The sequence below is a fragment of the Lineus longissimus genome, chromosome 1, assembly GCF_910592395.1.
Source record: "Lineus longissimus chromosome 1, tnLinLong1.2, whole genome shotgun sequence".
Lineage (NCBI taxonomy): Eukaryota > Metazoa > Nemertea > Pilidiophora > Heteronemertea > Lineidae > Lineus > Lineus longissimus.
The window spans coordinates 7,371,560-7,492,100 of record NC_088308.1 but is presented as its reverse complement, the minus strand read 5'-3'; the positions used below and the strand labels follow the sequence as shown (position 1 = coordinate 7,492,100).

Here is a 120,541-nt window from a genome sequence, read left to right as displayed (position 1 = left end):
TTATCATTGTACATGGATGTTGCAAAATGAGTTTGAAGTGCTATACGGAACTACGTATACATAAAAAGCATGAGTCTCACTGTATAGCTAGTGTTGTTTCTTTCATCTGATGAAGGCAAGCTCTGATACCTCAAGAGGTATCAAGTATCTTTGTGCCCGTTTCTCATCACAATAGACATGTGATATAAAAACATCACCCCATCTTATGTTCTTCTCTGTCGCCTGTTTTTGTTAAGGCGTAACCATGACGCATCCAAGCTCCGGCGCTATGATTTGCGCGCGCATCCAGAGACAAGTTCGAATTAAATTGGTTGCAGCATGCGGAGCGCGCGTCTCTCTGGGAGCTGTTGGGCTCGTTAACTGTATAAAAGGCGTGCCTTTCTTGGGAAATCAATAAATACACGATACGGGGGTTATAGTAATTGTGAACTGGAGGTGCTAGCACCTGGTCACGTAGGAACTGGTACTCCACATTAAGTTTTCACGTTTCATTTGGATCCGATGCTTTCGTAGTTTACGGTAGTTACAAACTTTTGGATTACCACGTGCTCTGGATTGGAGTCAATAGGTAAGTTCCCTTTTACCTTTATTTATTGTTAACTCCGTGTAGAAGATTGTAAATTTTAAAGAAACATCTTCTTTTCCTTGAAGGCGCGTACGTAAGACTTTGCCGTTAAGAGTTATGCAGAACACAAACCGTGCAGCGTAGAGTTATGCTGCGATACCTTCTTTATTCGGACATGTACATGATGCAGTTTATTTGAAAGACTCTGGTTTGCATAAACTATGTGCTTTCGTTTGAGGTTAGATCGAACCACTTTTTCTTTGATTACTTAAGTGCCTTTTTAAAAGGCACTTAAGAGTTAAAAAGAGTTTAAAAGTTACTATATAATATTTGAAATCCAGTTTTTGAAGTGTCATGCAATTAAAGCGCATTTGTTAAAGCTTTGCATTGAAAACTTCTGTTTTCTGCAGTGAACTTTTAAAGTGGTATCTCTAGCTTTGATTTTGATAGTGTACACAATACTTATTGACAACACGCGCGGACTTAAATAAAAAAATATTTATCGTCCTCGCTCATGTTTTTTTATGAGAGTAGAAGTCTCTGGTGTGAAGTTAGAGGTTGGTGCTAACATTCAGTGCATGGCAAAACGTTCACTTCTCATGTACTGAATGACATGCACATGCTTTTCTATTTGAAGAAAGAGTGCTACAAGACAATCACATCGTCATCGTTGTGGGAAAAAAGCCCGTTTTACGCCAGTCTGGTATGTCTCGAAGGCCTCAAAGGATCCGCTTTTTATATCACGGTACTTTTATACAACCACTGTCGTTTTAACATTATTGTAACACTGAGATGTACATTGCGTCATATACTGGCGTATGAGTCAGCTTTGAGTTCTGTCATCGTGCGAGGTTTTCCATGACACCTTTTTTAACGGTAGCTATGACACAACCTGCAACGTTAAACATGACACCTCAGATGCCAAGTGTACGATGTGTTAAGTTTGCCTCAAAACGTTGCCGGTGTTGGGTTTCGTGTAATTTGCATTTAGAGCATCGACAGCAGATCCGAATGAGCCAGGCCCTTTTGGCTATAAGTCAGTCCTCAAATCGTCATCTTGCCGATCTTGCTAAAGATCCTACACGCTGAGAACACCCTGAAAGAATAACGGTTCAAGTGCTTTGGGGAAACTTGGGGGTTTTATTTCAAAAACTCAAACACATTAATCACCCCCCCCCATCTTAACAATGAGAACAAACGAAATATCCATATTGGCACCATCGATATGGGAGAGTTTCCTACCATATTGGCGTATATCTGGATAGGCTTGGCAGTCGCCTTAATATAGACATATTTAGTTCAATGTTTATTTCCAACAAGGTTTGTCTTGAAAGGTGCTATCATCATTAGATAGCGCTTTGTGCCATCCTTTTAGAATAAGCTGCCGTTCCAAATACGAATTCTAACTGCTTAGTACACGTGTAGATGGATATCATTCTTCATAGAACTTCTTACATTGTACAATAGTCGATATGGTCCGCCTTTGAAGAGTTCGAGATCGCGTTTCAAACAAGTGAAGAAAGGCGTGAGTGTAGCTTAATGGAGAAATTTGCATATAGTGGACATATTGTGATACATATACTATGTCATAGATTTCGTTTAAAGGGAGATACCATGGGGCTTTTAGAGGGTATTGGGCTTCCATCGCCTTTACGAGGTGCTTTGTTCGAAAGGCAATAGCTAAGGTCTGCTTTAAGAGAAGGTTACACACAGGGCGGTTCCCCGAGTCAATTTTAAGAGAATTCACTCACTTTTGATCCGCCACCGACGACGTCATTTGCAACAAAAACTACAACTTTTTTTACACCTCGATCAGATTTTTTTAAAAAATAAATTCACTCTGCCTGCGCGCGACGTGGTCACAAACATCATTTGGTGGCGTGATCAACGCGGACTAATTTTTCAATATAGAAACGACGAAGGTCATAAGAGGGACAACGTTCCCTAAATCCGTTCTCTGGTAGACTCTCTAAGTTTGGAATGTACTTGAGAATAGGACGGCAGCAAAATGTCCGGCTGCATCTGCATATTCTTTAGACAATTTAACAATATCTACTAGTAAGCTTATATTGCAGAACTCGTTCCCTACCAGGCACGTGCTTAAACCTATGTGTCACCGACGTAAAATATGTACAACAGAAAGCACTGCTTACGTGTGTAGCATATAAACAGAAAGTAACGAAAGTGACTGCCCTCTCATGCCTCTCGCCACGGACTTGTAACGTATACCGTTTGCAATACTAGCAAGTACCCAGTTTGAAAAATTTCTTACAAGTATCTGTCACTTGCACAATCAGCCGTACTTTCTTTTGAAACATGAGATATCTGTAATATAAGAAATGTGCGAGACCAAAATATACTACAAAGTACAATGTATTGTGAAATATCTTCGTGACACACGAGTTGTGGAGAATTGCGCAGTAAACAGTGCAACATACCACAGCAGCGGAAGGTCCGCATGGTATCTGAGGTGTCGATGCCGGGTATCATTGTCAGCGTCTGCTGGTACATGTAAGTGAGACGGCATTACTTGAAATCACAGGCTAGCCTTGAAGGTACTCTGTAGCATCCGTCGAGAATGTGCAGAGCGCCTAAGTTACCAACAAATCTGTAATCTACATGTACACGTATATATTCAAATAGAATAAATGATGATATAATTTTTAAAAAACTGCGGTTAGGCGCCAATTGGCTTTATTGACCTCGGCCCTGTTATTGTGTCAAAATGGTACATCCTATTTTATATGGCGATGTTTCCCATTAAAGAGGAAAGATACAAAAGGAGTTTCTGTGTATTAGTTTTAGATGCACATTAAGATGCCAAGAAAGAGTTTGTAACACATTCTTGAAGTAGTATATGTTTTCAGCTTTTAGCGAGCAGAAATATATTGCAACCTTTTAAATCCAACTTAGCGTTTCAGGGGAACGTCTTAGAGGTTTTTCTGAAGCTCAGAGGCTGTTAAGAGTTTTGGTTACCATTCAAAACCACATTCATAAGGCAGTATTTCATTAAATTTATATGGTGAACCTGCACCAGCCATGCTATATATATTTGCTGCATATGTGCAAAGGTATATGTATTTGCCACAATCGGGGTCGTCCAGTGATATCTGTGGCTTCGCATGTCCCCCAAGGGCCATCAAACGCAATCTGAAGGTATAACCTACCCACACACACCTTGAAATAAAAGAGGCTATTGGCAGTCTGAGTGCTTTTAGGCTGCACCGGCTTGCTATATCTGGCTACACCTTGGGAATAGTCCGAACCTTTAATTGTAGCTTCTCACTGTTAGAGATTTCCGCCGAACAGGGTAGTATTATTACCTGATATTAGCAACTACTGCAGAGTAAGGGTTCCTTTAACTCTTGGTGAAATAGTTGCAGCGCATCAAACTGAACACCTACGTTTTAAAATAAATCCCCCGTCATGACTACTACAAAAAGGTATCCTTTCCTTTAACAGTAGGCCATTTTGTGCCGATAAAGTCCCCTCTTGTAGACTCACTTGTCTTTAGTGAGCTGAACTATATGGTTCATCTGACAACCTTTCGAACAGGGTATTGTTTTTACTCATCAATTTTGTCATCGTATGACAGTTTCTCTATGAATCTATACCTGATTCTAGGGAATTCCTGAACAGAACGAATCAGACGCAGATGGCTGGTAATGAAGCATTGTGCCTCAACTTTGACTGGGGTAATCAAAAACAAATTGAAAATAACCAATAAAGGTATGTGCATCTCGAAGATACTAAGATAACATCCTCAAAAGTATAAGATAAGGCTAATTGAAAATTTGTGAAAGAATAAACGCAACTGACATCAAATGACAGAATTCATCTGTTTTCTTGCTTCTGATCCATAACCCGAAGAACGCTGGTAATCTTTGTCAATTTCAGCTTAAGTATCATATAACGGATGTACGTGGGTTGGATCGTGAGCAGCGAACTTGTTTCGCGAGGAAAGTGCTACCAAGGTTGGTATTTGACATTATGTCTTTTTGTGACTGGTGATTGTTCCAAACGCGTTTATGAGAGAGAGCGTGATGATGGGGATCGGAATGAGAATTGCAAAACATTATACATATAAAAGAGCAGCACTGGCAGGTCACGATTCTTTCGATGGCACATGGCAATTGCAAATGCTTCTTGATGGTTTCAACTGTCAATGCCTGGCGAGAAAAAAAAATAAATCCGTGGGCTCTAGGCATAAATCAACGCAAGTTTTTGTAAACTTTGACGTTGGCGAATGAAAATCGTCGGTTCTACGGACAGACTGACTATTATTAGCGAACAAGTGAGTTCCGAATACCTATGTTCGGCGGGAACATCTGGAACTCGAGAGAGACCGCCGCCGAGACGAAGCTGAGGAATTTGAAATCAAATGCGAAATATGTTATGCTCTGTGGACAAGAGACATGGCGAACAACCAGAAGAGCAATAAAGAAACTTCATCAAAGTATGTATCACACCTCCCTACGCAGGATATATTTTACTTTAGATGAATTGATCCAGTAACAGATAAGCACATGTGAAAGAGAGCAAACGAGGCCCCCGTTAGATTGAGATAATCCGTCGACGCTGGAGTTGGATAGGGCATACATTGAGAAAACCACCAACAAGCAGCACCCGACAAGGTCTGACACTGATAAAAAAAGGACGACCTTGGGACAGCTGGCGACGGGCCCTCGGGAGCAAAATGAAGACCAAAGTCGTCACTTTCGGCATGAAATGGCGTAGACAAGTAACGGGTTGTTGGTAGCCTGCCTTCAAAGGAGCGAAGGGCTAGGTAATTAAGTCAAAGTGGGTAAATTCTTGCAAACGGGCAGCAATGTAAAATTTCCAAACCGATTTAGTTATTAACCTATCGGTCCAAGAGGTTCGTGGACATTTATTTCTAACAACTAAACTCAGTGCATGATACGCCAGTTTTATTAGTACCATGGTCAAAGTGACGTAAATAGATGTATGCAATGCCTGCAAACAGCATAAAGCATACAATGTAATCAGGATGAAATGCATATACAGTATATGAGAAATACAAAGAATGTATGAAAAAGTTTCAAACATGAAAGGTGTCAATGTGGCGAGGTGGTAGATGTCACTTTCATTTCACATTTAGATTAGGAGATTAGTTTTCCTGTATATAGTGTCTTCCCCTGAGATGGCGGCCAGAACCAGCCGAGATATTCTAATGGTCTGTTTCATTACAGTAAACAAAGCTATTTACTGCTATGGTTTCCTACGTAAGAATTTTCGTCCTCCCATTTTATTTTGGAGCAAAAGGGCAAGATTTTAAAGTAATTGCGTGGAGACTTCAAAGGAATTCAGATAATACTACAGAGCTCATCTTAACCCTTTCATCCATTGACAATCTCTTCCATTATTTGTGGAGCAATTTCCTACAAAGTTGGCCGACACCGCACAATTGACAACGTCCTTTTCATATAGCTTATTTATATATATTGTTACCGTATTTATCCACCACCTTTATTTTCAATGAATGCTTGTCTGGCGTTTTCTATGACGAATTTGAATATTAGCTTCATATTTAGCATGTTGCCATTACCATTCAAAGTTGGCTAACCTCTTCAAAGATATCTGATCATGATGTTAACGCTATATTTTTAGAAGTTCTTTGATCAATGCGTTTGGCTAAGACTAAAGATATCCGCTGAACTTTAAAAGTCGAACAGTTTGGCCATAGCAAACATGTACACCGGCGTAACGTTGCTGAATGCGCCCCATCAATGTTGTAGTCTGTCGGCTTATGTAATCTATATATGCGTCTTTCGGGTACAGTAGTTGAACATTTCAGGAGTGGTTTGACGTAACATAAAAACCGCCTGACATACCTTGCAATCCTTGGATTTCTATAATTTGAGCTCAAGGGAATGTACCACACCAATGCCACACTAGACGGTACTTTCGAACCACCACGTCTTTGGTGTTGATATCGTCCAAAGTTCAGCTTCAGCGTATTTTCAGAGAAGGCAAATTTGTTGTCAGAAAAACTGCAATGTTTTAAAATAGAGAAAACATATGAAGTACTAGCTCAGGTCGTTATTTTTTCAAGTGGACTAATACGACATATCCTTAGAGTTTGGGAGGTCGTTAGTAGAAACACATAAGAGGCAAGGTTTAAGATATTGACAAACTTGAGTTGTAGAGTAGCAACCCGAGGTATCGTATGGCAAATCAATGGAACTTATCACCCAGCCAAATTACTAGTATTATACTGTACGCAACATAATGAGGTATAGAGAAAGTGCAAGTACGTAACATGCAGATCTAACGTTCGACATGTGGTTAGGATAACATTCTTCATTTTGACAAGACATTTTTTTTCTTAGGCGACAAGCTGATTTAAAAGAATTTCGTATATGATTGCATAGTGGTTTTCCAATGGGGTACCAGCAAAGCTGCGGCCGCCGCTGCAGGCGCTGACTGGGACAGTGTATTGCCAGTTGTGACACAGCAAAATGACGTCAGTATGAGTTTTGATGTCATCTTGTGAAAATCAGCGCTGCCCGTATGTATTGGGATGCCGCTGCCGATACCTCCGAAGAGGTTTCAAAGGCCGAAAGCCTCTGATGTCGCCCGATCTGATATCGACGTCGACTTCGTAGTCAAATACTCCCGGATCGACGCGATCGTATTGCGTTTGAATCAGAATGACCACCCAGCTGGTTTGGACATCAACCATTCCATTTCGTATAAGTCACGTATAAGTACTGTTGAAAACTCCTAAAATTACTAATACTTCATGGTTATCTTTTGGTCCCCTTCAAGTCAGGTCGGGCCGAGTTTTGTCTAATGACAAGCACTTAATTCCTCGATGGTAAGTTACTTTCTCACTCTTCTAAAGTCCTTCCACTTGATATATCTACGTGTCATAGTGGTTTCAATAGTATAGTAAATCGCATCTGCCCTGCTTCTGAATGTTACTCTGATTTTACCGCCGCTAGGGACGCGAATACAACATTTCTTGGAAATGTTTTACTGAATCGCAAGCAATTCCCTTCATTACACGATATTGGGATCTTCTAACGTTACTCGATCGTATCTGCGAAGCAGCACTTCTTCTGTAAGATAATTCCTTGGTGGTTCTTTTTTCGTATTTTCCTCTCAAAATGCCCTTTCTTTGAAGGGAATTATTACGTAAAAGAAAAGATCACTCGTCGATTGACCAATGGCACTGCCGCTGAAGTGGGCAATAGGACACTCGCCTTGTCATCCCTGTTTTGGACATAAACCTTGTCACGTCCTTACTAGCCATGGCTAAAGATGATGAGAGAGTAGGGAGGAAATAGTTTCCCCCATTGAACTGGAACCAGATGACATGGGCAAGATGACTGGACATTGATCATGGTGAATGATAGCGCGATCGCGGTTCTTGTACAGAAGCTGTACTCGTCCACTTCCAACATTGCGTTTGCTCGTGTCACGCCCATCGGGAGACGCTTATATGAATAGAAATAAGACAATTGAATCCTTATCAATATCGGGTTGACATATTCCTTATTCCTTGGATAGACGCTCACTTTAACCATTTAAGAGCGACAATATCCAGTTGTAGCAGTACATCGGTGCATTTAAACTGAGCTATGGTGCCAGATCATACATGTTCACGTCCCCTAGTCCACTTCATTTGACTTCTAATGATTTACAAGCCATACTCTCAGAGATTACTTGAATCAGTACCAAATCATGCCGGAGTGCAGTGCGGTCGCAGCGTAAATCGCTTTCGTGGGAATAGGGTGTTCGTTTATTCTTATAATTGTCGCAATGCCATTACTCTCGACAGTCTAAACGTCGAATCATTCTGTCTCCGAAGGTAGGGGTTGGGTATTTTCTTTTCATTAGCACTTAATTATAAAACAACTTTACGTAAGGCAAGCGGAGATTGCTTTACGGATATATGGTAGACCTTCGCAAAATTTCTTGCAAGGTCATGTGTCCAAGTTACAAGTATATGGAGGAACATGGAACAACATTACTGATATGGCGAAAACCAATATTGTTGCTACGTCTCAAATTTCAATATAACCTCAAGGCGAAATAGATAAACAATTATTAAAGGCCTGGGCGTACTTGAACCTTCGGCCATGTTAAACCAAGAGCCCCTTTGATATTTGTTAAGCATTGCGAGTACAAAAGCTTGGAGGCAGGGAACAAGATTGGGGAGGCTTCAGGACCCACAGACAGCCAGTCCCCTTTCTCCTGTACCGTTTTTTAAACATGTTTTTCGGAGTTTGCGAAAAAGGGCAATAAGTGTTGTTGTTATTAGGCAAATGTCAAACTTTGATACAGCTGAATCCTACATGTATATCACCTCTGATGATAGCCGGCATTACGCTGCGTCTGCACTAATTGAAGCCATACCGGGTAATCGGGGGCTCAGTCCACACCGTGGACCTGGCGAAATTGAATTTGGAATTTGGTCCAGTTTTGCAAAGTACAATTACTATGAGTTGCTCGCCTTGGGGTAAGTCGATGTTTCAAACTACATGTATGTGTGTTGCTTTCTTCTTTTTGTTACCTCAAAGTCTTCGCCTGTCTTTGCCCTTCATTTGTTGAACATGTCAAAGGAGGGCCGCGGCCCGGCCGTCTTCCGATGAAAACTGCTATACAGAATGGCGTCTGTTGATAAATCCGAGCCTGAAATTATTAAGTTAGAATGATTTAACAATATTACACCGTCAAAGTGCGGCAAAGATCAAATCATTTTCTGTGTTCCTCTGACCTATCAGCACAATGCAAACATTCAAGTTGAAGTTCTTCTGACCGAACGCGATCTTTGTTCGCGGCCTGGTTGGCTCGTTAATCTCAGACGGGAGAAAAGCATATTTCATAAATCAAGTAATCGGAAGACCTTGGCTAGAATGTTTACCACCAAATTGGATAATATGACCGCGTATATCATCTAATTCAGTACATGTATCAGAGTCAGAAATGTTAGAGGTGACGTCATTTCAAGGTATCACTTTTGAATTGGTGAAAGGGAATCCGGCGCAGACAGACTAAGGTTTCATGGGGGGTCATTGTCGTATGTCTGCTGGCGTCAATATCGACACAATGCGCGGAGACACCTGCACTTTGTCGCAAAGGTATCAGTAGGCATGCAATACATTTCTTAATGTTTCCTTACCATCGCTCCCGCCACTCCTCCAAGGGCAGTGGTGTGTGCCACTTCCTCAAGAGCAGTGGTATGCGGCGTGCTTGTTTTATCCTCATATATTTTGTACATCTTACATGAAGGCGGCCACCTTTTCTTCCGCAGTTACTCTACGAAAGCTATGCTGCAAAGCTACTATCTCTGCACCCCTTCATCGCATACATTGAGCAACTCTCCGACTCTGTCGTGAACATAACAATGCATCGCACACAGTGGATAGGCCTAAATCTGCATCGTAAGCGCCAGTCAAACCTTCGGATTGAGTCAACGGACGAGCAACGGCCGGGGGAGCAAAAAGTCCAATCTTGAACACACTACAATGAACATTACCATGTATCGCACTAGATAACTCTGCATCGTACACTTCAGCACCATGAACATGCATCGCCTACACTGAAACACTCGGCACTTAATCATACCGTGCATGTCCCCTCTTTATCTTTCAACCCAATTTGAAATTCTAAATCAATTATTTCTCTATCATTTGCCTTAGATGGCTTCTATCGTGTCATTATTCCCCATTCATAAAAAATCTATGAAATGTAGAAAAAAATGCGCTCACTAAAACATGTCCTTTAAGTCAGCTGTAGTTAAGGCTGCACAAAACCACGATTTGTTCTTCTTTGCTTTACCACTAACGGTTTAATAGTTTTCGAAGTGCGTTCATTATCTTTCAAATTAGGTGCATTTATCAAAGGAATCGAGTACCAAGTGTCTAGCCTCTGTCAGCGTTTGAGGTGTTTAAACTTCTTTATTGACAAATTGTCTCCTGTCTCCGTGGAATTCGGATCATCTTCTTTTTAAACGACTCTCTTATTCTGATGGCGCTGAAAGGTTAAGGGAAACGGGTTCGGCGCACTTGTAAGTTGCAGTAGAACTATGCAGCCATGACCCATCGCGATGGTGCGCTGAATGGTTTCGGAGATAAATTATGGCGCGAATGTAGCTCGAGCAGTGTAAATCCTGTATCCACCCTACTCAGGAGCAGCCATTCTTTTTGTGGCAAATTTCTTCTACTCGTCGAATTTCTGTCGATACGAAAACTACCGTACGAAGTGCCGAATACAACGCTTGCTTTGACTTTGGTTCAAATGTACTGCAAACGCAATGACACAGTGAGGCTTTTTCTGTCGCCGTTATGCTATTAATGGATGCACACGTTTTCTTTTGAGTGTCATTTCCTGGTTTCGGAAGCCGCATAACATCTTCGGGCGATCATTTTACGAGAACGAGATCGTTTGAAATGTCGCCATCATGAATTGACCCTTTCACGAGTGACCGCCACGATTGGAAACTTGGCGGAATTGGCCTACTAGGTACCCCGGGTATTCAAATCAACCTAGAATGATAACCAAGTGCCCGATTACTGATCTTTTGGTATAGTTCGATCAGCATTTTTACTGAGTAGGCCTCTAGTGGCACGCAGTTTCCTATCGTATCTGCTTTAGATACCCGTTAAGTTTTAGTCCCGGCCATTTCGTGGAAGTTTCGGCATGCAAAGTATGAAAATAACCAGCGCAAAACTAACTCCGAGCCTATGGTTGATGATAGGGCATCTCATATTGATATGATGGAACACGTTCACTACCGCACTAGCAGTGCATTAGATGGCAACTCGTGGGAATCGACCAGCTGCAAGTCATTCCAAAAACGTCCTATCTTATACAGGCAGCAGTATTTTTAGCCCTTTTTTATCCATTTTACTTCGGAGACAGTTCTTCAAAACGACCCAGGGACCACATTTTCACATTCTTTTTGTAAAATGGAACTTACCTATAAAACATTGGAGCCACATCCCAAAGATATGTAGAATATCTCTTGGATACAGCATTATCAACTTTTAGTGTTGCGAAGGGTAACTCAATTTGTGTCACCTCTAACTGTCTTGTCGTTGGCCAATCCTGTTTTGCTTTTTTTACTAATTAGATCACCACGGAGCGTCCTTCAGTTGGCGGAGAAGTTTTCCGTAATGACCTAGATTCGCACCTATGCTTTGTCACCGATATCAAATGCCAATACATCGTTCGTTCACCTTAAGGATCAAACAGTTTATGCAAATCTGATAACATTTTGATGAACTGCAATTTTAAACGTTTGAGAATATGAGCCATGTTCAAGAACGTCCCGTTTTAATGCTACCTTCATGGCATGAAACAGCTCTATCGTATTCCATAAGGATATCGGTATTTTATGCTTTTGTGCGATGAAGGGCGTAAATTTCCCGCGGCCGCACACAGGCTTGACTATCTAGGTGGATGGAACAAAAAAATTACTATATCATTTTCTGCCTGAATTTCTTTTTGAACGATTGTTTCATATATTTCGGCATCATTTTGAAGAATGCATTCATTTCACAATTTGAAGTTCTGGTTGTCATGGAGGGATTGAGTGGACCTGTTTTTGTTTTAACTTTGAATTAAGACGTCAGCTATTCCTTAGCACAAGCGAAAATATCAACGAAAAATAGGGCCTAAAAAACCTTTCTAATGAGTGGTAGAGTATCATCAATATGACATTAACCGCGATTTCGAGCTTGTAGCGTAAGAATATGGCAGTGGATTTATAAAGAAAATGTTACCACCATCTTCAAACGTACTACGACCATGAACAAACCGAACCCTTCGAACACTCAAAACGACGGCCAGCTAATACAGTAAGACGGCCTGAAGGTTTCCGCTAATGTTTCTCCACATTCTTTCAGCCGGTACTCGGCAACACAACGTCAAAAAGCCCCGTAATGTACAGAGTACAAAATCGAAATAAGGATTAAACTGGAAGACAATGATAAATTGCCCTAATGGGTTAGTTGAAGAGCGTGGCGTTCATCTCCCATCTATCAGTGTTCAAATGAAACCTAACCAGCATGGAATAGTAAGCGATAAAGCATTAAATTGAAAAAAGAGAGTCCAATGTTCGATTCAGGTTTGTATAGGTGACAAGAGCTGACACTGCGAAGGTGTGTTCTGAATTAATGTTTCTTCAATTTCATTTCATTAACCTTCATTTGATCTTACCGTTAAGGAGAGTTATGAATCGCTGTCGCTGAGGGAAGAGTCTTAGATCGAGTGTTAAAAAAATATTCAGGTGTTGTGGCATGTTGAGGCGCGATATTCATTTTTTGCTGTGTTTGATGAACTATAAACGTGAATAACACCTGTTCCAGGGTTTGTTGAAAATTCTTCCTTATGGTGTGGTTCCGGGTTTGCGACTGGGTTCCGTAAACGATACAAAGAGGTAAGAAGATCAATGACAACTTCTTCTACTGATGAAGCGGTTTGGTGTCGCGTGAATGTATTACATGTATTTGATAAGGCCAAAGTAGGATTATCACCATCAGCAGCAGCAGCATAACATCATCTCACTTTTGTAATTTTGCCGTAACGTTTATTTCCTTTCAGAAACCAAAAGAGATGTAGTAACACTTTGATACCTATATATGCTTTTACACCTGACGAGTTGCTAGGAAGGTTAAGACGACAAAATGTAGTTTAATGTTGATATTTCTTGTCAGAAACCAAACAAGATGTTGTGACACGAAGTACTGTAAGTGTAATGTTTTTTGCACCTGATGGATTGCAAGCTGAATATGTGTTTTTTATTGCGTTATCAAAAGAAACATACAGACCAAATCGTCCTCATGATGGGAGCGCGGCTACCTGAAAGTATTTTCAATTGGAAGTAGGGGACTGGTAACAAAGAACTTGATAAAGAGTATCATATGCACTTTGTCACTACGATGGTCATATCGCTCTATATTACAGTGACTCCTTTCAGCCAACATCACACTTGAAAGGGAACCAATTATCCAAAATGTCGCGCAGGAAATGAAATCACGCATGCGTATTGACCAGATGGTGTGGCGCCATTTCCTTTGTGAAAGAATATTGGATTGGTTGTTGACATCTAGCTTTGACCGAGAAATAGCACACTTCATTTTGATCATAGTATAGCTTTGGCCAGTAGGGCCATGGAACAGATTCTTGTGCTCGGAAACAGGGTTTAAAACCTCTACGGACGACGGACGACGAACGACGCGTCTGGGGTGTCATCAAGTCCTGAATGAATTCCTATTCGCGACGCTCAGAAAAAGGCATCGATACTTTACTAGTAGAAGGAATCGAGATGATTATAACGCAAAAAAATCGTCCTTAATCAAGTACATTTGCATCGGCGTTCGTACTTCGTCCTTTTTCGCCTTCGTAAGGGTTGCAAAACCTGCCTTTTGTAATAACTGATGGGTATTGATGGCTAGAGGAAAAAACGAGACATATCGCAACAGTATTTCAGTTTTACTCTACCAAGTGTAATTACTGATAAAGAAGAGCGATAATCCCAGTTTACATACCTACTGGAGTGGAGAGAAGGCTTATAGGCAATGTTTCTAACTCCGTTCCCGTTCATGGCAAAAAATGATGTCACCGATAGTTGATATCATTGACTGATTCGGGTCACTATCTGTTAGGGCTGAAATAAAGTAAACCCAGTACCCTCTATTGATGCTAGGTTTGCGAAAATAACAATACCATATGGCGACACGTGAGCGTTGCTTAACCGGCCGGCCTTCATGCCTTGTTAATACATCGGTCTTGCTGATATTTGACACTTAGTTGGTGATCTTCCCATCACAAGACGCAATTAGCCCGAAGGCTTGCTTTATCTAACGCATTGTTCTCGCAATTTAGAAGGTGGAAGGTCACATAACCTCAGGTCGCTGGAAGATATAGCTGCGCTAATGTATAAGATACAGAAGTTTTAAAAAGCTTGGTGCATTAACCTCACAAGGCTTGCTAAACATATACTGGTTCATAAAATAAGTGAAATGGCCAGGGGCTATGTCACCTGCTGTCAATGAAAGAAATGTGTATACCGTTATGATTTCATAGAGTGTAACCTCGGTGACCTTGGAAATTAGGTCAAGGCCAACATTTTTCAACCACCATGTTAAGCTTGCTCAGACTAACCTATGACACACGTTTGAAGGTCAGAAGAGTGAACGTTTATGTACACTTATACTTGATATATCACCCACATAGAATTTTTATGACCTTGACCTACCTACCTAAAAAGTATGTCGCACTGACCTAAATATTTGTAAATATGCAGAGATGCTCAATAGGTGTAAGCATGCATATCACAATTTGAATAGTTTAGTAAAGAAACGTGACATCTTTGTAAAATGTTAGAGTTTGACCTCATTGACCTTTAAAGGTAGGTCGAATCAAACACCCTGATGATACGTGATGTAGTCTCAGGCTTAATAGATACACCAACTATAATAATTTCATCACTCTAGTTGCAGCCATTGGCTTCAAAATGGCAAAAGACGGTTTTTCAAGATTGCTGCCTTGAGACCAGAAACTAGGTCAAATCGCGAAAAGGAAAAAACGTCTCGGTATATTTCCCAAAGCTACCATCATGCCAAGTTTCGGCCATCTACTTAATATGTAGCCTCAGCCGTTACGAATCGGACACCACTAACATGGCGGACGCCACGGTATTGTATAAGCTCTCTACATGTGACCTAACACGCCCTAAGAGAGTATGAAACTATACCATGCGCTTTGTTGGCAACACTGATATTTACGAAAGATTTATTATTCTTGGGAGCACTCATTGATGCCTTCATTCGTGAGAGGAATATTGCTGAATTATCCGCGTGATACCCTGTTGTTGCCGAAAATGGATCAGAAAGAAACCCCTTTCTTTTAACTAAAGCGACAAATATTTATCTACACCAATGCATGAGCATAGAAAGTTCGTTGTTCAAAAGGCTTCCCTTAAAACTTCGCTAACAGGCTAAGTAACAAGGAAAGCAAATGTTATCATAATATGAAAAACGATACCTTAATGTAACTAATTTATTTTATGATAGCCTTTTGAAGATATGTGTAATTATTAGTTGGTCAAACTTAAATTGTCGTCAACCATCAAGATTGCTAACATGATTATCAACCTCATTTAGATATTTCTGAAAGCAGATTTTTTGAGTAATTGTATAGTGCTATTGTCCAATCAATTGTGTGGAGTTCTGCACCTCGGCGTGTTCACTTTGTAATGAACCAGTCAAAGGGTATAATTTAAAGTCATGCTTTTGAAAATGGGCGAATCATAAAAGAAAAATTAAATGTAAATGTCATGACTGTAGATATGGATGTATTATTACGCAAACTTCAAGCGTAAAGTGTACACCATTTCTTTCCCTTCCAATTAGTCCTGTCTCGAAATCTAAGCTAGTCTCATTGAATTCAATTTGGATTGAAACACCTGTCGAAACTTTACTTTTCCCATTGATGGAGTCTTTCTTTATCTCTCTTAAGCAATTACCGCAAACTTGTGAGGTCATCACTTCGTTAGGAAAAAGAAAAAACTACTGCAATTTGTAACAATGTTGTTCTATCGGAAAGAAGGCTCATTACGAGCAGATCTGAGCAAATGCTTTGCTTCGTTCGTTCTGACGACAAAGACTACATTACTAAATATTTCGACCATAACATGTGATAATTGGTTACTGCTGCCATTGTCTATTGGGAACAAACTAAAAGCAACATTTAAAATTGTAAGTACTTGTTCTGAACATGTACGTTCATTAACGCGTGAAGTCAGGAGACGACTCACAACAGTCGACGTAAGTGCGGACTCGAGAATAGGACTGGACGGCATCAGCAAGCGCCGGACGGCTATGCTCCAAGTTCTGCTGTCAGACGCTTTTTTCAAAAGATGCTATACATGTATGTTATTGAACCCAATCGTGGGATATGTTTTTTTACTCCCAACACGTCCCCACATTTGATCTAATTTGCCAATGTCACAGCGTTCCATATTGCGCAAATCTTCAGCAATCAGACCATACGCAATTTCAGAGAATATAGAATTTTTCATGCGTTTTGGTATGTTTAAACGCTTTAACTGTTTAGCCACACAAGCACAAGCAAAGGTTTATGATAAAAATGTTCAGGAATATGAACACAGTGGTTGCCCCATAACCACTGAATTCAAAAAGAGGCTTCGTTTGCGCATAATGCATTTACACTGTAAAGTGCGGTTTGTTCTAAATCCGGGTATTTTAGAATACATAACACAGTGTCAATGGACACATCATACACTGGTCTTGGTCGAAGTCTGTATTTAAGGTTGCACTCTTCGCAGTAGTTGAAGAATGGAACATTATCGATAAAAATATATCTCCATGTGGCGGCCTTGTAATTGTTCCCACGAGTCATAAGAATTCAGCAGAATAATTTATTGGCGCAGAATACGAGTTGCCTCTAGCCAGTATGAAACGGTTTAGCACTTGTACTTTTCCTATGCTTTGAGCCGAGGCAGCATCTCCGAGTTCTTGGAAGACATCATTAGGAACTACATTGACGTAGCTGAAACCTTTATATTCTGCTCGAATTCATTCTCGTTGTTTTTGATACGTTAGCTTACATCTGAAATCCAGCCAACCTATTGTGAGATGGCCCAAAAGTAGTGTACCGAACTTTAAGGAGAAAATACGCCAGCTGTTTTCTTCCAACGAAAGTATAATTTTGCGAGCTTTTAGATTATTTATTTTATCTGTTGGTGCTAAAAGGTTCGTAAAAACCTGAGAGTGTGGATTTTCCTCAAAATCTCCAATGGTAAGATATTCAATGTCAACTCCCCGTTTACCCTATGTTGCCCTCAAGTGTGGTAAGTGCGCTTCATATCGCTGGTAGAGAGTTTGTATTTGTTCGAACCGAAACATTTCCACAAAAGACGTCCCGATATTTGATTAGCTGCCTTAAGTATGACATCCTCATTCTAAATTTATTGGGCTTTTTGTAGTGTTTGTTTCTACTGATAATGATATTGACCAACCGAACTCTAGTGGTACTTTATTCTGACTCAAATTTAAGATAGGCTTGTGCACGAGAGTAAAAGTCAGCTGCAGTTCGCAACAACAGAGGGTAAATTCAAGGAATAACATGGTTATGTGAGTTTATGGGTTGTTACGGCTTATGATGCAACAATCAGGGAATAATTTCATGACATCATATTATTGACATCCAATCAAATGACAGCATTTTCATCTTGCCTAAGTTTACCTGAAAACGACTTTAGCGTCTGATAGTTGTATGCAGTATTGGTAATGCTTCACTTGCTGTATACCGCGACCACCCGCCCGTATATTAGTCAGTATAGTGTCGATCCCTGCCGCTTGGCGGTTTGCTTCACACGAATCGCTTAGCTGTTACTTTTCAAATACAAATATTTTAGCTGAATTTCACGCGAATGAATTGTCCCCAATATCACCTGTTTTGTGAATAATCTCGTAACAATAGAAAATATTCGAGGGCAATGTTGTCATTGGTAAAGGATCAAATACATTTACGTTAACACCCGGATTATGATACCTGCCTTGAATATTGGCAAAGTTCTATAAGAGGCTTAGTTCATCGAACTTCACCTCGGTATGCCTAGTTACGGAAACACAAGCGCCTTTTTATCAATTTGGTAAACCAACTGCCTCTGAACCACAGACTACCAAATTTCGCGATTCGTAAAAACTTCGAAGAAGAATGAAGTTTGCGATAAGCTATCAGACAGCAAAATGGCGGATAACTTGCAGTGTCCGTTCTTCCATCTACACAGCAGCGTAATACATCTTTTACATAAAAATATCATTTTTTATAGTTATAATTGCATCCCCATCCAGCAGGAAGCGACAAGTCATCGAGTTACATACGCGTTGATAACATCTAAACTGGCTGTGTCCTCGGGGAGCCTCCGAGACAAAGAAATAAGAGAACTGGTGTCAATTGGTTTTAGTTTCTTTGCTTGGAACGATCTGTTTTCAAACCGTTTTTGTCGCGTCTAGCTTGTTCCGTGGATATCTGAAACGGGAGTTACATGAGTACGTGACACCTCAATGTAAGAGTGGGTGAAGATGGTCCTTTCGTGTGATGATATTTGGGACACGCGTTGGACACTGATAGAAACATAATGTTCTTGTTTGTAAGGTGGCTTCTACGTGTTGTCTGGCGAATGTGAAGTCGTGACAATGTGATATATTGGGTGTGTCCTGCGATGAACGGATTGGCGGTTCTGAGTTGGGTAGAGGATTGACAAATAAGCTTTATTTTAGTTTTTTATTTTAACAGTACAATGCAGTTCAGTGATACTAGTTCATACTCAAGTCAACCTCGCCAACGTAGACCTTATGATCACAGAGATACACACACAGGTGCACCACGGCATAGTCAGGATCAGCGAAACCCGTGCCTTAATTTGCTAAAATGTCGTAAATTTAGAGTAAAATCCATACACACTACTCAATGCATATTTACGATGGAGCAGGCTGAGAAACCAAGAAAAACGATTGTATCTTACCGCCAAGGGCGTGTTTTTGTCAGTTTTATGTGCTGTTTCGTATCTTAGGTGCGTTAAGGGTATCAGGCGTCAATCCGTGTAACACACAAGTAGACATTTAACCAGACAAGATGACACAAACAGGTATAAATCAGTCAGTGAAAATACCACCCCAGGAAATCATGATAACTGTATCTCCCCATCGTGTTCCCAAACTTAAATTTTGATTTCCCCGCCTGCATCAAAATGGAACATATCTCAACATACTATTTGGTCTCTTATTCGACTCTTTTCTCTCGGAAACACAGGTGATTGCGAATTTATCGAGTAGATTATAGACCGATATCTTCTCCTGAGATTTTAGATATAGATGCAGGTTTTCCGACTTAAAACCTTTCCCCTTCATTGTCAATTTTATAAGATATTGTAGACTTTAGTAAACGCCCCATTTTCGAGGGCGTCTTATTTTTGTGGTTTTCGCGAATATCTCAGATTTGCCAAAAAAATTTCCAGTTACCTGTATAAATGAAGTAAAACCATCACCAAAATCACCCCACAGCGACATTTCAATATCAAACATGACTGTTTTCACGTTCCTTTTTGAGATTTCTTTCATTATCCACTGATATGAATCTCAAGGAAAAAGGGCCTCGACACCTATTCACACCACACGTGAGAGAGCACTTAATGATGCACCTGCTTTTCTCGTTGACAATAAACTTTAACAAGTGACGTTCGCTATACATTTAATGAGTATATTAACATCGCTTTCAAAGCAAGTGAGCTAGTATAAAAATAACCCCAGAGGAAGTAATTGCAAAGTGTCAAGTAGTAATAAGTCAGAAGTGAACGCTTGACTTGTGATTCGGAAGAATAGCTCATTTATATCGCCCTGAACTTTAATGAGAGTCTGGCCCTTTTTGATGAGGAAGGCGTTGCCTCTTTTTACACAACAATGGGGATCATGGTGTGAAGCATCCTTAGATTCAGGGTTTTTCCCTACGACATCATACGAAATATCCAGAGTGGAATATTTTAAAAACCAACGTGGATGGGCGCGAAGCCTTGACAGGTTGACGTCCTCCTTGCGCAAGATCGGAACTAAATCTATTTATAACGTCAATCTGTCCCTGCTTGAAGTGGCTGCCATTGCCTCCGAATAGCCTCGACTGGGTCCAAAGGCATGCTGGACGAGGATGTACCTATCGGTCGGATCTTGCACGAAATAAGGACTATCGAATTTCCAAACATGCTTCCGCACTAGAGCAAACAGATATATCTTGTGTCAGTTATCAAAGTCTGCTTCGAAAGGTTGTTTCCGAAACGGGGAGTTTGATTCAACTTTCAGATCGCAATTTGCCCTGCATCAGTATCTCAAAGCAAGCAGTTTACAAAGAAATAACTTGAATCTGAAACCAGCGTTAGAACGTAACATTGTTTCCTGACATTTAATGTTATCGCAACCACCACATTGAAGTCGTTCTTGTAACCACTCCAGCACAATCTTGTACCTTCTTTAACAGATGGATACACTGCGAGAGATTTATCACTTGAATACGGCAAACCGTAAAACGAACTTGGAAAGTAAAGCGTTTCACACGATATCGTTTCTCACGGAGGCTTGTATGAAATCTTAGAAAAGAAGTGCTCACGCCTTTGCAATCGCGAGAAAGAAACAACATTTAAACACGATACTCGATTTCAAATTTAATGAGATTTTCTTTGTAATACACCGATGACAAGTGGGAAGTGCGACAGCGATGAGGAAAAAAGCACATATCGCATGCAAACAAGTTTTGATTCAAGTGAAACGGGTTATAAGAAGATTCTAATTGCAAGTACCAGGATTAGAAGTAATTTTGTGTGGAGGGGAGTGCTCGAGCGATCGAGATAATAAGTCCATCGATCGAGATATTTCCTGAAATTTTTTTATGTTGAAAAGAAATTAATCATTGTGATGTACTTTCCCAGCCACCGTAGAATCGAGAGGAACTAGTCTTTCTCCTCCGCCGGTGGTTACCACTGCCCAAATGCTGCACTATCGCAAAGAAAACCGGGGTTGTGATTTGCAGTGTATCTATGAGGCCCTAAAGCAGAGTAAGCTGGTATCAGCATTTTATTATTAATTGTGTAATTACTGCCGTTTTAGATGTTTGGGAAGTATTGCTAAAAGTGCAAGACACAGGACAAGATAACTACTCGTGCTGCCAGCTGGTTGTGATGCGCAAAACTCCATTATCGATTTCTTCGGATGATCCACACTTGACAAGCGATTTCTTTCAGGCGGTAAATATTTGCCGATTGTTGTGTGTTTAACTAATCAAGTGGCGGGCATATTGACAAGAGGAAGAAATGCTTGTTCTACAATAGAGAGGAAGCCGCTGAGCGCGATGTGCGCTAGTCAATTAAATGATACGCAGGGGTTTTTACGTAATAGTCTGTCATTTAAAGGCTATGTTGGTTGTCCTTTTAATTTTCGAGTGAGGCAACTGTGTTCCAGATTAGCGTGTCCAATCATCAGAATGGAAGAAGTTGGGTGTGATCAACCTCCGCACAGGGGCGCGGCAGTCGCTATTGTTGTTGTTGTTGTTGTTGTTGTTGTTGTTATTGATGGGATGGACGCTCCTTCGGCCGTAGAAATTTTCTAGAAGTCCAGAAAATCTCTAAGGTGTGATGAGCACGAGTCAATAATACGCACATGGTGGTTTTAGCTTTTACTAAGTGACCATCCGGCGTTTCACTGTTCATTACTCCGTGATTCCGCATATTTGCGCCTAGTGACGCGGATCAGCTCAATTACCTTTCATCATTCGTTGGCAAACCTTGCATCGAGTTTGGGACATCCCGTATGGCGGGTACTGTAGCCCGGGAACTGCAATTATAGTAACATACCATGATCACTATGCGCAAAGAGAAATATTTTTAAACGCTTGAAATAAAACATGGCGTGTTTGTAACATAAAGCTAAATATAGAATACATGCAGCTGTCAAAAAGACAACCTTTTAATAGTCAGGTCGATTTCTGTCATCTTTCATAGAAGACAACTTTTTTCTATTAATTAATCCGAACCCGGAATACATATTGGTATATTTTTTCCGATCGGATATACAGCCACTGACAGCGTGGTTCGGGCTGTCTGGTCGGGTAACACCATCCTAATAGCGCCTTAGCGGACAGTGACAGCTCGGCTACTGTCATGATATCTAATACTGAGCTAATAACAATTATTCCTGTCAAGAAATTGAGGGGGCCACCGGGAAATCAGGCCGTGAAAACGCCGGGGTCGAGGGAGGGGAAATTTACATACCATTAACCATTCCAGAGCCAGAGTTTATCTGGGCATATTATTCACAATGGATTCGGTTATCTCGAGGGGGAGGGGGTAAGTCTACCAATTTAACGGTTATTGCGCACTTGGATCATAAGTTGTTAATGATAGAACTGCTAATGAAGTCAATACTGATGCACACACTTTAGAGGTGATACAAATGTCGTATCAGTTGAATTTTAAAATGTCATACTGAGTGGATATAGTGCAAGCGTCGTATCAATTATATATTGAAATGTCATAGATAATGCAAGCGTCGTATATCAGCTGAATGGTGAAATGTATGGTGTCTAGGGACTCATTGTCTGTAGCACCAGTCAGAAAACTATGAGGGGGGGGGGGGAGCTCGCCCTTAGGGGTCACGTCAAAACAGAGAACTCAGAGAATTCAGGAGATTCGGGGATTCAACAAATTCAACAGACTGGCTTGGTCTGCGCCAAATACCGCTGGAGCACGGCCAGACCTGGTAATGTAGGGAATTTCCTACATCACAGATATTTATCTCTTTTTGGACATTAGGAACAAAAAAATTGGAAAATCGAACTAGAGCATATCTGCATGTATTGTAATACATTAGTGTGTTGTATTTTTACGATGAAAGCGTAATGATAACGGCTTAAATGACATGATTTTAGTCCCGTCCGCTGAATCCGTTAAATCCTCTGTTGACAAGAAACTCACCATTTCTATCGAAAGATTCTGGTTTTAACATAGCCCCACTGAGGTGACTTACCAGCGTAACAAACATAGTGATTGAATGCTTGTCGTCGACTCATGACACTGACCTCAAATTCATTAACTTTCATCAGTAGCCCAGTGGTATTGTAATCAAAACTACCGATATCACCATCTTTTAATATCCGTTTAAGGTATTTTTCATTTCCTAGTCGACTAGGAGATGTGGTATTATGTAGTATTTGAGTGCATACTGTACATTGTACTCGACGTTCACGGTGAATTGATTTCACTTTCGAATACCGGATGCCATTTCAAAAGAGGGCTTATAATGTCATACATATTTCATTCTCGGCTTTGAGGAAATGAAGAAGTATCGGAAATTTTTCGAGTCAGACAAACATCATACCTCCGTGCAACGAAGTGCAGAAATCGATTGGCTTTGCAATTCGAATCTGAAAATGGATTCGTACATGCTCTGAATTCCAACTTTTTATAAATAACCCAAATTACATGAATGTACATCAGCGTGTTTCGTGCGCTTAACTTGCATTCTATTTTGTCCCAGTGCCCCAGGATGGAATGTCAATGGGACAAGGGATTCCATTATTCGATTGTAAGCTCAAAAGCATTAAACGTTATGGAAAAAAGTCCACGAGAGTTTGTTGACAAGTTTCAAAAACAGCCGTTTTGTCCGCAGCGATAACTAACGTTGATTTTCTTTGTTAAATCCACCACATGCGCTTCTGAATCATTTGTGATCGCGTGCGCCCAGAGAAACGTCCGCATATACATCACAAGCAAGAGGTCAGCCAAAAGATTCCCCGGGTCCAACTGTATATGTGTCCGCGCTGGTTGCTCGTGGGCTCGTGCAGCATATTGAAATGTCTCACAAGCAAACATCGGTTTAAATTTCATCACTATGCCAAAGTCCATTTATAAAAACTACAACCTTGACAGTTCTTGTGACAGTTCTTGTGACAGTGCTTTATACTTTTTGCATGTTGTTCAGTACATTCATTATCCTTCTCCAACAAGGCATACCCATACTTGTCTTCCAACCTTTACCGAGCGCACCGGAAAGAATAATGTATAATTTTCCATCATTTCCTGCAATCATGCATTGAGATAGAGATATTAATGTCTCTATTATCATGATTATGCACCTCTCAAGCCGCTATCAGGACTATAACTCACGTATGACCAATCTTCCTGCTACATGGGATGACGGTATCATCGGCAAACCTGAAACATGCTCAAGATAATAGGTAGAAAAAAAGTGTTTGTTTATAAGCTGGTATCAGGCATTGATCCCCTAAATAAAAGTGCATTTCGCCCTGTGATAGTGTTCATCAAGTGTTTCGTCCATACCATGTGAAAAACTTTGTTTTTTGTTATTTTCGAAAGATTCAAGTGCCATCCCTTACAACCATGAGTGTGTTCTGTGGTGTTGCTATGTTTGTCCATTTCCCTCGACCACCACCACCACCACAACTAAACCCTATGACCGCTCTATATCGAGTATCTGGTGGGAAAAGAGATTTTCCGCCAAGGATATCGATTACCAAATAAATAGAGGTTTCTACGTTCCATTCTAGAGTGCATTTATAAATAGATATGGATGTGTGCATATGACCGTACTTTTTAATCACTCAGACTGCAAAAGATGGAAATCCAATTTCTAGTTAACAATGAAACAAAGTCATTTCTTAAGAGTCCTAAAAGCGGTAGAAAACAATTAAAAAGGTTTATCCGTTTGCACCCTGACATAAATGCCATAAAAAATGGTTTCGTAACCACGATCCAACACCGTGGTTGAACATGCCCCTTCATAAAACGTGCCCTTTGAAGAACACTGTGTTCTTAATGGAGGATTGGTTCTAAAGCTACTCAGACAACCATTGGCATGGCTCTTCATGAAATGTGTGCCGAAACTAATACAGTTGATTGACTGGACCACTAGTTAAATATTTGTACTGCATGCCGCCTGTATCGATAACACAGATCCAGCCGACCGAACCAGCTAAACCGAATATAATATTCATAGCCAAATCATCAAGACGACCATTTGATATCCACTTAACCCCAGGATATCGGCGAGATATCGTAGGGCCACCAAGTTCTAGGCATGATATACAATTCATTCATTGATTTTGGCTTTTGGTTTCAATCCTGGTAACGATCTGTTATAAGCATTCAATAACATCTCGCAAGTCCCTCTGGTTCATTTAGGCAACCGAATGTAGCCTCGATCTGCCCGTACCACATCATGATCACACTCAATAGTTAGTGGTTTTGGCCCAAAAACAAGTTACTCCCTCCCCTAACGGGTCTCGTTCTTCTTCCGACCAGCTTTCGATTTTTCTCCGGTTTCAGTCAAGCATTTCAGCCGTGTAGTCTTTGGTGGACACGAAGGGGCGATTTCACTCGGCCGGGCATGAGTAGTTCGGAACTAGGTTATCTTCACCTACTCAGCCTTCCAATCGCGCCGAAAGAACGGATGTATAGTATGTCCATGCTTTTTTCTTTTTATCATGTTTCTTCTCATTGTTTATCATCCTCGAATACCAGAACCAGTTGTTTGCTGCTCCCTCTCGCACACGTTACTGAACAGCCGGCAATCCCGACCGAAAATATGCCGAAACTTCTTTGTATATGCGCCAGTTTATACTTAGTGAACGCGGGTATTATGGTGCATATTAACATATGTTTCAGCGGTACGCAAGTCCTCTGAGAGTCTGGCCACAAATAGTCAATAACTTGGATTGCAGATCCATTTAACCATGAAATGTCCGCATCCGACCGTTAGCTTGAATCTCTGCCATGTGGATGGTTCAGCCAAACTGAGTGATTGATCACAAACCAAACCAGCGAACCAATCAAAACTGATGTGGTGAGAACACCAATTAGCACGTTCAGATTCATCCGGGTAGAAATGTGTTTCCGCTTTTGGTGGCAATGATATCCTTTATCTGTGTGGACTCACACAGAGGTGGTGATCGCACCCATTTCCACGCCTGGCACTAATATTCGCTGCTCTAAACGTGTTAAATGAAGAATGGGTTACGAACGTGCAGCTTCAATGAACTATCTGCACTTAATGAGAAGGGTTTTCTCTTGGCTTAAACAAGTTGGTGAGCTATTCCTTTCTTGTTGGAAAAAATTTAAGCAAACGATTGGTAAAAGATGTTTTGAAACGACAAGTATCTGTGTCTCATTCTGTACTCGACGTTGTGTATCGAGAGGAATAACAGTCCTCGGTATCTGCCATGAACATTTCCACGTGTAATGAAACAGTCCTTGTACATGTAATTGCTTTGTTGTTTTATCAAATTATCACATTTGAAATAACTGTACAACGACATCCAGAGCAGCAGAGCTCGTAGCAAGCAGTAGTGCAATTCTTTAAGGAAAAAGAAAGCAATGCTTATTTGCATGCGATGCGATCGCAAAGCAATGAAATCGTCATCAGTTCTCGAAATATGTGGTTTTATGGCTTCCATCCCGTCACATCTCTCATTATGATAAAACGTGCTGACACTAAATTCAGGATCAGGTAATATCAGTGATTTATCACCGGTGTGTGGCAGCCAGTTAAATATGTCAGGCGGTCATCATGCAGGTAATGATAGTAATCAGCCAGTCCTTCGGTGCGGTTATTAATACAATCACTGCCTATAAAGCTCGCGTTAAATGACACGCAAGGCTGAATGCTCTCTCACGCGACGATCCAATAAAAAGCTTCATAACTACTAAACACAGCTTCATAACTTAGCTTCGTCAGCTTTTTATCACAAGTCTATTTTGAATTTAACATAAATGCGAAGGTTTTGTTTTTATTATTTTCGTTTGTTTGCTCATGCTACGGAAGAATACCGGTAGTTTTTATTTTGAACTTCGGAGAGGACGGACGATTGAAAAACAAACCAAATATCCCCCAGGCGACCCCGATCACGTCATGGTGGTGAGCATCGCCAAAACGGCAGACTGATATTGAGAGAAGTATTTTCTCCCTGACCGAGTAAGAGTGCTTGCCCATTATTTTCCATCGGGTGTTGATGAGTCCATAAGTGTTGTTAAAAGGAAAGCAATTCTCCTCCATGGGATATATTGAATTGAGAACTTACTTCCAAATTGGCTTGATTTGGCGTTCAGGCACGGTCGAGAGGATACTTAGGCGCTAAGAGGTTCGATATATTGGAGACGCTCACTTGAACGAAACGACACTCGCATCGGAAACCGATGGAGCACCGGAAGAGCCTTTACATGGTCTGTAGTTAACCGTTGAGTGCACGTGGTAGGCAATGGCGGACGTGCCAATTGCTGCATTTTGTAAACACCCGAGGCGCCGTGGCAGAATACAAAGTAATTGCATTGTAGAATGCCCATAGTATTATCACAGTTACTGCACTCGCCATTGATGATATGGCGGGATGACAAACTTTAAGAAAGAATTATACATTTCCTCATAAAGCTATCCAACGTTTGAGTCTACTTAGGATGATAAAAAATAGAATAAACGGTTGAATATGCAGCAATGATCTAGCATGCCTTTCCTCTATCACATCATTAAGGACCAACACTTCTGAAGGTTTTTAGCTTCTGAAAAAAAACACCTTGAAGAATTTTGTACCAGGTATTTGTAGAGGTTTTTCAGGAAAAGGGTGAATTTCCAGAATCTAACAAAAATCTACGAGGTGCACATTTGTCTTGGCCGAGAAACTTAAGGGTTTTTGGAAAGCTCCAAAACCTCTATTTTAAGAGAGTTTCGACGAAGGGAATACAATGCGATTTGCCAAACATGAAGACTGACGTCTCTTTCAGAGTTGTCCATGTGATGAGGGATGATGGTGCCATGATGAGAATCACTAAGTACATTACATGGGTCTGTCAGTGGTCTTTTAAATTGTGTCTAAGCGGCATGGTTCCAGGCGTTTACAACAACTAAAAGGAATGCGAAGATTCGATTCAGCTGTCAAATGGACTATATCCATCTATTTAGCGCGAGTGAACATCATAAACATGCGAATCCCTCGTACAAACACCGAACTGGTATTTGCAAACACGCACGCTTCCTTGACTAATGTTGTGAAGATTTAGAGATTTCCTTTATTGGCTGAAGCGATAAATGTACAAGCGCGGTTAATCAATTTAAATGACCCAGGGGTGCGCACAAGCAGTTTCTTCCCCCGTGACATCCAATAACTGTTCAGATGATTAAGGAACATGGGGAAAGTTTGTCGTTAAGTGTCTTTATGACGACTGGTGATGCGCTGCAGGCGATCCTTTGCACACGTCACATGTTAGCTAGCTACGGCTGGCGGTTGAAATTTTAGTGTATTTATCGATGACAGACGAGTTCTCTGATTACTCATGTAAAGTGTGGAAGCCGAGTTTAGAATGGGTTAGCGAATGACTTGATGCGGCCATTGGGGGACCCTGAGCTATTAACAATGCAACACCTCACGGCGATTCTTCCAGTCCAGTGCATCACGTCGTCCATCCAAATTCTCTTTGGACGGCCGCGTCGATGATTGCCAGACGGCTACCCTCCACTGTGCTCTGCAAGATGATATTTGCTAGTGTTCCCTTGGCTCTCGTGACATGGCCGAACCACTTCAGCTTTTTCTTCTTGGTAACGGTTAGGAGGCTAACTGGAACTCTACAAAACCTAAGTGTAATGCATTACTGACTTGAGAAGTGTTTTTTGGTTGCCTTGAATTAACTGTTACTTCTGTAATCTATGCTGTGATGTCACCATCTCCGGATGTGAGGCTTAATGCCATTCTTGTCAATACGGCAACAAAAACACTGGCCACTTTCTATATCCCGGTTACCACGATAGATTGAAGATTAACGCCAGGAAGTTGTGTTTGGCCTTGGGCAACGCACGTAGTTTTTCCTAGTTATTTTTAAAGCTGAAACCTTCTTAATCAATGGCTACAAAGTAGCTAAGAGATAATAGCAGCTTTCTCCATTTGTCAGATAAATACTGCGGGCTCACGACAATGTTCTGTTAATCCACAGTGAAAAAGGATTACGTCCTGAGTGACCATGGACCAAGAGTTGGCAAGTTTGTTTTTTTTCATTGGAAACCATCTTTAAGGGGTTTCCGGCCAACACAAATATGAGAGCCGTAGAGGTTTTTCGGTAAATGGTCTTTGAGATGTTGAACGTTATTTCGCTGAAAAACTTATCATGTCTACGGGTGCATCATATTTGAGTTGGTCGAAAACCATTGAAGGTTCTCGAAAAGCTCAGAAAGCTTTACTTCTTAATAGTGTAGCTTAAACTTCGTCAATTTTGAGGCTTTGTGACGGTATGCATCACGTTAGCGTTGTTGAAGCAGGAACGGCATCGCCATGTCAAAAACGTATCCCCAGCGACCCCGCTTCTTTGATTGAGGGAAATAGAAGCAATGTCGGCAAGATTTGCATTAAACACTGGTCATGCCACATGGGATGGTCGCCATATGAATTCTTCATAAAGATGCAGCATCCGCGTTAAAAAGTCTGTTTCCAGTTAAGAAATGCCGATGAAGTCGATGGTAGTGTCACACAGCATAGTCCAGTAACTTCTTGCTGCAGCAGATCTATAACAGGGCTGTCAGAAAATTGTCTGGATTGACAAATGGTAAGGACGTCTGGCCCAAAGAGTAGTGTGCTTGTGCATATAGCGAAAGACACTAGCTAGCCGCCAGAAGAACGAGGAGTCCATGCATAATTAAACCTATTGCAATGTACGTATTAACCTGAATTCCAATAATCTGACTTCGGTTAATGGCGTATGAGCTGTTATTGTCTCTGCAGGCTCAATTTCCCCATGGTTTGGTTAGCATGCTTTGAGAATATTTCTTTGACCGATGTAGAAGTAAAGAATGTATCCCTGTATCCCTGGAAATCGTCTCTGGCCCAATTGCATTCTGAAGGATTATAGCAAGGATTAAGCACATTTTATAGAATCCGCTGTTCCCTATGGGACGCTCTATATCCTCGAACATTTAAATATTCTACACCTCCTGTCTAACAGAAGCCTTAAGCTGTTAAAGGGGAGGCTAAAGGCAGGAGTCGGGTTGGTCAGATTAAGTTTCACGAAATCACCGATAGGAGTCACTACTAGCGCCTGGTGACTACCATGGAGTTTGAACCCCTAGCTCCTGCTTACATTATTATGTAGGCCTACATGTACATACTGTAGTCCCCCTTTACGTCAGTGTATCTGCAATAGGACGTATGAAGAGGAATAGTACACCAGTCATATGTGTATCTGGGTCAACCGAGGAACAGAAATTTGTACGATTGAGATTGGTGTGTTTCCGTCTCCTTTGGCAAAAGCTCTTTCGCACCCCTATTCCCAAATCACCAGCGTAAGTCAGCTCCCTTATCAGTTCGATCTTAATTTAAGATTTCCTTGTGCTGCACAAAAAATTATATACTGTTTAGGAAGATTCCAAATTAAAAACACGCAGCCTCCTCCTCCTCTATCAATAATCTTGCCAATGACAGCACACAGAAGAAATGACAAAAAATATTGGAGAGCCGTCTTGTCACGAAAGTGTTAAATTGTTTCATATCCAATCTCGTGTCTTCCAGCAGTGAGCAATGTTCACTTAATAAACCAATGACAACTGGGCATGAGGTCAAATAATATTCACTTCATCATCGCAATCTCCGACATAAAAAGACTACGCCAATAAACCCGGACTTGTCCGCACGTCTCATCTACCAATTCCAAACCATGTTAATTCCCCGGTAGTTTATGGCTAATTTAAGAGAAAATTAATTGGCGTATTATCTCGCGTATTATCTGGTTTTCGTCGATATCTTTCAATCTCAAACCACATGGCAATTACGCTCTATTAGGTTTTATTCTCTGTCGATATTGCCATCAATATAAGTGAATTAAGCGACGATGAAGAAATGTACGGGATGTTTTTCGTGTAAAGGCCGATTAGTTGTAGGATTATTGTTGCATAGTCGTGGGCTTAGCCGGAGTGCTATTCAGCAAGATGGCGAGGCATTTAATTCAATTATTACGGAAATAGCAAAGGATTTCCAAGCTCCTGTATCTTTGTTTAGTTTTGATATAATACTCGTTTTATTAATATCGGTTTGCTAATTAATCCGTTTGTCTTGGATCTGAAAATAGTTACTAGTATTTATACGTTTCTTTGCCCTTGAGGCTAAGGCCTAGCGACCCGTCATGAAATGCGTTTCATGGGGGTCGGTAATATCAAGCTTTGATTAGCCTCGCCCTCAACTTGTAAATCGTTATCCGTGCGTGTTGCTGTTGAACCAAACTATTGAGACCTGTCAATTTAATAAAAACTTCACTGAATTATTGAAGATTATTAAGCTATACGTCATTATGTTAAGATCCAAGAGGGTTCAGTACAAATCGCCTTGAGTGGAACGTGCGGCGGTAGAACTGCTCACGCCAGTCTGTAATGAGTAGGACTAGCCACACCATAGGTTAGAGGGGGCAATTATTCTACATTGATTCATTATCCGCGCGGACAAGGTCTCAATTATATCGGATCGTTTGCCGACAACCAGGGGAAGTAAAGTCAATATTACAAACACGCAAACCAATACCATTGTCGATGTAGTAGTCGCTTGGGTTCTGTGTAGATGGCAGTCATTATTTGTGAGCTAGGGCTTCATCAGTGGCTTCTTAGTTTATGTTGCAATGGTAGGATCCGATATGCCCTGGCAAAGGTAGGCGCCTGTCGTGCGAGAAGAAAGGGAGAATAAAATTCACTCGCAATTTTTCTTTTCTTCGGGAAGCTGATCGAATCAGTCCTATGAACGAACTTCCCATGCTATTTTGAGCTGAGATCTTGCGAGTAAGATGTCACTAGTGTATACGAAGTATTATATTGACTAGATTTTCGCCGGACATATATTTCGTACTTTCCGCTGTGTGAACTGCACATGATAAATTTCCATTTCAGCTAACTTGATAAGGACATAAAAAAAGTTTGAAATTCATACTTTTTTATTGTCCTTATCAATACCCTCAGAAAAGTCTAACCCCTCCGGGAAGTAAATGTTAAAAAAATCCGCATATTTTACCGTATTACACGCTGCAAAGAGCAAGACGACGAGTTTCATAATAGACACTGCTGAACTTTTTTTCCATGAGAAATCGATTTCACCCTTAAATTTGTCACTCAGTCGCTTTCTGTAAAAAATGAATTTTATATCGGAACCCTTTCCTTTCTCGTCATTCTCTGCCGAGAAAAATACGAAGTTGCGTGCAGTTGCCCACTCTAGTCAACAGCAATACGAGCGTGTAGACTGTAGTTGCGTGCGTTGTGATAATTTCTATTACTTGCTATTATTTCTATTTTTGCTATTCGAAAGTTGGTAAAATTTTCCCGATTTTTATTTCGGCCGATTTTTGAAATTTTTGTCGGTTGTGCCAATTAAAAGTTCACTCGCGAATTAGGGTTATTTTGTGAAATCTGCGAAAATGTCCGGAGTTTACTGTTAATAGATTGACTGATACGTTAAGCACTACCAAGTCTGCCGTGACAGAGACAAAGCTATAGGCAATTAAAGTGATCTCCTCTAATGCTGATCTGAATCATGGCACATCCCGGCGCCACCAGCCCATCCTCCCCTCGCTCCATCTCCCAACCATGCCTAATGAAAACTTGTCTCCAATGTTGCAGAACCTGACTTTGGTATCATTAATCAGTCAATGTTGTTCATTTGCATCTGACCGGGCTCCGGATGATTGGGTAAGTTAAACAAACCGAGATGGGCAAGATTGACCATGTAAATAATGCCGCGAATGCGAAGATGGAGAGGGCGCTGGTTGGGCTGGTTGGTTGAGTAAGGGGAGACTTTAGGATTGAGTGTGGGAGAGCAAAAGATTGAAGTCTTTGGTAAAAGTATCTGAGGGGAGTTTGGATAGAGTATAGGCAAGAATAGATAAAGAATGAAATATTGGGAAAATAAGGGGAGTTTGGATTGAGTATGGGACAACGAATGAAATCTTTGGAGAAGGAAACAAAATTGACAATGCAGAAGGAGAAATTCATTGATGCACCGGGAAGGGTGATTTTGTGAGAATTTTGTGGCGGATTTACACGTCGAAATCACATCTGTAGTGAAGATACCATGACGGCGGGGGGAGGGGGCGGCAACGAGAACGGAAAAATACAAAAACCGCACGTAGATTACGCTGTGAGCAGAGGATGGGAGGCACATGGGTTCAGATTGAAGAGAGATTTTAATGCCCCGACTTCAAGTCGAAAGATTTTTTCACACCCCGTGCAGCGCGTGCGATATTTGTTCAGGAATTATGCCATCTGCTTAGCCTCTCCAGTCGAATGCTTCAGCCTGAAGTGTTGGGAGATGAAAAGCTACTTCATATTGCTACATTCCGTCGCTGGGTGATGAGGAAAATAGCATTGGAAACTGGATCAAAATTCATTATCCCAATTTCTGTTACAAATGCTGCAAGGATGACTGTCTATGGTTCATCAGCTTGTACATGAGAATATGAAATATATGAAATCAACTGGATGCACAGCGGCATTCCTTGATGATGAAAAAGCACCATCATAACCTGAATCCGATCAAACCTGTCTTTCAATTAGCGAGGGTTTCTTCGGTTACATCCTTGAGCTTCTGTTATAGGTAACATGGTGAGAACCGCTTCATGATAAATGTATCCCGTATTGGCCGATACTCAAGTTGATATTGAACTTTTATCCAAATAGCAAAATTAATCTAATGCTAAAAATTACTGCTGAGTTTCTATCCTTCCATAGCATGCCATTGGATCGCTCCTGAAATCTACGCACACAGATATTTGATCGAGTGTATTTTTGAAACCAAACAAAGACCTGCTGTGGGCGGATGAAAGTTTTGAAACAAAGCTGCATGTACAAAAAAAGGCGAACAGTGATGAGAAGAACACAATGGTGCATGCATTGTTGTTTTTGCGCTTACCCAAAAGAGTCATTATTCATCCTGAATATCTCACCATTGCCATGTACCCAACGTCGCCAATCCAATTGCGTCCGATCATATGTTCAAATTACTCTCGGGCCCCTATTTGCCCTGCTCACAATCGGTACAACACCGGAGACTTATTACGGGACTTGCCCGTTGATATAATGTACCATTCTCATGCGCAGTGCTCCGCCCGCTGGGAGGTAGTAATCAGTAGAATTCTGGCTGAATCTCTTTGCAAGCCGTGCACGATCTATAGCTTGTTAACAGAAGTGGGGAGGAGTTTGGAAGCAATCATTTAAATGTGATGCAATACACTTGGCTGATGCATTATACTCCATGCGAGTCCACTGTGTACCGAGCTCTTTTTGATGCAGGGTATTTCAACATCCACTGTACACAGCGGCAGCATTATAATGTGCATTTATTCACCCTAGATAACGAAGGACGTAACCATTGGAGTGTTCTTGCTGTCTATATAGCGGGGTGCTTGGGACGCGCTTGTCCATAGTCACCATGGTAGACTCTACCACGATACGAACGAGAGAAATATGTTTGGGACTGACACGCGGCTTAAGATGGAAACACACTAAGAAAAACGACGATCACTGTGCCAGTGACAAACCCGTATTCGTACTCAATCCTGACATTGTAGTTTTTGAATCATTCGCTGAATCTTCACGATCAACAATACATATAAATGTGTGTGGTAAGGTTAATTCCTGTTTACGTTAAGTACATGGAATATTCTTCTAAGTTCCTCATTGTACCTTCGGGAAATAATACAGTATTTGCGTTTACATTTCTCGGTGTGTTATATGTCATCGTCCTTAAAATCAAGTACTGCCTCCCCCAAGGAAGCGAATTTTAATTTTTTTATTTCATCGATCATTCTTTTAGTAAAGATTGCAAACACACCAAGTAGCCCTGGCTTAAAACTGTCCCCAGAAGCAATGTACTATTTACGCTGACGTTCCATTTACTCACGGTCTCCCCATCTCGTCACATTGTCGTTTTTATACCGAACATGAAGACGGGTAAACAACAATTTTTACCGGCAGTGCTTCGAGTTCAACCGCTGGAAACAATCCGACCCTGGGAACCATACAATGTATATACTATACATTTCTGCCATTAATGATATTGGAAGCTTACTTGTATGGGCACTAAAATGGAGTTTTATATCATTATTTTTCAAAACATGGACAATCCTGGTCAACGTGGCTTATCCCCCTTTATACTGAGTAAAATGTACATGTATATCACGTTGCAGAGAATTATGATTACGGTTTTCACCATGTCTTCTTCTAATATTGAGATATTTCAACGAGTGTAGGTGTGTATTTTTCATTGACCATGTCTGTACTTGAAGCACTTATTGCAGCTTTTTGCTGGGAATTCATGAAAAGTAAGCTACTTCCCGCGAAATGAAACCAATCAACATCTGGCGGAGATCACCGTCATTCATGCATTGTGTTCCGGAGCCAATCACTTGCGGTTCTTTCTACCAGGTCCTCAGCGGCAATTGTCGTGGCCTTTATAAGAAAGCTCTCATCCCCAGCTTCGGAAAATGACACCGCAATCTTGGCTGTATAACAATAAGCTATAGACCAGACACAAGAAAGAACGTAGCGCTATATCACAATACGCTCTCCATCCGGACAGACCATAGAGTCATCGCCTCATCGGATCAAGAAGCGAGCAAGAGATAAATATTCCTATTACAAGTGATCTCATCAGCAAGAACACCCTGGGGACATCCAATGGATTAAACGCGAGAGGTGATAAAACTCAATTGCCTCGTCTCTTTATCAACTCACTTCACATCACGGCCCATGAAATTCTCCCCAACAATTTGATTTTCTCGGCCGTTGATTGCGCGTAAGAGTCTCAGCGAACGTGAGTCAGTGAAACTATTAAAGTCAATTCCTCTTGAGGATTCCTGCTCTATCACGTCAGTAAATATTTAAATTGGAGTGGTGAATCTTATCATTGTTTGTAGGTTCCTGTCTCTCATTAGAATGAGCACATGTTCTTATGCTCTTATGCTCTTATGTTATTTCTATTTTTTCTTCATCAGGAAGCCGTTGGAACGGAGGATACACGAGTTGGGATTAACTTCAGTAAACTCGGACTAGTAGATGATGTGACTGTCTCGCAAGAGGAGGTGGGAGACACTTAAAAAGGTGAGTATCTTGTGGTATTTGGTTCTTGGTGCTAGATAAAGGTAATACTCATATCTAGGCCTAAGAACAAGGTAAAAGTTCTCGATCAATCAGAAGAACAAAAGATCTGCGGATTTCAGTCGAGGGCGCCAGGGACGTCATTTGCCTCCACTAGAACACACTGAATTATGTTCTCCTTGTTTAACTTTATTTCTGTTTTAGTTTAGTTAACTTTATTATTATTATACTTAATTATTGATAACCACATAAGATTCACTTTCGATGGGTCCCGTATTTAAACAAATTTAAAAAATGTCAAATTCAATTTCAATTTCACTTTCATGAACTTTCAAAAATGTTTTGGTCTGCGGTTCATTCGTTATACACACCGGCCCTACTTTTTCCACCCAAAATTGTTCACACACCATGTTTTGTTATTTTCTCGCATCATAGACGTTATTAGGAGTCAATTACTTGTGTTACTTGCGGAGTCGATTACTTAAAATATATATGGCCTCCGATCGCGACCAACCTCATTCTCAAAAATGAAACACGTAGCTTACAACTTTATATCACGCTTTAGACCATTTACAAAAACAGCTAAGTTATAAATATTCTTTATGTAATGAATCACAAAGCTTTGTAAGATGTCACAGCTGTGTCATCAAGCGTTCCTCTTAGATGAGAAGACGCTGGACGCTGCAGGGCGTCTCTCAGGCGTCCCTCTTTGATCCACTAACTGCTACATCAGGCGCGGACTCCCACTGATGCTGTAATGGATACCAGACTCATCTATGGTGTCCAGCATCAGTCACAATCATCCTGTCACAATCAGTCATCTAAATGAGAGTCTGAGACAATTCACTAGGTTCCCCGCCAATTCTTCCAAAACGAGGCCATTCGAAAGGAAATGTCGTTTTCTCGCCAATTCTTCCTCAGCAAGGCCACTCACAATAAAATGTCGCTTTCTCATAAGAAAGTATTGATGTTTCCTGATTCCTGGTTGTGTGCATGGTCTATTAGGTAGTTTCAAGAATACGTGATGACAGCTACAAAAAGCTCAACACAATAGACTGCATTGTTGTTAACCATGCAATTTACGAGAACACGCGATGACAGCTACAAAAAGCTCAACACAATAGACTACTTTGTTGTTATCCGTGCCATTTACGAAAACACGCGATGACAGCTACAAAACGCTCAACACAATAGACTGCATTGTTGTTAACCATGCAATTTACGAGAACACGCGATGACAGCTACAAAAAGCTCAACACAATAGACTACTTTGTTGTTAACTATGCAATTTACGAGAACACGCGATGACAGCTACAAAACGCTCAACACAATAGACTGCATTGTTGTTAACCATGCAATTTACGAGAACACGCGATGACAGCTACAAAAAGCTCAACACAATAGACTACTTTGTTGTTATCCGTGCCATTTACGAAAACACGCGATGACAGCTACAAAACGCTCAACACAATAGACTGCATTGTTGTTAACCATGCAATTTACGAGAACACGCGATGACAGCTACAAAACGCTCAACACAATAGACTACTTTGTTGTTATCCGTGCCATTTACGAAAACACGCGATGACAGCTACAAAAAGCTCAACACAATAGACTGCATTGTTGTTAACTATGTCATTTACGAGAACACGTGAAAACGAGCTGCACCACAACGAACTGTTTTGTTAACCGCACCATTAACAAATCCCAGTATTATATTAATTGAGTTTCCTCTAAGACCGCGGCATCAACCACCTCCCATGACAGATGTCTTAGGATTAGTCATCGTTAAGGCGAGGTGATTGGCTTGCTGTCAACGGTCAGCAAGGAACACGGCAAAGTGGCGTGGTCGGCGAGGAGATGCAGAATAACGTTCATTTCGTGCTGTTTCGTATCGTTTCATACATGTATGTATGTCACAACAACCGATTCCGGCGTGGGGTAACAGAGGAATGACCGAACTGGAGTCAAATCGTGTCCGAGACTTGTTTAAGGGTTGACCATGGGTGCCACGACCATTTTGGGCCCGAACTTAAAATCCTAAAGCAGTAAGAACTTCTTCAAAATGTAATGAATGGCCTCTTAAAACCTGTGAGGCTGTTTTCTGGAAAGGTTCACCGACTCCCACCCTTGAAATTTGCATTAGAGTTCGAATTGCTTTAGGATTTGAAGTTCTAGCCAAAATTCTACTTCTAAATTCTACTCTTCTCTTTCTGCAACTGGTCAGCCCTAGTTGGGTTTTACGTTATGTGTATGGACTGGTATATACCTCAACGAACTATTCGGGAGACAATCCCTCACCCTGGCGCAATTTTTGAAGCTGCTGGTCATATTACCCTCCCATCCCTTTTTTCTCAGTTTACAGCTTTTTTGCGCCACTTTGCATGTGCCATCATGGTTGGATAACCAAACACAAGACCTTATATAGGCTTTCACCGAGTAATCATGGTTATCGTAACCAAACTATAGCCCGCATTCAAGTGTTGCATGGCGATAAAATGGAGTTTGATGAAATTTAAGAAGTGCTCTCTTCACCCTGGGGTGAAGCGGCTTAGTCATGTATGACGCCAGGTTGAAGATGAGCTTCGGTTTACGTGTCCCGCAATATGAATACCAATACAACAATGTTTCCATGGGAATAGAATTGGTTTAAAATATCTTTCCGTTATTTAAAGCTCGACACATGACTGTCTTTGTGAAGTGCATATAAAACACAACACTACTGTTAAAATCTCTTGCACGGCCAATTCTAAGTACAGTAGCCTAATTTCGCGGTTAGAACTCGACAACCTTGACTGCGGTATTGCAATGAACTGAACAGACAATAGTACTTTAAGAGGGGAAAAGCTCTCTTTGAAATAGTGTATCTGTACCAAAGACGTGCCCTTGGGATGTATATGATTATTCTTTATCAATAAAAAAACTAGTCTAACAAAAGGCGATTTCAACAACAACATGTCATATAAGGACCTCAGTCAAAACAAACGTACTCCTCAAAGCCTTGACATCGGATCTCTTCCCGGCCTTAGACTTTGCTATCCACGGATCAGACAATAATCCGGACCATTTGAACCCTCGATTTGATCCGTCGCCTTTGATGAATGATATATGGAAGAGTCACTTGTCCCCATGAGACATCCCTGGTGTTGGAGGCAGACCCTAGAACGCATTACTCAACCTGCTGTCAGCCATTTCTGACAATAGCGGAAGTACCGCCATGATAGCTGCGCAGGAGCGACAATGGTTCTTGAGATAAGAAATGAACATCGGAAGGCTTGGCAAATGGTTTCATTGTGCTATTCATGGCCTGTCGTTCTGATTGTCCCATTCATGGGTGTCGATCTAACTGCGGCCATTATATGGATTGGCGCGGGATCTTCGAGATGAGATGATTCCGATGTTTTTCCTGATGATGGGGCCAACTGCTGCATATAAATCAGGGAATAAGAAACTGTAAGTGGTGTGGGGCGAGTTATAAGAACTGTTTGGCAAGCGACCAGCTATCAAAAAGAACTACTTTTGCTAACATGGTTAATCACCCTTAACATCGTTGAAAAAGATGCCGGTATCTGGGCACCCGGCGTTTGGCCCAATAACTCGTTTGGCCTGATATTTCATACATGTGTGGTATGCTCAATACGAGTTCAATATAAGTTTTTCAATTCATTCATTCATTTAGAGAGAAACTGACACTAACTCTTTCTGCAGAAACTTTAAAAATGTCTCTTTTTCCATCATTTAAGAGAGAGCGCTTTGGAACATTATATCCTCAGTGGGAAAGGCGCCATGTAAATGTTTATTTCATTCATCCATTTCCCGGCCTGCGCCTGTAACCAAAATCCGTGCTTGTGTCAACAGTAGTTTTTGTGCACATCATTTTCTAAAGGCATTAACCCGTTCATTGCGTCAAAACACGAAAAAAAAACCAATTACTTTTTTCATTCTCCATGACGTTTACTCATCCACACTAAAAGATCACGATTGCTGTAACCTTTTCAAATCAGTAATGGCCACATCAATTATGCAATATAAACCCTACTCCGGCGATGCCAGGTAGGAAAAAGCAACTTTCCGCGGGATTTAATAATGAAGGTGAATGGTCAATGGCCGCAGAATGTCAATATTGTGCCAGACATTTTCAGCAGTTGGTTTTGATTTGCTGACGGAATTGTTTCTGGTTAGATGAGGTCACCCTGCGATGGGTGGAATGTGTGATTGAAGGTTAATAGAAATTGGCCAGAACCCGGCTTTGTCAGAGGCGACAGGGATACGTTGTACGTTATACATTTTATATTTCCGCTGCACATGCAGACCGCTCAAAAGAGATTCTCTTTGGATATACAATATGTGGGTACAACAAATCAAATGGCCTAGAGAAACTTAAATAAAAGCCAATATCCAATAAAAGCTGATATCCGTACAGCTGTACTGTCATACATAATACCGGTAAGTAATACCAACAAAACTCTCTCCGTAACAGATCCCTTAAGTTTTTGGTGTGATAAAAAATGATTGTTGCGCTTTTTCTTTTGATACACCCTGTAAATTAACAGGAGTTCGCCCGAGACAAGTCTTTTATTGTTTGTTGGCAATTATCGGAAATGACCACAAGTAGATCACAAGAGCAAAAAATCAAGTCACAGCTTTTTCCTGGTGATGCATGACATTGCATTGCGGTAGGTGCAGAAAACAGGAAGTCACCGTGAATCACGCCGCAATAAATCTCCTAAATTGGAGAAAGGAAAGTGCGCCCTGCCGATTCTCGTGAAATTATTGGCTGCCTCCCGGCTTTCGTGCGGGGCCCGGTGATAATGAATAGTAATTAGCAAATTTTATGGATGTCATTAAAGGTCGAGGAAGTGTTTGTCACGATTTGAATGAATGCTCTTTTGTTTTTTGGCAGCCTCGATACAGGTGCCTTAGAAGCTTGATTACGGACCGCAGTAAAGTCAGCCATAAATTCTGATTCGCGACCTGGTTGTATCTTTTTGAAGCTACCGTCCACTTTCGGGCAGTGTGAGCCAGAATTGCGGGCAAATGAGGATAAGAGGTGGCTGAACCTTTCAGGTTTCATAGTATACAATGCATTTATTGGTACATTACAATGCTGGTAATGCATTATTGCATTATGCACTAGGATTCATCATTTGGTAGGGTGATGTCAGGAGTGGCGTCTTTATCACAGACACTGATATCAATATGGCCTTCCTGGAAGCAAAATATTTACCCTCAGGCGACTGATCTGATGTGGTTGTATTCATCAAGGTTCAAAGTCCGTGGCCGGAAGTGTCTCCGCCTTTTTGGCGCTTTCGACAGGGGTAGAGGACATTGGTTTAAGTCGATATTTTGACAATGACAAAGTGGCTCCCAATGCATGAATGACGGATCTATACATGTAAGTCTATAGGTACCCGGCCGACTATTATTATGTCGATGGCCACATCTCACATTTAGCAGAATTAACTTGTTATGAACGAAAATTCTACTTAACTTACTTTTCAACGGATTCATGTGACACGAAACCTTGATTAGTCATTTTCAAAATGACGGAACGTCTTGGCTTTTAGGCTACTTAAAAAAACCTTGGGAAGTGAAATGTTCCTGGTGTCTCAGGGAATTTGAGATCCAGCAAAGAAATAACTCAGAGCTGGGGATATTCTTTTGCAGGAAACAAGCCGCGCCGTTGTCGAGAGAGACACGTTTCTAACCAAATAAGTCCCCGCGAAAGAATGCCTGGCTGTGAGTAACCTGATAGAACAGAAAGTGGCATCCGTTATGGCGTCAAATCTCTAAAAAAAAACAACTCCCGAGAACTTCTACTTCAATAGTCGTCTGCCGCCTACTCGTGCGATGCTATTACCCTCGCGTAGCATCCATTCAGAAAACCTGAGACATCACACGAGCTAAACCCGAAACCACCATTGTTATTGCCTGCAGTTACCAAACAATATAAAAATCCATCTGAAGCGTCTTTTCAAACATACATTTTTTTGCTACATTGAAGTACTAACTGTTATTGCTGTGTGAATATTATTTTGCTACATCAGAGCCTCTGGGAGGCTCGGGAAAGAATTCGATCTGTGGAATTCGCTGCTTGCGTGAACATCGCGAACGTACATCATGTACAGGCTAACCTACTTTATCGACTGTAATGTTTCTGTACATTCTAGGATTTGTATTCGAACATTTGTTTTTTAATCACATATCACATGTATTCTGATTGAATCTCGATATGCTTAATCTCGAAAACCGATTTAATAATGTCGTATTTCACAGTGCACCCATGTACAGTCCAGTCTGTGCTTCCAATTCTTTGTTAATTGGGAACTGAGGGCCACGATGGGGGTAACTAAAACTGGTATTATTTGGTCAAAGTGCACAGCCAATATCTGGTGACCATCGTGTGCCATAGGTGATATTTAGCTAATGCCTCACTTAATACACGGGAGTTTTGAGATAGTTCATGAGTCTTGATGTTACGCTACGCTTAGTTATAAGAGTGTCGAAACGGGGGGGGGGGGGGTTCAAAATGGTAGTTGCATTACAATACAGTCGTTGCTACCTCTCAGTCATCAGGCCGTCTTTTGGCGACCCCTGTAGGACAAATAGTGCATTTTCTGTTAGCCCACTCCCACTAATCATGGTGATTTTCTCTTGAACAACCTGATCCGTAGAATCAGAGGAATATCTGACAAAGATGCTGACGGCTATGATAGAAGATGGCCAATAATACTGCCATCCACATGACATGCAACCTCAGCCACCAGTGATAATCCTTTTGTAAGCAAATATCGCGTTATCCCCTTACAAAAACGAAAGCCTAGATGTTCAATTGCATCTAGGCACATGGCCTGGGAGATGATCGTTGATCTGCAGACATCTATTCTGGTAGTTTGCGGGATCTTGTACCAGAACACCGCCTGTTCCTCTTTGGGTGCAATTTCTGCACTCCCATCATTATGGTATGGTCGCTTGGGGTCATGATCTGGGCTCAACCATACATATGACCATTTTGACCCCAGCTCCCGCCTATAGTCCCCCTTTCAGCTAAAAATATGTTGTCTTGTTTGTAGGCAGTTGGTTTGATCAAGGAGGAAAGGTCTTTGAACTTTTTTGATAAAGCTGGCGTTGTTTGATCCTTCATCTATTAACTTTTCTGACAGCGTTCGTCCTCATTAAAATCTCTTGTTGGTTGTTCAGAAATAATTATGCGAGACAGTGTTTGATATAATCAGCCTGTTGTCACTACCAAGGACAAGAGAAAGACGATTCATCCGAAAGATGCCAGTGTCATCAAGCTTTTCGTGCTGATAACGAGGCATGTCATGCTCTCGTCAGCCATTATATTACATGTAGAATGTCACCTTCGCACAGCATGGTTTTGGGCGAAGCCAGAGCGCGTTGTTGCTTTCAACTGTTGGTGTGATAGTTTCCGGCAACATCCCGAAAAAGCTATTGGTGAATTATTGCCGTGGTATATTCTTTTGAGAGGTCTTTTTTACATTTGGCATTATTAGCATCATCAGAAAAGAACAGTTCACAAAAGTCCCCATTTCGCAGTTATGAGGGAATACTTCATGGTTTTTGGCATCGTCCCGAGGGCTAATCGTGATATATAGTGTACAACCACAATATATTCTCTTGACCTTTCACATCATAATGAAAACCATCAGAAATGAACACAGAAAAGTCACCATCTTATTCTTGGATGGTGAACAATACACTCCGGCTATAAATTCTCATGGTGCGCAGCCTAATGAGCCGGAGAATAAATCAGACGTCTTGCCACCAAGGGAGGCAAATTGCCCGGATTAAATTGGGCCCATTTCTTCCATTTTGAAAGCAAATGAGCGAGTTGGCGCCCCTGAGGGAGGGAGGAATCAGTCATATGATGGGCTGTTTGCTAGCTGGCTGGAGGCGGCCACGAGATGTATACAGCCGTCGTGTGAGGTAACAAGCTTGTGTAACAAGGATTCAGCCGCGTCTAGGCTGCGGGCGAGATTATAATGACATCTCTTGTGTCATTTTGTACGACAAGCGCAGACATGGTTTAGTTTGTTTTGAAGCTCGTCTATTGCATCAGTCCGTCATGTATTGTTGCATACTCTGGTGTATCCCCCTACTTACAGACTTAAGTTGACGGAGAGAAGACACGGAAAAGAATAGATCGTGTGTGTTCTCGGTGCACAAGCTCAGTGGCATGGTGCTAATTCGGGTAGTAACAGGACCAAGAAATGATCTTATTACTGTTGTTTGTAGCGCTATTTTGACTACAGTACACCACTTTTGATTTGAGAAAATAGGTGATAATCAACCAGTTCATCATGCATTGAAACAGAGCCTCTTCCGAACTGTGCATATCAAACTATCCAACCACTAGAGCTCCCATCCCCATTTCACAATCGTATCCCATGTTGTCCTGAACAGAGCATAGTCTCCAGTTATCCCGCCGCTAAAACCCGTTTCGACTTGTCCCATCCCCATCCCGCGTTAGCTGCCGCATAATCAGATTCCGTGCCACTCAACACACTTATCTGAATGAATAATCAATTGTCCGCCTATTGCTTTTAATTTCTTGGATTATGTTTGTACTGGAACGGGAGCATTATTTGCTTTAAGAAGCAATTTGCCCTGACGCATCTGGGGCCGTCTAATTCACTTGGCCAATTTCTTGACAGCCCTTCTGACTAGAGTCATTTTCAAAGGTGGGGAAGGCGCCTGCGGACAACAGAGGCAATTGGGATTTTTCCTCCGCGCAGTGACAGTGCGCGTCGTTAAACCATTCTGCCATTTCAACGCATACACGTAATAGTTCTCTTCCACTGAAATCTAAAATATCTTCATTTTTCTCCTGGAGGAATGTCATAAAGTGCTCTGTCAAGGATGCAGAGAATAATCCATTAAATTTCCATTAAGTCCTTTGTCTATCCCGATAATCTGCCTATGAATTTCTATAGCACGTAATGATTGCCATCTCATTAGTTTCCATGTATTATTCAATTACCACATCATTGAGTCTAATCCATAGCTTTATTGATTTCCTTTGTTTGAACAGTCGACAAAGAATATTGTCATCGGTGGTATCCGAGAGGAGGCTCTCATCGTGGTTGTGCAGCGGCATCAATAAGGCATCCGATGAATCTGCACCATGTCGGTGGCCGGTGTAGCAGTCGAAAACGTCCAACTGGAAAAGTGTCCGACCCTATTGTATTCTGACAGATTATTGTCATATAGTTCCATAGAGACAATGACCGTCAATTCCTCATCACTGTCTAAAAGTGCATAATAGAAGTATTTGTTCGCCGGACATTCTATCCTCGATTCCAAACGTTTACGCCGGCAATAATGAGAACCACGCAGCTAGGGAAAATGAATGTTCCCTGTTAGAGCCATTCGCAGATATATCAGTGGCTGCACTGACGCCACTCAACACTTTTCATTTGTCCAACTCAGGTCTGTCGTTTACTGTGGGGGGTTGTGACAGGGAAACAAAATACAAGGCACAGGTGACAATAATTTTTGAAGAAAAGGTAGGTTTGATCTAGATTAGCAAGATATACATATATTGGTACGATTACAAGCTTGCTAACTGTTTTGGTGACACTTTAGATGTTAGTGATACTTCGTTCTAAATATAGTTTCACAAAGTACATGTATCAATGTGTATAGAACGCCTGAATCGGCAATTGATCTTTAGCCTGTTATGTAACTCGAATCATAATCAGTATCTATAACTATCCGATTCTTCGAGCCATTGATCCACCTTTTTATCCGCTTTGTTTCATCATCATTGATACATACAGAATTACTGAAGAAATCTATAAGAACACCACTATTGATTCAACAAATCACGTGCGTCATTCATGTCCGCCATCTTCGTTTCCGTGAATGGTGGGTGTATGAAAATAGGGCCCGGATTTCTTTGAATCCGGAACAACACGCGCGTAGGCGAAATACGAATAACTTCAGACGGCTGAAATGTATTGTATTGTAGTCAACTTGTATTTTTCATTTCATTATCAGACAAAAAAATTTTGTCAAAAGCTTTAAGCTTTATTAGTAAGGAACATGCACACAATAATACTCCGAATGTCATGTAATTTCAAAATGGCCAGTGTACATTTTTACGAATGATAAAAGGTCACTGGACCAGAAAACTGTTGAGTATAAGCTAATTTTTGTAACCAGCGCTTTTCTTGATGAAACCAACGACATTATTGTGTTGTTATCACACATTATGTGTAGAATATTACACATGATACAGCGTGAATTCCGTTTCATCTTCGATAAGGGGATTGTTCCCTTTCATATAATGATACCGAAAGGTCAACCGTAAAGGTCAGGATGACATTCTGGCATTGGTTTACTGCATACTACGTGATTAACCCCTGAGATTCAATCATTTATTGTGATTCTATAATACAACATGACACTCCTTGCAAACTAAGCCTAGCGTCACTTTCATTTGTCCGAACATTGGCTTTGAAATGTTGTAATGTAAACCTCCCTCAAATGTAAAACAAAGCCCAATGGCAGCAACTTCACTCGATTGCACACCAATTAAATTTCCTCAAATGTTTGATCTTGAAACCCTTCATGATATGCACCAAGAAATGGAGTTACTGTTTACCTCCAAATTTAACGCCTCTGCCATTTTGGGCGATTCGCTAAATTCTCTAAAAATAAACTTTTCATGGTATATTTTCCTACTAGTTTTTTCTTGGCGGTTTCTGTTTTCGCAAATCTAGTGATAGGCGAATTCTGTGAATAGTATATCTATTGTTTACAGTACATGTATATAGAGTTTGTGGCTTTCTACATGATTGTATGTACGGGGTATAATCATTCCTGATGTAGCACCAGCAAACTCCTTGCAAAAGGAAAAAAATATTAACAAACTGCGAAGTACTAACTTATTTATGTAGCCCCGGAACAGACTGGTATATAATGAATCACCACATCACTAGTGTATCATTCTTCTCCAATAATCCACTACAGTCTCGAGGTGTTGTCAAGTTACAAAGGGAAAGTGGAGTATGCCAAGGGCTCCTCCGTTTAGCCAATACTAAGCGACGTACACGCTCCCCACCAGCGACAACTGGCAAATCAATAGCTGCTACCATCACAGCTAGCTCTCTCCCGAGCTAGCTCTTTAATATTGATAGACTAGAATCGACAACTTCTAACTTCTTGTCGTCGGGGATAGTGTTAGCTTGGAACATCGTAAAGAGTCTCTTTCTGTCTTTCTAGGCTTCTCCTCTGTTTCTCGCCCCAACACCCTTCTCTAGGCAAACTCACTCTGATTCACGTGACCGCAACTTGAGGAGTAATGGCGACTATTTCTTCTGCTCTTTAAGGGGACCGACACCGACTGCGCATGTGCAAGTTGCAAAAGAGGCTGTGTATGCTGAACACTAGGAGGCGGTGATGTGAACTTTTGCAATTGGTCGACGCTGGATATTCGCTGGGAAAAGTGGAAAAAACTACAGATTTTCTAAGGTAAATATACCTTTCTCGAATTGAATGGAAATTTCAGCATGTGAATGACATTACTAGCTTCTGGCTGTGGATTATGCTTTCAAACTGAGCGGACTAACTTTCTGCAAATACTTTACTAACTTTGTGTCTCCGCGAGTGACGAATCGGAGTAACCCGGAGATCGGTTTCATCATACTGTGTGATTCATAAATTCGATTACTGATTCTGGAAGTGAGTTTCACGAGACGCAGGAAAAGCATGTTATAACCCAGGTAGGGTCTTGTAAACATTTTCAACTTCACGCTGTAGTCATCATCTCTTGGCTGACCTAAACTAGCATTCCTTCTTTCCATTTGGTGCGAACGTAACCGCAAACATGCCTGTCATTCCGATCATCAACAAAGACCTTTCTGTGGTTGCAAAGCAACTTAACGACAAAATCCACGAGCACAAAACTCAGCGAAAACTAGTGTTAATAACAGTATGCATCGCCCTCCTTTTGGATAACATGTTGTACATGGTCATCGTACCAATCATTCCGGATTACTTACGGAGTATCAATGCTTGGGGTGAACCGACATATTTCTTAGTTGGTGGATACAACTATTCTATATCAGTCAATGGGACGGACGCTGATGGTAACCGGTCTTATACACCAGTTTATAACTACTCCGCGCCGAAACGGACACTTGATGAGAGAATATATGACTCTGAGGACACTGCAGTAGGAGTGTTGTTTGCTTCAAAAGCTATTGTTCAGTTGCTGTTCAACCCCCTCTCTGGTACTCTTATCGATAGGTACGGTTATGATCTACCCATGATGTTTGGCTTATCCGTCATATTTCTCTCTACGGCTTTCTTCGCTTTCGGTGAGAGCTATGCAGTGCTATTTGTCGCCAGGAGTTTACAGGGCTTGGGGTCAGCATTCGCCGACACGTCAGGACTTGCCATGATCGCGGACAGATTTACAGAAGAAACCGAAAGAAGTACTGCTCTCGGTATTGCCCTGGCTTTCATATCATTCGGGTGCTTGGTCGCACCGCCGTTCGGAGGTGTGCTGTATCAATTCGCCGGTAAACAAGTCCCATTCCTGTTCCTCGCAACAATCGCTCTATTTGACGGTTTCATTCTGTTAGCGGTGATGAAACCTGTCCGGCAAATGAGGGCGGAATTCTCAAAGGAAATGCCCAAAGGAACCCCGATCCACAAACTGATCATTGACCCTTACATAGCATGCTGCGCTGGAGCCCTTGTCATGGCAAATGTGTCCCTAGCGTTCCTCGAACCTACTATTGCGATTTGGATGAGAGAGACAATGGACGCTAGCGAATGGGAGATGGGGATGATCTGGCTACCGGCTTTCTTTCCCCACATCCTCGGCGTTTACTTAACTGTCAAAATGGCCAAGAAATACCCACAATACCAATGGGCAATGGCTGCTGGAGGTCTCGCCCTCGAGGGCGTGTGTTGTCTAATAGTACCGTTCTGCAAGTCATTTGCTGTACTCATGCTACCTATTTGTGGTATCTGCTACGGTATTGCTCTTGTAGATACTGCAATATTACCAACATTAGGTTACCTCGTGGACGTCAGACACGTCTCCATTTACGGCAGTGTATACGCTATTGCTGATATCAGTTATTCCCTAGCCTATGCCTTTGGTCCCATTGTAGCCGCCTCTATTGTACATAGTATAGGCTTCATGTGGCTAAATATAGGAATATTTCTCAGCAATATCATGTACGCGCCAATGCTTATTTTCCTGCGACATATCTATGACTATAAACCGTTCGAAAATGAAAGTAGCGTTCTCGTTGACGATCCACCGCATCAGAAATATAAAACATATCAGATGAATGACATTGCCAGTACAGATCCGAAGGAGGTTGGCGAAATGAAGAACCACCTGGAGTACTCTCTCACTCCTGACCAGAAGGGGAATGCGGAGATAGTGAACCCACTCTATGAACCAGGTCACACGGAACAAAAGACCGTGAATAACATGAACGCGACCATGCCCAATTCTAATCATAATTCGCATCAGAGGATGAAGACGAGATCGCAGAAAGACTCGCCGTATGCTGACACTACTAACATTCTAGAGTCATCTGATTCGGACTACTGACAGTGAAAGAAACGGTTGAAAATGTCATCGCTCAACAGACTGTATGCCCGAGTGATTGCAGGTGATTCATCACGCTACTTCGTGATGGGTTTCCTGGGATGCTAGGCATTGCAGGTGGGTAAGGGCTGGTTGTGACCATGGTCGAATCAAACGTCTTCAAATACAACGCTGAGACGTGCGGTGTTGGGGTTGTCCCAGTTCATGAATGAGACAACTGGCATGGCAGTGGACGTTAATAATACTACATGTATTGCAGGGCAGTTATTTGATCTTTTTCCACCAGATGATATGACTGTTAAGGTTTGACCCTGGCGTTTTTGACGAACAGATTAGTTTTGTTTCGAAATTGGCTTTGTAGCTTTTTGTTAACCTTGTACATGTGTATCGAAAATAAGGAAAAGATATTTCTAGATTTATTCCGCATAAACTCGCGGGATTATTTCGTGAGTAGGGAAAAAGACAATTTATTCTGCCCCCCAAAAAAGTCAGGGTTTAATCAATTCCCTATTAGTTGTGTGTTTGTCTTAATAAATGGATGTGCAGAGTTTAGTGTCTCCGAATTAGAAACAAGACATTTATAAAGATTAATACGATGACAAGGGTTGGTTTAGAAAGCATTGCCAGGTGTAAACATTTGAAATGCCCCAGAAAAATAGTTTCCGGGGGACGAATGATTCTATTATACGTGAAGTCATGGTATCTATAGAATCGTATACATCAGTCCCATACAATATTGACGGACACATTTTCCGGACTGGGCATTTTAGGCAGCTACACCGGCATTTGAGTAGTAGGTTTTGTGCAATGCTGAATCACCTCTTCGGCGAGAAGGGAGACAGTGAACATAGCGGGAAAGGGTTTCCTTGACCAACTGTGGTCTAAGTCGAAGGTGCTTATTAAGTAAGTTGATGAAGGGGTGTAATTTCGCTGACTGCCATACATGTATATACAAACACCAGTTTGTGATACGTGGCGATTACTTCCGAACTGCAACATGTAAGACTAACATTGCAACGACAATATGCTGTAGATAATGGGATATAACAATATTATGACAACTCTGAAACTGGTTTAAGAAGGCACGATATGACTTAAATTTATTCCTCAAATTACATAAGGTCTGTAGGCTGTTTGTTGCTAACTAACGTGGTTTTTACCTATCTTGAATACTTGGGTAGTTTTGTAATGCTTAGATAGATAGGTAGTTAAATAGTTAATTGATAGATGCCAACAAATTGAGAGAGTAGATTGATCGGCTGCAAAGACTTGATGGTGTAACTTATCATTTTCATTGGGATGACGAGAACAGTAGAGTTAGAGTCGCTATTCTTCATGTTTGGTTTAGGAGATCGAAGAGTGACCGATATTTGTGTCGGTATCATCAAAAGGTTGTGATAGAAATATAGTTAGTATATCCGAAGCATTGATTTTATCAAGATTGACATGACAAGTTTGTCAGAACTAAGGTGTTATCTATTACATCCTGTCATTTAAAATTGGTCGCTTTTCAGTTGGTCTCCACTTAAAGTGATCTAATCCCAGCATTCTGGTTGCGACTTGTCATCAGAAGATTTCGTATGATTGGAAATTGCACGCAGAGACCACAGAATCTATCAGTGCAAGTTTGACTTATGATCACATGTTCGATCAGAGCAGGAATGTTAAGGAGTGGTTAAGCTACAGGTTCTTCTGGGCCTGTTGGAAGAACAGTATTATGTAGAGGAAGCACTCACAGCTAACAGTAATGTTTTTGTCAGCAGATTTTGCATGGCGGGATAACATCCCTTTAATACCCAAACTTTTGTTGATAGTCCTCCGCTATCACTTACATGTAGATACTTTGACCTGTTAGAACTGATTTTGTTTTGTGATGAATGGTTGAATATAGAAGTAAATGTTACACGCACTAGAGTCAATAGTGACGTTATTTTCTTGTTTTGTTAGTTTCTTTCAGATTCTAGACTGGTTGTGTTTAAAATGTTTGCAAGCTTTATGAAGAAGGCCAAGGAATATCATAACACCTTAAATCTCCATAGATACATGTATTTGATGCCATATGACATTTTTTTCATCAACTACATGTACTACGTTTTCGTTTGAAATCATCAAAAATCTGAAAGCCATTTTCTCGAGAAATGATAATAAGGTGACAGTAGTAATGAGATTTCTGGTAAAAGGTTAACGTTGATATTCTATGGTATCACTTGTCTTTACTTCACATGGCTTTCCTCTGTGATTGTGTTGATACGCCGACCATTCGGATGAATACACGACACAACGTGTGATGCTATTTTGTAAATAATGCGAACCTGGCCTACGTCAAACAAATTATGATGTCAAAGACAGTTCAAAACGGCTGCGTCTGAAGGTGTTAATGAGTTGCATTGTTTATTAGCTGGGGACTGGTTTAGGCTTGACTGAGATGATCACGAAGACTACCAATTACTGAGATTTTCCAAATAAAACTGGTGACTTCTGCATCACTAGGTTCATCTGCGTCAGGATATGCCTGCAGTTATTTTGCTCAATGTTGAATTGAATGCAACTCTTGACAAGAGTACTGTTTAGTTCATTTTGATGCGATACTTGGTAAATCTTTGCCATCGGGTAGATCCAGGTATTTATTAAAGCTTCAAACACACACCGGGCATAATGACAAGTTCAAGGGTAGGTTTCACCTCAAGTACCCTGAAATAATACATATCTTGAATAAACAAAATGTGGTAACATGTTGCTCTTTAAGTTTCATAACTGGAGTTTTTGGCTGATACATGTACTTAATTAGCTCTTCATAACGTATATTTGCCCTTGTCAATTTAAGCCCATCGACCCCCATGAAAGCGGTTTCGAGGGATCGATGTTATCAAGATTTGCCCTGATAACCCTTTGATAAAGCAGTAGAACAATGGGAATTTAGGCCTAGGTGCGAGCGGGCTTTGTTCAAATACAAAAGCCGCTGAATTCTTTTGACTGCGAGGTGAGGGGCAAAACAACGGAATGATGTAGATTGACTATCCTTTGTTAATAATGTGCTGGTGTTGGTAACCTTAACCGGGCAAGGGTGCGGAAATCTTTCCCATGGAGATTGCTGTCAGTGTCAAGTTCAGGTTGCCAACTTTATTGGTGGGTTCCAGTAACCTCTTGACGTTATCTCAATCAAATGGTCTTTATCCGGAATCCAATCTAATGAACATGTCTCATGTTTAACCCCTTGGGGCTCAAGTTAATTAGTGTAGTATATTGTTATACATGTAAATATATATAAAGTGTATATTGGTGCAGTAGAATGGTTTAGTAACGTTCATGATTCATAGTTTTCTGATGTTTTAAAATGAGGTATTGATAAATGTGATACCAACACTGTTGACTAAACGGATGGATGTTTTGTGGTTTGTTTTATTCATAGGATATGATATTTGACAGTTGTCAAAATGGTTGTGTTTTGACAGGTATCCTTGGTGTTTAACTCGAGGAAATGTCCGTGTGTTTACACGATGATATTTTCGTGTTTGCACAAGTTAAATATTTTCGTGTCTTACACGAGGAAATTTTCGTGTTTTGACGCGTGGCAATTTTCGTGTTTTCTTAACTGAGTGAAAATTGTCGTGTTTTTTCACGAGGAAATCTACGTGATTTCACACGTGGAGGTTTTCATTGGAAAATCTTCGGATTTTCACATGAAGATTTCCGATATATGACTCAGCGTAATGATTTCATTCATGATGTACATTGGTGATATACATGAAATAATAATAGAAATGAAATGAATGAAACGCAATGAAGTATAACACATCTTCTTGTTTTTATTATGTTGTCTTTCTGTGTGTGTTATCATGTAACTGTGGCTTATGAATTAATACAAGCCACCGTCGTGCTGACAACCGACATATGGAACATGTCTCGTGGCTTTACAAAGATTCGGAATACAACGCACCGGCTTATCTACAGAAGCCCCCCCCCCCCCGCCCATTCGTAATTCTATGCCATGGCAAAAAGTCACTTCGCTGAAACGGAGTTCAGACGATTGAAGGAATCAATACAAGGGAAAATATGAAATATGAAAATATGAAATATGAAGCATTGTGATGGACAAGTAACATCGATAAGAGATTACGCCGCTACTGGCCCTTGACGCCAATGGCGATCTCGATGGATTGAGCAGCTATTAATAGTTGTGGTTTTTGGAAATAACCAACAGTGCAAATACTTAAAAGCTAAGTTCGTCCAAGTACATTGTTGACGATAAGCCCGCTGGAAATAAGACTGAGGTAAATGGCTCTCCTGCCCCCACACAGCTTATCATCACCAGTAAAAGATATGTCCCAGGGTTAAGATTACTTCAAAAAAACCCTGGGAGTCCTGTAAGGAGTGACATTGGCGTTCTCATTTTCTAGGGAATGAGATTTTTTTGGATACATGCTTGGGAACATAGTCCGAAAGGGAGTATTTTTCTCAGATATTCCAAGAAAGTCAAAAAAGGGTTATACTGCTGTAAGTCTTGGTGAATGTAGCCCGGGAAAGAGAATTTGAATTCGAATTTGAGTTCATTTCTCTAGATGGGAGTCATAAAAAATGAGACTAAAGGCAACTTCACGTATGCCTAGTACCCTTCCTAAGAGAACCATTCTTTCTCTCTCTCCAACTGTAATACAATACTGTAAAGAAGGCATCAGTTTACCTAGCGTCCGAAATTCATCTATCTAGAAAGCTTTAGATGTACATGTAGTTTCTGTCTCCATAATGTGGCCGAGCATCCATGATCTAATTTGACTGAAAGCACAGACATACCGGCAAGAGGAAGGAACATTTACTAGAAAACCTCCGCAGCGGTAATTACATAAAGAGCAGCATGTCATAAATGCTAATGGTATGTTAGTATTAATTAGCTTCTTTGGACGAACGAAAATAGCACAGAAGAAGCGGACATAATCAATTTCATGACTTGCTCGGGTGGATAATATTTAGGGGAGCTAACGGGCGTACCAGAAGCGTGGTTCGGGCATTCAGCGGGATTATACTCGGCGCAGCAAAGCTAGCGGTCGATGGCTGAGTGCTGCCTTGCTTTCATAAATTATTCAACGCTGCTTATAGATGCGTCGAGAGCTAGCGCTGTGCTGGCGTTACGTTTGTGCTCTCCTGACTGACATAGTTTGCAATTTCGGCGCTGTTTCAATGACTTTAAGATGGTTTAAATAATTTGTGATGTACTGATGAATGCATATACAAATTTGTATGCCCCCAATATGTGAATGCGTTTGACTTCCAAATAGTTTCGTGTAGTATAAGGTATATATCATATTGCTGATCAGTCTGAAAAAATGAGTTTTAACCAGATCGACGGAAGGTTAATAACATCACTTTGAGAAGCCATAGATTCAAAACGAAGAATACCAATGCAATCATACATCAAATGCAATTATGTCCTCATTACGACGTATGCTCTTTATTTATAGTAGCTGTAGCGGCGAACGAACTATATGAGATCGTGATTTCAGAAACCAGCCCCAGGTAATAACTTCCTCTCATCATAACGCCTTTGACCGCGGGCTATAGGGCAGTATCTCCAGTCATCCTTCAAATGACGTGATACGTTTCGCATCATGCAATCGCGGGTATTACATGGAAAAACATTATGCATGTCGGCAAAAGGAAATCAATAGAACAAATAGAAAATTACTGCCATGTTTTTGAAAGAAGCAGAACATGCTATTTCTGGCGGGGATGGCAGACCATCGAATCACAATATTTTGCTAGCTAAGTGAATGTTATTTCAGCAGTGATTTGGCAAAAAGTGGCAAATTGATTTCGTGCTTTGTCTGTTCTGAAAAACAGGATATTTAGATTTAGTTGGTGTCGTGCCGAGAATGGAATGACAAGAAAAGCAATGGAAGGAATGACCAATTTTGTCCAGGCGGCATACTTAAAGAATACACTAAGAATCTTGTGGCGGGTGGTTGAGCACTTTATGGTTTGGTTCTCATCCTTTTAGTATATACTGTATAGTACGTAGGCTGCGAAGTTTCGACCTCACTTCAGGAAGATAATCAAAACACTCTAGTACCATATTTGTCATTACTTCCTATGGAATTCCACTGAGAATCTTACAAGAATCTTGTATGATTGTACATGATCATGTACAACATGAATAAGAATAAGATTCTTAAATAAGAATCTTATGATAATCTTCTCGGGATTTGCGACATGGAATACTACGTCATCATACGTTCTAGAAGAAGAAGCAGAGTCACTGCTGCAGTGATGAATCGTGAACTCGAATGCTTTCATTACATATGACTAGCATAATATGGTCAAATTTTTGTACCGGCTTGATATGGACAAACTTCGAGACATTTGAAGATACCTATTGACATTTTGGTCAGCCTTGATGTCGGCTAATTCACTGACAAAAGCAATCAATTAGTTTCCGATGAGTTATAGAGTCTGAACAAAAAAACCCTGTCAAATAAGAAATGAAATACATGTATATACTTTCCCCGCAAAGCGACTAATCAAACAAATAATGACTTCCCGTTTTCGTTCCCACCGCCAAAGGCCGTGTCTCTGTCTCGTAGGTTTCCCTCATCAGAGCAAATACAGCAAGGCAGTGGATAATAGTTTCTGATGTATAAACTTTGACATAACCTGTGATCTATATAGCATCATTAAAATCTGAAGTTGATACATAGTTCGCCAGCCAAGCGGTGAATATATCGCTGGCGAAGGTGGCAACAAACTTTTCGATACTTGGTCTTGTAATAAAGGAATTCTTACCGGCCTTTTGCTCATCTGTGGGTGACTTTGATATACAATACTGTCACAGAAAACAAAGTCTCTGTAACTACAACGAAATCAATATTCCTGTCTCTGACCACAGGCAATCACATGGCCCCTGGCCATTTCATTATTTACATCAAAAGAGCCGGACTGTCAAAATATCTCTTCACAGCCTCTGTAACAAAATATTATGGATTGGCAAAGCTATACTCGTTGAAAAACGATCAGAGTTATTTTATGATCGCTTCTTTGCATCTTAATAATCGTTCAACTTTTTTTGACACACCCAGTAATATGCCTGGGGTTATTTATAAGCTTCTTTTTGCTCCACGTTTTGCTAGTTTTAGATAATAGAGAAGTTTGTTTGTTTTGAATAACAAATCCGTTCAAGATACGTCATTTGAAGGCAGACGATATATTTATAGTGTATTGTTTGTACATTGTTTGTTATTCCGCTAACCTTGTAGAGAAGAAATAATCGTCTATCGATAGTTTGTTACAGTGTAAGTGCAAACATGTCATTTTCATGCAAGAGACACTTTTTTTGTGTGTTCATGGCATGGTTATCGGAGCAAAAAGTTAATGTTTCAAGCCAGTTGTGTATTGCATCTACGTGACAGGTAATAACTTGAGAATTTTCTATATCCTCGCCGAACCCGAGTGGTGTTCACATATTGGAAGTCCTCCAAAGGACTTTTCTATTTTACTTCATGTACATTATGTGGAAGGCATCGATTGTGTTTTCGTCACACATTTTTTTCCGAAGAATATTTCAAAAACAGTGCAAACTGAGAAAATATAGGCACTTTTTGAAACATGTTAAAGCACATCGTCCCTTGAGAAACAATATATTGCAAGAATAGTTGGAATACATGTACTACTTATTGCAATTACATGTATTGTTGTTGTGAATTATATCTGTAATACTGGTGTCGTTCTGTGATAGGGAATGAAAAAATGCAAATTTCACTTACTACATGACTATATGACTACATGTACAGGTACTTTTTGTTTCTCAAGCATTGTCAAGGGGCGGCAGAGCACCTCGATTGACGCCAAGCCTTTCTCCGTCTTTCATTCATTCATACCAACCAGTGTCACAGTATCGCCAGGATGGAAGGCCATGGCTTTTTCGATGTGAGGGCGGATGAAAGGGCTCACCAGAAGTATAAAGCGCCGGCAATAACTTTTGAAAATACGTCTACAGGTAGTGTTAAAAATATCATGCTTACCGTCTATTTTTATTGGTCCGGTTGGGATATTTTAGGATTCCATAGATCAAACTGGCAATTCTAGGCAGATTGTCGTCTGTTTTTTTCTTTATGATCGCATTCTTTGTATATCATCAAAGCATTCTCAGTCTTCGACTGATAAAATAAAACTTCTTTTTGGTGGTTTGCTTGCATTTTTCTTTAAAATGAACTGAAAATAATGATCTTTCTTTTGATACTCTCAACGCGTTAAAGATACATATTCTATAAATTCCATCCAATCCTCGTTGCCAGTGATATTCTAACATCAACGTGTCTTTGTTTTTTTCGCTGAACCAGACATTTTAAGATTCCATATACCTTCAAAGCCTTTTTGATCTTCCTTGAAAGGACACCAACATCTCCCTTTATAAAAAGGTGTAGCTATGACCTTGCAAACAGGATTTTCGACCGTTGAGTCGAAAATTATGACTGTTCCTCTGTTGTCAGTATTGCATTGTCTCGTTGAAGTACACGCAATCCTATCGTATCCATGTTTTCCGCCTATGATCATTTGACGAGACTGCAGTAAACCTAAACACCGCAGTTCTTAATTTTTACAGTTCTCGAAAGTTGCTTAAAGATTTAAACAAAAAACTCAAACTTGAAATATTAGCGATCCTATCGTATCCATGTTTTCCGCCTATGATCATTCGACGAGACTGCGGTAAACATAAACACCGCAGTTCTTAATTTTTACAGTTCGCGAAAGTTGCTTAAAGATTTAAACAAAAAACTCAAACTTGAAATATTAGCGATCCTATCGTATCCATGTTTTCCGCCGATGATCATTTGACGAGACTGCGGTTAACCTAAGCACCGCAGTTCTTAATTTTTACAGTTCGCGAAAGTTGTTTAAAAGATTTAAACAAAAACTCAAAATTAAAATATTGGCGATTAATATTTCAAACTATTCTGTACGTCATTCAAAGGACCTATAAAACAATGAGAGTCCAGGTGGCAACCTGCATATCCTTTGAAAAATACTTCACCATCCACTTTTTAGGCCAGGTACTATTTCCAGTGAGGTTGTTGGTGTTATTATGCTACGAGGGGTGATTGATGGAAAACGATCAATTGTATCATCTGTATTATGATACATGCGTGGTCGTTTTCACTCTAGCCGCACGTTAATGGCGATATATTCAAAGGAAAGCTACATCTTCTGAACTCCCTCTCAACCTAACCATGGACGCCATTCTCGAGGATAATTGGACATGAAATCGATTGGATAGTTGCTAATCATTTCCTTTGTTCTTAAACTACAGAGTTTCACCAAGTTGCTGACCGATGGAGCATGAAGGGTTAAGGTCAATTATTCATTGAGTGTCTATTTCGAGGCACACTTTCAGAAAGACAGCTCAATAAAACATCGAGTGTTGTATTCTTGCCGATAGAAATAAGTTTGCCATAGCAACAATAAACATCAATGGCAACACAAAGCATAGAAAGTTAATCTATTGTACAAGTATAGACAGGGCAAGATGCAGTCTCGCTGAGCCTTTTTCATATGAACGCGAGAAAAAGGCAAAATGAATGTTTACCTTACCCAGAGTCTTTCAAATAAATTTATTTGAATGACTCTGCCTCATCGGTGTAGAAATTTGAAATGGCCTAGAATAGGGAACAAAGGATTCTCTTAAGCGCTTTACCAATCACTGAGGTATTAACGATCATTGCCTCTATAGAATCATATGCCATAATCTGTCAAAATACGATAGGACCGGACACTTATTCCAGCAGGACCTTTTCTACTTCTACACCTGCGTGAAGCACCTTATAGATATCAACTAGGCAATGTTTTTTCTCTCTAAAACTAGATATTTCCAGCATGCATGTTTAAGGCTATAAAAGTACAGTGACTTTCCTAGTTTTCAACTATAAATCTAACCATCGCAGCCAACATCTTCTCAGAGCAAAGTTATTCCAGGTTAGGATTGGTCGATGATAATGGCTTCATTTATCAACTTGTCATCTGTACGTAAAAAAGTATATCTGTTGACTCTTTGCCCTTGTTATCCAACACAAGTCTCCCACCAGGAAATAGTAATTACTGCCATGTCGCGCTAATCACTGGGTGTTTTGTAAATTGATAATCCAATTCGTTACCAAGCTCATTAGGGAGAGAGACATGTACAGCAGCATCGATCAATTTACTGATCGCAGTGGCCGAGAGGTATCATGGTATTTCCTTTACAACGGGAAAGGAGACTTAAGGTTTACATGTACGTGTAGTTAGATAAATAGTACAAACTGCTTTTCTCCACTATTATTCTGAATAAAATGGGAAGGTTTGGTATAAGGAATGTCTCGATCATCAGCCAAATCTGACTGACCCGTATATTTGAAGACGCTATGGCACAGAAAGCATACCAGCATCACTTCTATCGATGAAGAACCTTCGAAACTAAACATCGCAGCGATGATTGTCGCAGGTCGCAGCGACAAAAGTCAATCGATCACGGGGTGCTTTCGGCTGTTAACAATATGACGTGTCTGCCTCTTCATCTTACTCAAAGACTATCAAACGATAAACAACGTCTTTACACACGTCACGAAGGCTCCCTGTTACAAACGTCTAACCTACTTTTCTTGTATTTCCGTTACAAGCCCCAGAAACCTCGATTTTGCAGCATTTACCAAAGCAGTGATATTCTCGTTTGATTTCTCCTCATCTTTGATCTCATATGAAGGATAAAGACACAAACACTTTTTTACGTACTAAGTATAAAGCAGTATCTTCAATTGGTAAACTGCATGACTTCAGGAGCGTGTTTTGATAACTTTCATTCGTCGCGTGATAAAGTTCTAATTAATAACTACACCCTGGAGATTCAATTCGGTCTGCCCCAGGAAAAGCCTGGTAAACATTTTTTTTTATGAGAACAACGTCATCATTTAATAACTTACATGTAAGACCTTTTAGTGCGGTCCGTTGGAAGTGCGAAGTAATCTCAGTTCGCTTACCGTCTCTCGGATTGATTCTAAAAAGGTCCAACAAACACTGACAACAGAGGGTATTTTTGTGTCTGACGGAACGATGCATTTTCCCGAAGGCTACAAAAACATCCAACATATTTATCATATCTTTTTCGAAGAGCAATGCCATCTCCCTCAGATAAATAGATTCGATGTTGATGTTAATTCTCTTTTATATCCATTTAATATAATAATTGAAAATATCATCCATTTCTTGAAACGACCATTGACAGATCTGGGTGATGACCACTTTGAAAATAACCCAAACCAGCCAGTTACAATCTAAATATATGGCATTGGTCTTTGTAGGCTCAGACATTGGTATGCTAAATCTGAAAGCAAATCGCTAAAGATATGACCGTTGCGAATAGTTTTTTTGTAAACTGTTAATTGTTCGCATTCTCAGATCGATATCCCAGATTATTCTGGACTCCCCTCACCTGTCAACCGACATCAATTATTAAAAACTCATGAAAAGGAAACAATGCATTTTCCATAACGCGTTGACCAAGTAGTTCTATTGTTGAAATGCTCCATATTATCGTCTGTTGGTCAATGCTTGTGTACTAAAGGTTTGGGTTATCTTTTACCAAGATGTCTTGATTCAGTAGTTTTATCTCTAGCGCATTTATTGAAAGGGGAAGTATCACCATAAAATCCCAACTAAGTACTGACCAAATAGCCGCTAGAACCAGGTGTAGATAGTTGTACCGCGGTGGTAACCAAAGCGGGAGACTTTGTAGTGGAATTCGTGCTGTACCTCTATCTGTGTCTGAAGAGTCCGTGATTCACCAGTCTCGCCATCCCCGCCGTAGCCTGACGCTAAAGAGCCCAATCAAGGCATCAGACTAATCAGTGGCATCTTGCATTCATGACCGAGTCAGTTGGCGACGCAATGGTCGGCGGCCGACGTGGATCCCGCCATAAATCTTATAATGGTGTTGGCAGAAACACGGAGCAGAGATTAGAGTAAACGTTGACACTTGACAGTAGCTTTATTGTGATGCGGGAAGACCATAAAGTGAGTGATCTAGGATATCTTCATTGTCGTTCTGGTGGCTGACTTATCGTTGAAGACTAACAGTCTGCAACGTGTGGAAGTGGGTGAATCTTTTGAGGTCGTGGATTGATTCCCCTTAACACCTTGTTCCCTCTTGTCCTCACTTTTGTTGACAGGAGGCCGTCTACCCGATATTCGCAAGCAACTTCGACCAGCTTTAGCTCATACTGGTGACTCTTGCTGAGAGTAGATGTCCGCTGACCCGAGTCTCCTCTAGTAGCTAATTCCGTGCAACCATAAGTCGGTATCTGTTGCTGAAAAGAGGTCAATTTAATACCCGATCTCATAGCTCTTCTCATCCGATGAAGGAGTTTCAGAAGACTTCGCAGTGACCATATAGGCGTCCGCAAGGGGTCGGGTGTTCAACTAAAGTCTTTGGATCTGACCGTAAAAACTTCTCTGAGTGCTGAAAGAGACCTTTAGAATCGACCGCGAAATCACTTAAATTTTGGAAAACGCCCCTCCCCTGGGAAAAGTGAACTCTCCTGGATACGCATATGCTGTGACGACAAGTCGCACCATAAGGTTTTTCCTTGCGTTTGGTACAGCCAGGCTACGGCAGTGATCAATCCATGTTTTGTTTTCATGAACCAAGCTGGCCAGTCCTACATGACCTAGGAGGAGGAAGGTCACAAGGATATAGCAAGGGTACTCTCGGGATAACTTGATTGACCTTATGCTTCATGTAATTGCTACCTCTTCTGGCAACATAAACCACTGTCCTCTTCAAACCCCCAGTGACCAATTATCAGACGGTATACCCTGTCACCTAATAGATCCTCTCTCTATATCAAGTAACGTATTACATAAACCTCAGATTGTATAGAGTGTAACTGATACATTCATCTTCTGGTAAATATTATGAAAGTCATCGTTCCTTGCATCTACACTACACCTTCCCTTCTACTATTACCTTTGGCCAACCCAATATTCCACCAAGTTGTAAAAGATAGTGTTACCTTGAACTCATCGGGGATAGTATGTCCAGTGATGCCTAAATGGGTCCACAATTAGGGAACCGTTGTCAAAGCTTTACACTGTGGTGTGCTCCGGTAATTGAGATTGGGTCTTGACACATCCTTCTTTGTGATGCGCAGCCATCCGAGTGACTTTGCCTTGACTTGAGCTGCCAACTTCCTTACACAATGACCACATATGTAATCATGTAGAAGTGATACTGTACACTGTCTGTGAAGTATCATCCCCAAGGCTGGGGGCTTCTTCGGACACAAGCATATCAAATCTCCAAGCCTCCCCATTGGCCGGGTAACAGTTGCCAAGTGATTGCCTGACCAGCGTACGTTTTTGATACGAATCAAATGTAGTTTTTTTAAAACCTCTCATTGGGATGTTTGATTCGACTTATCTTCGCAATTTGCGAGCATTTCTTAAAAAGATAAATTTTCATGTAATTAGTTTTATTTTGGCTCCAAAAGACATTTCTTTCTGGTTTTTCAGTGAGAAAACGTATAATTCCGACTTTTATATCTTCGCAAATTCTCAGAGAAGATAGAAGGTTCGTGAAATATGGTAGTGGAACAACAGACACGCAATTTCTATACATCGTCACACTTTCATTGCAACTCCATGAGAAGATTTTCCACCAGTTTTATTATCGATTTACAAAACTACCACACTGGAACTTCATAGATCATCCCGGGACGATTTGATATGTTAATAGGATGTCAACTTCTAAATGGGGAAGAGTAATAGTCGCCGTATCTGGAGGATGTCGGAATGGTTCCTGGGAGAGATAGCTCAGAATATCGGAGGAGTACCGGGGAAGATGACACAGATAGCCAAGAACTGTTTGAATAGATTGCTGCAGTTGCCTTCAGTACTCATTGAAGAATTGTACATGTACCTGGCTCGATGGAAGTCCACAGATTATTTCTTGATTTGAGCTTTTGTGAAAAATTATTCGATCGATCCCCCCTCCACAATCGACAAGTTTATCAGTAAACTGAAGACAGATTGAATGATGCAAATCGTACGGGCCCTATTCTTTAAAAAACAAGTAAAGTCCCTATACTTGGCGTTAAATTTAACAGTAACGTTTATCGGCGTTATCTCCTTCAGTTAAGTCCAGTGCATGATCTTACGCCAAGTTATTAAAGAGAACGCCAAATCAGCAGCCAACTTGTTTTGAACAAAGGCCGGGCCCTGGTGTCTACATGTATATCGGTTATGGTGGCAATGAAAATATGAACCAGCGACCCAAGAATTACTATTGATACTGACCGCTACCATCAGTCACCCGCTTTTCCTATCGAAAGCTATATGACAACAAATTTGCACTTCAAGAACGTATGACGAGTTAACTTTGTGACAACTTATGAATATAAAAATAATTTAGATTCCGAAACGCACGGTTGCCCAGTTGCTTGGCGTAAAATCAACTTAGGATTCCTCCGAGTGTTAACCATTCATTAAATGGTCCATTTACCATCTCGACCACGTTATGATTTGAATTCGAAATGGCCAGGAGGATTTAGCAACCGACAGTCAGTGATCATTATTGGCAAATTAATAATTAAGGACTTAAAGGGCAATAAAATTAAATAATCCTGATCGTTTGTGGGTTCAGGAATTGTGTTGTGGGGCATTCAGTTAAAGTAAAATTAAATAATCCTGATCGTTTGTGGGTTCAGGAATTGTGTTGTGGGGCATTCAGTTAAAGTTGTTCGAAAACTAATATGAGATAAATCTGAAATTGTAAGCAACTTCTCCTGATAGTCTACACGTATCCTTTCTAATTAATGGTTTTTGAGTTAAATTACCTTTTACCTGAATGATATATTATTTATTAATAACTATATTGATTCCTTTGATAGATTATTCCGCGTACGTGATAAAGGGGACTTGTACAGGATGATATATTGATAAGCTTAATGGGTATATTAACTCTAAGAAGGTGTAAATGTTAATAATGTTACTAAAACATTTGTATGAAGAAGAACTTGAACTCAATCAATTTATGAATAGAAAACTATATCTTGCACTGTTCAGCTGAGTAGGCGTCTCTTGGGGACTTTCCTTTTTTCAAAATGGTAGTTGCTAACATACGACTCAATGACACTAAGATCCTTTCGCAAAGATAATGATTTCAATCAGTCCTCGAAAACCAGATATGTCCCAATTCATGCCAATAAGACTTGAATTTTCAAAACGATATCCGCAACCAAGTTTTTTTATTGCTAGCTAAGCACAGCGTCAACCATCCTGACCACCAAGATGTTTGAATCTTATGAAGATACCCCGGCCACGGGAGCATGAGATCACGAGGTTCAGGATGAGCGTCAACTGATCCAAGCTTAGACCATAAACAGTCAGGGTGATGGTAAGAAAAGGTCTATTGCATCTCGATACCTATGTTATAGGGTGACAGAGTAAAATATCTGAACTAATGCGTTTGCTTTCCGATAATCATTCGAATTGCAAACCAGTATATGGCAAACCACATTTAAGGCGACAATTACGCTGAGCGTCTCGAGGAGGTCTCATGATTTATTGACAAGGAATCATCCAGTAATGGTTACAAAGTGGATATTATGCCTGTTTATAGTGTATGACTCTAGTGAGTGATAAAGCTGACAGCTACTTCAATTAGATGGTGTCACAAGATACCTACTAATTACTCCACCTATTATAGCCATTGTTTTATTCATAATATAATAAAGGAAGCACGCCCTGGCGGTCAATCTCTTTTATATATTATATTAGATTCATAAGCACGTTCGTCTTATGAATGGAACTTGTTTGGCGTAAATATTTATGTATCATTGTTTGGGATTTTATTAGTTGGATATTTGTAAATAAGTGATTCATAAGGTTATTTGGTTAACCTGTGGTTTGAATAAATAACAAGGTGGGGTCAATTGGGAATTCATCTCACACGATCTGTACTTATGGTCAAGTAACCCGGAAGGAAGAACAAAGAAAGAAGAATGAGTACTTGTTCTTCTTCCGTGGACATAACAAAAGTATCGGTAAAAGCAAGAATTCATAAAGTCTTTATGAATCCTTGGTAAATGTGATGGCATCCTGCTGTGACAAGTATTTTCCTCAATCCGCTTTTTTTGGCTGAAAAGATGCTGCCCATCCTTCCAGTTTCTTCAAAATAGGCCGATGTGGGCACGCTACAATGTACGAAGTATATAATCTGTTTTATAAAAAAGGGAAGACAACTGCAGCTTCAGTATGAGTTTCCGGTGACGTGTTGGCAAACGATCTGAACTGCCTTCAACCTTGAAAAAATTCAGATATTGTTTAGTTTTTTATGATTTCATTTATGTCATCGTCATCGATCGACATCGTCACAATCATTATCCTCCGTGAGAGCAAGTCAGCTTCTTTTCGTATCATGTTTTCACAAAATATTGTGCAAAACTAAAATAAATCGTACCTTTGTACCTTTGCAAATCCCCATCATTTATTTTGTTGTGTTTCTTGAGCAAATGCCCATCATTTTTGTGTTTCTCATTTAGGCAGGTACTGGCTACCGTCGCCTCGGTCATGCTCAGTTTTCGAAACTCCCGAAATGATCTCTGGACCCTGTTGGGGCTCATCATTCCCTCGAGATGTCGTCAATTTTCCCTTCTCTAATGTGATAGTCGAGGTGAAGCATATTTTTATAACATCAGTGAGAAACTGTGACTGTACACTTTATAAGTTTATTCAGAGAGTTTCGATCATACAATGGAACCATATCTTTCTTCAGACGAAGACAGAGCGCTTCTGGAAAATAACCTATCGGGTCGCTCACACCTATTTCAAGTTATTAAACAAAACCTTTTGGTCCCCTGATTAAACAAAACTTCCTTCCCTTATGACATGACAGGCAAATACGAGAAAGAGGATTGCATTAGCGCGTTGATGAAAGAACTACAACACATATATTCGCAGCCATCAATTAGCGGATCCGAGATGCTTTTAGCAACAAACACTGAAATAACATCCATCTGGATTAATGAAGAAATCATGAACCATTTCATTTTTACCTTAAATCACAAAGTGTTGCTGATTGTATAAGTCTGAGAGGGTCACTATATAATGTCAACGAATGGCACTTTAAGGGTATTCCATTCCATTAGGGATACATAGGGTGGATTATCAGAGTACGCCAGGTGTTTGAGCGTCGGATTTTAGCCTGCCTGATAACATTTTAATCTTAGTGAACCACGTGCTATTAATCAAAGAAGACATTTAAATCAATCCTGAAAAATAGGTCCCTTTCCGAAAATCATATGCTCTCTGTACCCCTACGCCGCTGACTTCCCGTACCTAATTACTACGAAAGAATCAACTCTATATCATTACAGATGAAATTGAAAATTTGAAAAGTTTTAAATGTTCGAGGACAGAGCGGCCACGAGACAAAGGATTCTGTTACACCTGTATGCATTGTTTATCTCAGATGTATTGACGGCAATAGTCTCTATCAATCTGAATCCGTCACTATACCATAGGGACGGACACTTTTTAAGCGACGCACTCTGTTGTCATCTCATCTGAAAGCAGGGGTGAGGTTTAACGTTTTTTGACGTCTGGTTGGTAGAATAGCAGAAACAATTTTTTAAGAGTCATCTGGTTTCGAGGTCGTCGCATTGGATGAAAAGACATGGCTTTGCATTTCACGAATCGAATTCTGAATAAATTTTAGCTTCGAATTTTAACTATCGAATGATGAGAGTTGCTGACCAGAGGTCAAGGTCTGTCGAACAATCCTTTCCATATAATGTATGTCCTCGATGGTAAATACTTATCGACGAGGAAGGGCATAAATAAAGCTGGTCTGTGATTTTAGGCCATCTGAGATATGGTACGAAAAAGTATTTGGAATAGACAACACGAAAGCCTTCATCACTGAGTATGGAAGATAGCAACATCACTAAGCTTATGGAAATAATATTCAAATGGCGAAATCCTCAGCAGATGTTGCCACGGTTTATTGAAAAGTTCATGTTTCAAGATAATACTGTATGTACTTTGTTTGGACTGGTTTTCGTTTCAAATCACATGATGCGAAGAGCACTACACATGAAGAGTTCTTTTGGTTTCAGAGATCAGCAATTTTTGTCAAAATAAAAGTTTATTTTCGAGAGAAAACAATTACGAAACGCTTCCAATAATGAGATTACTCTATCCAAACGACCTCATTTCGTTCGAGAAAGGCCGTGAGAACCGACAAGCAGCTTGCAACCATGAGAACTAGTCTCCATCAAAAGTTTTTTTGTTATATCTTCTCGAATCAGAACACTAGGGAAATATCACAATCAGTAATTTGTAATTTTGCAGAAAAACAGCAAATGCTTCGTGCTTCCCGGGAGCTTGATAACACTCACCAAGAGCGCAAAGCTCATTAAACGCTCTGAAAAACATCCTAAAGATACAAATCGACAAGACGTTTTCCTCTTATCAGCTAAATTGATAGTAATATTTGAGAAAATTAAATGTGGTAATTGTATTTGCATAATGGTGTATATCTTGCCATGTAAAGGGGCTGGTGTTGCACGAAAGGCAATCTCGTGGTTTATTGAATTCTGCTGAAGCCGTCCTCGGGCGGGGTAAAGGATTGCCAGTTAATAGCTTGGTGGTGAGTTTCCGAGCAGTCGATCTTGATGAGAACCCGTGAGAAAAGAATGATTTATAAACCATTTGTGGCTTAGGCCACATTATGCAAGTTATGCCGTGTCATGTACAGGGTAGTCCAAAAAGGAGTTACCAGTAGAAATATCTAGTACTTTTGGACTGCGTGCGTTTTTCAGTCACACCATGCTTTTTAGGTCTCAATTTAATTCATGTTGGCGTAAAATCTGTTGAAGGGTTCATCTTTTTCTAGGGAAGAGCCCGGCAGATGCCGTAACAAAATGAAGTTCTCACTGACACTATTCTTTTTGTATATAGTTATTTTCAAACCAACACTATTATACTTGTAGTCTAGAATTCAAATGAACAGTATTGTGAGTGGTGTTGTCTCAGCAGATATATTTAAAAAAAGAGGATTCCTGTCGTGTTCATTACGATGTTTCATCCCCACTTTCAACAAAAACCCGTAAAATCTCGGAAAAGTGTGACACTTGACAAGATTACAGTTGGGGTGAAACCTGACCCTCATTCCAAATCCATGTAATGATAATGATTTCTGATTGCTAGCTGGTCAGCGATTGCTAGCTAGTCCGCTCATGTAGTTGAAATCCCAATGCTTCGTAAATGGCCTATTGGGAGTTACTTACGCTGACATCGTAGATATATTTCTTATGGAAGCAGCTCGAGAACAAGTCACGAGTTAATCTAATTCATGTGCCGATTTATAAGTGAATTTGCCAGCCCTTTCGCTAGAAATGAATCCATTTCTCCCGGGAGAGTCTGCAGTTACTGGTGCAGAAATGCTATTTTCGATCGATGAGAAATCTTGATTTGAAATATGTAAATTGATTGAGCGCTGAATAAGAAGATATAGAAGTTCGGTAAGGTTAAACTGTTTAAAGAAATGTTTCAGAAGAATCTTACAGAAAAGACGAGTATGTTGATTTCTTCTATTGTCTTCTTTATAGTTTTTGCCTCTTCTATTCATCCATCAGTACACTACGTCACTCAAATCTGATGATCACGTGATCACAATTTGCCCAGAAAACAAGATAATCATATCTAGATATTCTATGTTGGAGATCGATAATCAAGTTTGTATGTATCGAGATTGATCAGTCGGTATCCGCTACAGAGCCGCAGGCACGATATGGTATATGTTACAATGTATTCACGACAAACCGGGATGAACCCACCCGTATCTCGGAGCCTAGACATACACTTTTGGAATATTTTATTGGTGCTTTATTGATTCTTGGTGTTGGCAAGTGTATCCTTCTACAAATGTACTTCAAGCACATATGCCTTTCGGATGTTTAGTAAACATAACAAAGACAATAAATCTGATCATCAAAGCCATATTCTTATTGTGTTTTCAAATGCAAAGCTCAGGTACACCAAACATTATTACCAGGATACATGCGAGAAAGCACAATTTATGTACACCAAATAACAGTTCAAGGTGACCTTTGACAGTAGAAGGATAGATCAATCTAACCAAGAATTCATGAATTCTTGATCTCACCTATACGACCACTGGAACTATATTTCACCGCGAATCCATCTCTCCATCCGCCTCCTCGCCGCCGCGGTCTATAGATCGATGAATGGATCACGTGCTTCCTATCTTATTGTCATCCATAACGTGTGTCTGATCCATCATGTATTGAGTAATTGCTACAAGAAGTGCCCTGACAGCGGGATGGGCCCGAATACCAAATCGACAGAGATTGGATGGTCTGGGTTGGCTCAGTCAAAGTTGAATGCGTCTTTTTGGATGGAAAAGCCGCCCATTGAGAAGATTTGTTTTAAAGTGTGCTTATCCAAGTATGCAGAATGTTCTGTTATAACCTCGTACTACCAGGACTCTTCTATTGCACCGCACGACTATGCTCTAAGGCAGGGCCCATCCGGAAGATGGTTCGTATCGGCGCATGGAGAATCGAGGCCAGGATGCAGCTAGAAGTACCAAACCAATGATTTTGTATCAGCCTATAGAATCTGCAACACTCAATAAGTCAAATAATTGTATGAATTGGAAGTTGTCCACGGTGCTTCTTTCTCGAGATCAATCGCCTGCATGATTTGCAGGCAGTATTTCATTAGGCAACACTTTAGTCATCATCCGAGCAGCGGGAACAGTCACGTGACTCACCCAGACTCAATTTCATGCAATCAGGCAAATTCGCGCCAATCTGCGTCGTGTCGTCTGATTGCGTTACTTTGATCATTGGAGGCTGGAGTTTGAGATGCTGGAGAGATGGGATGCTTTGGTCTTCATCCATTCCATCTTAACTTGGCCTAGCATCGAGTACTTTAAAGGCCTACGCCGTTCTCGGTCATTGTACTTTCTTTTGACCCGGGTATATTATCAATACGGATATTGAAAATTCGGTCTCATACGGTATACAGTTTCTTTCGAGTGAACTGATAATTGTTAGCATTAACAGATATCTACCGTACGCTCCGTGCGCAAATTGAGATGAATTACCTGGTATTTTCTCGTCCTGCTGTGACAGTATGATGAGGTGCGACCATTCGACTGTTATTCAGTTGACTAGACTGTTTGACTTTGACGATAACTGCATAGTGCCAAAGTCGCGCCTGTTTTTTATGCCAATTCGCAAAACTCTTTGAAAAAAAATCTTTCACGGTTTTTATTTTGGCTTTCGATTAAACACCACCCTTGAATATAAAATGCTCTAAGGCATCCTTAGATTAATGGTAAGGGTTGATAACTTTTCAGAGCAACAATTTCAGCAAATATCTAGGGCCTGAGAATGGAAACGGATCCGTTGAAATCAAACACATGCCACCACGCCTGGGTTTTTTGGCACAAAATTCAAAATTCACACAGAGTCAAGACATTACATAAATGCGCAGATGTTCTTTGCGTATGAAATGAGTTCAAGTTGTTCTTATTCCTTTCAAGTAACATTACTCGGCTAATTCGGTGCTCGATGCCGATATTTTCTCAACTTACAAGTTTCAGACGTGGGTTGTTAGAACATGATAGATCCAGGGCCTCAAGCATCAGCCTACTCAGTGACAAAACAAAAACAGACGGTAGCTTGTTAACCACTAACCAGTGGAAATGTCTCCTGTTCTTTGATGACAGCATCAAATTCGAAGCTCGTTGGATGTCACGCGCGAGTCCGGCTGTGGCCTGAGGTCTTCCTTCGTTCAACTGTTTCCTATCGAAAGTTTGATCTCCGGGCAGGTCGTTCTCCACAGGGCAACAGGGGGTGCCACAAAAAGTCAGCACTATTGTTCAGGAAAGGGAAAACTACATTGAGAGGGGTGTTGCGGATTGGTGATCGTGGTTTTTTTCAATGCAGAAGCTAAAGGAAGGCATATTAGCGGCGTATCGATACAGTTGCTGTTAGTAAAGCATTCTTGCTGCCATGGACAGTTCATGAACGACAGTGTACTATATTTGTCACGTGAACTGTTCGGTGCTCGATTCGTTTGCGTGTTGGCATACTGGTCTGATTTTGTTTGAAAAAAAACAATGTGCCACCAGTGTTTCTACACGAAGTGAAAACATGTACAAAAAGTATGCAATCTCTTACAGCTCAGGGTTAAACATTAATAAAGACTGACTGAAGTCCCCATTTCTTCCCAAACCAAGTTCACGATATCAGCAACTTCTGTTTGAAAAAAAATCCTCTCTACGACTACAAGGAGTCGTAAAACTGGTCAGGAGGTGAATGTCCGCCATACCTCAATGAGTTCGAGGGTTAAACCTTGATTAAGACTGACTGATGTTGCATCTTACTTCTCAGCAACCCACTGCCACAATGTCGGCAATCTTTCATAAAAACCGTCCTCTTCGACTACAAGGAGCGACAAAGCTGAGGTAACCTGGCGACTCGATGTTTGATCCCGACACAAGGGTGTAATCGCGTGTACCAAAGTGAATTATTTCACCCCAGTGATTCCTCCGCAAACCGTCCAATTATAGGCAGGAGCTGCGGCGTGAGATCTGAGGATCCCCAGGCAGCTCTCTCTCTCTCTCTCTTTCTAGCTCTCTATGATGATGAGGAACTTTTACACTAATATCGAGATGTATACTGGCTCGAATGACCTTTACTATCACCCAATGAAAACGTGATAGCTGATAATGGAGATCATGAAACAAAAATCCTGACCTTGGCCTCTCAACTTAAAAATCTAAACGTGGAAACGTATGGTTTTGCTTCTCAAAGGTTTTGTAATCAACTATTTTGATTACATTTTTCAGGTGTGTTACGCTCCAGTATAGCCATATATCCTAATCCGACACCAAACAACAGGAGCGGACATTTTTTCAGGGGGACATTTTAGACTGCTATACACTGGGATAAAACCATTATCACGTTCGCCAGACCAGTTTGTCCTTCTCGAAATTATGTTGCAATAAAAGGGAGCAGCTGATTGTCATCAGCGAACATCTCGAATCCATAAACATCATGCCTGCGCATCACATTCCCAAGCGGTAGGGTGTATGTATTGAATAGGACAGGCACCAGCACAGAGCCTTGCGGAACACTAGCATCCAAACGAATAGCCTCGTAAGCACATCCGCGAAGACGTGCTCGTCAAACTAAATGAGAGCAATAGAGGATGTCGATATTATTCATGATTTCATCCTCTTGGGGCATAATCTGTCTATCGTAGGCAATTACGCCACTTGCCTGCCTTATCGATCTCTGCCTGTTATCAGTTAGAAATGACAGGATATCATTAAGACTGAAAAACACTGATATTTAGACGTCAACCTAGGTGGATCATGGTGGCATAACTGCACTATTCAGATCCGTTCGTACCACTCTCTGATCTGAGGGAGATGGCATGCTGAAAAATAGACCTCATGAGTCCCGAACTCCCGATTTGTAAAAATGGACAAGACCATATTGACTCGTTAGCACTCCTCTCCTGCCCTGCCTCTTTTGCCTAGGAATAAAACACAAACCCTTTTGAGGTCCTATCAGTTAAGTCCTATCATTTTTTAAATCATTCAAAACTTAACCGATAGGACTTTAAAAACACTGAAATTAGGCGTACAGTTCAGACGTATTTCAAATTTTGATGTTCAACTTTTTATCGGCGAAAATGACCTTATTTATATAAGTGACGCCGATTGCGAAGGTCTGGTCACTGCAAACGAGAGTTACTTAAGTATACGAGGATAAAGGGTTTAGAAGAACTCCAGAGCTATTTTTGCAGCAGATTTGCTTTACCCATCCCTGGGATCCTGCCATATGCTTGAGCAGGGTATGAGCAATACCCTATACCAAATATCGAAATTCACCACGCAACGGATCAATAAGATAAACAGGAATGGCATTATACCCACAGCTACCAATGTTCTGTTAATCTATACTTCTATCACTTATAACAAATATATTCCAATTCTATATTTTTTCGCAGAAATTCTATTTCTGTTTAGACAATGCAATATTCTGATTGTTCTATTGAGAATTTGGGTGTTTACAGTGATAAACGTATTAGAAAATCGATGTTTTCTGAAATATATTGTGTACTGAAATTATTGGAAATCTTCCATTGCAATAACGTTTTTCCGAACCGTATTCATGTAACAAAGCAGGATATTCTGGAACCGTTTAAATCTCGACAAATTACAGATGCATGGCAGAATATGGTATATTTTTTTCATTTCGATAACATACAACTAAAATGTTTATCAACATCGGTTTTGCTCTTGGCAACTTTCAATTCGTATCAATAAAAAAGCTGTATTTCCGAAACAGATCCATCCTTCTATTGTATCAAGAAATGTCTCTAAAAGTAAAGTAATTTTGCCCTTGTATTGGCCGTTCTTTCAATTTCACGGAAAATTATTTTTACATTACACAACAGACACATCGCGGTTGAAATCCGCATAGAAAGTACGTTGCCATACATTTTAACTTTTGTTAAAGGGGGACTATCAGCAAGAGCCAAGAACGTCAGGTTAGTTAACTCGCCGATAGGGGCCACTCTATCTCACAGTACGTCGAAGCTTTTCACCTTTAGACAATATCTATTGTATTTATCAATGCACTGAGTGTGCCAATTCGTCACCCGATTACCATCAATTCGACCCCCCCTTTAAAGATTACTAGGTCATGCAAGACCAACCTATGAATCTGACATTGCCTTAAAATATTATGGTCTGATTATTGGCAATTTTTGGGTGATTTTTGACTTCGTGGGTTCACATTTTCTTCATCTGCCCTTGACACCTGACGTCAAACCATCCCAACCATTGCATGCATTTACGAAGTCAGACATTGGCTACTAGTCGAACAACAACTGCACGACTAAGAAAACATATTTGAAGCAACTATTCATTACTTATTCTAGTCAGAACCGCCGCAAGACTCGGTCTGCTTCCATCTGACTACTCCGAACTTGGTTGGGTAAGAAGGTCATTCCCACTGTAAACAAACCCTGTAATGAATGCTACATTGACGTCAGTGATATCTCTTTTGATGGCCTGAATGCCGCTGTGGACCCCGGTTGATTGGACCCGATTCAAACTCTATTCCCAAAGGCTAGCTTGTTTGCGGAAGGCAGTGCTGCGTGGGACGATGTTACTGGAGTTATTTCTAAGATCACGCAAGATGTAAAAAAAGTCTAAGAAACGAGCTTCTACTGCAGAAGCGAATGACTATTACGAAAAGTAGCTCTAGCCTTCGATGAGGGGAGAAGCGAGGTGATACCAACAGTTGTTGACTCGTACACGTCTTTTCCGAATGTTTTATTTCCTAATTCAATGAGAGATTTGATATCACTGGTCTGGACTTCTTGTATTTTCATATCTAACACCGCAATGTCGTCTTAGGTTGATTTCATCATCAAGACTATCGAGAGAGAGAAAGAAATTCGGCGAAACCTCAACCAATATTTGATAAATTGATTAATACGCCTTCTCAAATATTTGATAACATTATTGGGATATCCTATATTTGGTTTGTCATGTCCAGGAAAAGGAGAAGAACCGTAATGTTTATGTCAATGTGGGTAATTCTGTTTGATTTTGGTTTTTCTCTTGCCTATTTCGACCGTTAATGCTTCATGGCTAATATAACTAGAATATCGTAATTTGCTGTTTTTACCACCAATGGATCTGTTTTTATTGCTGCGGGATTCACCTCATTACGCGGCCATCTTGCCGATCCTGCCGTCGCACCAACACTTGAGTGAAGTCATCTTAGATAACGTCTGATTGTCGTGTACAAGACCAGATCGACACTGGGTGTTTTCTCTTCGTTAAGATCAATAAACAGTGGTTATCTGGAGGAAGTTGTTAGTTTTCAATCTCCATGGCTATCGACCGGCGCCTCTGATCAATAGCCAGAACGCTGCGCTTTTAATTAACGCGCCAGTCAATTGGTTGGCTGTGAAACCAGGCAGGGAGTCGGGGCGGTCGGGGAGAAAAGGTAATTAAATTTAGATAGGGTTGAATTAATGGTCTTTAAAGACATACTTATAAAAATTATTTGCATGATTTACAGCTTGAATAAAACATCAGATCTAAAGCTTCTCTAAAGCCCAGCTATTCAAATTTAAAACTGAACGTACGAACATCAATTCTCAAAACTCAACCAACTACCCTTTTGTACGCACTTTTTGGTCGTATGCGCTATATTTACTTACACAAAGAGCAACTGAACGATAGTAGAAGGTGTCAGAAGCGCAGATTTTATTCGACTCATCAGCAACCAGTATAAGAGACCATCGCCTAGTGCACGTATTAAATAGTGTGTTTCACATAAAATACCAATCTGTGATATCTACATCAAATATGGATGCTCTAATTCAATTGAACTTAAATATATCAGCAATCCATTCAATTCAAATCAAGACAAGGCTTGCCACATTTTTTCTAACCGAACCATTAGATATCAGAAGAAGAAAAATACGGGCATTGACGAGCTTCATGTTCTCCAAGGACAATTTAATTGCGAAAATTCCGCGATCATTTGATACAGCTTCCCATTAAGAGGATCAATAATCATCTTGGTTTCAATGTCCGTGCCTCGATACTGATTTACAGATACCAGGCATATGCACTCAATGATTATTGGGAAATTGAGATGTTCTAATCAATTTTGATCAATGGAATAAATTCGATAGCTTGAATCCTTAATTTTTCGTTATTCGCAGCAGTTCTTTTTTAGTAATGATGTTAATTTTAAATTACGTTTCATCTTGTTTTACATTTATCGCGCAAAGTGGCAATGTTATAGGTTCTGGATGTGCATTTCACTCGGTAGTGAGATTGATATGATATGTGATAGTGCTCTTGCTCACTGACCTTCTTATTACTTGATTGGACACCTATTTTCATATTCAATCCTAGAATATTATACTTTCTTTGATTTTGGCAATGTAAAGAAAAGAAATGCCTAAAATAGCACAAACTTTTTACCCACAGCCAGTAAAATGTTGTTTGGCGCTATTAATCTTCTTCAGAACATTCTGCACTGAGTAGCATTTCCCAGTCCGAGTGTTTTTGTTTGATTAATGCCGGTTGCGGCGTAGGAGGTTACCCAATAAAATCGCGCACAGCAATAGACGTCTCAGACCAAAACGGTCCGTTAAAATATTCATGAAGTATGAAAAGAGGTAGCCATTTCTTGATGATGGAGTGCATATAGTGAGGTCGTCTGTTGTGCTCAACACCCGCCAACCTATTCCAATCTATAGTATTTCGCTGTTTTGGTCAACTTTTCGGGCCTTCCGGGATGTTTCAAGAAAAGCTGCGATATTCAGCAAAACACCACCTTGCAATCTATGCCAGCCGTATTCGTGATCATCAAACCATGTTCTTATATGTAGCTTGATAAAAACATTCTATTTTCAATTTATCCAAGTTGCATGCCTCCCAAGGTTGTCGGAATGTCCAACTTGATGGAGACAGGCATGCTCAGTCTATAGTCGATCACCGTCAAAATTCCAGTAATTGGAGCATCTTGCCGGATCCGTGCCTACCATTTTAAGACGAAGGAGATCCTACCACATATACTTGGCTGGATAAGGAATACCTAAAAGACCCCATCTACGAAGACCGAGTGATTGCACGCTCGAGAGAGCAACAACTTTACTTAATGTATTCATGACACAAATGATCTTATTGATGCTATCGAGAAGCATTAAACGCCAAAGAAGAAGATCTCATGAGCACATGTTTGATGAGTAATACGTCACATTGTAAATGCGCTTCACGCATTTCTTCCTCTGAAAGCCTCCACTTATTCAGAATGCAAACCTCTACAAGAAGAAGCTATACTTTCCCCATAACAAGTGCTCATCTAGCTCTCTTTGCGCTAAACAGGCTCGATTCTCCGCGACTCTCGCTCATGATTGCGGCATTATAGGTGTGATTGAATTAGGGTTCCCGAGGGATTATGCGGGATATCTAGTGAGACTCCCCGACCACATGGGATCACGAAGATCGTGTAACTAGCCTAGATTTACACAATGTCAGTTCATTTAGTCTATTTAACGCCAATTGACACGATTAGAGTGACTTCCAGCGCGTTTTATTGGTGAAGATTGGGTTACTGTTGTCAGCATCTGTTTATAAGTGGATTCTGACAACATTCGCGGAGATGCTGTGACGAAGAGGATGCTGGCATGAGGTGATTGGAGCTTCTCATTGCCTCGCTTCATTCTGAGAAGGAAGAGAAGACATTCTGAAAAGCTACCGTTGTTGTCGTTGTTGTCGTTGTTTCTTAACAAAAAACACAATCCAAACCAATCGTGGTTGTATTTGACGTAAGTTCGAGTCCGCCACTTTTGTTTTTTAGTAGCTGTTTATTTGATAACCAATAAGAGGTTTATGTTTATTTGGACTAATAAACAACTGAAAGAATTTTGTTTGTCATTTCAGTCAAGTAAAGAAAAACGTTTTTTTTCCGGTGAAGTTTGACCACTTTTTTTCCTTCCTGTCTTTCCAATGGAGTAGTTTTTCGGTCACCCCGCATAGTGTGAAAGGAGTAGTTTATATGCACATCACCCAATGTGAATTGATTATGCAACCATTCGATAATGAAGTAATGCTGTCCTTTTGACCACCAATGCTACGATGCATGTAATTCCAATCGGGTGCACGATTATGATATCTTCTACCAAGCCATCTTTCCCCCTGGCTACAAATCTTTCATCATCATAGATCAGAGTGTTTCTTTAGAAGTCATTGATGATCTCATGAATTAGTCAAGCAAACTTATAATACGATGTAGCCATCACGTAAGATTGCATGTGGTGTTACTTCAGTGTCTTTTCATCTTCAATCCAAGCTCCATTAGGATCGAATCTCGGCTTCACAAACAGTCTGGACACATCCCACGATGTCATTTAAGGCGCCATCGATTATAGAAAATGTTACCAAGGACTCGCTTTATATAATCGAGTCTTACCTTTAATACTTTCGAAAAGAAATTACTTTTCATCCCTTAATCGAGGTTCAACGCGTACTTACACTTAAAGTGAATGGATTGAACTCCTTTTTTCTAAAACACTGTAGTTGACACAAGAAATGCTGGAAGGTTCACATCTGCACGCGTTTACCCAACGACGCACCAGCCAGAGAATGAATTGATTTACGATAATTTTTATATACCCGTTTGAACCGATTTTTTTACTCAAATGAACTTTAAAGTGCCACGAGCCTGTTTCAACTGGATATTTGAATCCGAGTGATCAAAAACACGAGCCTATTCTTTTTCAAGAGAGGATTCTTGAGAGAATTCGTTTAACGTGAGTGCATAACACATGGGGTGATATGAATAAAGGCTAGCAAATGCTTTTACTTCAATTTTGTACAGAAAGGCCAAGTGTAAATGTACATGGAGTTTTAGATAAAAGCATTTACTACTCTTTATTCATATCACCCAATGGATTTCCTGAGGATGTCCTCGGTGGCGATTGTGTATAGCTGTCTTTCTCTTTCCTAGCCCACGATTAAACACGAACCGCGTACGCAGAGTACTCTTAGAAAATGTTAAACGTACAGATCCCCTGGGGAGGTCACAAGAGATAATGCAATAAAACTTTCTCCCTGCCATCTTATTGCATCATTATCATGTTGGCACCTTCGGCTCTGCAGTCTTTTTTCGCCTTGTTCGTAAAGCAATAATCGTTTTATTCCCCATGGTGTAATTGAGGACGACTTCAAATATCAAAGATGACCTTTACTTGATACATGACCTCGACTACCATGACTACGAATGCTCAAAATGCATGTTTCCAGAATCTCAGGGAAATTTCCGTTTTACCGCATGTCTTCTTTACGTAACTCTTGGTTGTCACACGTTCAAAACTTAACATCCTACTTTCGTTGAATCATCGAATTAGACTTGCTGGATTGCACTACATTTACATCGTTTGAAACTCATAATTTCAATCAGCAGTCTACGAGAAACAAACAGGTAAGCACACAAGACATCAAAGATGTTTACTGCAGGATTTTTGGATGTTTACTGCATGTGGAAATGTTAAGTTTTGATACTTCCTTTTATCTTTCCAAATCTCCCAAAAACTAACCTCCAGGTGCTTGATAGTCACTCTTGCTTGGATGATACAGTCAATGGAATCATTCGCAGAGCGTAATTTTCACTAAACGCCGTCACGCGAGATACCTTATTCAGATTAGTTAAAATGTTATGCAAATTCATGGAGATTATTTCCAGTCTTCGACATCCCTTGGCAAACACGGTGCTAAAAGATAATTTCATTAAAATGTCTATAATTTGAGTCCAATTAGATTACGGCGGAGTTGATTTAATCAAATTGAACATGGCTCTTGACTTGTTACCTATTCAAATCGTAAAATTGGCGACGTTTGTGTTGGGAATGAAATACGTGACGTTTTTCAAATAAGCAACATCCGTAACGGTGAATGGTAGTTACATGTACTCTCAATAGCGGCAAGATTCCACTAGAGAATTTTACCGCTGTTGTCCCCCCCGCACCGCATTGAGCAAGGTTCAATAATTATATCATGAAAATAAGCGCTATTTACATAAGTGTGAATATTATCATTGTTATCATAACTTCCACTGTCTAGAAACCTCGCTGGGTAATTATGATTATCAAAATGCTCGTTTTGGCTGAGATTAGATTTCCCGCGATGGGAAAACAACTCGTGGAATCAGCCCTCAGGTGGGTGTAGAGGCGTATGCAGAAGCTGACCGAATAAAGATAACCGTGATAGCATTCAATTTGCCTGAAGAATCTCTGGTGGCGTGTGTCATGACCGTAGTCAGGGCCCTTGCTGATCATACAGTTCAAGCTAAGAGAGCTAAAGTACAAGAGTCAGATTTATTCAAAGTTGTTATTCAGCTGTAGAAGTGGGAAAAGTATTCTGGCCTCAATTCATTGAGCACATAATGCTGTGTACTCCATGTGAATGTTACCAAAACCTGAAGTACACTCAGCTCCATAACCTTAGTGGTTAAAAGGACATCACTCACTCATCACCAACTGGGCCCACTAGGGTGACACCTAACAATGTGTCTCTAGGTACACCAACACATACGCCAAATTCAATCAGAAAAACGCCACATCTCACGGGATGCCGTGAGATTAAAGAGACTAGATAACAACTTTGCGCGTTCATCCTGGAGCTATAGAGACCGAGTTTATCCGATTATTGGTGGATGATAGAATTCTATTTCTTCCTCCATTACAGCTAAACAAGTCAATCTGCATTGATGAGGTGACGAATATAGACGAGTATTGACCGCGGACTTCTGGTAGGGGATAGGTGCGCATGGAAAACACGAAAAAGAATTGGAACACTCCTGCACATAAAATATTTACAGGATTATTCACGAATGTGAAGTGTCGCTATTTAGGGTTGTTTGCACTTTCATAGTTTCGGAAGTGTTGCAGTACGATAGAGTAACCGTTCGGACAGTATACGTGTAACGACCTGGCAGTGGCCCTTTGACCATAGCTTACCCGTAACCATTACACCTGCTTTGTCAAATAAAGCTGCCGACCTGACTTTCTGTCCCCAGAGGAATGCACACGCTCTCCAATGCTGGGCTAACATGGAATACAGTGTGTGTTCATGTGACAAGGTGACTCTCATGTTAAGCGCGAAGGCGTCATTAAGGAAGTTCATTGACCTCACACACAGGCCACTGAGGTGACCGGAAATAGAGCCCTCGACACGAAATGTAACTATCATAAAAACTGTCGGATGGAAGTTTTTCTCATTAATTTTTTATTTTGGCCATCTGGCATGAGGTATCACTTTCACAAATATGTCTTGCGAGTGAAAGACATATGTCACCATTTGGTAAGAGGGGAGAGAGTGGTTATTACTGAGTGTGACAAGGTGAAGTCCTCATCTACTACTCTCATGTTACCAATGTACTTTGTGATGTACATCTATGACAGAAATGCCGCGAATATTGCGTATGGTAAAAAACGCCGGCCTGTCTTTGTTTTGCCAGTGCCGATTTTGCGAATTATTATAAAAATGGCGAAATGTTTATTTTGTGTTCGGAAAAAAAACTTTAGTCTATCCGCAACCTGAGAAAAGATATTCCTTTCTCTTCAAAATATTGTGTTTAGGGCTGAATATCACCTACAAAATGTAAGACATTATCAAGTCAATAAACAATATCGGGCGAGTCCTTTCTCTCTTTCACTAGAGGACAGCTTTGACGTGAATCTTGAGACATATATCATTATATAACTTCGAAAGTGCTGCACGCCGCTTTTACAGATGGTTTTCAAACCCGAAATAAAATACATTCATCTTAAATGCATTTATATATGCAGACTCATACAACAACATTTCTCATAAGAAATCACGACCTCACTTCACAGTAATTTGAAACATCGCGAAAACATACGTTTTGTCAGCGAGTAATACTCTCCTGAGTTTATAGATATCATCTCATCGGATTATCAAATTACGTATTGAAACCTAATGCAATAAATGAATGCATCAGATACTGCAAAAGTAAGGTATACGTTGCATTAGTCATTCCATCATAAACGCAATATACTAAAGAAAATGATTTCAAGAGGTTTCGCGGAGTGTGTCATCATGTGCGAGGATGGTGTAAAAGGAATAATTTACCCTCAAAGGAATATTCCCCAAAACATATTCCTCAAAACATATCCTATCTTTTGAAATGTCAATGGCGATAGGTACCAATATTTTTCTTTATGTGCATGGCAATAGGTACCAATACATTGCGCAGTATATTGCGCAGTATATTGTGGATTAGCATTGCGTCAGAGAAACAAGCTAAGATTGTAAATGTAGCAAGATTCTGAATCTGTCTTTTGAAAGGAGAAAGTCTCCTGACAATAGAGAGGTTGCGCCACGTCATTTACGACTCTAACTCTTTCGGCATCAACTTTGTGACTGAATTTCAGTAATCTCATTACATCTTCGATATTTGATTGACTTGACAAACATTTTCAAATTGATACAATCAGAATATTCCTGAGCTCGAAACTAAGTCGCATTAAAATGCGAAGAGTTAGTCTCCGTCACCACTTTTCTTATGAGTTGAGACTTTTATACTGAAGACATTTTCATGAATTCAGTTGAATCAAAAACAGTGTTTCGGCCTCAAAGTTGAATTAGGAGTCGTAGTCCCAAAATGGTGCGCAGCTTTTCTACCATCATTTCTGATGACCTCGTTGCGATACGATCTGCTGAACTGTCATGATGCCAGAGATATTCCGACGTATTCTGCAGACATGCCCGACGCCTAATCGGCCCGCTCTCGGTGCTATCAGACGACAGTTTACTCAATAAACAAACCAAGTTGATCGAAGCTAATGAAACACGCAAATACCCCACTGCACTTTTCATTAAGACAATTTATTGTCTTCAACGGTGTCCCTTGCGCTTTAAACGATGAACGCTTTCACTTGCTTGTCTGGGCGCTTTGGTTAACATTTCACTGCCAGTTGTCACTGCAAGGGCGCATATCCAGCAGGCGCCTGCGTACGTTTCTCCACCTTCCGGCACAAACACTCGGCTCCTTTTTCGGCGCAGAGAGTGTCTTTTTCAGAAGGTCGTTCGGGCACACCTTCGGTAGAGAAAAAAAATGGAAAATATCGAAGCCAGTTCTAGAGAGCAGTAACACGGTGTGGGGTGTCCACATTCTTTCGTCTCTCGCTGCAACCCAGCCCCCTCCCCAGTACACAAAATCTGAATCCACCCTGACTGCCATGCATAACAGACACTGGAGCCTAATGCAGAAGCTGTCAGAAGGGTCACTACATGCGGCTAAAGGATGTACATTGTACAGTTTCCTGCATTACAGTACACCAAATCCTGCAGCTAGGGTCCTCCTTTGAGGCTAGGATGTATTGTATTCTGCGTATCCTGCACGGTTTAAGGCTTCTGAATGATCAACTTGTTTCGCCAAGTATACCTGAACCGTATCATCACAAATCATGAGATACGTGCATTTACAAAGTAATACGAGAGACACACGGATCTACTCTTTAGCGCGCCACATGTCCCCTCAAGCAATCAATCCCGCGCCTTAACAGTAACTTTTCATCTCACCAACACTCCTGTCAAAGAACTTGATGGATTAAGATCGTGATGAATAACACCACTATGAAATCGCTTCAATCGTCAACAAATAAATCATCCGATACAATGCGCCCTACTTTTTCACTCGCAGCGTCTTCTGGCTAATTAAGTAATTGGGTGCCGCGCAGTGAGAGTGTTGCCAATTTCACTCGGGCCATTAAGAGCGCGGACAAACGGCGTTAAGTGAACAAAAATGAAAGTAAACATCGACAATGTATCTTGTTAATCTAGTCATCTTATCATGCTGCCAGCATTCTGAGGAATTGTCGTCTGCTCGATTTGATGAAAGCATAAAAGTCAGCTCGCGAAGAGGATCAATCTCGTTCTGCCAATTTGTAATCAGCTCATCGACATTTTTCAAAATTCTCGGCGAAATGTCTGCACTTGATTGATTAACTTGTTTCTCGGTATCGATCTGTACACTCCGATAGTGGAGTCTGCGGAAAGAAGGGGCCAATTATGGCCTCGGAGAGTGCTTGTGGGTACCCTCTACACATGGTACTACTCTCCGATTGAAAAGTCAGCAGACGAGGGACCAATTCACGCCTCGGAGAAAGGTTGTTGGTTCCCTCTACACTTGGTCTTCAAAAATATTAGGCCAGTAGCCACTGGCAGTTTTTCTGTCATATTTCAAGAGACGAGCATATCCTGAGGTTGGAATTTGTGTACGTTATTCTCCAATATCCCACTGATATTTCCGCGAGAAAAAAAGTTGTATATCAAAATATATCCAAATATCGGGTAAAAATATCATAAACATGTATGTAAATATCACATCGAAAAATATCATGAAAAAGTACATGTAAAACAGTTTAGATCTTGCATCTCTTTCTTCAAAATGATTACTAACTGTATTTTTTGATTAATTATTAGTTTTTCCGTGAAAAAAAAAATCGAAAATCGTTGGCCAGTTTCCTGTTATATGAGATTATAAAAAATATCAAATATAATAGATAAGTTCTAGATAAGTTCGAAAAATGTACCTCAATTTTTCAATGGCGATATTTCATGATATTTTCCCGATATTTCAATATCCATAATCTCCACTAACAGGACAAAGTTATGATGATCACAACAGAGGTGCTTTTGAAAAACTCTCAAGCCTCAATGTACTTAAAGTAGTGTATTCCTATTGTAATCATATCTCGGCCTCATTGTCCACTGATTGTAAGGCTGCTGCACGGATGATTGTCAAGCCAGCATAAAATCAATGCTGGCCTCCTAATTAGGAATGATGCTCGTTATACACCCGGCAATGATTCTGTCTTCTATTTCATCATCTATTCATCTCTTTATTGACTTCTTACTTCTTGAAACAAGGGGATTAGGGATGAATTACAGAATGGAAATGCTCTCGAGTAGCATCATCTATAGGAGATATATAGAGACGATACCACCATTTGAAATTTCATGACGTTCGAGGGAACCAGCTACATTATCAATGTTAATGAGGGAAAGTATCGTTTTAGAAGTCAAAATATTTCATACTTGTATTCAAAAGAAACTCATTGGGGTACATCTTGAGATCAATGTGTGTAGTTTAGTCGATACACATTTGAATAAGGTCCTGTTGCATATCTTCGAAAGAGCACTATTTCGTGAAAACAACTTTTAACCCCTCGAGGCAGACCCAATCGATTTATCACTTTAAACCCGTACCGAGGACAGAGACATGAAACGGGGTGTCGTAGTAGTTTAAAGTGTTCAGTTCTGTACCGTTGATATAAATGTATTGGTGATAATTGCGATATCCAATATCTCGATTGAAAAACTTACTTCGTATTTTTTACTTAATGCTTTCTAGACAGCGTAGGCCGTTTATAACGCCGTGTCCGGTTATTGACTGGAACATGTGGAAAGTTGCCAAAGTCGATATCGACATTTGCGGGATACAGAAATCGAAGCCTATAGGCCTATATTTAATTGAAAGTAACTGAGTGGTATCTGGAAAAATTTTGTCAAAATTCTCTTTTCCAATAAAGTAAAGATTATTTCTGCAACAAAACAATATTTGTTATCTTTTAGGCGATATTGATGTATCAGCAGTTTTATGTTTTAACTCCTTATTCCTGGCATCCTGGCAAAAAATAAATCATGTGATGTTCTTTCCCAGCCACCGTTGTATTGGTCCAGGCCTGAAATCTTTTAACTTTGCGGTAAGGGGCAAATAAGGTAAAGGGAACTTGTGGTTCCCTTTCAATCAGAACGACCTATAATGCTACAAAGTACTGCGCAGTTGGAGTGTAACCTTTCGTTAAATTGAACAATGCCAACACAGCGTCTGTACTTATAATGAAAAATACGATATTTTTATATCTAGCGATTTATTGGGTAAGGTTTGAAAATCAAAGGATTGCGGAGGCGCATTGCGTGATGTCGACTCCAATGGGCGTACCGCGTCAGAGCATACTTTGTACAAATCACTGGTGTTCAGGCTTGAAAAAGGGCTTCAAAGTGTTCAAAGCAAAACCTGTCGGTTGTGAATGTTACAAAGAAGCGGTTGGAAAGCTTACACCGATGAAAGGCACTGCACGTTTTCTTTATTTTCAATTGTAGCCCAAATCCCAACAAGTCAATTCTTACACGGTTCCCTATTGCTCGCTCACCTTATAATGGTCAAAAGCGAATGATTTCTAAGCTACAGCACCCCACTGGGTACCTCCAGTGGAATCCATCGCTAGATTTACCGGGTGTCCCAAAACAAACTGGTCTGCTTAAAAGTGTATAATTTTCATTGATACAATTGAATTTTTTTCAAATCAATATAACATAGCTAGTCTGATTCACCGCTAATTCTAGTCAACAATACATATAGTCCATTTTCAAGGCATTATCAAATGATACTGTCGCATATCAAAATCAGTTGTGAAGACTGGGCATTTGTTGTTTCCGCTAGCAAAGGAATTCGGATAGTAACGTACTTTGAAATGAAATCATTTATTTTGTATATTGGTCTATATTTAATTGTCAATTAATTGTTTCTGGTTGCCCGAAATAAGATTTTCACCTTTAATCAAATTTCCTGTCGATTAATTTCAATACGTGGACCTTTTTTTATTTATGGAATTGCCACAGAAAACAAAAGTTTCACAATAAAACTGCAATTACGACGCTGCACTCATTGTACCAAGAATCAGTAGTCAACATTCTTTATATAGCTCATGGTATTGAACAGTACTGGAGGCTGGATCATATTGCCTTTCCAACGGTTATTTTTTCTGGCATTAAGGTGTGGTCATTCTCAGACATCATGCTGCACTCCATTTTTTACCTGTATTCAATTATATATTACTGTTGGTGTCAATGTCCAACATTGATCTCATCAAAACTGATGAATTTCCTAGACATGTCCAAAACCACCTTACAACACTTGCGGAAATCGGAATACTACATGACAGTACAGAAAAAGTCAATCCATAACTGCCCCACAATGTTATAGCGATGATTTTCCCTTCAAATTTCTTGGCAGAAGTGCTTACAGATTCCTCACCCGGCCGTATATAAGCTGGCACAATGTAATTAAAACATGGATTTCCGCAAAAAAAGTGTCGGAACCAGCCAAGGTAACTGTTGATTAAAAACAACTATAATCTATTGCTGGCGAAGGGCCTCCATCAAAGTGGCAACCACACAAAATATTTTCAACGAATTCAACATCATGAGGATCTGAAGCGTGTGTGTGTTTCGCTCACGCTCGAATAAATTTTACAGAAGCACATGAATGTCTCGGGTCTTTATAAATTGCTTTTTAAAACCTGCTTTTCAAAACCTGTTCTGAAATATTTCATGAGAATGTAGCTATAAAGGTCAGTAGAGATTTTCGTGTTCTCTATAAAAATACATTTATATGTGGAACAGTTATCTAATGCCTGCAAGGTATGATTCCCGCATCCATCGCAATACAGCCCCGCATGACAAGCTATCAAGTAACTTTGTATTGGATTGACATTTGGGGCAACCAGATACTTGCGCCGAAGTACCTATACTCATTGCCATAACAACCAACAAGAGAATTATTGGAATAGTCTATTCGATGAGCTGACGCAGATGAATGTGAGATAGCTGATAATCGCTCTATCACGAACATGTCTTTTTAGTATATTTTCAGTAATATCAGAGAGAGAACTTGAAATATATCCATCATGTTGCTACTGTTAGAAAGAATATGTAACAAAGTACAAGCAGACGACTGTGAGATTATACTGGGTCGACGATACCAAGCCCGTTGTGGGGTGCCTTTATCAAGGACTATTTTATACCTAATGATTTCTCTTGAAAAAATACATATTTGTGCGGCCAGGAGGCATGTATCAGTTGACGCATTTTACTTTAAAAGTAGCAGAAATTTTCACATTTTTACACGAATAGAACATGTACGTAGTAATGTCCTAATGAACTCTCCATTTGTGAATAGAATATCAACAGCTCAAACCATAATAGTCAGTTCGAGAAGCGCGATGTACGTCTAATAAGACGTATTGAAACATGAATGGTGGTTTTTAATACCACCCTTCCCGCTTGACATGCAACAGGTGGTTTCACCACGCCTAGCGCATAACATACAACATGCTACATTGTACCAACATGACAAAGTTGATCATCACCTCCCAGCTGTTTAAGCACAACATGCTATCGTAGAGGAGAACATCGACGAAACTCCTTTTGAAATATATATCATGGCCCGCGGCCCACTCCACTCCCAATGTATACATCTATGTACATAGATTGCATAATTATCCTATTGGATCCTCCCACTGCTGGCCCCAGCAGGCAACAAGATCGATAACATATCTAGATAGCAAAGTGCAGTTGGGTTTACTTTTGCGGGGCAAAAACCGAATCATAGCTATCGAGTCTAACAAAGTCTAGGATTGAAAACGTATCCTACGGAATACTAAGTTTAGTAGATTTCATATTTATTTCATATTCGGATTAGCTTCCAAATAGATTTCGCCCCCTTTCATTGATGTAGCCGCGTGTCGTCAGCATTTGCCTCGTCGCTGGCATCCTTCGATCGATAAATGACTGAATGGCGTAGTTTGTTTACAGGGGCAGCAGCCACGGAGAGAGCGAGAGAACACGAGAATCGGAACAAAAAGTAAACAAGAAATGGGACTTCCACTAAGAGTGTGACTGGTACCAGAGGACAAAAAGGGAACATTTTCTTACTATTTGACGCTGCGTTTTAGTATGTGCCCGTGTTTGGTCGCTTCCTGACAAGGCATGCCCGGTACACATCCAGTCAAGGAATACGTTAAAAGAGTAGCGTCTGTCGATTTAGAGGAGTACCCCGAATGGAATTTAGCGGTAAGTCGTACTTTTGTTCCTTTCAATTTATTTTATCTATGCTGTAATCTGAGAGGAAAGACGACTTTGTCTATTCTTTCGGGATGATTGGGAATTGTTTTTTCGTTACTGCAGTATCCCCGAACCACTCCCGAGCTCAAGTTTTCACGTGGGAACACGTGTCTCACAACTATGCTCTCCGTTCTGTTAAAAAAACACTTTACGTTTGTGCATCAGTTCTTTCACCGCTTTAAATGTATCAGCCAGCACCTATTATACCTTACCTTATTCTGTGTTCCTAAAGATTTTATATACATGTACTTACATTGACTGAAAGTCTTCATCTTAATTATCCATGATAATGCCCCCCCCCCCTTTAGTTGGGATGCTGGAAAACAATGTGATAGGTCTCATAGCCCAGTCAAATGAGATTACCTACAGGTAACTTATACTAGCCTTTTGACAAGATGTCCGATCGTTTTTTAAACTATAAAATGTTTACTGGAGTGGACGTGCATCAATTACTAGAAATTTCGCATTATCATGTTGGGAATGATTGGATCAGCAATGTTTGCAGGAAGTAATTGGCACGGGCAGGAAAATATTAGGCAACAAGATCAACAAGCGCTTGTTGAAACAATGAGTTTTATCAATACAATTAATCAGGGATGGAAAACAGTCATTTCTGTTCAACACTCAGATGGTTCCGGTGTTTACTGACTTGGCAAATACAGTCAGCAGATTATAAAAGGAGAAATTCTTATAACTAATTCTGACGTGGTGATGTATTGATATTTGGGATGGCAGTGGGCGTTAGAACATGCTGGCTCTCTTGTTGAGTGAAATGTACTCGCTTTTGTATTGATACTCGGCCCAAACAATATCCTATCCGCGAGAAGGAGAAGTGTATTTAAAGTCGTTTAGCGGTCCCTGCAGTGTCTCTTTACTTGATACCATTCGAATTACCAGTGTCACGTTAAGGTCTTCACCAGCAGGACGAAAAGGTGACGGTCCCTGGTGCTTATACCCACAAGCTTCATATCTAATAATGTCATCATCGATCAGCGTCATAACAAGAGAATGTGGAGCTAGGCCAGTGTTTTTCACGATAAAAGCAATTAGAGTGGCAAGATGAGTTGCAAAATACCAGCATATCAGTAGAAGACAATAATCACGCCGTCATGTATTTTTGGTTAAAGCATTCTGAAGGAACCTCTTTTGGCCAGGTTTCTACGTGTCCCGAGTGCCGTATATGCATCCAACTGGTGCCTCTTGTTGATTAGTGTTTTGCTGGTGTGGAAATGTAAAGTGATCATCATGTAAACGCGAAGAGGCTTCTGATGAATAAATCATGTGATAGACGGCACGGGGAGTTCGAGTCAACGCTCCACACGGGCCAGCCGATAAGTACGCGGAGGCCTCAAGTATAGTGAGCCTTGATTATTGGCCCAGTATTGGTTGCATTGACAACAATAACAAGAATACTACTATGCAACCAAGTCAGATTAGGTACATAACCCAGGAGTTCGTGAATTATGTTGGCTTTTTGTAAATTATTAAATGGCAAACTTGGCAAAGGCGATGTTACTAAAATCTGATTGGTTTATACAAATACAATGTATGACCAAGGAGGATACCGCGGTGACGTCACATCACGTGATCCCGACCCATATTAGTGATCGCTATGGCCAATCAGATTCAGTCTACTGACAGCACCAGCACTGAACACATCTCCACGTCTCACTATCTGGTGCGCTCCTGTACACAAAAACACCAATAGACATGAAATATTGCAATACCTAGTATGGATTCTTCCTGTGTAAAATAAAATTTACAGAGCAGATTAACTTCCACGAATAAAAAAGACGTTTGGCGTGGCCAAAGTGCGGAAATAATGTCTCCGCTAAAATACACTACGAAATACACCAGGCAATGCACTACGCAATTTACAGTAGAGATGCAGTTGAGTTTGTTATTGTTTTGACTTAGAAGCCCGCCCATATCATAATATATTCATGTATTCATGAAGTATGAACTCATTTCTGTCCCATACAACTCTAAGAACAGTCAATTCTCCTTAAATCATCACCGAAACCGCGATATCCGCAGGAAGATTTCGTTCTAGTGTCCGAAAATGCATGATCTTACAGGGGCGCTAACTCGACAAATAGAGGGGATCTATGGGGATCTATGCGAGTTTTAGGTATTACAGGTCTCGAACTTGTAAAATCTGTAAACATGACTCCAAATCCCATTATGATAATGAAGAGATTGCCCCATATCTGGGAGACTGTTTTGAAACCATCGCTAATTTTGGAAGATCGGTGCCCGGCTATTTGGCTTAAAAACCCTATTTTTCCCCATCAAAACAGCACTTTTCATTATTCAAATGATAGCTTATTGTCTGAAGACTTATTTCATAGCAGAAAAGTACTAATAACTCTGATTTGATGCGAAAAATCTAACTTTTTTGATGACTTGATTTTCCCTTGGCCGTGGATCGAGTTTGTTTACAATATGCAGCGCCATCTTGGAAAAGCCGTGACGTCACCGCGGTATCCTCCTTGATGTATGACGACTGGTAAGTGTTTGCAATCCTTGGTATTAACTAACACGAATAGGGTCAGTTATATGAAATGTATGAAATGTATGAAATGTATGAAATGTATGAAATGTATGAAATGTATGAAATGTATGAAATGCAAATGTACATGTATAAGGAATATACGAAATATTATGAAATCTATTGTGATCCATTTGACAGTATACCTGGTGTAACATAACTTGCCTCTTTTCGTCTACTAATTGACGTCGCACTAATGATATGTTTCTTTCAACAATCCCCTCCCTTAAGTCTATTACAATCTGCCCACACACAAATTACAGCCTAAAACAGCTAAATGTTGGAATATTTCGATAAAATCTAGGTGTGTCTCTGGTCAATCTCAAAATAGTACTAGCAGATCGATCTGAGCGCGATCGAACACTAAATGATCTTCCAACAGTGTTGACCATCAAGCCCCTTGTGGCACGTCGATCGCATCTCGTGACTGATCAGCAAAAAATACAATGATGAACATCAATCTCTGCAATTTGATGTAATATTACTCTTGATTCATTGTTCAAACTGCAGCAACGGCCACCCCACTCCCTTCCAAAATATTAGTAAGTTCTAACCAAATCTTTTTATTTGTTTGAAAAGGGACATCGTCCTTAGGTCCTCTCACGGACACCCATCTCTTGAAATGTGTCGGGTCTGACACCTACAATCAACAAACAAGAAAACGAGAAGATGTTCCCCTGCCCCGATTTGGAGTATATATTCGAGCAAAAGAACATATTAGCGAGGTTTCGCAAATTCACGAATTACGAAGTGATGACACGATCATTCTTCTTTTAGCTGGTTAATGCCTTGTTACTCTCGCCCAGGAGGTATCCTTGAAAAGCAAGATTATTTCGCCAATCGGTTCAACTGTCTAAACGCAGTTAACTTTGAATTCCTGGCGAGGAACTGGCTGAGTAGTCACGAATTCGCTTACATTGTCGCCGCGAATGCTTCTTGACAAACGTTGAACTTGGCGTAAAGTGTACCTTTCCTTGAAGTGGGTACCACTGGATACAACTGTCTACAAAATGGAACGTGGGTTATATTGGAACTCAATGGTCGTAATTCGTAATACGTAAGATTTGCGAAACCCCACTATATCCCAATTTTTGCTTAACAGTATACATTATCTGCCGAAAAGATAACTTTAAGGTGTACTTACATGAAAAATATGTACTCATTTTCAACCGTATTCCAGATCCATAGAATAATCTTTTGCGACGTGATGCAAAATTGTGCTCGCGTCCTGCAGCGTAGGGTTAATACTGCTTTCTGCAACCAAGGCATTTGCACTCCAGTTGGTTAAACAAACCAGGCACCATAAACGAACAGAAACTGCCAAAAAACAAAAGCGATACACATCAGTTTACCCAATACCTGATAACATCGCCGTCTTTGACAGAGGCCTGGATGGTGTGCGTAGGTGACTTCTCAAATTGTTCAAAGTGCCCGTCACCCATGCCTGCTGTAAGATTGTTGACTGTTTCCTTTTTAAAGTACTTACGCTGAAAGACAAGTTGACGAGTATTTCTCTGTTTCCCCATACTGAAGAGTCATGGTCTTTCTAGCGACTGTCTATTGTATGGAAACTCTGAAATATTGGGAACATCAAAAATATGTGACACCTGGTGAGGTAGTAAAAATATCCTCTCTAACCGGTGTAATGTTTTTGGGTGTTTTTCTTTCTGAGTGTTTCCCCATTGTTTGGGGACGCTGAAAGATAGATTGACAAGTTTTTCTGTGTTTCGCCCCCATTGAAAAATCAGGCGTCTCTGTAGCTGTATAATGTATGCAAACACTGAAATATGGGGAACAACTAAAGATGTTACTTCGAGCCTCGGATACTCAAGAGATCAGAGCCCTAGGCGTGTATTTGATCACTTTTATTTGTTTTTACCTTATATTACGGACCAGTCAGTTAGCAGAAAATATAATTTCGGGGAAGAGTTATCATAGTTTGATATACAAAATGTAGTTACTTTACCTTATAAAGTTTTGGAGTTTATAGTCAGGAATCATACACTGGCACAATGTTTTTGGCGTGGTCTTCACCAGAGTATTCAAGAAATGAGGGCGTTCACTTTGATAAGCTTGGTAGCTATAATGTCCACAAAATAAAATGGGACCAGTCCAAAGCGTTCGTCGTTTAAAACCATGATCATATTTCACTTGAAATATGATCCTATATTTTTAGCATTCTCGGAAGTGTGATAAGCTACACACGGTAGAGTAGTTAGCAAGACTCAATAAAATCATAGTTGATGGAAAATTCGGTATTAAAATCTCTTTCAACTTAATCTTCATTAAAATCATATTGGCATCATCGACAATTTATGGATTATGGCATGCTTTAAAAGAGATAAATAATTAACACGGACTTGTTTAAAAAGGTATTTGGAGAACCCGGGTATCGATCCCGGTACCTCCCGCATGCTAAGCGAGCGCTCTACCATCTGAGCTAGCTCCCCATATACATGTATAGATGTCACAAACATAATGTTATTCTGATCTTTATCAACAATATTACCACCCGCATATTCTTCCCATTAAACAAAAATGTGTCACAAACAATTTTGCTTCGAATTGCAACTTCCTCTTCACTTAGACCGACGAGAATCGCCCCAATGTCCGCGTAGTCGATGACAATCTAGTTTCGAGACTATCTCCATTCTTCACCCTCAATAGAGAGGTTTTTGTACCCTTACGAACAGCGCTGGCGAAGTACGAAATACGAAGGTATGCGGTGTCATGACGTCATGTGCCAATTCAGTTACGCGACGCTTCTAAATCATATTTTATGCTTTGTACATTTCTAGAAATGTCGCCAAAAAGTTACATTTCGATAAGTTTTCGTTTGTACCTTTCGTAACGTTTGCGGAACCTGCCTATAATCCTGCCGTGGTTCTATCTCCGTGGTCCCTACAGTATCCTAAATATGCGAATTTCATATCTCCACTCCCTTTACTCTCTTAAAGGAGTACGTCGATAGTAATTACTTGTGGTCCATGAAAATAGAAATGTAGTTTTATCTAATGCCGTAGTTATCATGCATACGAATTTGCTGAAATTTGGTTTTGTAATGTATTTGTACATCTGTCTTCACAACTGTAATGCTAAAATTTATATTCATTGCGTATTAACGGATTTGAAAATTTTCAAATTCAATTACAAATTTCAAATTTTAACAAACGGCGTAGGCCTTTAAAACACATGATATCAAAGAGTCATCTATAACACTGCCGGGGTTATCTTATCTGGCATATCGGATATTCATACACAGATAAATAAATCAAAACATATTCCTGTATTGATAAAGTCACTCTTTCTGAAAAATGGTTTGAAATTCTACCTTGCATCGCCCACGGGGAATTTCAAATGTTAGAGACAAAGTTTACGGAACTCGTTTACGTCATGTCTATACTGCGAACATACCAATTACGGAAATTATACCAGTCAATTAAAGTACAGATATCACAAACAGAGTTTGACCTTTAGAATGCCACTTCATATTTTGTATTAAGATTCAGGAAAAGCAAATATCTCAGGAACTAAAAAATACACAGAGCACAGCCTGGGCTTACGGTTTTTAATCAAGCAATTTCAATGAGCCTAAATACATTTTACATGTGACCTTCTCATCAGCTATTAGAGCTGGCTTACTGGACTTTGCGCAATATTTCGCCAAAAAAGTATTCTACGCAACGGTCCCTAGGTGACTTTTCCTATTCATAATACACAGGCTGTCCATCCTAGACCGTGGTGGAGTAATCGTTGTAAAATTAGGCCAAACGCAAAGACAGTTAAGCCGGGTACCACTATGTTTACGATGCGAACAAGCCGTGTAAGTCATTATCAGCATTTTTTTTCATTGAATATTTACGGGTACAGCGTCACAGGGAGCAGCATTGAACTGTAAACAGGTTCACATCATATTCAGACAACGGCTTGTAACGGCCATACAGGAAACGATTCGTATCAAAAACCGACGATCACAACTATTCGCTTGCTGAGAGTATACATTACGCGCATACATTACATTCAGACATTTGAGCTTCCAAGCTTTGAGAAATAACAGGTCATGTGCGAATTTGGCATGTAATTTTGGTAATTTACGTGAGTACATTTTCAACCCCGAAAAGTGTGAAGTGAAGTTATGCTTTTATTTAGTAAAAATCGGTAGGCATGTCCAACAAGACATGTGTCTCAGCTGCCTGGGTGGATGTGGGTCATCACTCACTGGTGACTGACATGTATCGAACTTGACGTACCGGGGTAAAACATAATGGTCGCTCCCCCATTTCGCTCGTTTCGTTTCGTTGCGCAAAGTCCAGTAAGCCAGATGCAACTGCATGTTCATCTTGACCACAAAGGTTTTTGCAACTTATCAAGATATACTGTGAATATAAATAGCACGAGGTTCAGGATGCTGCATGTATCAAGATTATTTTCCCGTTACGCCTGGCGGCACAAGTCACCATACACATGACTGACCGATAACACAGGGCGCGCACTTGGTGAACGTCTGGTCATCTCTAAAAATAGCGCGCGGGATAGTCTGACCATCGAAACTAGGCTATAAATTAGGTTAAATTCCATGCATCGCACATCGGAGTCTATTTCAATGGGCCAATCAAAACAAGGATAGCTCCCTACTACAGCCTCGGTCTCATGAATGTTCGCCTTTTCAGGTTCCGTATTTAAAATACATCCTGTGGCGCATGGTACTCTCACCGAGGTTGGCATCTCGCGATTTCGCATTCCGCATCTCGCGGTTTATGATAAGCCGTTCGAGCTTGTTCATGACATCCCCTGGCTGTCTATGTTATCCCTCATTAACCAAGTCTGTTTACCATGCAGATCACCTTATTCATCAATGGATCCAAGCCTCCTCTAGACATCATCACCGTTTACGATGATTAAAATGATTATCTTGTCGGCTCGTGGTCTGGTTGACATTGAGATGTCTCGTGTTATACGCCGCCGGGTCATGTAAGTGAAGTTGACATTGGAACAGCGTCCCATCTCCAGTTAGCACTAAATGGAGGTGGACGTTCCGCAACTGTCCTATCTACAAATGTTCAGGTAGCGCTATTAAAATTTGGGTACATTGGAAACGCCTCGATTCACAAGTATCACGGTGGGTTTTTTTTTCAATCATGCGCCAGGTTGTTTTGGGCAATGCGGCATAAAGTAACAAACTGTTTGCTATATGTATGCCATTGCGGTGAGGCCCCAACTGGTGCCATTGGTACAGTACACAATGCAATTTTCAATGGACCACCAGCATCGGACCAGATTGCTGCGTCCTCAAATTTCTTAAAATAATTGGCCGTGAGATTATGATTGAACGTTTACGAATACCTAGATATTACGATTAATTGATTGGTCCATCTCAGCAGGAAAACTAGGTAATTAGATTTATTTTTGTCCATATTATATGACTGTACATTCACTTCAGTATGTCAGCAGCCTCAGTGAGCCAAAGACAATACATAAGAATATATATGAATGTACGAGACCAGCACATTAGGTGTGGGCATTTGAACCCAAGGCTTTCAAGCACTCAAAGCCCGTTGCAAGGGTGAGATTATATAAGGAATATAGGTTATGGATGCCAGTGGAGAATTCGAAGCTGCAAAATGCCCTCACCAAGTATGGATTGTACCAACATGATTTTACCGGTGGATGCGGCTTAAATGATTTAATGTTCAACCTGTGTGGATGACGACTTCCGTGCGATTTACTTGAGAATTTAACGTCCGGTTTGTGATGCGGTTGTGAGCAAAGCCAAGGACGTATTCTCATTATGTCGCAGATAGCGAAACTATTAAAGTATACCTCCAATAGGAGTTTATTGGATGACCTTGGCATAAGTTTTGACTATGAGGGCGAAGTATCTCCCCTTCCTGGTATAAACAGGTTGTTTCTGTTCGACAACAGTGGGGACGATGTTCCGCCCAGCTCTCCCCGAACCTGCAGGAGGTGGTACAACCGTATGCTTACCGAGGTGAGTCAGTCGACGTAAAATGTCATTTGCATGCATGACATCCGTTACCCCACACCGACCCGGAGAATCAAAATCCTGAACTCCGGACATTACGTGCCAAATCCAAGTTCAGAGTCTTCACGTATTCCTAAATTCCCGCGAGTCCCTCGATCGTGCGTCTAGGAAAACAGCAGTCCCTTCCTTCAAAGACGCGATGAAGTTATCATTCAGCATTTGGATCCGAGAATCTTGGGGAATACGATAGTTGAAGCTTTACAGTAAAAGTCCGTCCGATAGGTTGCAATAAGTGAAAAGCTTTTGTTGCTTTACGATCTTTTGCTTCGTCACACCGCCCAAGTAGAGATATGGTGCTTGAAATCAGTCCATAACAGGCCCAGAATCTCATGGATTAGAATGTACGCGTTAGTTAAGTGCCATTTAGGTATGCCATGGGAGAGCCATCTTTGTGAGGAAACGGAATGAAGGAAGGTGCAGGGTTCCAGTGACCCGAACGGAGGCCTACTTGTTTAGGAGGGGCGATGGACGACCGACTGGGCGAGTCAGGCCAGGGGGAGCAGTAAAACCGAACGACGTCGGCCCGCAAGCCCAAATTATAAACAAATATGTCCAATATCAATCTACCCGCTTTTCATCCGATAACAGGAATAGATTGGATTGTATTTTAGCTCTTAGTTCTACATGTTACTACGATATGTTTGGCTCCGACAGCTTTAAATACGTTTTTCCAACATCATCAGAGAGTGTGATGCGGCCTGAAAAAAGAAAGTTGATCAAGATAAACACCATGTTTGTAGATCAACATAGAATTTTGTTGAGACTCGCTTGTGCTAAACATTTTTCTGGCAGACCTTGTAGAAGACACGGTAGTGTCGAAAGCTAGTCTCAACAAAAAAATTCTATGTTGATCTCCCAAAAAATGGTGTTAGGTGTATTTTATACTTCTATTGAGGTATGAATACATCAGAAGCTTAGTTTGTAACTGCGGTGGAATACTTTTACTGAGAACGTAGACCCTTGTTGTGACCAGATTTTGCATTCCGATAAACAGGCAAGTGCTCAAAGACATTTCCAATATATTGGACATACAATATTTAATATTATTAAGGTTTTCCAATAATACGCTACACGTTTATCCGACCTTGGGCATCTTCAGCATTGTTGAAGGGATTAGTTGCTCTGAACTTGACCTTCCGTAACTAGATAGCCTAACTGCAGTTTTCCACTATCAATACCAATACAAAATATCAGTGTCGTTAGGGACAAGACCTAAGCCTACTATAATATATGTACAGATTAAAATGGATATCACTCAGTGTTCAGTGATCTCCACATGTCGTACAGGGTTGGACACTTTGAATATATTTGTGCCGTTGTTGCAACCATCCATCAAATCTTGTAATCGAAATCCATATATCTATATTCACTGAAAACGACGATTGTCCAGCACGTTTTTGGCACATCCATCGTAAATAATTACACCAGTTAACGCTCTTTGCCGTATAGGATACTTGGCGTTTTCTAAAGTAGGAACACTGCGATATCAATCACAATATCTAGCAATATTTACCTCACAATTAGTCCTGTTATATGTTTTGCTCTAGTTCCTATACTGTCATAAATAGTCTGTCTGAACAGCACTTCTCAGGACAGTGGAAAAAGCGTGTTCTCCTTCTCCCTCAAAAACAACCAGCAGTTTGTTTCTTCTTCTAAGCATTACTCTTCTAAGATTCAAAGATTGCACGCTCGTTTTACCAATGGGTTGCTTGATCTTTGATAGATTCTCCCTATTGACGCGGCCCTTCAAGCATAACAACGGCTACTTTCGATATCTACGCAAACTGCGCACTCTAAAGTTTCAAAGTGATTGAATCCCACCCCTACGGAGCTACAGTCTCCACTGATCACTCATGGATCAACTCAATGATTGATGGTGTTTCTGGTTGACCGCACCGAGCCCCTATACCCTCACTTACAACAGACGTAATGCCGCAAGCTGATGATGATTCTTATACATATTTCATCACTATGATAAGTTGTGATGTTGTTTCTGGTTTGGGGCAAGAAAAGGTTCAGATGGGTTACAGCCTTTAATGAGTGATTGAAGAACAATGAGTGCAAAATGTATCATCTAAGATCAATACTTAGCTTCAATCAGCGGACGACATTTTAAGATCATGATAATATTGGCAGGAAAAGAATACGACTTTGTTAAATTTTCATCAGACTTCGATGCCCAGAAATAAGACCGTAAGGTCTGCTGCGGAAATATCACCAACGCCATTAACGTCACCATTGTCATCGCACAGTCATCTTCCAGTTTCCCTTTGTTATCACAATCATGTCCCACAGGAGTGCACCTGTTGGGGCGACTACTATGTATGTCTTTCGACCATGCTGCACAATGTCCTCAGCAGATCGCGTGATGGGTCTTTCGTCTTGTCCGATTCTTCACGTCATCGTCAGTGTTGTCGTGCATTGACTGTCAGGCACTCATGCGATGGACTATAATATGGTGTCGTTTATACAGCAAAGGTACAAATGTACATGGTCGTTGCATAATTAATATCACTGATCATTAGCTAATTATTCGCTGTAATATGAATAATAAAACGCTGAATTTGTTAAGCATTGATTTCGGATTGATTGCATCGTTATCTCAAGTGATTTCCTATATCCTGCGATTGACCGCCTACCCTGGGGACCAGAATCCTTGCATTATAGCCTTCTTGAACGATCAGATCGCGTGCAAGACAAACTGGCTTTGTAGGATAGCCCTCGAAACCTATGGCATTGCTTGACATCATGACCAGGCTGTCGAACACTAGATAAGTATATTTTACACGCCATTCGAAGAAAAGCTTTATAAATCTTCGGCCTCTTGCAGTTGTGCAGAACTAATCACTCTGTGGTCCTATCCATGACTGACACTACCATCCAGAGTTACAGTTTGGTCGCAATAATAACAAGTCAGGCAACCTTAGAGGCTGATTGATATGTTTTCCAATATCATACTATAAGTAGCACCGATTCATCTCATCGTGCGAACCCAGACACGTGTTAATAGTTTCTCTCCTAGTCTGTCGGATTTGATGAAGGAATCGCAACCAAGTGTTATAATTATTGATCAAATTCATGAAACATGGTACTCGGTTATAGAACCGTCAGGAACATGCGTCGTCTACATGTAGTTAACCCTGCTACCAGTATGCGTTGTTTCTATCTATCTCGTTTGAATGACCCTTGAAGCTACATATACTAAAGCCAGATATAAAGAAAGTTTAGAGTTATATACCACTTTTGTTGTATAACTTGTAAATTCCCTCATCAAAACTGTAGAACAGGTGGCCCAGTCCAAATCGGTATCATCTGTATTTTTGGCGCCCCTCATAAGTAATATAGACTTCCCACTCACCATGATATATGAGCGAGAACAGCTTCCTGTTCTTGTCATTTCCGAATATAGAAAGAAACATGACAGTACAAGAAATAAGAAGGATGATGAAAAAAAAAATTCACCATGTCTAAAAATCGCTCTTCGCCACACCCCCAAATCATGTGGATGTTATCGGAAATTGAGTGTTTGCGATACAAGGAAGTTTTTCTGTTACAAAAACAAATCGCAAAGGACAAGGAAATATTTTCCCGTAAACATGGGCATCATAGTCGAGGGGAATGGAAATCACACGCAGTTTTCCCATTGTTGCCTCAGAATGGCCGCAGGACTGACACCAAGCTGATACCTGTTATCTTGTTCGCAATCCTTTCAGGTATCCTAAAATCTTCTTCAAGGGACCTTCGTGGCGCGTATTGTCCTGTCTTACATGAACATAACAAAATATCCGCAATCGCCAAATCTCACCTTAGCTATCTTTGTGTTTCAGAAACCATTACCGAAGCTCCCAGTCCCCGATCTCGACACGACCCTCCAGAAGTACTTGGCGAGCGTTGAACATCTTATCCCTGAGGAGCAGTATGGCGTCACTCAAGCACTCGTGGCTGATTTTGGCCGGCCGGGAGGAGAGGGCCAATTCCTACAGGAAAAACTCCGGGAGGTAGCAGAGATAAGGGACAACTGGGTAAGTTAACCTGTACTTTGGTTCCTCCCACGGAAGAAAAATCCAGCTAAAGTTGACGTGGGAATCTCCGCTTGTGCACTTAGGGGACCTTGATTGTATGTTTAGATTACAATGTCTGTTGTTTTAAAAGTTGATGATGTTAGCATCCCCGGTATGAGTGTCGCAACCAAGAGAACACAACCTAGGGTCGGGACCTGGCTTATTTCATCGCAAGTTGAGGTCAGTTTTTGCCAAAAGAGAGTTTAAAGGAACGCTACATTACCTACGAACAGATTTCTTAACAAGATCACGAAACATCTTGAAGAATGTTTGGATGTAGGCTTAACCTTTGAGGACGCTTTCACTCGATGACTGAAATCTGTTGTCATAACCATGACATTTACAAACCAAATTCTGAACAAGAATATGTTCTTGAGGACACTGAGGCCCATGCCTCCTGCTTTACCATCTCCCCACAAGTGATAGTCTTTCACCTCATTCTTTCAACACAAGTCATTAAACATCATGTTTTAAGTTGACGGCATAAACTTTAAACTTGTCAACATTTAGCACGTCCTATCTTTCCGTTTGCCTTAATTAGGCAGTTGGCAAAGTCTACGGCATCTCCTATTCAATTTATTGACTCACCTTCTAAAACCGACAACGTTATCGTAACTTAGTTGTTTTTTTGCTCATTCTAATCGCAGATGTCGTTAAGTCACCAGTCACGCGAACTGCCTTAAAATCAGAAGTTCAGCTTAATCATTGAATAGAATTGGTGGGCATAAAGATAATAGGAGCTGGAAGATAAACTTGATTAGAAGCTTGTTAAAGCAACTTCTTTTTCGTCCTGTTATACCTGACTGCATTGAGTGATTCTTTGATAATAGCTACCCGGAAATGATAAGCAGACGTCGCCTGATGTACATCTGTCGGGGCCTGTTCGCCAGAAGTGCCATACTTACTTTAATTGATATTAAAATTGGCATGAGGTGCCTTAAACGAAGATACTCTATAGTTTCATCGATCAAAGACCGGTTTGAGACTCGTTGATTAATAATTACTACGAAATCTACACAAAGACCAAGCCGAATTATGACGTCATGACCAACAGACAAATAGATGTCGCCAACCTTTTGTCTAATAAAATTGAACATGTTGAATTGCATCGAGCGACTTTGTGCGCATGAGAAACTATAAAGTACAAACGTCATAAAGTCCCCAAGTACTTTCTATAACTCATTCCAACTGCCACGAAATCTGTGCATATCGACATTTCAATCAGGCAAAATAGCAGCGAGTGTATCGTTTAGGAAATGAGATTAAAGGTTGGCAAACACTTCTCGCGTCTGAAGAGCAGTGGAAATCCTCCACCAATCCACAGCGCTTCCTCAAGTGGAGAAACCGTGTCGAGAGCAACTCAGAAATGAGATGCATTGATCTCTAGTTCACGTGACGCAAGGAGGTCAGGATGAGCAGAGTGAAATTCAGAGAGATTTTAGAGAACATTTAGAATTCGACACTTTGGTCAGCGCAGAAGTTCAGGGAGCGAACTGTAAAAATGATGAATCCGGTTATAAAAATCGTAGTCGACGTCCTTTTTTATCGGGTTTTGTTAATTCCATCCTTTTGCCGATATTCTGGTAAAATTTGACAAGAGTGGTGTTTACGCCTCATGGCAAAGTTTCAGAAAAAATGAGTTCACTCTGTCTGGTAGTAGACGTCAATTATTTTGCTTAAGCTGAAAGATTATACTGACACGGATGTAGATGCTCTACATCATTGATATTGATAATATCAATAATAACTTCATTCAAATAAACTTTAAAGGAAGATTGATATAAATGCCACTTGAACAATTTTCATTCAACTTGATCTCTGTAATCAGGACGCCTCTCCCTAAAGAACAAAAACTCTCAGACCCTTGGATATCCTTTATAGAGAGGTTCTACAGTGTTACGAAGTATCATGCCCTGCCTCCAACTGACCGCTCCGCCCTGGTTCCTTGCCAGCAGGATCAATGTTAATGTCTCCGGTTCTGATCATAGTGGAACGCCCTCATTACATATAGCCATCCCCTGGCTGATCGATCAGAGCTAGGATTGGTCCAGGAAAGGACTTCTCAAGAGATGGGAAAATTGAGGACCAATTTCACCCTTGAAGGCAAGAAAGTGTCTTGTCGTCTTCTTTGGCATGTTTTTGCTCTTAAATGTTGTTGATGTCAGCCTAACACACTATACATTCTGGATACGGAGTACATAAAGCGCTTTTGAAATATTGGTAGAAAACAGGATTCATGCAGCGCTTTTAATGGTAGTTGCAAGGGTTGATGCCGCTTGAAGTAAACATCAAACCTCTCGTCGCCAATATAAACGCATCCAAACACGCGACTACCTGATCCTTACACTAAATCCCTTTGTACTCCGTCGTCGTATTTTTAAAGGAGTTTAAAAAAACTTCAAAACTCTCGACTGATCTGTTCAAGGCCGGTTTTTCTGTGTAAGAAGATCTTTAGTTGAGAGAAAATCGATAGAGGTATACTGGATACAGAGAGAGGGAGAAATATAAGTTTGGTAAAACTTAACTTGGCAGACTTGTGTGATATATATCCGATCTCTTGTTGATCCGGCGGGCTTTTTGAGACACAGGTTAACCCAATATACAGGACGTAGCAAGTACTGGTGTTAACCCAATACATAGGACGTAGCAAGTACTGATGTTAACCCAATACATATAGGACGTAGCAAGTACTGATGTTAACCCAATACATAGGACATAGCAAGTACTGATGTTAACCCAATACATAGGACGTAGCAAGTACTGATGTTAACCCAATATACAGGACGTAGCAAGTACTGATGTTAACCCAATACATAGGACGTAGCAAGTACTGATGTAAACCCAATACATAGGACGTAGCAAGTACTGATGTTAACCCAATACATAGGACATAGCAAGTACTGATGTTAACCCAATACATAGGACGTAGCAAGTACTGATGTTAACCCAATACATAGGACGTAGCAAATACAGATGTTAACCCAATACATAGGACGTAGCAAGTACTGATGTTAACCCAATACATAGGACATAGCAAGTACTGATGTTAACCCAATATACAGGACGTAGCAAGTACTGATGTTAACCCAATACATAGGACATAGCAAGTACTGATGTAAACCCAATACATAGGACGTAGCAAGTACAGATGTTAACCCAATACATAGGGCGTAGCAAGTACTGATGTTAACCGAATACATAGGACGTAGCAAGTACTGATGTTAACCCAATACATAGGGCGTAGCAAGTACTGATGTCAACCCAATACATAGGACGCAGCAAGTACTGATGTTAACCCAATACATAGGACATAGCAAGTACTGATGTTAACCCAATACATAGGGCGTAGCAAGTACTGATGTTAACCGAATACATAGGACGTAGCAAGTACTGATGTTAACCCAATACATAGGACGTAGCAAGTACAGATGTTAACCCAATACATAGGACATAGTAAGTACTGATGTCAACCCAATACATAGGACGTAGCAAGTACTGATGTTAACCCCATACATAGGACGTAGCAAGTACTGATGTTAACCCAATACATAGGACGTAGCAAGTACTGATGTTAACCCAATACATAGGACGTAGCAAGTACTGATGTTAACCCAATACATAGGACGTAGCAAGTACTGATTAAAAATTCTATTCTGGACTTTGACGTACATGTACATGTTATTTTAGTTTATATAAATATATCGAGGTGTTCAGAGTGAATTATCCGAAAAGTGTTTATATCTCAAAGACGTCAAGCACGAAAATAATCGAAATTTGGCTCACTAAGAGACGAGGTACATGTTGGCACGCATGTGTATTTCAGCATGAAAGAAGCATGATTGAAACTGAGATAGGCCATTTTATTCAGACAGAGAGGTTGACAAACTTCATACACTAAAAATTTGGTTACACACAAAATTGACACACTTTCATAATTGTGTGGTCTTCTGTGAGTAGTAAAAAAAGTGTTCCTCATAATACACATGAAAGGGTTTTATTATTGATTTTCATTTCTGAGATAAATCTAGGGTTGTCTATAGTTCGAGTCATAAGCCATCGCCGAGGGCATAAAGTTACCACATACCAAGCTTAACCTTTCAGACAGTAAAGCAACATGTTATTGGAAACACGCGGGTAGCGTGTCTACGCCTTTATCTGGAAAACTTTGTTTTGGTAAAAATGGTCATTAGAAGTTAGTGTTACTTGTTCAATAAAGTAAGTTAATGCTCTTTCATCTCATTCAAAACGAGGAGCTTGCAATAACGCGCCGCGGCGTTTTTTTTTATAATCCTATAACTTTCCCTACTTCGTTAAAAAAAAGATAAAGTAAGTATCCACAAACAATGACTAGACAGCAAAAAAAACACAACTCTCTAATCCGAAATTTATTTTTTCAGGCGTACAACTGGTGGCTGGAAGACATGTACATGAACGTCAAGCTGCCCTTACCCTGCAACTCAAACCCAGGCACGGTGCTCCCGAGACAAAACTTCCGAGATGAAGACGAATGGCTCAGGTTGGTAATTTATATGAACCTGGATTTGCAAATGATGATGGTTTTTTCGTGGAAAAAAACAAGTGTCATAACTTTGAATATCAATGTGAATATGACGAATAGTGTCTTTCTCTCGTAATTTATCACTTCGCCGCCCAAGAATAACCCGAGTTTATCACTGGCATGTCATTCCGCATCTCAGCTCCGCTTCAATTACCAGCGAACACTAAATTCAAAGATATCATCTCAACTCCCTCGGGAAAGAACCAAAGCTAGTTAATTTAAACGCTGTTTCTCGTGAAAGCTGTTGATCTGCCTTATTTGTTGTCGTAAGATCGTCTTTTCGCGTCTTTTTACGTCGGATTTCTCACATTACTGATGCAGATCTTGCGTCCACGTTCACTGGGGCGGGTAATGCCATTTAACCCCGGTAACATTGCTGTCACTTCTCACTCCGCGTCACAGAACCGAGAAGGTGGAACCCAACCAGGATTACCCTTCGCATTTCTCATTTAACGCTAGCGCAGTGGAGCAGGAAATATATCATAGACCTCTGGACTTAAGGTTCCAGCGGGGCAATAAAATCCTTAAGATCTATGGCTTGCTTGCCTCTTATTGTCTGATAAATTGTTCGCAGCATTTAGCGCAGTGTTAAGGTTCAGATTGGTTCTATTCTTTCTGCGCAGTTTGTCGGTACGGATACAATCACTATCTAGTCTGCACAAGCAAGGATTTTAGTCTCTGCCACCTGTGACGAAGCCATGACAACATGACGAGTGATTGCAATTTTGAACAAATCGGCCGCATTCCAACTTCAATCGCCACTTTAGTTCCGCAACAGGTCGTGCGACAAAAATCGCTTGTTTGCCTGGCGCCTAAGCATTTACCTTTGAATTTGATACGCCAGATGTTTAGCATTGGATTTGAAATTGATGGTTTCTTGGCATAATTATCTAAAAAAAGGTCCACGGCCAGCCTCCACAAATATCTCGAAGTGCCCAGTAACATTTTTGGCCGATTGTTGTACCAAGTATATTCTCATCCGTAACTACTTATACCAAAACGTTGTATTTGGGACAGTTAACCTTTATTTCTGGAGCCTGCCAACGAAACAAACCACTTTCCAGAAACTGATACCCACTTTTGGTTCAGTTTACCAAGCATATCCATATATTCAGGGCTACAACCTCGTAACCCCACTTTTGGTCCAACAAGAGTTTGAAGCGTGTTGCCATCTGCTATGTTCCCAACATTGGAGTCAAGATAATTCGAATGCAAAAAAGAACACTTGTTTGGAAGTCCTGAGTGTGTATTCAGCTTAACTGATGTAATCTGAGCCAGAAAATCGGCCAAGATACTGATTTTATCAGCTGGTATTCCCAATCTCTCAATTGATTGGTTTCGCAAGCCAAGAAACCAATGTCAATATCAAATCCATGAAGAGGACGCGGTCAAACGCCAAGAAATTGCCAAACAAAATCTAATTTGAGGCAATAGTTTATATGGGAACAAGCAAGCTAATTAAGTGCGGGGTTCTCCTAAGGGATGTTGACATAGCAGGCCGGGAGTGCCCGGGAAAACAGCCGACAGATTACGCAAGCAAATTGAGGAACGCAGCCAACATCTTATGCAATAAATGGTGCGCAAGGGGTTCGTTTAGTGAATCGATTCGCGGAGATCATCTATGTCATCGTAATCAAGTGTCTTCCGTGTGGATTTCTGCGGTTGCTGTTGCTTGCTATTGCTTTGAAGTTACTAATAAATACAATAAAATGTCGAGAAGCGTTCGCCGTCAGAGCCTTTCGATTAGGTAGTTACAAATTTTAAGATGTGAGCGAGGAAAACGCGTACAGCAAGGCGATTATCAGAAGTGACCGAAGTGCGAGGCCTGTCTCAATCACTCACCAATACCCTTCGATATTTCTTAAAGGTGCATATTCCGGCATGGATGACTAGTTTTATTTATTGCCTTTTCTAGTTTAAAGTTTATATACATTGTCATGATTTGGACTGCATCTTTTAGAATATGTTAATTTTGGCGAAGAAAACATCTCATGAAAGCGATTTCCCCACAATATTCTGTGACGCTTCTGTGTCGAGATTTCTGGTCTGCCCGTTACGTGCGCGGCTCTTCGTAGTGTATTCGATGTATACTGTATATGGCGTGTTGTGCCTATCACCCGGTAAGTGCGCCCACTACCTCCTCGATCCGTTATATCCTAAGGACACCACCAATTCCATCAAGAGCAATTTTCATATAATTTGCGGCTGTTATGATGGAGGATGAATCAGTCTTTTTGCCAGGATAAATACGAGATAACCATCTTCAAGTATTTGATGAACCAATTTGTCTGTATTGAGCTGGAGGCGGAAAACCGTCCTGGAGTCGGCGCTAATTTTCTCCAGTTTCTTTCAACCCCCTCAGAGAGATTCCTTATACAAATTGTAGCTTATCTAATAGCGTTTGTTTGCTAATATCTATGCCGTCTATGAAACAGGAAGAGGGTGTCAAGTATGTGAAGTAGACTGACGGTTATTTTTTTAATGATTGTAAGGCTATTGTACTGCTGCTCCACCCCTTCCGAACGAGAACCCCATTTCTGGCCGTGGACCAACATTTTTGGGGTAGAGTAAAAAGGCCCTTTTTATGTTGGGTAAGGTCACTTCACATACAACAATGAAGCTCCTAACAAAAATAGTTGCTCCTAAACCAGATATTAGTATCAACTGGTCTTATGTGAAAGAAAGATTTTAGTTCATATTTTTCCTCATAGGTAGCAGGTCTGAATGAAGCTAGTTTTGCCACCTGTGAGTGATTTGATGAACTGAAATAACTGCATTTTAGCATTCTTGGGTAATCTCGCGATTAAGGTCAGTATATCCAATAAACGTATAACTTTTTTGTGGGAACTTTATCATGCCGACTTATCGGCGGTGAATATCAGTCCTAGGATGGATATACTCACGCACAACGACGGCGGAACGCTATTACTATTGTGGTGCTGTTACCTAATTCATCATGATAAAGACCTTTTCACTCTGCCCTCGAAATGTTGTCACGAAAAACAGCTTTTTGGATGTGGCCAACGGCCAATGAGTTCGTACGAAACCATGAGGTCGTTTGGGCCACTGGTGATAAAGGGAACTTATTTGTTGCTTGGCGTGGAGTTTTCTGAGCTTACAGTAAGTGGATCGCCGACTTCTAACTTAACTTAAACTTTTTTACACGTATCTCTTTTCAGATTTTCCGCACGGCTCATATCAGGAATCCTTGACTACAAAACCATCATAGACGCGTACGTATATTTTACTTTCGTATACATGTAGTTAAGAATATTTCCCAAAAGCTGAAGTGTCCATGACTCTTTTGACGATAACACAGTACATGTTATTAGAGCAGTTTCGACATTTTCTTCTTGAATTTGGTTGTGTCCATCTTCAAATGTAGTACTTGGTAAGCCTTGTGAAGTGGACCCCCGAACCCTCCGGCAAAACAATCCACATGTTAAATGACATCATGCCTGGCCATAATGCCTCCCTTGGAAAACATGTCCCCGAAACCTCATCAATGAATCTCCCTGTAATCACCGCCCTTGGTCTCATCGCAATGAAGTGATCACGTTCCCGTGACTGAGTCCGCCCGGATTAGTGGTCATTATATCTAATGACCGACAAAGATTGCCATGTCCTCGGCCTATTCATCTTCTATGCAAGACTTGCTACGGCTAATTTAACCATTCATCATTAGAGGTGTGCCGCTGATTGACCGCGCCAGGATTCGCTTCGGGCTGCAGTGAGGATGAGTAAGGTTAACTGACCAAGCAAAAGACATGCGTTATCTAACAGGCTAACATCGCTAAACCTTTGTTATATGACCATGCAAAAGACATGCTAACTTTAGTTGAACAAAAGACGTGGGTTATCTAACACTAGGCTAACTGAGTTAAAGTTTTGTTAACTGCATGAGAAAATGACATGCGTTATCTTACAGGCTAACACGGTTCTAACACAGAACAAGGAAGAGAAATTTACTTTTTCTTATTTAATCAAATAGTGATCAGTACTTTTTTTAACTAATACGAGGTTTTGTTTTTCCAGACGAGGCTTGCCCGTCGATAGATGTCGCCACCAGAAGAAAGGACAACCATTATGCATGGAGCAGTACTATCGTCTGTTCACGTCCTATCGTCTGCCTGGTATAAACAAAGACTCGTTGGTCACTTCAAACAGCAATATCGTACAAGATCCGGAACATATCATTGTGGCTTGTAAAAATCAGGTAGGAAAATGGCTGCCTTCACTTGACCAGAAGTTTTACAAAAATACTCTCCTCTGATTGGTTCAACTAAAGGCTGCCCCGACGAAGCAGGATGATTGAGTGTTGGTTGGCCGTTGGCCATGGCTGTCGGAAGTATGTTCAACAAAAGCTGTTAGAGGTTCTTATGATCGAATGGTTCCTTGGGGTTAGAAACATTGGTCACTCTGGGAATAAAATGCCATCGATAAGCATGCCCTGTTTCTCCGGATTTTTGTCATACTTTGACAAAAAAATGTCATTTCGGTCATATACACGGTGTTGTCATCAAGGCCGGGGAGCTGGCTCAGATGGCAGAGCGCTCGCTCAGCATGATACATTCTTTCAACATTCTATGAGTTCGCATTGTTTTTTGTAAAATCAAGTGGAAGACATGAAAAGTTATTGCAAAATCTGATGTTGTCTTTTTTCGATATGAAGATTCAGGCCCGAGTATTCTTAGTACATGTCTGACAAGCTTGTTGTTGAAGATGTTAATGTTTCTCCTTCAGTTTTTCGTCCTAGATGTGGTTGTAAACTTCAACCGCCTGAGCGAGGATGATCTCTTCATGCAGCTGCGGCGTATAGTGCGCATGTGCGATGAGGGCGAGCAGGAGGATCCTGTGGGGATACTGACGTCACTAGAGAGAGACACGTGGGCGAAGGCCCGGATGGCTCTCATGGAAGGTAAGGAAGCTGAAGGTAAAATAATCCATTTTCTACTCTCTTCTCGTGTCAGTAGCGCTGGTGTCAAGTCCATGTGAAAGTGCGTGAGTATTCAATGTTGTCAAGTTGTGTTGGTCTCACACGTCGCGCCAACCTGGCGTCGTTCCTGACCGCCAGGTTGTCATCTCAGAGCAGCCTTGCGCGATCGCCACTGTATAGGTGTAAGGGTATCACGACTACAAACAAACAATTTGGTCAGTTATTCAAGAAACCTTTGCCTGGATTACTTCATCTGCTTACATACCATGCTTAACGCCAAGCTGAATATGATTTTTTGAGTTAGAAATTGTTTCAATCCGGACAAAAAAAGTAACAAGAAAATGTATGTAATAATGTACAGAGAATTTGGCGGCCAGGAGGGAGTCAAAAGTTTATCGTCCTTGAAACTACAATAACTACACTGACATGCTGCACTGAAATTTAGTTATGACGTACATATAGACGTAATATTAGAACGCAGTCTCCGAATAAGAACCTGATCGATCCAGCAATTTACCACAGCAGAAGTTTTGAATGCTCTCGACAAAATAAAGTTAGATCAAGTAATGCTTCATAGCGTGACTTCTACACAAGTCACTTCGTCCTGTCTACCTGAGCCACGTTGTTACAACGAGAGAAGCACTACAGGATATTACATAGCATGGTAACCCACTGAATATCTGCTTATTGTCAAGGAACCACCATCTTCACGAACTCATCCGAGTACAAGTCAAGTTTGTACTTTATCTTATCGAGTAGGCAGCTGTTCTCCCCACACGCAACCCAAACATTTCTAGCGCGTAATGGTTGAATTGACTCGAGTAAAGTGGTGACTTGGTACTTGCTGGCTCGATGATGGGCATGCAGGCAGCCAGTGGGCCGTGGCGAGTTGTCACGCCATCCTCATTAACGATGTAATCGAATAGAACGAGGAGGCGCTGAAGAGATTTCGAATTTCTATCGTAAAGAGTCAAGAACATGTGCCGCGTTTTGTTGTATGCTTTTCTAGCCTTGGGGAGTGTACGTTTCCTCAGTGCAAGTCTACACGCCACAGGGTGCCTTTGGTGTGCTTGCAAATCATGGTCATATCTCTGAATCTGAAATTTCGTGAGGAAAAATATATGAAGCGGTGGTGTAGTCTGGTGGAATTTAACAAAACTACCGGCATAGAGTGGCAAAATCTCTGAATCTGGGGCGAGATGTTAATTTTTCGGCTCGCTTATATATTTCTGGTGCAAGGCAAATACACTGGCGGCACCTAGTGTTCATTTTCCTGCGTAATCCCTTTAGGAAATAAAGGCAATTTACGACAATCTCAATCTTGTGTCGAATCTAATAAATCAGTGCCAATTCGTGATAAATCGGATGAGGATCAAATCGAATGACATCGGAATATTAACTTCTTGAAACAGATTTCAAACTTTTCGTTTCTCAGCCGATTCATCAAAATGCTGACCTACATCTCAACAAATTACCATTTAAATTAACTGACGAGAATTTTATTTCGTTTTATCGCTGATTTTGAATTTATCGGAATTAACATTTTGCTTCGTGATTGCGAAAGTCACTTTTTCATTTCGCTTCAGTGACCGGTTTCAAAACTTTGCCAACCATGTTCGTGCGTCCCATCATTTAGCATTCGGCGGTCATCGTTTGCTCTAAATTAATATTTCCAACCATGAATTATTTAAATATCTTGCATCTTATGGACCTGACATGGCTTCGAAATCAACGAATTTCCGGCAAAGGGTATGCTTATATGGCAAATTACGCTGATTAAATCAATTTCTGCTGAATTTCAACATGGCGCGCGTATTGACCAGTCAGAAAGCTCGTCTCATAAATGGGCGGGAATGAGGCTTTTTTGACTGAGTTTTCGCTAGTTGCATACTGAAGACACTTTTTATAATCGAAATCATGCAACAACGCGTCGTTTGCGTGATAATCGATTAATAGCGGGGAAAAACAGTAAAAAAGATAACATTACCACGTTGTGAAAAATCGGTGATACTGCAGTCGTAAGGTGATTTATCACGGTGGAGTTTTTGTGAATTGGTTTTGTTGATTTGATTGTTTTGGGCATTGCATGCTGGTAAATTTTGCATGGTCTTTAATTTGATATTGTAATGAAGCACGTATGTGTATTGTAAACTTAAGTTGACTCAGACGCAAGCACCACAAAACCTCGCCATTTTTACACTCGTGTAGATGTACGTGTATATCTATTACTGAGCCGTTCAAAATTGTATCCAAAACCTACAATACACGTAATACCATGTTTGCGGGGCCCACGCTTACTCAGTGTGTTAAATCCTTTGATCTTGTTTTGTATACAATGAGTGAAAACTTTCATTTCACAATTCAAATTTCCAACATTTTCTTCCCAAACAAAACTTTCTAGTAATATATACCCTAAAATATAGTTTTGAGTGCTTTAGAAAGTGTTGATGTAAAGCTTAGGGTTATTTTTGATATCTTTGATCTTCCAATAGTATATTGTTAGTCTAGAATCCATTACATGTTTATTATGACGTGTGTTAACATCGTTCAGATGGTAATAGCAATTTCGACCGATACATGGAACCAAGGAAACCTCCTGGATGGAACCGGCTCACACTCCTCACATATGATCAGCTACAAAAACAGTTTGAACGTCTCAAAGCATCCGAATAAGATGTTAGAGGTCACGCCATCAACATTAATGTCGCTGATCGGATCACAAAAGGGCCAACATGGTCCAACACCTTTAACTGACACCAATATGGGAAAGTCAATTACTCTGAAAAGTGTTCTCATAAGGCCCCGCGCTTTGACCATCAAAAGGATTGTAAACTATCCGTTCAGAGTGAATATTCTAGGAACTAAAAACAAAACAAAAACACGTCTCTAGGAAAATTTACCTTTGTTGGTGGTGTTGGGTTCTTTCGCAATTCAATTGATTCGATTTCTTCGACATGAACTTTTACACAGTTTCTTTTGATGAGATAAAGAACGTGATTCAAACCTTGCCTTGAAATAGCTTACATGTCGTTTACAATTTGCTCGTCATATGATACATGTATATCTGGAACTTTTGGACTTCTTGTCTTCAGACTCGACGAACCGGGACTCAATGGACGCCATCGAGAGGTGTATTTTCATTCTCTGCCTGGACGACTACGAGTCGGAACATCGCTGCTTCAACGGTAACGGTGGATCGCTCTCTGAACCAAGAAGTGATGTGTCCGTAATGGAACAGATGCTGCATGGCTCTGGCAGCAAGTACGATGGCGCAAACCGGTGGTATGACAAAACAATGCAGGTAGGTGGCAACAAATGATTGCCATAAAGTCACTCTGAAATTCGCGTCGGGGATGGAGTCCCAATTTTCTCAACCTTGAACGACAACGAAATGTGACGTAGTATTTGACTGTAGTCCCCAGGGTTCAGCCACTATTCTGGAATTTATGAATTTTCCAAAGTTGATAATCTTGATACTCTCCCTTCCAGTTCATAATATGCCGCGATGGGAACAATGGTCTAAACTACGAGCATTCGCCTGCAGAGGGAATCGCTGTGGTCGTCTTACTCGAACACGTCCTCCGATATATGTGAGTGAGAACAGCAATGATTAGTGATATGTAGCTTTTTTACACTTTATATATTTCCGGGGACACTTCCCAATAAAAATCGTGAAGAATTTCTTGTTTTCTGCGGTCATCCTCAAAAGGGATATCAATCATCACAGGGCCGTCAGTCATCATTTACCCTATTTGAAGTGTCGAGAAACTTGAGGAGTCGGAGAAATCTGTAAAAGCCGACCCATGTTGCCATCGGCCGGACTGATCAGACCGTGAAGCCATTTAAAGCTCCTTTTAGACTGATCGTGGTGTCGTGGTGTTCACACCACTTGGGTGTGGTTATTCTATAATACGAGACACAAATGTTAAATTACATACGTCTTGTTAAAACGATTTAAAATCCTTTTCTTTATTGCTTGATTCCGTGAGATTTTTTTTTTTAATTTTAAGGAAACAATTTGTTCATTTTTCATGTTAATTTCATGTGAACTTTACAGGGAAGAAGTCCGGGTCAAGAAATTAATCCGTATGAATTCTATATGTGAGCTACCACCGCCGAGGAAACTGACCTGGAAGTTATCAGATGCATGTAGGAGGGAAATCACTTTAGCAACACAGAAATTAGACAAGTAAGTGTATACCGACTGAACAAGATAGTTAGGATAGCACAATTTAGAGAATTCCTGGAACGATGCATTATCCTTTGTACAATTGTGCTTGCACTAACTCAGCGCAATGAAGGTCAAACGCGATTTTGGCTGGGAGGCTGATCCGGCTCATCAGGGCCGTTGACAAGCGTTTGAGGGAAGTAGATGGAGGTGCTAGCGGAGTCTACGCCAATAGGCTACGCGTATATTGAAAATAAGCATGCCGTTTTAGGGCGCTCTTGGTGATTGCAAAGAACCGGCAGAGGCCACCCAGAGGCTTCAAGTGATAACTTGTATTCAAAGGCAGCCGTGTGTTTTGATTAGCGCCACTCTTCGAGACGGAAGAGGAAACGACATATCAATGAATCTGTCTGCTCTCTTTCAGAATGGTGGACAGTCTTGACATCTATATCCTTCGTTTTGATAACTTTGGCAAGGAATTTCCAAAGAGCCAGAACATGAGTCCAGACTCATTCATACAACTGGCTCTTCAACTCACATTCTATAAGTAAGTCTATCTTCGAATCTTTTGTGTGGCAGCCAGACTTTGGTCAGCTTTTGCATGCCTGTTCCGCTAATGTATTGTCAAGCCCTACAACAACTATAATTTGTAGGACAGGTACGGTCCGTGGACCTGCCGTTGGTAGCCCGTTGAACTTCCATTACTGCCACTGATAGCCCATGGCACGGTCGTCAGCCATGTCAGTAGGTTGTTGAATTACCATTGATAGCCTGTGGAACTGAAACTGATAGCCCGTAGACCTTTCATTGATTTCCCCTTAAATTGCTATCGTAGCCGGTGGAACTGCCCCAGACCGTGGAACGACCACTGATAGTCCGTGTATCTTTCATTGATAGGCCTTTGAATAACCATTGATAGCCCGCTCGATTGTACTTCATTTTTCAAACATCTATATTGCCAGAATCTTTTAAGTTTCGCGCAAGATTATTTCAAGCCTTGTCTGTATTGCACCAGGGTCTTTTTTATTCTAGAGTACACGGCCACCTTTGTCACACGTACGAGAGCGCCTCCACCAGACGTTTCCGGTGTGGCAGGGTTGATAACATCCGGTCGGCCTCGCGACCAGCTTTAGAATGGGTAAAAACCATGACAGGAGAGGTCGAAGCTTCGGTAAGTAAACCCTTCACTCATACTTCTTCAACTGAAAATGTTCATTTATTATAATGTCGTCCTGGAAGCGACAGCAATAGGTGGCTCCTGAACGTTCTCCAACAGAGCAGGAACGCGAGCGTTGTCACAATGCGATTTGATGAAATATTGCCTGAATTTCACACCGTGGACGAGTTTTGCACTGGTTTGTTGCAATGCAGCGTGATCAAACAAAGCACCGTCGCATGCATTGTCACCATCTCATTCAGTGCGGGTAGGGTTCCACGGAATGCGATTTTGCCTGAAGAGTCACACTGCACATTTCGTAATCGCGAGGCAACGGCTTAGTGGTTCGGTTTGGGTGCAGTGAAGCATAACATAACAGCAGTCGCATTCAGTGGAAAAGTTCCCTCAGTACTAAATTTAGTAGGTCATCGTGATAGAAGACCTCTGAAATCCTATGAATAAGTTGGTTTATATGAAGGGCTCCTTTTTAGATCTTTAAGCTCTTTCATGTTACAGGACGTCCGCAAAATGGAGCTGTTACGTAAGGCGATGCAATGGCAGACCGATGTCATGATCCAGACCATCCTCGGACACGGCCTGGACATCCACCTCCTCGGTCTGAGAGAGATGGCGGTGGAGCTCGGCCGACCTACCCCACCTATATTCCAAGATGATACCTATCTATCGTCAAACAAATTTGTCCTCAGCACGAGCCAGGTTGGTTGATCAATATTGCTTTTGAATAGCTAAAGAATTATTGGAGTATTTAACTACGTGGGAGGCGATGGACAGATACGTGTGGTTAGATGCACTGAGCGATCAGAATATCATTTCATACCACTGTAGGATTTGTCTAGATATTCATCTGACGGTTAGTGTTACATTTGACGAGTTTAAAGATCAAAAGTCTAAATGCAACATTATTTTATTCTTGAAAAGGTCATCGATTTTTTTTTACTTAAAGACACAGGTCTGATAGAGATAGTGCATCAGCCTAGTGCATTATGGTATAATGCATTCGTAGGCTACCTGGATGAGGCGTAGGTTGCCAAACGGATTCCCTGCCTTGAACAGAACGGATTTCGTAAGTAATTTACAGGCATTGTACAACATACTATAGTAAAGTAATTCCCATGTCATTGTTGCAGGTGCCAACAACCATGGATGCATTTATAGGCTACGGAGCGGTAGTTCCTAATGGCTACGGGGCTGCCTATAACCCTGTCGACGGCCGTATCGTGGTCTGTGTCTCTTCATTCCACCACTGTGAGGAAACGAACTCAGAGATGTTTGCAATGTCTCTTGAAAGCAGTCTGATGCAAATGCATGAGATCTGTCTCAAGACTAATCTGACGTCACCACTCAATCGGATGCAGGAATGTCAAGCGAACGGGGAGGCGCCGCCGTCGCCTAAAATTCGTCCTCCAAAGGTCAGGTCAAGGTCACGCAGCGGAAGCGGAAGCAGAAGTATAGACAGGTCACCATTGCTGAGACAGAAACGTGCAATCTCTGCGACTAGCGATGGCACGACTAATGGGAAATGAAGCTCCCGGGTCATGATATGATGTATGGAATACCCTTTCATAGGTTCGACCTTGTAGTGACTATAGTAGGTGCTACTGTAGATGCTCAAGATAGATGTCACGACCGGTGAGGACAAGGAAATGTCAGAAATGCATTACACGGCGATAAACATAAGGGAAATTATATGGGGCCAATGCACACATAGTTAACGGATGATGCTTTTTATGCCGGCAACACTGTGGAGGAACAGAGCCTTCGGCGCCAAACGATCTCTGAGTCCCACATGTGGGTATGGGCCTTCAGACTTTGAAACTCTGGTTGCTGTTCACTCAAGTCGGTTAATTCTTTGCATAAAAAGCAAATGCGACACTGCGATCTAACCAGTCATGGTTTCTCTTTATGATATCGCCAGTGGTTATGGCAATTACTAGGAAAAGAGTCGTTTATGGTAGATACTACGCATTATGCACAAAGTAAATTCCAATTGCACGGTGTATGTAAGTGCAATATTATCATCACCAGTAAACTGTATATTTTCTGAGGGAAATGATATCATTCGAATAACTAGTGGACGACGAACTTTTATAGGTGGTGGTCATATCACCTTGATCTCTATAATGCTCATCATAACAATCAGAACGGTGTAGATGTAAAGATAGTCACAAGCTCCAGTACAATTATAATTATAATTGTACCACATCACCTCAATTTTGATATGAAGCTTTAGTTGTATAGGGAGAAAATCTTCCGAGGCGGTGTGATTGGCACTGAAAAAGCCAATGCGCATAGGCGTCCCCATGGGCGGAGAGGGGGATGCGAAATGGAGAAAAACATTTTATCTCACCGAGAAAACCCTCGAATCGAAACACAGTTCAATATACACCGAGAATTTCAGTTGCATCTTTAGGAAATTGAACCTCATTTGGAAGTCCTGGGCCTGGAGACGCCGATAATGCGAAGGAAATGTTTTTAGACAGCCCCCGTCAAATGTTCGTCGGGATAAGAGGAGTCCGTCTGTAAGCTTTTTGTTTATAAACAGTAAGAACTTCATGTTACCGTTTCTTCGCAAGTTACTGATATTTATTTGTGCCAAAGTAAGATTTATTTCTATTCTTCTGCCGAACGGTCGGATTTTGTTTAAACTTCTACTTTCTTTTCCCCAGATCGTGGGCGATCTAATAAATTTTACTTATAAAATATGATATTCTTAAAATGCATAGTCCTGTTTTACAATGTTAGGATGTTATGTATTGATAAGTTTTTAAAGGGTCAGAACTTTAACATGTGAGAAATATATGTAGTGTAAATAAAACACGGCCAAATGTAGAATTGTGATGGTCAGATTATAGGAAGTCGGGTGAAGAAGATTAGCTGTGATTGTAAAGCGCGTGGAAACGCAATTTGTGATGCTGAATTGGTGTACGACATGATGGTGGCCGCTCAGGTTCTTCAACGTCGAAGGGGGTGTTTAGCCGGTACGGTGTTTATGTAGCTTCTCACGAATGTTAGATTTTCGAAGTTGTTTTTGTAGTTAATTATCATCAAGTATTGTCCAAATCAGTTCAGGATCCTGGATCCAAATCAGAGTGGTTAATGTTGACTGACCCTAATGGAGGCGATGCAATAAGTCGATTAAGGAGTCATATTTATAGAGCAGTTGAGGGTTGAAGGCATATATTGTGATATTGTACATGTTGTGAATTATAGTTGTGAGTATGAGAATGTAGGCAAATTAGTGATGTTTTAACTCTACACCACATACGAATATTCGTATGTAACCCTATCGTAATATAAGTTGAAGTGCAACAGACATAACAGGTTAGATGCGTGTGTGGGAGGGGGGGGGGGGGATCCTCTAGATGGGCTATATAGCGATGCGAGACAAATGGCTTTGTTGACATATTTGATGACGGGTTGAGCAGGTTAAAATTAGGTTGAAGCCTACAGGTATGTTATGTAATATACTGAACAGAAGACTATCATTATGTTGATCGTAGAAGTATGTTATGTTTGGCGATAAATATCGCCCATTGATGTGATTATTAAAGTATTGTCACTCACTTTGAGTTGAAATATTATTTGTTACGCCTGATAATGTCACCGGAACAGAAACTAACTATTTCATTTTGGGAG

General features: G+C 40.7%; 1 protein-coding gene and 1 non-coding gene across 7 annotated transcripts; one reads left to right on the top strand and one right to left on the bottom strand.

The window, feature by feature from the left end:
* Positions 1–352: 352 nt before the first annotated feature.
* LOC135487480 (probable vesicular acetylcholine transporter-B) lies at positions 353–119,667 on the top strand. Of its 6 annotated transcripts, none has more exons than XM_064771192.1 (16): positions 380–568; positions 36,123–36,228; positions 81,165–81,239; positions 89,103–89,360; positions 101,833–102,027; positions 106,464–106,582; positions 109,804–109,857; positions 110,660–110,840; positions 111,368–111,557; positions 114,653–114,861; positions 115,050–115,150; positions 115,618–115,749; positions 116,153–116,275; positions 116,761–116,899; positions 117,401–117,601; positions 118,033–119,667. In XM_064771192.1, the coding sequence occupies exons 4-16, from the start codon at positions 89,277–89,279 to the stop codon at positions 118,426–118,428; spliced, it is 2,124 nt and encodes a 707-aa protein (XP_064627262.1). In that variant the 5' UTR covers positions 380–568; positions 36,123–36,228; positions 81,165–81,239; positions 89,103–89,276; the 3' UTR covers positions 118,429–119,667. The 6 variants fall into 6 exon arrangements, with proteins under 6 accessions (XP_064627291.1, XP_064627282.1, XP_064627262.1 ...); XM_064771185.1 differs by lacking the exon at positions 81,165–81,239 and adding an exon at positions 47,583–47,975; XM_064771212.1 differs by lacking the exon at positions 81,165–81,239 and having other exon boundaries at positions 375–568; positions 111,368–111,542.
* On the bottom strand, positions 94,340–94,412 carry Trnaa-agc (transfer RNA alanine (anticodon AGC)). The gene has a single exon. It is a non-coding gene; the product is annotated as a tRNA-Ala (tRNA).
* Positions 119,668–120,541: the final 874 nt, after the last annotated feature.

Excerpts from the sequence above, each read along its gene's own strand:
- LOC135487480 (XM_064771176.1), top strand. The coding sequence starts at position 89,277 with ATGCCCGGTACACATCCAGTCAAGGAATACGTTAAAAGAGTAGCGTCT. Across the intron at positions 102,028-106,463 it reads CAGAGATAAGGGACAACTGG|GCGTACAACTGGTGGCTGGA; the intron begins GTAAGTTAACCT and ends TTATTTTTTCAG. Across the intron at positions 116,276-116,760 it reads CTTCAACTCACATTCTATAA|AGTACACGGCCACCTTTGTC; the intron begins GTAAGTCTATCT and ends TTTTTATTCTAG.